Source organism: Schistocerca americana, chromosome 2 (assembly GCF_021461395.2).
Source record: "Schistocerca americana isolate TAMUIC-IGC-003095 chromosome 2, iqSchAmer2.1, whole genome shotgun sequence".
Lineage (NCBI taxonomy): Eukaryota > Metazoa > Arthropoda > Insecta > Orthoptera > Acrididae > Schistocerca > Schistocerca americana.
In genome coordinates, this window is record NC_060120.1 from 564683406 (window position 1) to 564827584 (window position 144179).

The following is a 144179-nucleotide window of genomic DNA, read 5'->3' on the forward strand; positions in this document are numbered from 1 at the left end:
ACTTTTCCCCCCAAAGAAGTCTTAGTTTTGCTTTTGGTGCTCATCGTTAGCTCTGCAATGACCTTTCGAATGCAGTACTGTTTTGCAGTTAACTTAATGTGGTACGTGCGAAAACCAAGCTGCGTTTTCCAGTGGTTAGCACCATCTAAATGGTTTATTCAAATGCTGCGTCGTTCGTTTCAGAAGGACACAGTTGATTTCTTTTTCCTACGTCACTCAAGCACAGATTGTGCTCCGTCTCTAATGGGCCCGCAGAAGTGGTAGTAGTTTTAGTCATCGGTAGATCACTTTTATACGGATATTGGACATATAGTGGCCTTAAAATTTAAGAACAGCAAAAATAATGTAACTTGTACATACAGAGTTTTACGTATTACAGGTCTAGTATTCAGGTATGTGATAAGCAGATCCATACAATTTCGGGCTTGCAGCCTCACAAATTCGGCTTCTTCTTCTAATATTTCGGCTGAATACCGTCCAGCCATCTTCAGAGTGAGCCGAGGTAACTGACGCTCCAGCACATGCTCTGTCCTTTTAAACCCGTGGACCACATCACTGCGCATGCGGCCACACATACACAAGGCGCCAGAGACGTTGATCGGCGGCAAAGAGGTGCAGCATACGCAGTTGATCCACACGGTGATATGGATGAATCACTGCGACCTGCACCCTCGTGACATCTTTGTTATTTTGTTATAGATATTGCCGGATTCCATGATTTGTCGAAGCTGAAGCCGCTATCTCTGTTAATTAAATTCGTCGCCAACCGAATTTCAATTGCTTCCTTCACTACTGAGTCCCAGAAAGATGAAGTCGAGGCTAAAATTTCGATTTTATCGTACACCATAGAGCGCCCACTGTCAATAGAGTGGTCTTCCACCGCAGATTTATTAGGTTGTAAGAGCCGGGTGTACCTGCGATGCTCTTTGCATCTCTCCTGGACAGTACGTGTCGTCTGTACGATGTATCAACCGTCTCGTTCACAGAGGATCTTGAATCATCTTTAACGGAACGCAGGAGTGGCCGAAAAATCGCTTTCACTTTGTGCTTACTGAGGTTCTGTCCTATTTTTGACGATAGGCTTCCCACGTATGGTAGGAAAGCCATCGATTTAAAACATTCCATGTCTTCTTCTGCTTTTCTTATAACCCCAGTTGATTTCATTTGTAGCGCCTTGGGGAACCCGCTGTGTAAAATACTCGTTGGCTTTAAAAACTCTTCTCCGGTGTAGAAGCTCGTCCTCCAGACTGCTTTCGTCAGCAGTGACGTGTGCTCTGTGTGCTAGAGTTCTGAGTACACTGACGGTATACGAAGGATCATGGCAGCTATTTGCACGTATTTTCGATATACTGCGTGTCCCAAAGTGCTATCATCTTAGCGCCGTACCAACACATTCAAAAAGGCATCCACCTTTCTCGATTTCCATCGTGAACTGAATTTGTCTGTGGATGGAATCCAGATGATCTAAAAATTCTTTTAACTTGTCTTCACCATGAGGCCACACTATAAACGTGTCATCAACATACCTCCACAACACTGTGGGCTTCAAGGCAGCAGATTCCAGCGCCTTCTCTTTGAAGTCCTCCACAAAAATTTGGCCATCAAAGGCGACAAAGGACTACCCATGGCGACACCGTCAGTCTGTTATTAAATGAAAAATATGTCGAGGTCAAAACATGTTCAAACAAAGCCGAAATCTCTTTATCGAAACTTTTCCCAATGAGAAACATTGATTCCGAAAGAGGAACATTTGCGTACAACGACACTACATCGAAGCTGACTAACATATCAGAATTGCTCAGTTTGAGTCGTTTCAGTTTGCCAATGAAGTCCTCAGAGTTACGTATGTGATGAGCACATTTTCCCAACAGAGACTTTAATATACACTCCTGGAAATGGAAAAAAGAACACATTGACACCGGTGTGTCAGACCCACCATACTTGCTCCGGACACTGCGAGAGGGCTGTACAAGCAATGATCACACGCACGGCACAGCGGACACACCAGGAACCGCGGTGTAGGCCGTCGAATGGCGCTAGCTGCGCAGCATTTGTGCACCGCCGCCGTCAGTGTCAGCCAGTTTGCCGTGGCATACGGAGCTCCATCGCAGTCTTTAACACTGGTAGCATGCCGCGACAGCGTGGACGTGAACCGTATGTGCAGTTGACGGACTTTGAGCGAGGGCGTATAGTGGGCATGCAGGAGGCCGGGAGGACGTACCGCCGAATTGCTCAACACGTGGGGCGTGAGGTCTCCACAGTACATCGATGTTGTCGCCAGTAGTCGGCGGAAGGTGCACGTGCCCGTCGACCTGGGACCGGACCGCAGCGACGCACGGATGCACGCCAAGACCGTAGGATCCTACGCAGTGCCGTAGGGGACCGCACCGCGACTTCCCAGCAAATTAGGGACACTGTTGCTCCTGGGGTATCGGCGAGGACCATTCGCAACCGTCTCCATGAAGCTGGGCTACGGTCCCGCACACCGTTAGGCCGTCTTCCGCTCACGCCCCAACATCGTGCAGCCCGCCTCCAGTGGTGTCGCGACAGGCGTGAATGGAGGGACGAATGGAGACGTGTCGTCTTCAGCGATGAGAGTCGCTTCTGCCTTGGTGCCAATGATGGTCGTATGCGTGTTTGGCGCCGTGCAGGTGAGCGGCACAATCAGGACTGCATACGACCGAGGCACACAGGGCCAACACCCGGCATCATGGTGTGGGGAGCGATCTCCTACACTGGCCGTACACCACTGGTGACCGTCGAGGGGACACTGAATAGTGCACGGTACATCCAAACCGTCATCGAACCCATCGTTCTACCATTCCTAGACCGGCAAGGGAACTTGCTGTTCCAACAGGACAATGCACGTCCGCATGTATCCCGTGCCACCCAACGTGCTCTAGAAGGTGTAAGTCAACTACCCTGGCCAGCAAGATCTCCGGATCTGTCCCCCATTGAGCATGTTTGGGACTGGATGAAGCGTCGTCTCACGCGGTCTGCACGTCCAGCACGAACGCTGGTCCAACTGAGGCGCCAGGTGGAAATGGCATGGCAAGCCATTCCACAGGACTACATCCAGCATCTCTACGATCGTCTCCATGGGAGAATAGCAGCCTGCATTGCTGCGAAAGGTGGATATACACTGTACTAGTGCCGACATTGTGCATGCTCTGTTGCCTGTGTCTATGTGCCTGTGGTTCTGTCAGTGTGATCATGTGATGTATCTGACCCCAGGAATGTGTCAATAAAGTTTCCCCTTCCTGGGACAATGAATTCACGGTGTTCTTATTTCAATTTCCAGGAGTGTAGATGATAAGTGGCAAAGTCATAGGTTGGAGAGCAGATGTTACTTACTACCGGACGCAGAGGAACACCATTCTTGTGGATCTTCGGAAGTCCATAAAGCCTTGGAGGCACCACACTACTTGGTTTCAGTCTTCGCACAACTTCTGGTTGAAGGGGGGAGGCGTTCAAAAACGAAGCAGTCTTCCTTACCAACTGGTTGGTAGGGTATTTACTGATTTTCCGGTATGTGCTGCACTCAGCAAACTGTTCATTTTTTCTTGATAGTAGTCAGAAGACATTAAAATGTGGCATTACCTTTATCAGCTGGAAGAACCACCGCCTCGGTATCCTGGAGAAGTTCACGTAGTGCAGCCCTCTCTGCCACAGATATGTTACTCCCTTGTGGGCGAGCCTTCATAACTCCCCGACACATTTCGCGTCTTATTTCTTCTGCTGATTGCGTAGAAAGAGAACGAACACCTTCTTCAACGGCACTGATGAAAGCTAGTATTGGTAATACCTTCGGCGTGGGTGCAAATTTCAGTCCTTCACTTAAATCCATCATCGTAGCGTCGTCCAAATCTTTTTCCGTCGTATTAGTGACGGAGCGTCGAATAACAGTTTCTTGCTGCCAGAACGTCTCAAGCTGGCTAAAGTTTGCCATCGGTCTCGATGTGACTACCTCACGAATCCAGTCTGACTTGGCCCACGTCATACCATCAATCCATTAGAATGCACATGGGATAAGCAATCAGCCGTGGCCTTCTGGTAAGAACCATGCAGGCATTTGCCTGAAATAATTTAGGTAAACCATGGAAAATTTAAATTAGGATGACGAGACGAAGATTGGAACCTTCACACTTCCGTATATAAAGACAGTCAGTGTAAAACAGTGCTATCTAATTCAGTTTACCATTAGAGCACAATGCTGTTTTACGGAGGAGTTACTGAATAACATATAAGGCTGATGCTACACTTTCAGAAGCTGCGACATGGTCGCAAATAAAACAATGATCCGAATATAGAATAAATTTCCTTTACTTTACGTCTATGGTTACAAATTTTTTTGTGACGATAGACGTAAAGTAAAGGAAATTTTTAGTGCTACACTGTTCGTTGACTTCTCACTCCCGATCATTGCACACACTGTATACATATTTTTCATACCATAACATCGTACACACTATCAATGGACGTCAGGGCCACAGCGGTGATGTCTACCTCCGTTTTGGGCAACGCTACTTGCCGTTTGGTAGCCTGTGAAAGTGAGTCAGCAACCCACTATGACGAGCGAGCTGCTGAGCTCACAAGAAAAGATAAAGTCTTAGTATTATAATTGCACACCTTTGGCAGCAAGTTTTTCCAGGAAACGGAAAGAGAAGGAAAATCATATTGTGAAAGTGACTATGTTATATTTTTTCCAAACCTGCACTCTGTGTTATCTAAGTAATCATTTATTGTATAGGATTAATTGCTTAAATGTACTGTACAATAAACACTAATCGGTGTGTTCGTGCCGCGAGGCGTTGCCGCGCGGTCTTGCCGCCTTGGAACGGTTCCCGCAGCTGCCCCGTCGGAGGATCGAGTCCTTCCTCGGGCATGAGTGTTTGTGTTGTCCTTAGCGTAAGTTAGTTTAAGTTACATTAATTAGTGTGTAAGCATAGGGACCGATGACCTCAGCAGTTTGGTCACATAGAACCATACTACAAAATTTTCTTTCTTTTAGTTTTTATCTACGTGCATCACCCTGGGCACTTCTTGACTCCTCGTGTCACCAGTCGCAGTCGATGGTCTCCTAGTTCGCTGTTTGTATTTAATTCTTGTTTTCCTTTACGTAAACTTCTTGTCGGCAAGGAAAGAAAGTATTCGGGAACTAAAGTGCGAAGGTTGAATCGCCCCAACTGCGTATACAGTCCGGACAATTTACATCAGTAAATAAAAAGAGTGATGATTAACAGAGCGCAGTGTCACTGTGGTTAAGGCACTAAACTCGTATTCGGGAGGAACAGGTTTCAAATCTGTTGTTCTTGAGAAGAGTTAGACCACATTGACTGAAATGATGGTTTCGTAGAAAACATTAGCTTTCCGTCGAGACTAAAATTCACTCTTTGGAAATAGTTACTCGAATTACATCTGAATGTAAAGTTCGCAGTGTGTCTGGAACCACCAAGTTTTATGCATGATGTGGGCTGCCTTATTACCTTGCCATGAAAACATTTTTCTTCACAGGAAAGACCATCAGTACATCTAAAATTCCTGACTGAAATGCCTTTCTACAGCTAACATGTCTAAAATCTCACATCTAGTTTCTCCAAGTTTTGTCCCATATATCTATATGCTGGAAGTAGTGGACTGTCTTCTGAAAACGTCTTCAAAGCGTACCGCTAATGTGGCCACCACTGTAAGTTCTAGCTTTTCAATCTGTTGTTCGGGGGATATGTTTAGGGCCCTATCAAGATCACACACGATGTGTAAAGGCAACAACTTTTCAGAATCTTAATTAATGAAATTAGTGTATGTACTACAAGTCTCAGTGCAATCCGAAAGCGTTCTTACAGGGAAATCTTATCCGTCTGTGCGCAGAGGCCGATCACTATAACTACCCGTATCGAATGTTTTAGAGTTCGATTGAACCTACCAATATCAGGAGTCGCCTATGTCCTATGACGTAACAGTGTCATGGCACGTGACATTATACAGTGATGTGTAAAACTTAAGAAGGAAAGAATCTTTCGTAATATGTGCCACTCCCAAGTAAAGTAGTTCGATAAAACTTTTGACCATACGTAGAAACAACTGCTACAGTGCAGCACGTAAGATAACTGCAGGGAATGTGACGCAACGAGACGAACAGAAATGACACTTGTATCCAGAGACAATAGTTGTTCTTGAGTGCCGGCCGCGGTGGCCGTGCGGTTCTAGGCGCTGCAGTCCGGAGCCGCGCTGCCGCTACGGTCGCAGGTTCGAATCCTGCCTCGGGCATGGGTGCGTGCGATGTCCTTAGGTTAGTTAGGTGTAAGTAGTTCTAAGTTCTAAGGTACTGATGACCACAGCAGTTGAGTCCCATAGTGCTCAGAGCCATTTTTTTGTTCCTGAGTCACCGCTATTTACAGTGGTCCCTTAGCCATTACAGAAGGCAGGGCATGGTTCCTCATAAACTGTTCGATCAGCACAGACGGCTGCGCATGCTTTGCAACGTGCTTCCATACTTATCACAAGGTTGGTAAGAATTTCTTGTGGTGGGGCGTTCCCTTCCTCCACCATGCGATTAAGAAATGCTGCAGTACATCACCACAAGGCGTCCCATACGTGTTCTATGGGCTATAAGCAGGGGAAACGGGCAGACCAGTGCATTCGCCGAATATCTTCTCATTCCAAAACCAGCTGCTTCACCTGCAATATTCGATGCAGTCACGTATTGTCACACATGGAAATTAAGTCAGAGCCGAATGCAGCCTGGTAAAGATTCACATGGGGAATGATCACAGTGTCGCAACGTCGTTTACAGGTGAGTGTGCCCCGATTCCTTGCCGACAAGCAGATTTTTCTCCGCTCGGGGACTGAGTGTTGTGTTTTCCTTACATTTGTGTGGACATGAGTGACATTTCACTATTGAGTTGGTGTACGGGGCACGTCCCGAAAGACAATAAATTTAAAAAAAAGGAAAACATTATGTCTCCCCACACCATGACAGATACCCCACTAAAATCATCATGTCTTGCAACGCTGTACATAGCATAACGTCTAGAGAGCTGTAAGAACCTAATGCAACAACAAACATTGTAGAACACGATCGTTATGATGGTTTTATGATGTGGGGAGTTGTAATACTGTACAAGAGTACTTATCTTCAGATCATTAAAGACGGTAGACTCAATGGTGAATGTTATTGTGGCACTATACTTGTACGCCAAATTCATGTTCTCAGGGGTGCATTCGGCATAACTTAATTTTTGCTGACGACAATGTGTGAACGCTTCGAGCAGCGATGGTGAGGCAGCTTTTGGAACTAGAGGATATTCAGCGAATGGACTGGAGTGCCCCTTGCCCCAACTGAAATCCCATCGAGGACGTGTTGGATGCATTAGGGAGAAGTATTACAGCACATCCTCATGAACCAAAGACCATCCAGCAGTTGTCAATCTTGCTGGTTGAGGAATGGAATGCACCACCAAAAGAAACCCTTACCAGCCGTGTCACCGGCATGGAAGGACGTTGTACAGCATGCGTTGCCATCCTTAGCGATCACGTACCCTATTTAGAAGCACGTTCTGTATTTTGTAATATCCAGAGAACCATCATAAATCGCCATGAATTAAGTATAATTAATGTCTTTGAACACAAGTGTAAAGTAATGAAACTCCGGGAGTACATTTATCTAGGTTACATATGTAACTGATTAACAGTGCAAGATCACAGGTTCACACAAGCATGAACTAAGCCATTGCAGATGTGAAATCCTGGTGCACAAACAATCAGTGTAATCTCCAGAGGATGAATGTAAGCACGAAAAAGTATAGGTATTTTGTTCTACAGGTGCCGCATTTCAGTTTGTGGGACGGAGCAACAGATCAAAATGGAAGAGCGCACTGATAATTCGGAATGTATACATAAGGTGGTCATAAGGTTTTAATTACCATGTCGAAAAAAGTGTTGACCTATTGATTTGTTTGTTTGTTTGTAAATAAGTGTCATGACTTCCTTTACACACTGACACCTCCACACCGCTGCATCGTGCCACGATACTAAAAGAAGAAAAAAAAAAAGCACTCCGTCTTCAGGCCACGAGTGGCCTACCGGGACCATCCGACCGCCGTGTCATCCTCGGATGCGGATAGGAGGGCGTGGGGTCAGCATACCGCTCTCCCGGTCGTTATGATGGTATTCTTGACCGAAGCCGCTACTATTCGGTCGAGTAGATCCTCAACTGGCATCACGAGGCTGAGTGCATCCCGAAAAATGGTAACAGTGCATGGTGGCCTACATGGTCACCAATACAAGTGCCGACCAAGCCCGACAGCACTTAACTTCAGTGATCTCCCGGGAACCGGCGTATCCACTGCGGCAATGGCGTTGCCATGATTCTAAAAGAGCTAAAATAAATTTGTTCAGCGCATCTTTGCTCTACCACTGGGCTGCGCCCCTTTGTTTTTCTTGCTTTATCAGTGTGCTATAGTGCTGTTGCGAGGTATTTCAATGTCCGCCAGGACTGCAGTCATGTTACTGTAAACAAACAAATAATAAATTTAGTAACTCTGTTTTCCACGCTGACAGTTAAAACTTCATTAAAACCTATCCTACGCAATCAAACACAGACATAAAAGAAAACGTATTATTTACTTTGCTTCGATATCACTGTTTGGTCCAAATGTTCAACTGAGTGTGAATTCCCAAAGGAACAAACTACTGACGTCATCAGTCCCTAAGCTTACACACTACTTAAACTAACTTATGCTAAGAAAAAGCCACACACCATTGTCCGAGGGAGGACTCGAACCTCCGGTGGGAGGAGCAGCGCATTCCGTGACATGGCGCCTCAAACCGCGGGACCACTCCGCGCGACGTCATTGTTTGGAAGGCAGATCCTGGTGACAGAGTGATTTTTTGCGTAGTCTGAGGCCGAGATCGGAATGTGATAGTTTCATTATGCCGACTGGGTATGGCGCCATGAGATTAACTACACACAAAAGTCCTGTAATGTCGATATGCACTTGTACATATGGCAGTACTGTCGCGTGCACAAGGTACAGAAGGGCAGTGCACTGCCGGAGATTCTTTTTGTACTCAGATGAATCATGTGAAGAGATTTGCGACGTGATTCGGACTATACGAAGGAAATTAATTGCCTTTGAACACAGAATGGTGGTTGGAGAAAGACGCATGGGATATTCCAATTTGGAAATCATTAGGGAATTCAGTATTCCGAAATCCACATTCAAGAGGTGCCGGGGTTACCAAATTTCAGGCATTACCATTACAGCTACTGCTAGCCTTGGAAAAAGTAACCCTGACAAAACTCTACCATCTGGTGAGCAAGATGTATGAGACAGGTGAAATACGCTCAGACTTCAAGGAGAATATAATAATTCCAATACCAAAGAAAGCAGATTTTGACAGATATGAAAATTACCGAACGATCAGCTTAACAAGTCACGGCTGCAAAATACTAAAACGAATTCCTTACAGACGAATGGAAAAACTGGTGGCAGCCGATCTGGGGGAAGAGCAGTTTGGATTCCGTAGAAATGTTGGAACACGTGAGGCAATACTGACCCTACGACTTATGTCAGAAGATGGATTAAGTAAAGGCAAACCTACATGTCTAGCATTTGTAGACTTAGAGAAATTTTTGACAATGTTGACTGGAATACTCTCTTTCAAATTCTGAAGGTAGCAGGGGTCAAATACAGGGAGCGAAAGGCTATTTACAATTTGTACAGAAACCAGATGGCAGTTATAAGAGTCGAGGGGCATGAAAGGGAAGCAGTGGTTGAGAAGGGAGTGAGACAGGGTTGTAGCTTATCCCCGATATTATTCAATCTGTATAATGAGCATGCAGTAAAGGAAACAAATAATTCAGAGTACGAATTAAAATCCATGGAAAAGAAATAAAAACTTTGATGTTTGCCGATGACGTAATTCTGTGAGAGACAGCAAAGGACCTGGAAGAGCCATAGAACGGAATGGACAGTGTCTTGAAAGGAGTAGATAAGATGAACATCAACAAAAGCAAAACGAGGATAATGGAATGTAGTCAATTTAAATAGGGTGATGCTGAGGGAACTAGATTAGGAAATGCGACACTTAAAGTAGTAAAGAAGTTTTGCTATTTGGGGAGCAAAATAACTGATGATGGTCGAAGTAGAGAGGATACAGAATGTAGACTGGCAATGGCAAGGAAAGCGTTCCTGAAGAAGAGATATTTATTAACATCGAGTAGCGATTTAAGTGTCAGGAAGGCGTTTCTGAAAGTATTTGTATGGAGCGTAGCCATGTATGGAAGTGAAACATGGACGATAAGTAGTTTGGACAAGAAGAGAATAGAAGCTTTCGAAATGTGGTGCTACAGAAGAATGCTGAAGATTAAATGGGTAGATCACATAACTGATGAGGAGGTATTGAATAGAATTGGGGAGAAGAGAAGTTTGTGGCACAACTTGACAAGAAGAAGGGATCGGTTGGTAGGAAATGTTCTGAGGCATCAAGGGATCACCAATTTAGTATTGGAGGGATGCGTGGAGGGTAAAAATCGTGGAGGGAGACCAAGATTCACTAAGTAGATTCAGAATGATGTAGGCTGGAGTAGGTATGGGAGATGAAGAAGCTTGCACAGGATATAGCAGCATGGAGAGGTGCATCAAACCAGTCTCTGGACTGACGACAACAACAACAACAACAACAACCTCTCACCATGGACAACACAATAGCCTACGGGCTTCACTTAACGACCGAGAGTAGCTGTGTTTGTGTGGAGTTATCAGTGCTAACAAGCTGGTAACACTCTGGAAATAACCGAACAAATCAATGTGGGAAGTACGATGAATGTATCCGTTAGGATAACTCACCGAAATATTACTTTAATGGGCTACGGTAGCAGACGACCGACGGGACTACATTTGCTAAGAGCATGACATCGCCTGCATCGCTTCTCCTCGACTCGTGAGCGTATCAGTTTAGACCACTGGAAAACAATGGCCTGTTTAGATGAGTCCCGGTTTCAGTTGGTAAGAGCTGATGGTAGGATTCGAGTGCGGTGCAGACCTCAGAAAGCCATGGACCCAAGTTGTCAACAAGGCACCGTGCAAGCTGGTGGTGGATCTATCAGGGTATGGGCTCTGTTTACCTGGAATGGATTGTCTCCTCTGGAGTTTTGGCTACTTGGAGACCATTTGCAGCCATTCGCCGACGTCATGTTTCCGCACAACATTTATGGATGACAACCACAGCTAATCGCCATCGATCTGAAGAACGTTCTCGACAGTTCGAGAGAATGATTTGGCCACCCAGATCGCCTGACATGAGTCCCATAGAATATTTATGGAACGTAATCGAGAGGTCAGTTGGTGCACAAAATCCTGCGCAAGCAGCGTTTTCACAATTATGGAGCGCTATAGAAGCAGGATGGCTCAACATTTCTGCAGTCAACGACTTATCGAGTACTTGCCACGTCGAATTGCTGCACTACGTTGGGAAAATAGAGGTCCGCCACGATACTAGGAGGTATCCTATGACATTAGTCAGCTCTGTGAAATTATTTTTATGAAGCGGATTTTACTATTATTTTCATGAAGTGTATTTTAAGACTGCTGCACGCGATGGATGGGTTATGTCTACCTTGTTCATGATTTAATGGGTGACATATGATATCGTTTGGTTCAGCACTTCCAAAGAGGATTTTCAGCTGAAAAGTTGAGGTACCAATGACGTAAAACGAAAGGGTGGAACTTGTCCCTAGAGGAGCGGCACCGGCGGAGCCTGCTGTGGGGAGGTGGCACAAAGCGCGAGGCGCGGGGTCGCCGGGCGCCCGGAGAGGCGGCCGCTGAAAGCTGAAAGGCCCGCTGATGAAAGGCTCCGCGCCGGCAGAAAGGCCGCCCGGCCGCCGACGTGCCGCCTCCCGAGTAACTTCTTAATTTGGCGCCTGCGTCCGGCGCCCACCGGCGGCGACACGTGCGCGGCGGCGCTGCAGCGCTCCACGAGACCACACCGAGGCACGGCCAGTCGTAATGAGGACTGTTCGGACGCACGACGCCGAGGTCTTTAGCACCCACACTAAAATCTGATGATAACACTGTCGTTAAAATGAATCCGAGGACACACACACACACACACACACAGAGAGAGAGAGAGAGAGAGAGAGAACCACACTTCCACATTTTACCGAGTACGCGAGCGTACGCAAACACGCCCACAAACTAAAAATTTGTCTTACGTTAGGTTTCAAGAACGTTGCTTAAAGTAGAGGAAGTTTTCTTTTTTTATCTTACTACAGTCGGCCTATCACCAGTTAACCTTCCCCTCCACCTCTCGCCAGAATATGAAATACACTCGATTATACAAGAAGTAAAGAGTCGGTTGTGCGATACGTTCTGCGCAGGCATACGGAGAATAATTTGGGAAGTCGCCAGCGTGTTCTCTATGTTTTTCCAGTGTCTCAAGTTCCTGCTGTTGCCTGCGATGGTAAATAGCAACGGTGGCGTTAATGTCACATTGTGCCACTGTTGCTGCATCTGACTCTTCCTGGGTAAATGTATATGCTCGGATAGCTGCCGCTGTCACTGTTGTAAATAGCAACGGTGGCGTTAATGTCACATTGTGCCACTGTTGCTGCATCTGACTCTTCCTGGGTAAATGTATATGCTCGGATAGCTGCCGCTGTCACTGTTAACGCAATGATTATCGTGTTTGTAAAATTTCTTCCACTCTGTTACGCCGTGTGGTACAGCAAATGTATGTAGAATATTTTAATGAAAAACATTCTTGGCTGCAATTTTTTTAACAACGCGTTTTAGCCTTCGAGGTACATCTTCACATTATCTGTAGTAATAATAAAAGAACCAAAAATCAGCGTATGGTGAAAGCTCTCACGGTTCAAAATGCAGGTCAGAAATCCTTACTGACCTTAAAATTTATCTTTTCCAACGTAATAAAAACCGTAATGCTGCTGTGTATTAGACTGAAGCGTGCGTGAAATCAGCGCAGAAACGTTTTGCATTTCCAACATTTTAAAGGTCCTGTGTTAGAGTGAACCCGCAGAAACATAGTCAGAAACAACTGATATAACATCTTGTATGTAAATAAATGATCAAATTGAGCGAGACATACCTTAATAAAGTCATACCAGCAGGCCAGAATGGTGCAATGGCAGGACCACACTCAAAAAGAAGTATACGCATTTAAACATAATGTACAGTGCTGTCGCCGTAACTTCACTGCAGGGGCGTCAAAGGGGCACACAGGGGAGCAATAAAATGAGGCTTCCATACAATGTGTGCAGTGGACGCACGTAGGTGGCGCTTGAAGCATTTATGTGACAGTCAACGTATTTAATGCTTAAAAGAAAGATCTAAAAATGGTTACAAGTAATCAGAGCTCAGTTGCCCATAAAGAAACCTTTAAAGTACTGTAAGTAGATAAATTGGCACCATCAGTCGTAACTAAATAAAACAGTAAGATAACCGCCAAAGACCAAAGACTGGTGTCATCCCAATAACTAGGGATAAAAATGGGGATAAAACAATTTCTTAAGACAACAGTTTCCGATCTTTAGAAGTATAATGTCTAGGAATGAATCATTTGGTAGGGAGGGGGAGGGGTTTAATCTAGCGTCTGTGTGTTTAGGTCCTATGGGCGCTCGACAGAGAGGTTATCAGTGCCCTTATACGTATCAAAACAAACGACTGTGTAGATGAAACCTCTGATTGTTGCACACTCATGCACTCGAAATGACTACACAGTCACTCTATTCACATGCGCTAAAACAATTTAGAACGCGGGGAAGTAGCTATAAATAAAATTAAATCACAGAGAAAGCAAAACGCCGAAGAACTAAAAAAGAAGCATAGGGAAATGTGACTGGCTGACCACTTTCAAATCGAAATGTAACCCATTAGAAGAGCGTAACAAAGTTCATCTGAAAATTTTAAAAGCTGACATCACTGAATCGTAATAGCCTCTGTTCCTACTAGTGAGCATATCGATCAGCGTCTGTTCGTGACAGTACACGTATGCTTAACGATTTCCAACTCTTCCAATAAATCAAGAGTTTCACCTTTCCGAGCACGATTTAAGATGCTGAGATCATCAAGCGTGGGTGTATGGTGCCCTGCAGTCTTCAGGTATTCAGCAAATATAGAGTGCTGCTGTGCTTGACCTTTCTTGGTTAACAAACGCTCGCTAAATCTCGTTCTAAAAATTCTCCCAGTTTGACCAGCGTTCAGTTTACTACAGACATTGCATTCCAGTTAGTAAACCCAAGAGGCGGCAATCGAATCCTAAGTAGTCCGCTCATTATGCATAACGTAAGAGTTCTGAACTTCATGATGCGGTGGATAAGTTATACACTAGTTGAGATTTTTGAATAACTCACCTACCTGTGATACCCACACAAAGAGAAGCTTTACACAGGGTGAGTCACTTACTATTGCCACCAAGAATAACTCCGAAAGTATGGTAGGAGTTGAAAAGTTTGTGGGACAAAAGTTGCTTGTGACAACGGGGGCCATCATATGACATTCGTTATTTGTTGCTAGGTGGGTGATACCAATGGTCAACACTTCGAACACTCATTTGAAGGGCAACGAAGGTCACAAAGGTGGCATGAACGTCCATTGAAAGAAGGTGTTCGAAGTGATGATCATTGGTATCAATGCAGTGCTGCAATCTTCTTAACATAGATTGAGTGGAAGTCCTTATCGCTTCGCCACTTATCCGAGCACATGCTCTGACAATTCTCTCTCGCATATCTTCAGGTGTAGTTGGAACGTCTATATATACAATGTATTTTACGAATCACCACAATAAAAAATTCAGATGCGTCAAGTCTGGCGAACGAGCCGGCCACGACACACATCTCCCCCGCGTCCAATCCAACGAATTGCCGCTGTAACTCATTTCTAACCATCAGCGAAAAATGTGCCGGACACCCATCATGTTGATACCACATTCTGTTCCTTGTTCCTGAAGGTATGTCTTCAGTAACAGATCTAACGTTTCTTGCTGGTATGTGGTGTACTTCCTGCCATTAAGATTTCCTTCGATGGAATGGGGGCCTATAATTCTGTCCTCAAGAATCCCACACCATAGATTCACTCACCACGGTTTTTGGTGTGCAACTTACCGCAGCTAACATGGATTTTCAGTTGTCCAATAGTGCATGTTATATAAATTAACATTTCCATGGTTCATGAATGTAGCCTAGTCAGTAAATAAATCAAATTAATAAATGTGTCATCCACCGACTCTGAAGTTGAGCCCATCGGCTGAATTCAATGCGACGCGTACAATCCGTACCAGTTAATTCTTGGTGGAGACTGAAATGGTGAGGATGCTATTTGTGGCGATGCAGAACAAGAACAACACTACTCTGGCTCATGCCAGACTCCCTAGCGATTTGACGCGAAATAACACAAGGATCTCGAACCACCGTGGCAAGAGTATCAATTTCCGTTTCTTCGCTAGTAACTTTCGTTTGTTGGATGTGTTTCCGATGCTTTAAAGATCAAAAATGGTTCAAATGGCTCTGAGCACTATGGGACTTAACATCTGAGGTCATCAGTCCCCTGGAACTTAGAACTACTTAAACCTAACTAACCTTAGGACATCACACACATCTGTGCCCGAGGCAGGATTGGAATCTGCGGGCGTATCGGTCGCGTGGTTCCAGAATGAAGCGCCTAGACCGCTCGGCCACGCCGGCCGGACTTTAAAGATCCACTTGTTCTCAATGTAACATATTTAAATATACGACGGGTAGGGTGAGTACGTTGAGGATATCTTTCAGCGTATAAGTCTCTAGCTCTCACTGAATTTCGTGGCATTCCCCGTAAATGAGAAGCATATCGACTTGTTCTTCGAAGGAATACATCATTCACATTCGCTTGGTTCGACAATACTAGTCTTACCGTTCCTATTAGTGTTGTATTGCGAAACCGTCGAATGGTGTTTACATGTCAATGACACGTTAGACGGATACGTCGTATTCGGCGAATATTTTCTTTTTGCACGATATAAGAGAGAGAATTTTCAGAGCATATGTTTCAGTAAGTGCCGAAGGGATAAGCAATACCACTCAATCCATGATAACTATATTGCAACACTGCATTGATACCAATGGTCATCACTTCAAACACGCTCTGTAAATGGACGTTCATGCCACCTTTTTGACCTTCGTTGACCTTCAAAGACCTTACTGTTACACATTATTGGATTCGTCTAGATAGCCGCTATCAGAAAATATGTACCAAACTGTAGCATCCCAGTAAAAAAAACATTACCTTCATTTCTCTGACGTGACCCCACCGAGCAATAAAAAACCGTCATATTATGGCCCCCATTCTCCCATGCAACGTCTGTCCCACAAACGTTTCAGCTACTATCATACTTTCGGTGTGATTCTACGTGGTAGTAGTTAGTGACTCACCCTGTATATCTATGTGGTGGTGGCATAAGATTCGTTGCGTCTCCTTCGACGCGTGTTTCAATGTAGAACTTGGACGGTATAAGGTTTTTAAATGTTGGAAAAGGAAAAGCTTCTGCAGGTTTATCTGACTCGACGCGTGCTTCAGTCTAACACAAAAGCCTTATATGGTTTTAATATATTGTAGAAGAAAAATTTTAAGGTCAGTAACAATTCCTTATTCACTTTTAGAATCGTGGAAGCTAGGAGGCTAGGAGTATACCTTAATTTTTGCTTCCTTTGTTGTCGGTACAGATAAACTGACTCAGCTGAACGCCGTAATTTACTGCTGCGTCACGTGATATATGGCGCACCGCCCCATCACCCAGTTCTTTACGTATCCTCAACTATAAAACATTGCATTCGCACGCCACAGACACCGCAGACAGGTGAAGTAGGAGGAGGTAGGGGTTATGTGTCGTCCTTCTGGTCTGTGGCACGGCACAGGTTTCACCATAGGCAGCTCCTTGTCGTTCACCGCAAGCCACTCTTCCCCATATAGCTGAATGGTATATTGACTCAACAGCGAGATGACACCCTGTAGGTTAAAAAATGGTTCAAATGGCTCTGAGCACTACGGGACTTAACTTCTGAGGTCATCAGTCCCCTATAGCTTAGAACTACTTAAACCTAACTAACCTATGGACATCACACACATCCATGACCAAGGCGGGATTCGAACCTGCGACCATAGCGGTCGCGCGGTTCCAGACTGTAGCGCCTAGAACCGCTTGGCCACCCCGGCCGGCCAACCTGTAAGCGAATAGCACAGCTACATCCAAGAATGATACGTATATTTGTCTATCTGTTACGATTTAGAATTTCTAAGCTTGCAGATGAATTAGAAAAAAAAATGTAGACAAATTTTAATAAATCGTGAAAGTCTTGATGAAGACGTCTTCCCACCAACAACCTGAAGTGACGTTGATCAAAGAACACTATTCTAAGTCTCTAGCGTGAAAAGTTACGTTACTAGGGTGTACATTTATGTCAACGTTTGCCTCTCGTAAAAGATTTGTAGGAGACCTATGATATGAAATTGTGCCTAGTAAAAGAGTGCATACAAACTTTTTTATATGAAAATCCTAGTATTTTTATACGCACCTCTGTCACTGACAAAGATTCTCTGCAGTATATAATTGTTTAATATTTCAGAGCGAAAAATAGTACGTATGTTTGTATTAACAAAATATTAGCTCCTGAATTTGACTCTGATACTTCCCATCGCATTTACTACGCTTAACAAGAGCTACCTAAGATCTTTGACTGTCATGAACCCTGTGAGATCTTTGATGGCGAATACTTTTTGGCATGAACAAGAAAGTGCTTGTAAAAGTAGGTGTACAAAGCTGTTGCTCTTTTGGAGTATATTTTTAGGTGGTCGTATGTCAGATTCCATCGCATAGTGTGTTCGTGTTGTCTGTGTTACAGCATTTCGTGTTTCCACTCAAAATTTTATACTAACGAAAGAGACAGGAACATAGTTCTCTGGACAAAACTCCTTATTCACTGGCCGGCCGGGGTGGCCAAGCGGTTCTAGGCGCTACAGTCTGGAACCGCGCGACCGCTACGGTCGCAGGTTCTAATCCTGCCTCGGGCATGGATGTGTGTGATATCCTTAGGTTAGTTAGGTTTAAGTAGTTCTATGTTCTAGGGGACTGATGACCTTAGAAGTTAAGTCCCGTAGTGCTCAGAGCCATTTTTGAACCTTCTTCACTATATACGACATCCGTTGTATTGTAACGTCCCCTTAGAAAAATTATACATGACTGTGCTTAAACTGACATACAATATTTTTTAGCGCAACGCAATCTGACTTTCAATAATCCCTACAAGAGAATGGCCCTGACTAAATTAACCTATACGTTTCACAAATCACTTACGTCACAAAAATCTTCGTTACTCGAACTACTGCAATACAGCGAGCGCTACTACTGCCAGCTAAATAAAAGATTCAAACTACTGAAGGCACTAACTACTGATAGGCATAGATAGCAAAAGAAAGATTTTGATAGAGAACAAACAATGCAATTACCTTAATAGTGTTCAAAAGTCATAATATATATATCAGTCCATGATATCCAATATTACAAATTTACTCTTTCTTAATGAGACACGTCCAGATCATCCGCTCTCAAAATTCCGCCATCTCTCTGCTCACATCCACCACTGCTGGCGGCTCACCTCCAACTGCGCAACGCTACGCGCTGTTAACAGCCAACTGCCCAACACTACAATAGCGACTATTGCACCAATGCCGACCAGCTTCAGATTGCACACAGCACAGTCAGTGATTTTCGTATAGAGTGCTACGTGGCGTTACCAATAAAAAACCTAAACAGCCTACTTACAGTATTCACATTATCATCTTTTTACATAAATAGTGGCTGAAAACAGTCCGAAGAGCCTGTAATGATGTTGCAGCAGGGTATGTTGTGATTAGGTTTTAAGCAAAAAATTAGACACCTTGCGCCGTTTCCGGGTTAATCAGTACTGAAGTTAGCCAATCAGGCCTTCGCTTGCTCAAATTCCAGCGGCCTGTCAGAGACGATGTCGCTAAAACTGTTCCTCGTTTGAATGTTGGGCTCCATAAGGTTCCCTTTCGGTTTAGCGATCGTGGAATATAAAATTATAAAGAATGTAGCAACCAGTCGCGGAAACATAATTTATTTATCGTGTTGTAAATCGATTTCGACTGATTTCAGTCATCATCGGTGCATTTTTCTAACCGATACATGCCATAAGTAGAAGAACTGTCCTTGGCAGATTTCTATCATGAAAGACAATACCTCTACTTATGGCATGTATCGGTCAGAAGAATGCACAGGTGATGACTGATATCAGTCGAAATCGATTTACAACAAGATAAATAAATTATGTTTCGGCGACTGGTTGCTACACTCTTTATAATTTTATAATTGTTCTTCGTTTGTTTTCCTTAAACCAAGCAGGAGTGCGATACAAAAATTCGGACAACACAGTTATAAATAGTACCAAAAGACGCGTCTGTCAAGCAGGCATCAATAATTGTTAAGCAATTATAGCGACAATTTCTTGTCAGTTAACGTTAGCCCACTTGCGCTACGATGCTCATTTATTTATTAATGAACAAAGTTTTATTTATAAGTATTGTAAATAATCTGAGCGTAACCAAAGGTTTCTGATGTTTCATTATTTATATGTTGCTGTAACACATTAGATGAATTTTATCCACAGTGACTGTTCCTTTATCGGGTGTAGAAAAATTTCCTCTTCCCGTCACAATAAAGGGTTATTTATTTGTCTCACAACCGGTTTCGGGCTTGAGCCCATCTTCAGGTTTTTATACATTCATGTACATATTTGTATGCTGAAGATAACTGCAGGTCGTGTGACAAATAAATAACCTTTTATTGCGACTGGTAGCGGAAATTTTTCTACACCCTACATTAGTTTATGCGGTTAGTGGTCATGTTGATTCAAATAATATCTTTAGAGCGTGCGAACGATGTACTTTCGGTGGGGACGGCCTTCAGCGAATGAGAGTTGGACAGTGGCGGAACACTGCTGGAGTAAAATGGAGACTGGGACTTTTCCTGGGAAGAGCTCAAGAGTGCGATATGGAACTTTTACGCGAGTTCTGGACGGAGGCAGATGGTTGAAATGGCTCTGAGCACTATGGGACTTAACATCTGAGGTCATCAATCCCCTAGAACTTAGAACTAGTTAAACCTAACTAACCTAAGGACATCACACACATCCATGCCCAAGGCAGGATTCGAATCTGCGACCTTAGCGGTAGCGCGGTTCCAGACTGAAGCGCCTAGAACCTCTCGGACACAGCGGCCGGCAAGGAGGCAGACCAGTGCAGAATAACGTGAGCGATGCCGTCGCGTAGGTGACTGATTCTGGCCGGTGAACGGTCGCTACCATTCTTTAATTTCTGAAAGGACTTCGTATTTCGAGAAGTCTGAGTTTGCTTCCGAGCGAGGTGCCGCAGTGGCTAGCACACTGGACTCGCGTCCGGTCATACTAATTTAGGTTTTCCGTGATTTCCCTAAATCGCTCCAGGCAAATGCCGGGATGGTTCGTTTGAAAGGGCACGGCCGACTTCCCTCTCCGTCCTTCCGTAATCCGATGAGGCCGATGACCTCGCTGTCTGGTCTCCTCCCTCAAACAGCCCAGCCTTGAATTTGCTACAGGCGCAGGACTCTAACTTCTTCCTCTTGATTTACGGACTTGGGAATAGACAGAGTATGAGTTACTATTGTTTGTATTGCGTATGTTAATTTGCGAATCATCATGTTGGGCTCTGAACTGTATTGAGCTGGTGATTTTTTCGTGTGTTGTGGTTACGAAATGGAATTTGTTTTCGAGTAACTTTGATGACTAGTTGGGGATTTTGCTACCATTTTCGTAACGCTCTCGACATAGCTTTACTGCTTTTAATAAAGATGTTTCGTCTTTATTTTAACTGAATATCGTAGGACCACTTACCCTTTATTTGAAATGTCCTTTCGTGAATAAACGTTATTCAACATAATTCTCTGTGGACAACATCAATTAAAGCCGTCAGAATAGAATCCTTGTTATTATATTATTCATTTAACTTTTATTTGTATTTCTATATGCTTTAATTACTCACAGTTATAGCCAGTGCGTAGACTGTTTGACTTAAGGATAACGGCTACAGGTTATTAATAGCAGCGAATTAGGTGCGAGGCATGAAAGCCCACATGCACAGCTCGACCCTGTGAAAATATCGAGCTATTTTTCTTAAACAGAGCCGTGCATACCCCATTACCTAAAGTATGAGTAACCATTGATAAAGTCGCTACTGGTCTGCCCATTTGGACTGCTGTTTGGAAGAGCAAGTAGATGCAGCAGTAACCATTAGGTATCTTCCCAACTTCAAAGCTAGTTGACCTGGACACGGCGCAACGTATCAACTTTATTCTTAATAATATTTCTCAACACAACCTAACCTCCAACATCCTTGCAAGCTTTTCAGTTTGTTTCTGATCACCCTGAATATGGAGTCATCCAAACAGAACACAAATTAGCGCTAACAAAATAAATATTATCATATAGTGCTAGAGCAGACGGCATACTGCTGATAATACTGACAGTTTAATAACACCATGGCCCAGAAACGGTCACATAATTAAAATAACAATTTTTTTTAGTATTCATTGCTGATTGCAACCTCTCTCAAAGATGTTTAACTGAACAACAGGCACAGCCACGGAGTTCAGCCAGTTCTGTCACGCATGAAGTAAAAGTGAAGTTGCATTCTCAACTGTAACACTTAAAACTGCTAACTGAAGGTTATGAACATAATTCAGTCTGCAAATCTGTAGAGCCTTAATGCTAACTATCCAATGGAGCTAGAGTTAGCACAGTAGAAGCGAATTCGGCGTACTAACACCCCACAACATTCTCCATAACAGCTGCAGCTTCACATGTCTACTTTACAAACAAGGTACTTTTACAAACAAGGATTATCCACCAAGTACAGATCTCACTGACTTTCGAGAATCAAGGATTTGGGCTACGTCTTAATAAGCATACAGTATGTGTGGGAAGGTGGCACATGTCAACACAGAAAAAAATATCAGCTCCAACAAACATACTATTTGTGGGATCCAACACGAAAAATGGTGTGGCCGATTAGCTCTCTTTTTCTGTGGTGAACATATGGAAGCAGTGGCTCTCTGAAATAGAAGACAGGAAAAGATTTACCTCCACCCCTTTCCAATTTGTTTCCAGCTTGCAAATCTTTCCCAAAGGACAGCCACTCAGACAAGTTTCTTCACCAGTGAAATAACAAAAAATGTGACAACAAATCTATCAGCCGAAATCATGAAAAATCGGGAAGATGTACGATTGTTCATAACAACTGCCCCAGGAAACACTGGCAGAAATTTTAACTTAACATATTCAGAAGGTTCTGCAGGCTAAAATTAAATGTCCTCTGGTACTGCAGAACTCTCGTCCACCTTATTCTTCGGAATGTAAACGTACATTACTCAGGCCTACTTCAATGGCTAGCCATGGAACTGAGTGTAATAAACAGATTTATTGCTGTATTTAAATACAATAGCCTTTTTCAGTGCGATGGATCCCAAATGACTGAATCTATATAATATCCAATTGATATTCCTTTTCTATATTGCACTGTTAGCGTTTTACCAAGGAAGGCCTCTGTTGAGAATTATTCCGTGGGGCGACGTAGGGCTCCCTAGAAATATGGATCCCGCAGCGATCTTGTGGCTAACACCAACTGCCTTGCCCGACATAAATTGCGAGCGCTCTGCTCTGTTATCACAAGATTGAAGGTTACACCTGTGCTGACGACAGACCGTCTATTGCTGCTTCCACATCATCAGACAAGGCCCAACGAGTTCCTCGAAAAAAAATTACGAAATATAGCCAGAAACTTAATGTAGTACATGTTACATAAATAAATCATTGTTTACAAAATTTAAACCTCACTCAGTCGTAACTCGTACTTCACTGGTGTTGCAAAAGATGAAGTAGTTCGCCAATTCTACAGAACCATCAGCTGTCACGATCGCCACATGCGAGAGTTCTACAGGATAAAAATAAATGTCATCTAGTCCTGCAAAACTTTTCGTCCGCCTTATTCTTCAGAACGTAAACGTACTTATTTTACTCAAACCTACTTCAACGAGTAGTCATAGAGTTGAGTGTAAAAAAAAAAATTTATTGCTGTATTGAAATAAAATATACTTTTTCAACGTAGAGGTTCTCAAACGTCGGAATGTTGTTAACGTTTTCCAAGAACGCCTCTGTTTGAAGCTTTCAGTGCAGCGACGTACGGCTTTGAGGTCTCTCTCCTACGCCTCTGCTGACGTCAGAGAATCTGTCACTGCTTTAACACAGCATCAAGTCCAGAGAATAACTTAAACAGAAATTACGAAATATAGTGCATGTTACATAAATAAATCACTTTTTTACAAAATCGAAACCTCATTTAATGATATCCTATTAATTCATTAGAAAATTATACTACGTTTGCTCATTCATAAGCAATGCAGACAGCACAAAAATTAAAAAAAAAGAAGGTATTCGTGAGAATCTGGCAAACTAAAACTTCAAATTTATGTACCCTTTCGAAATCTATGCCGTTAGATTAAAAACTTTCGATGTGTCCGCTTTTGCCACTCATATGGACCAACTTGGCCAGTGTGTTTTAATCATTACACACAATTTGCAAAACTGACGCACCTGCAGCAAAATCAAGAATATGGACCTCCTTGAAGAACTGGAAACATAAACCCCCACCCTCACGGCACCTGAATATATTCTTCACTTAGTCTATAAACTATTTCTGCGGGTATACCTTGAAATATTCACACAAGTTAAACAGAACATAGACCCCAAAGAGTCTGAATTCTCAGCGAGAAATTCTTCACTACAAGGGCCAGTCAGTATGTAATGCAACACATTTTTCTTCTGAAATCAGGTTGGTTTTATTCAGTATTCCAGTACACCCTATGGGTCCACAATCTTTGGATACAAAATCATATTTTCAATGCGATAGTCATACGCCACCCTGCCTGCGGGGCGTGTATGCCCTCACGGTACCACCCTGCTGGTCGGTGTCGGCGCAGTGTCTTGGTGCATCAATAACCTACCCATCAACCACGTACTGCTTCCCGCAGAGTGTATCTTTCATTCCTTTGAGCTTTTTTCCCGGAGGAGATGTGATGTGGCGCCACTCCATGGATTGCCGTTTTGTTCGCAGTTCGAAGCAATGACCGAGCGAGGTGGCGCAGCGGTTAGCACACTCGACGGTTCAAACCCGCGTCTTGTCATCCACACTAGGTTATCCATGATTTCCCTTAACTGCCCCAGGTGAAACCCAGGATGTTCCCTTTGAAAGGGCACGTCCGATTTCTATACCCATTTTTGACACAGTCCGAGTCTGTGCTCCGCTTGTAATTACCTCGATGTCGACGGGAACGTTAAACTCAATCTTCCTTCCTTCGTTTCCGAAGCGATGAAGACATGTCTCACTGCATGTGGCAATATTCGACAAAAAATTGTCACGATCTGCCTCGTAACGCGCAAGCAATTCCACACAGCTGGTCCGTAGTTGCTCTTTGTGGTCTTCTGTTACGTGGCTAGGAACCTAGCGTGCACACACCTTTGAATACCCCAATTGGTGGACGAGTGTATCATCACTACCGACAAAGTTGTCCAGTTGAGCAGCGAAGCGTTTGAATGCGATCCTCCAATCATCCCGAGTGAGAGTGTCCGCACGTTCCAACATTTCAGAATCACAGGTGTGTGCGGTCGGTTGGCATGCGGGAGGTCGGACACTTTTCCGCGAACTTGTAGTGATGATGAGAGACACCTCGCCCTACAATTCATCGCGCTTTTGTTCACAGCCAGGTCTCCGTAGAAAAGTGACTATGAATATCTGCGATAATCAGGGTTCCTGGCAAAAGGAACCGAATCTCAGCTCCTAGCTTCCAACGCACCTCCGTTACAGACGCCATTTTGAAGGCTACGTAAAGAGCCACCGCCTATCGGAGCTTTAGGGGCTGAAGCAGGAATATTCCACGATGTCCCGCAACAAATTCCGCCTTTTTTCAACCGAAATTGTCCGAGAGAAAAACGTGTTGCATTATTTTTTTAATGCCGCTCATATATTAGAAAACGTGTCCACTATAACAATCTTAACAGCTGCCAAAGAAAAAAATGAACTGATATGTAAACCAAATTAACGTACTAGCCAAAAAAATTCCATTATAAAAACATTTATTTGTGTAGCGAGACACGAACCGTCACTACAGGTCCTGGATCCGTTGCATGGGGGCCTAATTATTTTTTGATGAAAATACTTTTTAAGTTTTTAGTTTGTAGCTGTCTGTCCGATTACGCAAGTCTCGTAAACGGTGGGTCCTGACTAGTATTATTACGCAATCTGACTGCATAGAATAACAACAAACAATGAAAGAAAATTTTCGTTAACACAGTTAATTAATTAAGTCCCCAGCAACTATAAAACCTACTAAACCGAAGCACAAGTGTAATTGCTCTGTGTGTGGGAGTGTGACTCGACGTACACATCTGGCACGGTTCTTCTTCAACAAGACAAGAAATTTTAAATACCATTTATACTGAAGTAACCAAAAAATAGAAATACTATAATTGCGTAAGGAAAGCAGAATTACACTCTAATACAAGAACACAAGCCAGATGCTTTGTTGACTGAACCTGTAATGACTCATTATACAGGACATTGAAATACTGAGAAAAAAAGAAACGGAGTTTGTTACCTCACTTATATTGATGAAAATCACTCTAATCCTTACAATATATCTCCACACCGACTCTCTACTACCACATCTCAACAAGACTCTCTAGTGTCACATCTCAGCAAGCACTGCCTGCTAGCACATCTCAACAAACACTCCTCACTACGACATCTCAGCACAGACTACCTCGAGTCCTCGACAGGCACTGACTACTACGAGCTCTCCCCAAGCACTGTGGAGGCGGCTTAATAATACTCTTTGGCGCAATCTCTGGCGCAGTGGCTCAGTGTAGCCACCTTTCACCGTATGACCATGACGAACGCAGTTCAAATGTTTCAAATGGCTCTGAGCACTATGGGACTCAACTTCTGAGGTCATTAGTCCCCTAGAACTTACAACTAGTTAAACCTAACTAACCTAAGGACATCACACACATCCATGCCCGAGGCAGGATTCGAACCTGCGACCGTAGCGGTCTCGCGGTTTTAGACTGCAGCGCCTAGAACCGCACGACCACTACGGCCGGCGACGAACGCAGTGTTGGAGCCTTAGTTCTCTTCGGACTCTCCACACACGGATTCGTCCATCGTGATTATGCGCACAGAACAAGCACTCATCTGAAAGGGCGACTTGATGGTGCGCATCCTTTTTATCTTTTAAGCTGTTGAGAGCAGTTTTTCCGGATTACCAAAAATTTACATGAAACTACAAATAAACTTAAACCTGCTTTCAGTTATGCGCCGTTAATAAAATGTTTGTAATAATCATAGACATTTCAGTTACAGTCATAAAACGACAAGAATTTAAAATGCGTGAAACTGTACAGAGGATATACGATGACTGCTACTGTTGACTTAGGGAGAGGTGAATAACATTACATTCACAGGGTGGATGAAATCAATAAAAGATTCGAAACTGTTTCAGTGTGGATGAGTATCTTGCTTTACCCAGGAGTCACCACTGTCAGCGCGCCTCTCTCTGCTGCCGTGCCAAGGAAAGCTGTGAGACTGGCCGCCGTGCTGACAGTCAGCGGTGTTGGATACGTCGTCACACCGGCCGTGTGGGCGCTTGTCTCGCTGCAAACAGACCCGCTGCATCACTCAGCTTTAGAGTTGCGCTAGCTTTGGTGGGGCACGTACATGACGTAGTAAATATTAGGATTATCGGTAGTGTTGGTAACATAAGCTTGGAAAGAAACACAAATTAATGTGTGAGACAGAAACTGGGTGCCGACGACTTGTCTTTGATTTTTATTTGTCTTTTAATTTGTTTTGGACGTTATCAGTGTTAGTCCATTGTGTATTTTATGTCCTTACAGAATATAAATTACCTTTTATAAGTAATAAAAAAATTTTGTTCATCGCTTAACTATTGCAGTTTTACGTAACCTAAGCAATTACATTTGATACACACGTACAGTTTACATGCGCAGACATAAAAATATCTGCATAATTAACATTTTTATTTTGTACTCAGTACAACGTTATTCATGATGATCAAAGGCATGTTTTATAGAGGCTCGACGAGGTATTGAAGCGTTGTCTGATATGTTTATGTTTTGTATTTTCTTTTTCGAGGAAATCGCTTTTCCTAGCGCTATATGATAAATCTGATCTTTTTATTTTCCCCACAATATCCTTCTCTTTCACGTTACAAATCAACAATTTTCGAATAAAATATAAACTAAACATTGAGAATTTCAATTTTCCTATAAATATTGTTTATTTTTAAGTACGTCAGGAGGCTAACTATGTGGTACAGAAATGTTCCGTAGCGTACGCGGCCGTTTACAGGTGTATCCTCACTCAGTTTCTAGACGTCTCACCACTTCCGGTTTCTAGAAGAACGCCGATGGGTATGCAACACCTAATGCTGTTACGATGCTCTTTTTCTTTCAGTTTATTGACTTTCAGAAGTTATCCATACAGCCGGCTACTCACATGAAATGTCATATTACAATTCATGGGGTAGACATTTGAGATATTCCCAGTTCGGTCCACGTTAATGACTATATATTTAAATTAGCAATAAAATGTTCTTCGTACGTCTTGTGAGAATTGTTTCAAAAGTAGCGGATAGAGAATTGAATATTTGTGCAGGTCTATACGTACCATCTTCACAGAAGAAGAGAACAGTTTACAAGCACCAGAGTTGTGTATTCCAGCCACACGTGTAGTTACAATAGTATTCAGACTCATACGCACTGGACATACATTTAAAATCTAAGCGTTCCACGATGTGCAGAGTAGCACTTAGAGATGTAGTCACTTAATTAAGCTTTGGTCTTCCCTGTAATTTTAAGTACCAGGAGGGCTGGATTAGCAGCGCTCGGAGATGTGTCTTGATGTTCACACTGTTGACGAACTCGTACCTTAGCTCATACGTTGCAGTATGGTTGTATGCTTACAAGGCTTGGAAACTACTTGGGAACTGACGAGCAGGAGCCCGAAAAATACTAGTAAGGACGTTTATTTGGTGCATGTTCCGAGGACATTGTAGAAACGCATGATTCGGTTGTTCTTCATCTCCGCAAAACATAGAAGGGGTGGCGGTTGGTTGGAGCCGATAGAGGTGTTCGTTGAACTTCCAATTATTAAATTTCAGCCGTGCTATAATTGACGCGGAGCTCCTTGGAGTGTGTACCTTATTATACCATCCTAGACTTGGAATCGTGGAATGATTTACTGCGTGGTGACTGCCCTTAAGTTTAGATGTCCGCGACCATGCCTTTTGCCAGTACGATGACAACCGCTGTCTAAGGATAGGTATCATATATTTGAGAGAGAGATTATCGTATTTAATTAGCCCATGCAGAGATGCCTACTTTGCTAGGGCATATACTTATTCTGATCCAGGTATCCCACAGCAGTTTTTCATTCATACTATCACGACATAGAGACAGTTCCTCTGTACCCGAAACACTGCGTTGACAATTGCTGCAACAGTGGAGTTGGTACCACTATTATGATGGTTTATAATCACTTGTGGGACTGACACACTATCAGAGATGATAGCTACTGTGTCTGCTGTGGATGTCTTCGAGAACAGTAGAGCTTCCAAAAGGGCAAGCAGTTCCTTTGTCATAATAGTGGAGTATGGATCCAGCTTGTATAGACCTCGTTGTTTGCTTCGTGGTATAAGCACTACCAGCGCCTTCAGTAGTTGAAACCTGGTTGTGAGACGTTAAACTGGTAGTAGCATCAATCCGCAGAGTCGTCGTTTCGTATGGTTTGTTGTAGTACGATATAAGAGCACTTTCATACGCCTGGTGCCTTAATATCTGCATCTCCTTATACTCAGCTGTGACGGGTGGAAATTGCTTCCGCACACAAAGTGGGATGTTTATTGCCGGATTTTGTCGTCAAGGGGCTCATATTCGTCGAAGTAGAGTCGCAGGAGGAATTTCTTGCAGAAGAATATTCGTCGCAACTTTGACGATGGTTCATACACTACAACCAGTAAAGCATGGATTGCGGTTGACATGAACGACCCACTAACTATACCAAGGCTTTATACTGCATTGTATCGAGTCACTGAGTGCGCTGTCTGATGCTTATCTACAGTATAGGTGTACGCAATCGAAGTGTGTCCTTAGTAGCGACCGGTATAAAGACATCGCTGTCTGCCTATCACAGCCCCACCATACTCCAGCCGTAGGTCTGATGAGATTGCAGGCCTTTTCACATTTGTTAATGATATGTCTGATATGAGGAGCCAATCTTAGCTTACCATCGTTAATCATCCCAAGATATTTATCTGTTTTCCCAATTGGAAAAGTATATTGTTGCAGCTGTATTGCTTGGGTAAGTGAAATCCTATGGCGAGTAAGGATCACAAGATTAGACTTGATGTCAGAGATTTCGCAGCCACTTTCTGTATGTCACTGAAGCGCGGGGTAGCCGTGCGGTCTATGGCGTCTTGTCACGGTTCGCGCGGCTTGGCGGCGTGGCGTAAGTTAGTTTAAGTTAGATTAAGTAGTGTGTAAGCCTAGGGAACCGATGACCTCAGCACTTTGGTCCCACAGGAACTTACCACAAATTTCCAACCTGTACCCCACTCGTGCAGACGTATGAGCGTGGCATGCATTTTCAGATGACAGGTCTGAGGAGCACTGGCTTCGGAATTTATGCGTACATCGTCTGCGTACCGTAATATTTGGATGTCACTGGCAAAGAGATCTTGAAGGTCTGCGGTATAGAGACTGAATAATAAGAGATCCTAGATTGATCCCTGTGGGAGTCCTTCGCTGGTTGCTCTGGGCCCATTGTAGCTCCGTGTTGCAAAATGATGGTCTTCCTGTAATTCAGAACGCTTACAATGTTATGCCAGAGTCGTTTTGGAATCTAGAGTTCCTTCAGTTTTTTCCCTGCAATTGACTAAATTGCGTGAGTCAAGTCTTTGAACGCAACTATCACATACTTATTCACTGAGTAATTTAGCTGTATGTTAGTAACTAATCGTAAAAGGATTTCAGTTGTATCTCTTCCTTTTCGAAATGCAAGTTGTTTTTCTGCCAATAGTTGATTGTTTTCACGCCTTCATTCTGAGCGCCGGTTAATAATCCTTTCCATTAGATTCACCGAACTCGGTAGTAGGATGGTACGCCGATATGACTCGGGTTTATCCCATCTTTCTCCTGATTTGTGTATATGGACCACGTGACATGTTTTTTAGCGGTGAGATTTTGGTCTTTTGTGTCCATACACTGTCACAAATTTTGAGCAGCAGCAGGTTCTCTTTGTGTGGGATGCGTCATAGCATTGGTAAGTCAATAGAATCCGGGCCAGGTGGAGCCCCTCTCCCTTGGCACAGCGCAGTCTGGAGTCCTTACAACGAAAAGTGTTGTGCACTGACACTGTTGTCCTCTTCAAATTCGTCCTTCTCTTCCATTTTCATTGCATCGCGTGGAGCTGTCACACATAAGAACTATTTAAAATTTCCTCTGATTGTGGAAGTGCGTGCATATCCGTTGTATGATCGGTTTTAATGTTCCATACTGCATTCCACAGCCTAATGAATGGAGTTTATTTGCAGACTGTAGTACAGAAATTGTGCCACGATTTTTTTTTTTTTTTTTTTTTTGCGCTTGAATATTTTCTTGGCAGCAGCTTGTTCTTTCTTAAGAACAACAAAGTTTCTATCATTAGAGAGATTTTTGTATTTTCTTAATGCCTCCCTTCGTTCCTTGGAGACTGCTTCACAGTCTCAGTCCCACCAACAGGGCTATGATCTGTGAGCCTTTTTGAGATATTGAGACTTCTGCTGATACGCGACGCTAAGACCTCATAGGATCTTTCGGGATTCCCAGTTTCGATGACAGACTCCGGTTTATCTTTCAGTAGTGTTTCTTATAGGTTCCAGTTGGCATTGTATCTATTCCGTTTCCAGCTGATTGCGTGTTTAACTGTCTCCCAAGGCTATGCGTTTATTACAATGAATTATATAATGAACTGGCAAGTGATCCGAGCCTTAAATATCCGGTATCAGTCCCCATGTTGCTCCGGTAGACAGTGCAGGGGATGCTATACTCGAGTTCACTGACATCGGGGCTTCATTTGGTCAGACTGCTGGTGTGGGTGAGCCATCATTTAATAGTAAAAGGTTTTCAAATCTAGAACATCCACTAGCATTTTTGCCCGTTTTTCGTCATTTCTGCAGCCCTACTGTGCATGGTAGCCATTAAAATAACCTAGTAGCAGAAGAGGTTTTCCGATGGATGCAATGATTGTTGTTAACTGTTGTTTGGAATGCCTTTTGTCAGGTACTTTGTATACTGAGATCCAAGTAAGATGGAGGTCCTTGATCCACAGACGAATACCTACCAGTTGCAGTGGTTCATGGTGAGTGTTAGTAGTAACAACTGGAAAGTGGATACCTTGTTTTACCATCAACGCCGCACCACCGTTGCCATCATCTCTATTTTCTCTAATGACAGAGAAGCCTGGAAGTGAGAATGGTCCCTTTCTTTTCAACCAGTTTTCGACAAAGGCACAGGTGTCTACTTTCGATTAGAAAATGTCAAAGACTATCTTCGTTTGCCTTGAGCTATCTTGCGTTCCATTGGGTGATTTTAGAGGTCGTTTTGGGATGCAAGGAGTGGGGTCAACATATTTTAATTGACATCCGCATCGTATCTGTTTGCAACACCTTACTGGGCCCATTAATAGCCTGCTGGTACGATATTTCGTTCACCACTGTCATAACTGTACTTAAAATGCTGTTAACGAGGTAGTTCCCAACATCACCCTGTTGGTTGAGTCTGTGAAGTAGTGGGCCGGCCGAAGTGGCCGTGCGGTTCTAGGCGCTGCAGTCTGGAACCGCGAGGCCACTAAGGTCGCAGGTTCGAATCCTTCCTCGGGCATGGATGTGTGTGATGTCCTTAGGTTAGTTAGGTTTAACTAGTTCTGAGTTCTAGGGGACTAATGACCCCAGAAATTGAGTCCCATAGTGCTCAGAGCCATTTGAACCATTTTTTGAAGTGGTGGACAAGGCTAGGTCCGACTGGAGTAAGATCAAGCCACAGTTCCCGTTGGTACAACTGGTCCTTCGGGACCACGTTCTGGTGGAGTCCTATCTTCTGCAGAATTTATGCGTTGATGGAAGGAAACTGAGCATGCTTTATGAGAGGAGGGGGCGGTGGTACCAGCGATGCATGCACTGGAGCCATCGTTCCTGGAAAGAGACCGGAATTCTGTATGTCTCGTAATGTTTTGGGGTGAAGTAACTCCATTCACATAAGGTCTGTTTTGAAACACAGCTTCTTCTCCTGGAAGGTAGCATTATTGGTAGTCATTATTTCATTAATTTCCTTGTTGCAGGCACGAGATAGGGCACTGTGACCACCGATACAATGAACACAGGGTGGTTGTTTGGCCCTTGCACAGGCGTCACTTCTGTGTGGCCTCGCACAGTACGCACACCTTGTGTTGCTTCTGCACTGTTTGCTGTAACGTTCATATCGCAAACAATTGTACCATAGTAAGTCGGAAGGTACATATGCGTCCAATGGACAGCGAACGCCATAAATATAAACAAACTTCGGAAGCCGCTGTGATCTAAATGGGACAACACAAAGTGGAGACGGCGTTTTCAGCTTTTGCCAGTTAGGAATTACAATATTATTAAACCTCCTGATGGCAATAGTTTCGCAGCAACACGTCGTTTTCGTGAGTAATTCGTTCCCCGTAAAGGACCTTTCAACAGTATTGATGAGCCTTGTTTAATACTGAAGAGCTTTGCTTTCAACAGTAAAGAATGTTCAACTAAGGCATTGGAAGTTAATCCTGACAAAGTCTGAATTTTCACGTGGTTTTACCCTGCAGCCGTAATTCTGGTTTGCCTAGTACCATGGAGTGGAGTCTGCCTATAATTCTGTCACTGCTTTCAAGAAATAAGATGAATGGTCACTTGTCTGTAGTTGTGTATAAATTAGCAGTAGAACTTAATGAGGGTGGGTGATGGTACCTTCTTGGGTGACGTCGTCACGCAGGACTTTCTCGATTTTGTTCCGTTGGTCGTCGTCTCCTTCCAACTCCGCGCGATTCAGTTGGCGTTTCTGCGTAGGCTGCAGGTCTCTTGCTGTAGTTTGATCGAGAGGTAGAACATGTTGGAGTGTCCAGAATGAAATTTTCACTCTGCAGCGGAGTGTGCGCTGATATGAAACTTCCTGGCAGATTAGAACTGTGTGCCCGACCGAGACTCGAACTCGGGACCTTTGCCTTTCGCGGGCAAGTGCTCTATCATCTGAGCTACCGAAGCACGACTCACGTCCGGTACTCACAGCTTTACTTCTGCCAGTATCTCGTCTCCTACCTTGCAAACTTTACAGAAGCTCTCCTGCGAAACTTGCAGAACTAGCACTCCTGAAAGAAAGGATATTGCGGAGACATGGCTTAGCCACAGCCTGGGGGATGTTTCCAGAATGAAATTTTCACTCTGCAGCGGAGTGTGCGCTGATATGAAACTTCCTGGCAGATTAAAACTGTGTGCCCGACCGAGACTCGAACTCGGGACCTTTGCCTTTCGCGGGCAAGTGCTCTGCCATTTGAGCTACCGAAGCACGACTCGCGTCCGGTACTCACAGCTTTACTTCTGCCAGTATCTCGTCTCCTACCTTGCAAACTTTACAGAAGCTCTCCTGCGAAACTTGCAGAACTAGCGCTCCTGAAAGAAAGGATCTGCCAGGGAGTTTCATATCAGCGCACACTCCGCTGCAGAGTGAAAATTTCATTGTGGAAACATCCCCCAGGCTGTGGCTAAGCCATGTCTCCGCATATCCTTTCCTTCAGGAGTGCTAGTTCTGCAAGTTTCGCAGGAGAGCGTCTGTAAAGTTTGGAAGGTAGGAGACGAGAGACTGGCAGAAGTAAAGCTGTGAGTACCGGACGTGAGTCGTGCTTCGGTAGCTCAGATGGCAGAGCACTTGCCCGCGAAAGGCAAAGGTCCCGAGTTCGAGTCTCGGTCAGGCACACAGTTTTAATCTGCCAGGAAGTTTCATGTTGGAGTGTTTCTATATTGTGGGACGCGATGATTGCGTTGCTAATCACTTCACTGATGGGTGCATGAAGTACTTTGGTATCCATTGTGACACTTTAAGGCTGGTTTTGTGAAGTTTGCAGGGCAGGGGTCTGCAATCGCCACCGTCGATGTTGGTTGCCGCAGCGTAACAAAAGCTGCAACGATTTGGCAGACGCTATGGAAGAAGAGCAAACACCAAAACGAACCATCTCTTTATACTCTCCGGGAACAATAGCCAGATAGGAAATGTTTGCACCGTAGCGCACCCGAATTGTCGTCTCTTCCACTTTCCGGAACGAACGGTTACTATCTTAACTGACCAAGGTTAGTACGAAAAAAAATGGTTCAAATGGCTCTGAGCACTATGGGACTTAGCATCTGTGGTCATCAGTCCCCTAGAACTTAGAACTACTTAAAACTAACTAACCTAAGGACATCACACACATCCATGCCCGAGGCAGGATTCGAACCTGCGACCGTAGCAGCCGCGCGGTTCCGGACTGCGCGCCTGGAATTAGTACGAAAGTTACCGTGGTCTACACTTACTTACTTCTGATAGACTGCGGTAGCCTACATGGTTTTATAATTTCACGCGAGATGAATGTCACGGCTATACGATCCAGCATGGAAAAACGAATCATGTGTCTCTCCTCTTGGGTGCTAGACTCATGAGGCCGTTTAGATACTGCGTGCCATCGAGGGTGGCCCTTCCGCACCCATTGATTTTACATTGACAGGACAATCATGGGCTAACTAATTCTGGCACGTTCTGATGCCTTTGTCCTTCTTACACCAGACATCAGACATTAGTCGTAAGAACACGATCTTCACACAACCGACCAACATCAAAATGCAGTTTCTGAGTGAGATAACCCGCTGCGTAATGTTTCCTTAGATACAGAAACTATATGGCATTACTACTATCCCCTTTGTGCCGTTCCATTGAGATGTTAATAATTTACTTATCCACTTACGCAGTATGCTTCATCCCATTTTTACGTTTGTTGCATGCTGTCTTCATTGTGTTGCACTTTCAATGGCTGGCACACGCAATAGACAAATGGACAGAGCCGGAATAATGTAACATTCTCAGCAGTTAGACTGGCCATATCAGCATATTTTGGTCCCCAGTGTAGGCCACCAGTATGAAGCACGACAAGGATGCGGTGGTCAGGCCGCAGCCTCAAAGAAGTTTCAAAACATTGCCTGACATCAGAACTGTGATCTAGAAAATGCGTCGGACGTTGTTTCTTATAAATTACGAGGGTTGTTCTAAAAGTGAAGAATGCTTACTTCTCCAGACATTGTTGTTCAGATTAATGAAAGAAAACTTATTTCGCAAAATATTTGATACCTTAGTTATCTATGATACTATATAAAACCAATTCGTAGTTTAACGTTGTTATCAAAATCTCAAGAAGTTCCTAAACGAATTCCTTCAAATTTTTGCACAAAACTATAAAAAATAACACTGTAATTGATTTGGTATCCTTTCTTGCAGCCAATTTTAACTACGATATCAGAGCATTTAAACCATTAGACATATTGTTTCTCCTAAACATGAAATGTATTCGCAGCCATCAATTTCTGTTAGGGAATAACGACAACGAAAATTTGCGGCGGACTAGGACTCGAATGTGGATTCCCCGCTTTAAGTGAGGTGTCCTCTTAACCGCTTTTTTTTTTCTTGATAACTTCCTGATTACTAACCAAAGACGCTACCCCTTTTCTTATTTATCGTTTTACTTTTTTGTTCTCTACCGCATTTTTTATTATAAAAAATGGTGAAGAGGAGAGTGATCAGTTCTGAGCGGGTGGAGAAAGGGTGGACAGGGGTCGAAACGTGAGGCCTGACCGCGATGCCTCCCCCTTCCCATTCCTGAATCACTCCCATCTAGTTTTTTTTTACCGGGAACAGGATAAGTAAACAAGCACAAATACAACAGAAATTGCATACGTCCGGCGGAATCAACACGAGACATTACATTCGAACAAGGCGAGCAAGAGTCTTTATTAACAAGGTGTCGGAAAAAAAATTATAACAGTAATACTGAAGTAAGCTAGGGGTGTGAGGGAACAGACAAAAAGGAAAGAATGTGCGGGGGTATGACAAGATTTGCAGGCAGCTGCCCGACAGATGGAGCGTGTAAGCAGAGTGGGCAGGGATCAACATGCGAGGACTGGCGACTGCGTCCTCGGCACTACTACCGGGAAGAAGAGCCCGAAAGGAGGGCAGAAGCCAACTAAGAGGGGACAACAGAGTTGCGGGAATGACCTGCGTGCTCTGGTATAGTGCATAAAATAAAGGGGTCCGTGTCCATGCGCCTACTCCACTGTGGGTTACGATGTCAGCAGGGGGAAAGGGGGGGGGGGGAGGCGGGAGTGTCGTCCGCGTGTGGTACCATCCAGCTGAGCGGGGGTGATGGAAAGAGCGCGTGTCGTTAATTGGCGAAGAAGGCGAAGTAGTGCGGTCAGTGCTCGACTTCACTGTGGGCGGTTTGTAAGTACTGCCACAAGTCAAGGCGTGATTTGTCGTTGTCATTCTCGTACATGTAGGTGAACGTCCACCCCTTGACCTATACAATCGCATGATTTTTGGTGGCGAGGGAATAAGTATCCTCAGGACGGATAAAAGTCCATGGGTCAATCGAATCCGGCGGAACGCGGACGTAACAGGCAACGAACTGTCGGGCAAGTTTCCAGACGTCACTGATGACAGCACAAGTCAGTTGGTGGATATCGTCATCTATGAGGTGGAAAACTGAACAAAGCGGAGAGTCCGTTAGTCCGATGGGGTGAAGACGTTGATTTGTGGAGAATTTTCCACATGCGACGTGGTACCATGATGGTCGGAGTTGCACAATGACAAGACCGAGGCCTCCCGCTCGCGGGGGGAGGGAGGGGTTAAGCGTTTCGTAACGGATCTTTAAAGAGTGTACCGGCCGTAAGGAAGTATCCGAAAGCAACCTACAGGCTGGCTTTGTCCATTCTTTCATGACTCACGGCGCTAACCCAACTTCCAAGAATCCTCGTTCCTGCGAAACACGCTGTACTCGAGCGCATGTTACGTAATTCCCGTACAGGCGGAGGACATTTTAAGTGAAAGTTGCTATCTGGTATTGGCGGATAAAAACGCAATTGAAGTGTCTGTTTTACCAAGAAGTATGATGCAATGTTCCTTCGGACATGTAAGCAGTCCGAAGGAAAATTCCATCGTTGTTCTTAATAACACAGCCATTGCAATATCGTGTTTCCGTTACACATATTCTTTCTCTGTATGTATAATTTTAAACAAAATTTTCGTACACAAACATGTGCTGTTTCGTTTTATTCCTCGCTGTTGGTTTTAATGGTAAACAGGAAAATTATATTTATGGCTTATCGACTCGAGACTAGACTACTGCTACCAAATCGGAATCGTCCGGAGCTTGCTAGTCCTACTCGTTCGCAGATTAAAAACATGCGAAATACTGTAGTTGAAGCTACTCTCCTCACAGATCCGGCAGACGGGGACCTCTCTTTCATACCCCGCACACGAATGATCCCAGCCAATTTAACCATTCATTTTAAGCGACTTCAGTTTCCAATCAAGCTTTCCTTTGCGAAACCAGTAAATAAGATTCAAAGTCAGAGAGAGAGGGGAAGAGCAGGTAGACAGAGACGTAGGCGGGAATTTAACGTCACAGAAGCGTTGGACAGCAACCCACGCCGTATGTTTTGAACGGTGCTGCGCAGTCAGTGAAGGTTCTTGCAGAAGTTTATCAATTGAAGATATAAATTCTGAAAAAAATTCCGTGATCATATTGTGGCATTTTGTTTTAAAGCTCCATCTTGAACACACATCTTCAAATCATAAAATATTCTGATGTGGGCATCAACGCAAATTATAAATGTAGGTACACCGAAGGACACTGCATTTGTGGCCTATGCTGTAGACATGAAGTCGATGAGTGGGACGCCCTTTCCATTCCAAAATACGGCGGCCATAACTATTTTGGCTGTTTTGGATTTTTGCTGTGTTGGTGTTGTTGGTCACGAATCATGTGATTCCATTGACTAGCGCTCTGTTTCTGTACTTACATGCGAAACACAGTTCCCGGTGCCATTAAAAGTTTGGTTAAGAAATTCTTCACCATCCTTGTCGTACCGAGCAAGAAAAGTCACGGCACCTTCCATTCGTTACCTTTGTGTCCATGTGTCACAGGTCTAGGAACCCACCTGGCATACAGTTTTCTATGGCCTAATCAACAGGAACAATTTGGTAAGGGACTGGGTCTGTTTTCACGAAAGCAGCCCATCAATAGCGAAACGTCTGTCTTGTTTTGTTTTATCGTCATCCTTGATTTTAGTTCACCAGTCACAGCTGAAGGCCTGCGTGATCGTTCATTTTCTCCTCCTCCTTCTTTTTTCCCTTTTCATCTCCTTCTTCTTTTCCCCTCACAGATTAGATGATTTCATCTGTTCTGCTCCACAAGATCCAGACTTGGAGTCAAGAATTTGTTTTGGAAGTCTGTTTTGATGCATTCTAGTTCCAAGTTCCGACCATTAGTTTCTTGTGCACTGAATCGACTAGAAATTCATTTTTAATAACTTCATTTCTAAAGCCATCTTTTGTGGTGCACACTACGGAGAAATCTCAGTGGGACCTCAGGTTTCAGGTCCGTGAAGCAGAGTATGTACTGCCATAGCTTTGAAAAACTTCATCTGTTTCTCTTTTGTGGCCTCTCTTTTGTAGCATATTTCTAATTGTTCCATAGATTGTGTCAAATTTTAGGATGTTGTTATCAATGTCATTAGTGAAATTTCGTCCTGTGTCGCAGCCAAGATCCTGAAATACGATTACCTGTTCCATCGTTACATGATTTATTACGAGTATAGAGCTTATAAGCAATTTTGCAATGAATAGTAAAACTTTTATTTTGTTAGTGGTGATGTTCATGTTATATTTAGAAGGTAACAAATCACGACTATAAATGACTCTTTGAGGATTATCTTTACTTTGTTGTAGTATTATTTAATCAGATGCTTTTAGTAAAGTGTTAAAAAATTTCTCTCTGTCGAGCTTCATGCCGTAGGTGAGATTTTGTTTCCAAGCTCTGACTAGGCATCTGTGCAGATGTTCAGTAGAGTCGGAGACAGGCCTGATTGTTCTTCATTATGAATATGCGAGCGCCCGTCAGTAAACAAGATGCTCTATTTTCGAACTGAAGCTTTGTTCACCAAATTTCCACAAACTTCAGTTACACATCTGTAAATTCCGGTAGGTTGGGCATTTTTTTGCACTTAGAAACTATATTCCACTACGAATCGTATATTTACCACGATGTTTAATGTTGTTACACATATTAAAAAACGAACGAGGTGTCGCAGTGGTTAGCTCACTGGACTCGCATTCGGAAGGACGACGGTTCAAATATGTGTCCGGCCATCCTGATTTTCCACGATTCCCCTAAATGCCGGGATGGTACCTTTCAAAGGGCACGGCCGACTTCCTTCCCATTCCCTCCCTAATCCGATGCGACCGATGACCTTGCTGTTTGATCCTCTCCCCACGAATCGACCAACCAACCTTTTTAAAATCGCATAAGTGAACGGTAAACGATCGTTCCTGCTCGTCATTAGAGACATACTGGTGCCAGCGGTTAGGAAGGCCTATGGCACCGTGATGAGGGTAGAAGGGAGGATAGGCTGCTCATCACATCAAACATTTCCGAATGGACTGCGCGTCGGTGTCTTTGTACGAGGGTCACGCCAAAAGAAATCCATCTTCTATTCTACATGTTTGAAACGTTTACAGTATGTAGATACATCCTTTAGGAACAATATTTTCATTTCTCCACATAATTTCCATCCCTCTCAACTGCCTTACGCCATCTTGGAACCAGCGCCTGTATACCAGCATGGTAAAATTCTGGACCAACCTGTTGGAGCCACTGTTTGGCAGCGTGCACAAGGGAGTCATCATCTTCAAACCTTGTTCTACGAAGAGAGTCCTTCAGTTTTCCAAAGAGATGATAGGCACATGGAGCAGGGTCAGGGCTGTAAGGCGGGTGTTTCAGTGTTGTCCATCCGAGTTTGGTGATCGCTTCCATGGTTTTTTGACTGACATGTGACCGTGCATTGTCGTGCAACAGCAAAACATCCTGCTTTTGCCAATGTGGTCAAACACGATTCAGTCGAGCTTGAAGTTTCTTCAGTGTCGTCACATATGCATCAGAATTTATGGTGGTTCCACTTGGCATGATGTCCACAAGCAAGAGTCCTTCGGAATCGAAAAACACGGTAGCCATAACTTTTCCATCAGAAGGTGTGGTTTTGAATTTTTTTTTTCTTGGGTGAATTTGCATGATGCCACTCCATTGATTGCCTCTTCGTCTCTGGTGAAAAATGATGGAGCCATGTTTCATCACCTGTCACAGTTCTTCCAAGAAATTCATCTCCACCAGTCTCGTACTGTTCCAAACGTTCGCTGCATACCGTTTTTCTTGTTTCTTCGTGAGCCACTGTCAACATCCTGGGAACCCATCTGGCACAAACCTTTTTTAACGCCAACACTTTCAGTATTCTGCAAGCACTTCCTCCCCCTGTCTCAACGTTGCGTGACAATTCGTTCACTGTGATGCGTCTGTCAGCATTCACCAATTCATTAACTCTCTCCACATTGTCTGGAGTGTGTTCAGTGCGAGGCCTGCCGCTGTGAGGACAATCCTCAATATTCCCGTGCCCGCTTTCATTACGTAACCTGCTTGCCCACCGACTAACTGTACTGCGATCGACATCAGCATCTCCATACACCTTTTTCAACCTCTTGTGGGTGTTTCTCACTGCCTTGTTTTCACAGCACAGGAATTCTATGACAGCACGTTGCTTCTGACTAACGTCAAGTGTAGCAGCCATCTTGAAGACATGCTGTGACGGCGCCACTCGCGGGAACAGGTTGAACTAAGTTTGAAAACAAGCGGGAAGGATGTATCTACATATTGTAAAACTTTTACACATGCAGAATGAAAACTGTATTTTTACAAAAATAGTGTGCATTTCGTATATGTATTGTGCCAGGGGCAGAATTAGGCGCAGCAGCCGGTTATTGCGAGGCGGCACTGCGGTTGGAGCGTCGCATAGCCAGAGCACAGGAAGAGGCTGCCTGCACGCCTCCAGCGCAGCAGGACACGCCAGAGCCCCGCCTTCCTTCCTTCCTTCCTTCCGCAGGAAGCGGCGCTTATCTGCCTCGGCCGGCAGCCGCCTACCCGCCCACCACTGTAATCACCGCCAGCCTTCCCTTCGGGGAAACACCAGTCCAGGGCACCGTGCAGCACTAGACTCTAGTTAGGACCGCAGCGGCGACATGACATAACGTCACTGGGAATATGACCACTAATAAAGGTCTGCGTGCATGTCAATAGTATTGCCTGCGTCGATGTGGATGTCCGCTGATGTGTCTCCCGATATCGGCTATATTGTTTACTTTGCGGTTAAAAATTAAAGAACACTGTCAATATTACCATTTTCATCTAGTGTTGGAGTAGAAGTAATCGACAACACTGATTATTATTGCTTAACTCACAATTATTCTTTTCTGGACTCCATTTATCAGGAGTGCGCAGTGTACTAAAGAGGATGATTGCGTTGTTGACGTCTCCAAGAGCTTAGTCCTTATTTTAAAGCCGGTCGGAGTGGCCGAGCGGTTCTAGGCGCTACAGTCTAGAAGCGCGCGACCGCTACGGTCGCAGGTTCAAATCCTGCCTCGGGCATGGATGTGGGTGATGTCCTTAGGTTAGTTAGGTTTAAGTAGACCTAAGTTCTAGGGGACTGATGACCTCAGAAGTTAAGTCCCATAGTGCTCAGAGTCATTTTGAACCATTTGAACCTTATTTTAGAAACAGAATATAGAAATTTACCATAGGGCCTAGGCTACTCAAATAATACAAAGAGGGGCATCATCCACAAATGGGAGACATTAGGGTGGGAGTCCTCACCATTACAATTTTTGATTCATATTATTGATTTAACATTACATATGAGTCAGGAGGCATGATTAGTCCTGTCTGCAGATGATACAATTGTTGTGAAGCTGAGCAAAGAAGCATTAAGAGTACCGAATCGTGAAAAGGGGGCAAAAATTTGGAAAAAAGTTCTGCTCTATAGAAAAGAGAATTTTATGCCGATTGCAGAAATATATAACTTACGGACATTTTCATTTTCCATTTATTCGTAAATTCGGTTTGAATGTAAAGCTGCATGGCTGCTACGCTCCACTGTCATATTAAAGTGCGTCTAGTGTGCCATGCACTCATCTCTCTCTTTTTTTCTTACTTTTTTTCCGGTTTTAGATATGGTTCGAAGACACAAGTTTCTTCTAGTACAGGCGTATCTAGTACAGGCGTATCTGGAAGGCTGTGGCTTAGTTGCAACCAAAGATCTTGTGCTTTATTGTTTTACATCATGGTTTTGGAATTTCAAAGGTGTGTGTTTCGTAGTTACTTCTGTGTTGTTCTATTTAAGTATGTGTGTTTTCTGTGTTAGAAACGCTCAGAATAAAGTACTTTCACACCAAACAGAGGTTTCGAGGCAATCAGTTTCAAGCGATATCTATAATACACATCATTTGCTTTGATAGTCACCTACAGAAATTTGGTGTACAGTCATACAGCACATTCGCAAGCATTCCTTGCAATTATGGAGGCTATTAAGCATAAATAAAGGGATCTGCAAAATATATACTTTCTTAGGATATATCTTTGTGGTCGCTCAAGAATCACAATGAAACATTCAACACCTGCACAGGGGAGCGAATACTCAAATCTGTATGTCAGTTTGACAGCGCTGAATATGGGTGTAATGGTACAGTAACAACTTTGAATTATGGTATAATTTCTAGGTATCATGTTATGAAAATTAAATATAAAGATTGGAAATAATATGGTTTAAGCTGTAACTGTTATTGATAAGCTACGATCAACCGAAGTGGGGAGAGCTGCGGAAGCTGTTAGCAGGGAGGCTAGGATAAATAAAAGAGGGAAGAGAAAAAAATATGGAGTGTAAAGAAACGGGTAACCAACAGGAACACGCAGCATGAATGTTCTAAAACTGTATAGTTCTAAGTTAATACGTTTTTAAATTGTCTTTTGCAGTTTACTAAAAACCTGAATTTCCATCATTCAGGTGTACTTTTGCCTAAATGACTGAAGCTACATTCACCAAAATTGTCATGCGTAATGATAAGGACCTTTACTACGCCCTTTGCCCAATATTTTCATAAAATTCTAAAATATAGTGATAATGTGTGTGATTATTCAACTAAATTTTTAAATATATTTCTCGCAGTAAATTTTTCATACATAATCATTAGAAAATGAAACTGGAGACAGAACAAAATTACCTGAATGTTGTCTGACTGTTTTCATAAGCTGTGGAGTTAGTAGTACAAAAAAAAATGGTACCTGAGTAAAACAGAGGTCTGTTTTTCAGCATTTTATAAACATTGTTGTCAACGCTACAATATAGTATCTATGTATCTGATTTTATACAGAAATGCTTTGACTAATGACTCTAATTCTTTACCAAATTTTTAGCTACTTCGAATTTATAGCTAAGCAATACTGTGAGGAGGGAGAGAATATTATAAACGCAGCTTGTTCAGGGATAGATGCCCTTAACAAACAAAATGGCAAATGATGTTTTTGTGAAAGTTACTGACTGGTTTTGCACAAGTAGTCTAGCTTTAATCTTTGAAAAAACACAGCTCATCCAGTTTTTGCACTGTTGTAAATGTCCCATTTCCTAACATATTACAAATGGCTCCGAGCACTATGGGACTCAACTTCTGAGGTCATTAGTCCCCTAGAACTTAGAACTACTTAAACCTAACTAACCTAAGGACATCACACACATCCATGCCCGAGGCAGGATTCGAACCTGCGACCGTAGCGGTCTCGCGGTTCCAGACTGAAGCGCCTAGAACCGCATGGCCACATCGGCTGGCTTAACATATTACACTATCTGGACTTAGGCTACCACAAATAGATATGGAGGCTGTTCTTAGTCACTCCGTCAACTGGAACCTTCGTTTCATTATCTCACTCGAGTTTTGTGCATCACATGCGACGTAAATAATGTCCAGTATAAAATCAATAACTCTATCAACGCTTCTCTTAAACAAATTTTCTATTACACTTTGTAATTATGAATATTGCTTTAGAAATATAACAGGTTAAGCCACTTAAATGTTATAGCTCTAAACGTACTATATGAATATCCTTTAACATCATGCATGATACGACGAGAACCTGTAACACTGCCTTGCTTGACGCGACTATAATTACGAAAAAAGTAGCTGAATATTTTACAAAAGTATTGTGACACAAAGCTGTAACTTCCAGATTGCGTAATGTATAGGACACACTATGTTGAATGAAAATGAGACCACGATCGGAAACTAGGTACATTCTTAGTCTATGGAATGAAAAACTATGAGGTCCAATTTCAGGTCACGAATATTCAGGCCAGGCGCACCAAATGGCTTACAGTTATTAACAATCATTTAACATTGGTAGATGCAGATATAAGACTTGTTCGTGGCCATATGTACCATCTCTGCTTGCTCCTAATCAACTGGCTCGTGAACAACACCGACTATTGCTGTGCTATATTGTTACCGGTTCTAGTGTTCTGCTGTTGGCAAGAAGTAACTAACTGTCAGTTTGAACACACTTTACCATAATTAAAGAAAAACGTCTTCTTGGTATACACTAAGTCATAAACGCAAGAACAAGAAGAAATAACCACAACTCTTGTGGTGGCAAACCAGATAAGGAATCAAGGAGAAAATACTGGCCAAAATCTACTCTACCAATTACAAAATACAATGTGCTACTACAATGCTACGGCGAGTGTATACAGTGCTAGAGCAGGCGTAAGTACTGGCTGCAGCTGTTCCCAGTGGTAGGTAAACACTGCCGGTCTGACACACTAGGCTTGCTTATAAAGCCAGGTTGGTGGATTATTACATTAGTCACATGAGTTCCGATTGTCGGAACACTGTCACATGTTGTCTGGCAAAGTAGTTCCGTGTTTATTTGGAAAGCATGTTATTGTTTATATCTGCTGGCGATGTTCATCTGTGTGTTCCTGAAAGGAGGTCAGCAGCCAATCTTGCGTGTCGGTTGTGTGGGCCCTCTAACTAATAGGGGGCTGCTATGACATTTCTCTCCTGGGAAAAAATGAATAGCACCACAAACTTCCATAGAAGTAGGGGCATCCTGGTCGACATCCATTGGTTCGTGGCCAGCATGGGTGGGAGGCGGCGATGCAGCTTGGCAGATGGTGGCAGAAACAGCGGGTGAGGTAGAGGCGGAAGCGGAGATTCCGCGACATGGCGGCCCGCAATAGGCACTGGCAGAGCCCCTGGGACATTGTGATCCACCAGATGAGGACAGACCTGGTTGAGGTGTCGGCAGGTGGCAGAACCGTTGTCACACTGGAGAGATGCCATTGACCAACCGCAGAGCTTGGTGATGACCGCATGCGCCCAGCGCATTCATGAATGAGAGAATATCCACACCCAGACTTCCTTCCCGAAGCAAAAGAAGTGGGTTGGTGTGTGGGTGGGAAAGTGAGAAACCTCGAGAACCAGGACAAAAAAGGGAGAGCATAATGCTCGATCGTGAAGTACCTCGGCTGGACTTTTACCAGCATGTGGGGTAGCCAAAAGAAGAAGTACAAGCTCCTCCAGTGGGTGATGGCTCAGCAGCTTATCAAGCTGGGTCTAGAACATCTGCACAAAACGTTCTGCCTGGCAATTAGAATCAGGGTGGAAAGGGTCAGTCTGGAGGAGGGAAATTCCCTTGGCAGTACAGAATTGCTGAAATTCAGTCGAAGTAAACTGTGGACTGCTATCCATAACAATCGGTTTGGGGAGTCTATAGACAGCAAAGAGGTGCTGGAGAATTTTGAGAGTCTCAGCGGAAGTGTTGTTAATCATTCTGGAGACATAAGGCTATCCCAACTTGGGGTCGATCAGTATGAGCCACTGGAAACCATGAAATGGCCCTGCAAAATCCAAATGGAGACGTTCCCATGGAGCAGCTGCAGCTGGCCACGAAACATACCGGCGCAGTGGTGCTGCCTGATGTGTTTGGCACATGGTACGGGATGACACGAGGGTGGCAATGTCTTTGTCCAAACCGCGCCAATAAAGATATTGGCAGGCCAGCTGTTTGGTGAGGATGATGCCCCAATGGCCAGCATGGAGGAGGTCGAGGACACAGCGGCGCAATGCCTGCAGTATGACCACCCGGGAAACGTCAGAATCACTATGCAAAAGGATGAAGCCACTGCGGAGAAAGAGACTGTGCCGATGATCCCAAACATATTGGACCTCTGCATCATGGACGCTACGACGTCTGGTCGGCGAAAGCACAGCGATTTGTCGGCACAGAGCTTGCAGTGTCTGATCGTGAGCGGTGGACTGCCGGAGCGCTTCGGCATCCAATGGAAGAACGTCCAAGATTGGTTCCACACGGAAACAAACCAAGGGGTAGGCGTCAAACTCTAGGTCCGCCCCAGCAGGCAGCCGGAACAGAAAATCGGCGTTTGCATGCCGTTCAGAGGTGCGATAGACAATATCAAAGTGTACTCTCACCAGGAAGAGCGCCCAATGCTGGAGGGGGCGCGCCATCAGGGTGGGCACTGCAGCACATGAGTGAAACAAAGAAACCAAAGGTTTGTGGTTGGTCTGCAGAGTGAAATGACGACCATACACGAAATAGTAGAATTTCGACAGGGCGAAAACCAGCGCCAAAGCTTCGTTTTCAGTTTGACTGTACTTGGTTTGAGCGTCGGTCAATTTTTCGATGTGAAAGCCATCAGCCTCTCACCGCCGTCGACCACTTGCGAGAGGACCGCAACCAGGCCATAGTCCGATGCATTGGCGGTGACGATGAGGGGCAGGGAAGGATCGCAAGCGGTGAGACAAGGAGGATTGTAGAGAGCTGACTTGAAATGTGTGAAAGCCTGCTTACATGCTGTGTCCCAAACCCAATGCGCACCCTTGTGCAATAACCGAGTCAGTGGCGCCGAAACCTCGGTGGCGTGGGGTATAAAACACCGATAATAGTTGATTTGACCGAGGACGGATTGCAGTTGCTTCACGTTGGTGGGAGGAGGCAAGTTTTGAATCACCTCGACATACTCCTTAGAGTCGTGTAGGCCACAGACATCAATCGCGAACCCGAGGTAACTGACTTCTTATGCGAAAAAGTCGCTTTTCATTCTGGCAATGCAGGTTAGCCTCAGAAAAAAAAACCTGAAGCAGTCAGTCCTGCTTGTCTCCGAAGTCCACCAAGGACAAGCCACCGACGATGACATCGTCTAGACAATTGGCCGCCCCGGACAGCTGGCTTGTGAGGTGCTCCAAATACCGTAGGAAAATGGCAGGGGCGCTGGCAATGCCAAACGGGTCGTGGTTGAACAGGAAAAGGTCACTTGGGGTATTTATAAATACGATATGCAGCGATTGCTCGTCCAACGGCAGCTGGAAATAAGCAACGCAGAAGTCAATTTTGGCGAAAACAGTTGAGCCTCCAAGACATGTGATTATGTCATAAACCGATGGGACAGGATATGCATCAATGACAGAGAACTGACTGTGACCTTCAAATGGCCACAGATGCGTAAAGCACTTTTAGGCTTCTCAACTATCACGATAGGCGTCGGTCAGGGACTGGAGGGAGGATGAGGAAGAATGCCTCCATCTTGTAAGGGGCGAAGGTCCACCTGGAATGTCTCGGAGAGCAAAGGGGACTGTGTGGGCCTTAAAGAAACGAGGAACAGCAGAGGGAAGAAGCTGACTATGCGCGGTGAAATCCTTCGCCCCTGGTGCGGAGAATGAGAACAGCGTTTCGTATTTGCTGATCAACTGGGAGACTGGTGTCCGATGTGGGAATGGACTCCGCGTTTACGTTGTCCTGCGCTGCTAAACCCAGACGACCAAAAATCACACCCATAAGGTTAGTAGTGCCACGGGATTCGACCACCAAAAACTGAGCGCTGAAGGAACGACCAATGTATGAAATTTGTGTTGAATAAACGCCGCCGACTGATATAGAGTGATTGTTGAAACTGCGCAAGGCACGAGTGCAGGGAGATAAAGCCGGCGAGCCAAAGCGTTGGTATGTGGCACCAACCACAATAGAAACGACGGATGCCGCGTCAATATGGAAGACCACCAGAACAGGCACGACCTCCAAGGTAAGATGAAAACGGACAGCCGACTGGGGAATGACGGAGAATACTTGATCCTCAAGGGAATGCGAGGCTTCCCGGTCCTGAGGTGTCGATTCGTGATGAGCCTGTATGTCCGCAGGAAGCGTGGCATCTACGCGATGTTTCTGCGAAGCCTGACACACCACAGTGATATGGCCTTCTGCTGCAAGCATGCATCTTGCTTACCGGTGAAGCCTCTGACCATTGGTCAATCCGGAAATAGTCCGGACAGGATGTAAGCCAGTTGAAAGACTTCTTGTCACCTAATGGACTAATGAATCGACGAGACTCTCGCTCGGTGCAAGGCAACTGGCGAGCTACGATAACAGCTGGATCAAGACACGGTGGTTGTAGCCGGTGAGACTGTTCAAATGCACTAATGATTGGCAGACAGGTGTCGAAGGATGGGTCCAGTAAATTCAAAATGTCAGCTCGAAGACCCTCCTCTGGTGCGTGAAACACTACCACATTGTGAATCAACGAAGAGGCATAGGACTGCTTCCAGGCAACAGTGGCGCACCCCAATTTACAATCGCGGGAGAGAGCATGGAACGTCGTAATCCATTCCTGATAATTCTGACCTGGGGGCTTTCAACAAAAATGTTCAAATGTGTGTGAAATCTTATGGGACTTAACTGCTAAGGTCATCAGTCCCTAAGCTTACACACTACTTAACCTAAATTATCCTAAGGACAAACACACACATCCATGCCCGAGGGAGGACTCGAACCTCCACCGGGACCAGCCACACAATCCAAGACTGCAGTGCCCTAGACCGCTCGGCTAATCCCGCGCGGTGGACTTTCAACAAGAGAAGAAAGTCTGATGGGTGAAGGTGACGTGTTTTTGTGCATCAAAGTGTTCACAAAGGCAGCCTTTAATGTGGGTAAATGAGAGATCGCGAGAGGACTGCTCAGGGTCCAATTGTTGAACAAAACGGTACACCTGTGGACCGACTGTTGCTAGAAAAAAAGGCCAACTTCGATTTTCTTCATGGATCCCATGTGACATGTAACTTCCCCCTCACTTATCGACCTTAATGACAGTGAAAAATTAAACCGCGTGTACCTAATGGAAATTTGGGAAAAGCAATCGTCACCGAAGTTAATTTGTCGGTAAAGGGTTACATCTAAATGAAAGGAAAAATGCAAATGAAACTGGTGGAAATTAATTTTGAAAAGGGGTAAAGTTAATAAAGAAAGTAAATGTGCAGCCGTTACCTTAACAATTAACTAGCGGTAATTAGATATTTGAGATTTGGGGGAAATTACGGTCGCCAGTCCTAGGGACAGTTACTATAGTAACTGAAAAAGAAAGTGTGGCAACTAAAGGTTGACACGTGTAGTGTGAAAACTGAAAGTTTGTCAGAAGTAATAAATTTCGCTACACTCTGACTTAATTTAGCAAAAGAATTAATATAACCGGAAAATCGAAAGTTAATTTAGTGACTGGAGTTAATAGTGAGCTTTCTTTCCGAAGCACATCGAAATTCAGTAAAATACGGTTAGTCTTGGACTACCTCAACAATCACTTCAAAAGCTACTTGAATCTACGCAATTTAGAAATAAGAGATTTAACTTTGATCTTGAATTAAATGATCCTGAACAATTAACAATAGTAAAATTTAGTACGTACCAAGCTGAACTGCAGTCATAGGTAAGCTAAAGTACGGTAACAAAACTCGCACTCTTAATTTGTGCTTGTGTAATCTAAATATTGTAGCCAGCTATGAATATCATAACTGAACTTTGAAATTAAAGCAGTGAAATCGAATGATGCTGGCGTTTGAATTTCAACGACACTCGGGTTCATTCCGGAAAAGGAAGGGCTGAGGTCTGCCATACAGTTCTAAAACTTTACGTGCTTCCAGTCTTCCTTGTTGGTTGATTGAGGGTTTGAAGCCGTCGTTCGAGGAGGTGGCGACAGTCACTCATTGTCGGCCGTCGCTGTTGCAGAAGCTGGATGTTGGCGCGCCTTCTTCTCGACACGGTCACCAGGCGAAACGGGCTCTTGATGTGCGCCAGCTAATGCTTCTCGTCCGCGACACTGTGTCAGAAACTATCATAACAAGTCGAGCGCTATTACATGCTGCCCAATCCCAAAAGAGCGGCAACTCGCGGGAGCGTCACACAACACACCTGCTCCACTGCACTACCCCAGCCAGACTTCCCCATCTGCCCGCGCTCCACGCGACAGAGTTCACACTACCAAAGATCCTAAACACTTTGGTTCTCCACACGACCTATCGATGTATTCGTTCGATAGCATAGTTTTCCCTAGGCTAGACCCAGCATAAAAATACAAATAATATTTACAAAACAAACCAATTATACATCGACATAAATGCATAAATATATATAAAAATAGTGAAACAATTACAATAAAGAGACAGAAATGTCATATCTTCAGGTGACAAAATAAGGAAAAAATTTATAGTACAATCGATGGAAACAGGAGGATATCCATTTCCGGCGTTACACGTGCCCCACATTTTCTGAGGATGTTCGTGTAACCTAAACAGACTCAGGAAATGTCCCAAAAAAGAAACAGCGGAAATGCATATGCTCAAAACATCAACAAAATTTAGCATTCGTCTAATTAACCATAAATCAATTTTTAGACCATAATAATTGAGTGGAGACACTCCTAATCTTATTCCACTCTGTCATCTTGCACAAAATAAAACAGGTTGACAACATACTAAAATTCATAGATAACACAGAAAATGGTTTAGCTATTCCAAAGTCATTAAAATTCGTAACACTATAAGAAATGGAATACTATTTACAAAATTAATTAGAGTGCATGGTCATAAAAACAGGTAGATCAAAATACGCAAATAAATAATTACGTAGACTACACATTTTGTATAACCTTTTCATAATTAATATTCTCGTCATGAGAATCTATTTAACGCTAAACAAGAAAATAATATACAGCAGATCGACAAAAACATAAATATTAACAGTAGAATTCTTTCACATCAGCTGTCCGGTAAGAAAAACAACTCCTCCTTCTGTGCCCGCAAGTACAAAGAATGCCGACAGCGGCACAAGAGCCGACAGCGACTCCGCCTCGCCAGTATTGTTGCGCCCGCCTGTGTGGCACGCTTGATCTCACTCGCCCTTGTAACGGCACTTCCATAACGTCCGTTTCACTGAATTCTTTCGGAAAAACTCACTCCCGAGTAATCTCAAGGAGTCCATTAACACTATCACAGTGGATAACTCAACACTGTCCATCATAATACTCATGTACTAGCCTGAAACTTAAAACAGCGTCTAACTACACAGGCAATGACTATTAAAACACACATTCATGAAATCTTACAGCTAGTTACAAAATCATATTTACATTCCTTTATCTACTGTGACTCAGCTGAAAACTTGAACTAGCAGCTTGGAGTTTTCAATTAATAAATAATCAGTTAATCTTAAAACATTTAATCAAAATTAATTAATCATTAATTACAACTTCTTTAATGACCTCTTAGTCCGGCAAAAGCATGGCAACATGGCAAATCCTTAAGTCTTACACTCTATATTTACATACTGTACAAATTACCCTTTCTGTGGTATCAATCAATCCTTGGTTGGTACAATTTCAAGTCTACAATATTCCGTATACCTAATAGTTGTCCAGAGCTTGGATACTCTAAGCAATAAGCATTTGTATGAGGTATACCAATGACTTTATATGGTCCATTATAAACAAACTTAAATTTAGAGATTTCATTGTCTATCTCGCACGATTTCTCATTGGCCTTTACAAGTACTAAGTCTACGATTGCAAACTTAGTAAAACGCGCTTTAGCGTCATGACGACGTATGCGAGCATCGGCTTTTAGCTTCATTATTTCTGGCAAACGATCTTTTTTCACACCAATACTCGGTTTGTCTGGAAACACACTCTTCTTCCTCATTATTACTTCATACAGGCCTCGTCTTTGTTCGTGTGTTATGTTTGACACATCGTCTACAATACTTTCCAGTTCACTTTCTACAATATTGTCAATGCCAAGATTCCTCACGTTACAGTAGTTCAAATTCATACCTACGTCAATAGCATCCGGCCAGTTAACAATGTGTAAAGGCTGGTGCTGCCTATGCACACCGCCTCCTGCCTCGTCAAAACCAACTACTATTGCTTTATCTTGTGACGTACATGTCAAAGTTTTGCTTTCGCAATTAATCACTGCTCGGTACTTTAATAGCCAATCTAACCCGATAATTACTTCCGTAGTTAAGTCTGGCACGAAGACAAACTCTTGTTCAAATCGTGCCCCACATATCTCGAAGTTGACAAAAATCTGTTTTGTGACCGGTTTACTGGCCTTCCCAGTAGCACCGATAATTTTCAGTCCTGTTACTGGCATAACTACGATGCCAGGTCTGTCTTTCAGTAACTCAAATATGTTCCCAGATACAGCACTCAATTGTGCACCGGTGTCAATCAACACATTTAGTTGTAGGCCGCGCATATTAACAGACACTACTATCTGTCTAAACTTGTCCTCGACTGTTTCTTTATTTTCCCACAGTAAATCTTCATCTATATCCAGGTCATCCCAGAAAAAAACCATCTGGCTTTGATCCTAAATCCGGTTTATCTGGCGGCTTTTTCAGCCTCTGTTCACATACAGTTTTAATTTCAACACGTTTGTCCTGAGGCTTAGTCTGTAGCTTCGCCTCCAATACCGAAACCTTTTCCTGTAACTCGTCAACTATTGAGTGTTGCTTTGCTATCAATTCACTAATTGTCACCTTCGTTGATTCATCTTTGGCCAGATTGATCTCATCTGCCAATCTACCTGGAGGAATGTTCCCAGTAGTATCTGCAATTACTTCCTCTGGATCTGCGCAACCCACACTGCTATCGTCCGACCGTATAACGTCAGCTCTAACCTCATACACGCAGTAATCTACGTGCTTTTCTACCAATCGTGTCCGGCTGTCACTAAAATTCTCGTAATCTTTCTCCTTAATACTTTCGCAATGTTTAAACTGGAGTTTTGCGTCGGCTGGGTCGGCCACTTCTCCCACTATAACTTTCGGTAAAGTCTGCCGGTCAGGGCCAGAACTTTCCGTTACTACTTCAACATTCAACTCCTGCGGGACGAAACACGACGAATCTTGCTCGTGCTCCCCATTAACATCAACTATTTCTGGTAAAGTCTGCCGGTTAGGGCCAGAACTTTCTATCACTTCACAAACACCACCTTCCTGCGGGACGAGACGCGGCAAATCCTGCCCGCGCTCCCCATAAACACTTCTCCCATACAGGCCCCTATAATCTCTTAGTTCGTCGTATAAGCGACCGAACTGCCTTAACCTGACCTCATCCCTCTCTGCATCTCCTCGCTCGATGACGGACGTGTTATCCGACATCTCATCTTCTTTCAACAATTGCGAATCATTCTTAAACCCAATCTCCATTTCCGCTGTGGGTATTACAGCTGCCACTTTATAATCGTTTACCGGAACACTACTTAAATTGTTCTCACTGACAGTGAATGTATTTTCTACTGCCGTGTCTACAGCTGATCTACTACTTGTGGGCGCACTCCTTTCTCCTAACACTGGCACACTCTCCCGCCGTTGAATATTCCATACGGAATTTTCATAACGACGACACCTTGGTTTTCTCCTGTAATTGGGCCTCCATAATTTCTCCACGCCCGGTGGGCTCCTCACCGGCGCGGCTAATGGTTTCCCTGTCTCGTCCAAGCAGATCTGCTCCCCGGATGCTGCTGAGGCGGCTTATCGCACCCTCGGGCGTTATTACTATCCTGTGAAGCCCGTATCACGTTAGTATGATACTGGTTTCCGTCATTCCTGTTATTATTTGCATTGTACCGATTGTTATTACGGTCCGAACCATTATTGTTATTGCTGCCATGGTTGCGGTATGCATTATTCCCATGGTTATCGTTGTTGTGGTTGCTGTGGTACCCGTTGTTGTTACCACGGCCTCTACCACTATCGCGATTATTGCGCCAATTGTCCTCATCCTTAACTCTTTCCAGGAAATCATTGATGGTCCTGTAATTGCTTTCTATGTAGCGTTTTGTATCATCTGGAAGCTTCTTGTAGAGTTCCCAGACTATTTCGGATTCCGTGCGGCGATCACGCAAATATTCCAACTTGCGGATCCAGCCCTCACAAAACTCCTTCATCGAGCCGCGCGAATTCGCATCGAAAGGCCTCGATACGACAAATTCGCGCCAGACACTTTGCTGTTTTTGCTCTGACCAGTATTCAGCCAGAAACAAATTTTTAAACTCGTCAAAAGTCAGGTTGGTAATGTTGAGGTTTAAGCCCCAATGCTTGGCATCACCAGCCAACACATAAATAACCGCATTAATTTTTCTCTCATTAGTCCATGATCTGGGTAAAACTCTTTCACAATTTTTAATGAAATCCTTCGGGTGTATACCGCCTTTCTTCAAGGGGTCAAACCGCTCCTCTTTCGTCATCAATTCCGAACTATGTGCACAGATTGGCACGTAGCTCTGTTTTTCGTCAAGTTTCTTTTCTAATTCCGACACTCTCGTAATTACTTGGCAAGTGGTTGTCGCAAGCGTTTCCACCTCCCTCTTTTTCTTCGCTGGTATTAGCCTGCTTCGTCACTTTGGTATCTACTTCGGATACTAAAGCATTTAAAGTTTCCACCTTCTTTTGATCCTCTTTTTTCACTAATTGAATTTGTTCCGCCACCTTATTCTCGATGATCGGAGCAACTGCTTCTACTACACTTCTCTCGATTCTGCTAATTTCGGAATAAGAACGAGTATTTATGCTCGCAACTTCCGCCTGAAGGCCTATCATTTCCTGTTTAAGATTACCGATTTCGGTATTAATCACAACAATACCTTCTTTGATTTTATCAACTTTTGTGTTAACAACTCCAACATTGTTGTTAACAACGTTAATAGCATTGTTCTGATTGTCTAGCTTCCGTTCAATTTTTTTAGACTGACTCGTGATTTCGTTAATCAAAACATTCAATAAATCAGTTAAATTCCCGGAAACTACCGGTTTCACTTCCGTAGCGGCTTCCTCTTTAATTGTCCCCCCGTATTCGTCATAAAAGGATTCACATTTGATTTTCACTTCCGATTCCGAAACATTTTCTAAAGTTTGGAATTCCATTTCTGCTCTTTGTTGCGTTTCGGCGGTCGCGTCTTTCATGCTAGCCACCTGTCCCTGAACAATGGGTACCGCTGTGCGCGTTTCCCACTGTTCGACCGATTGTTCCGTATCCAAGTCTACCAAATTTTGGTAGTTGTTACCTTCACTCATTTTAATAATTTTCAATATAAATGACAAATCTCAAATCTAATTAGGATTCCTCCCACTACTTAATCTCGCTGACGTAACGACCTGTTCGTAACCAATACTTTGTTACGAGATTTGCACCATACAAATTTCGTGTCCAGAACAACTTCAAATCTGAAGATTGTCCTGTCACCAGGTCGCCATGTGTAACCTCCCTTCACTTAATGACAGTGAAAAATTAAACCGCGTGTACCTAATGGAAATTTGGGAAAAGCAATCGTCACCGAAGTTAATTTGTCGGTAAAGAGGGAGGAAAGGGTTACATCTAAATGAAAGGAAAAATGCAAATGAAACTGGTGGAAATTAATTTTGAAAAGGGGTAAAGTTAATAAAGAAAGTAAATGTGCAGCCGTTACCATAACAATTAACTAGCGGTAATTAGATATTTGAGATTTGGGGGAAATTACGATCGCCAGTCCTAGGGACAATTACTACAGTAACTGAAAAAGAAAGGTTATTACACATATAATTAGCACTAGAAGCGTGACAACTAAAGGTTGACATGTGTAGTGTGAAAACTGAAAGTTTATCAGAAGTAATAAATTTCGCTACACTCTGACTTAATTTAGCAAAAGAATTAATAAAACCGGAAAATCGAAAGTTAATTTAGTGACTGAAGTTAATAGTCAGCTTTCTTTCTGAAGCACATCGAAATTCAGTAAAATACGGTTAGTCTTGGACTACCTCCACAATCATTTCAAAAGCTACTTGAATCTACGCAATTTAGAAATAAGAGATTTAACTTTGATCTTGAATTAAATGATTCTGAACAATTAACAATAGTAAAATTTATTACGTACCAAGCTGAACTGCAGTCATAGGCAAGCTAAAGTACGGTAACAAAACTCGCACTCTTAATTTGTGCTTGTGTAATCTAAATATTGTAGCCAGCTATGAATACCTTAACTGAACTTTGAAATTAAAGCAGTGAAATCGAATGATGCTGGCGCTTGAATTTCAACGACACTCGGGTTCATTCCGGGAAAGGAAGGGACCCTGCTTGGTAATGCAATTGGGACAATGAGCAACAAAGGTTCATGCTACGTTGCTGTAATTTTGTGATTTGAATAGTTTGAAAAGCTGAGGTCTGTCATACAGTTCTAGGACTTTACGTGCTTCCAGTCTTCCTTGTTGGTTGATTGAAGGCTTGAAGCCGTCGATCGAGGAGGTGGCGACAGTCACTCATTGCCGGCCGTCGCTGTTGCAGAATCTGGATGTTGGCGCGCCTTCTTCTCGACACGGACACCAGGCGAAACGGGCTCTTGATGTGCGCCAGCTAATGCTTCCCATCCGCGACACCGTGTCAGAAACTATCATAGCAAGTCGAGCGCTATTACATGCTGCCTAACCCCGAAAGCGCGGCAACTCGCGGGAGCGTCACACAACACACCTGCTCCACTGCACTACCCCAGCCAGACTCCCCCTCTGCCCGCGCTCCACGCGACAGAGTTCACACTACCAAAGATCCTTAACACTTTGGTTCTCCACACGACCTATCGATGTATTCGTTCGATAGCATAGTTTTCCCTAGGCAAGACCCAGCGTAAAAATACAAATAATATTTACAAAACAAACCAATTATAAATTGACATAAATGCATAAATATATATAAAAATAGTGAAACAATTACAATAAAGAGACAGAAATGTCATATCTTCAGGTGACAAAATAAGGAAAAAATTTATAGTACAATCGATGGAAACAGGAGGATATCCATTTCCGGCGTTACAGACAGTAAAAGTTGTTCCAACCATTTGATGTAATTTGACCATTGTTCGACAGACCTACTGAAAGCCGGAAACATCGGTGGAGCCACGTGAAAACTGTTCTATTTATCTGCGATGGAATCAACCCTATGAGCTTCCTCTTGCAACGCTGGCGAGTGAAGGCGAAGTTCTGAACGCGTGAGTTCTTCCTGAATCTGCTGTAGAGTTTCGACCAAGGACTGAAGAAGTTCCTCAGAGGAGGAAATTTCATTCGAAAATGAAAGTTTTATCCACGGTGACAATAACTGTAGTGTCCTGTGGTCAGCAGCAAAGAACTAACAGTTAATCTGAACACACTTTATTATAATTAAAGAAAAACGCATACACCATGTTTTAAACGCCAGAACAACCAGATAAGGAATCAAGACAATGGAAGAAAATACAGACGAAAATCTATTCTACCAATGAAAGGTCTCTTGGATTCCTTTCACGTTAATTTTTGAAAACTGTTGTCATTTACGGCATACATTCCACTTCTAAATTTACTGTGGTGTTTCTGACTATCTGGGAGGAGACTGAGTAGTGGAACGTGTTACTTTTACACATAATCAAGAACGATCTGTCACACTACTACACTTTAAAACACATTTTATAAGTAATTCATGTCACACAGTCTCATACGGAACCTACATCCGCTTTCTTTTATATACTGTATATGATAAGATACTGTCATCCTCCTTCCCTTCTGTGTGAAAGGAAGAATGAGCAAATGTATTTCTAGTTGCATGCTTGATGGTAGCAGACAAGCCTGTCTGCTAGAGAACAGTAGGACCAACGTCGGAACAGGTAGTTACGCTTTCTAAAAGCAAAGAGGTTTCTATTCTTAGTATGGTCCTGTCCGTCCCTTGTCATGTTGGTATAGGAAGCTGCCCCTCTGGCCACTTCCGTTTGTATTTGTGAGCCACCCCTCAGGAAGGGACCAGTCAGTCGGTCCGTGGCGAGCGTCTGAAGTGGTAAGATCTCTGGCTAAGCGCGTCTCTGGATTTCTTAAGTTCAGCCTAACTGAAAACTTAATCACCATTATTTCAGGTTTAGATCTAAAATATCTAATGTTATCTTAAATTGCAACGCAGTGTATTTCGAGTGTGAAGTTCAGAATATCTTCCAGTAGTTGCTTTGTCACTACTTTTTGAGTAAAGTAGAACCACGTGTTCATCAGTAACTCTAACTAAGATCATCAATCTTAAATGCGAATGTGCGTTAGATTATAACATCTCGTCTTGACCATATTTTTCAATATATCAACTTTTCTTTATGTTCAACCCAAGTGGGGTGCACTTTGTGAGACCAGTACCACGTGCTTATATAATTGTTTGACCCATCAGGTTAATAGTAAGACGTTAGTAACCAGTTCGAGGTTTTTCTTTTGTAATTTGTGTTTCGATGAAATTTATTTTAATTATCAAAATTATTGTGGGGCTACACTCTTTGTGTAAACCAAGTTGACCACGTGAAGCATGTAGTGTAATCATCAAAGTAGCCCTCAGCTATTCTTTTCGGGAAGATTTCACAGAGAGTTAGTATGAATTTAGTATAGCAATGTGCGGTATTTTCATGACGGACAGGATTGCACTACGAACGTAACTTCTTTGTGTGAAAATTGAATCGTTTGTTTGTGGTTAATTTCCTCTTGCTATGTTTCAACGTTATTCGTGTATTATTTTATGAATGCAGTGTTGTATGCAGTCTCCCAATCTTGACTCCATATTTGATGTGTTCCGTAAGATTACAAACTCACATTTTGACAATCCTAAATAAGGCACCAGTTTAGTTATGAATCAAGTTTAATATGCTGAAATTTTAACGGAACAATGATCAATGTTAAAATAAATGTCCAAAAATAAACTGTTTTATTTCTTTTTGCTTAAATTCTCTTTATATATATATACAGGGTGAGTCATCTAACATTACCGCTGGATATATTTCGTAAGCCACATCAAATACTGACGAATCGATTCCACAGACCGAACGTGAGGAGAGGGGCTGGTGTAATTGGTTAATACAAACCATACAAAAATGCACGGAAGTATGTTTTTTAACACAAACCTACGTTTTTTTAAAATGGAACCCCGTTAGTTTTGTTAGCACATCTGAACATATAAACAAATACGTAATCAGTACCGTTTGTTGCATTGTAAAATGTTAATTGCATTTGGAGATATTGTAACCTAAAGTTGACGCTTGAGTACCACTCCTCCGCTGTTCGATCGTGTGTATCGGAGAGCACCGAATTACGTAGGGATCCAAAGGGAACGGTGATGGATCTTAGGTACAGAAGAGACTGGAACAGCACATTACGTCCACATGCTAACACCTTTTTATTGGCCTTTTTCACTGACGCACATGTACATTACCATGAGGGGTGAGGTACACGTACACACGCGGTTTCCGTTTTCAATTACGGAGTGGAATAGAGTGTGTCCCTACATGTCAGGCCAATAGATGTTCAATGCGGTGGCCATCATTTGCTGCACACAATTGCAATCTCTGGCGTAATAAATGTCGTGCACGCCGCAGTACATCTGGTGTAATGTCGCCGCAGGCTGCCACAGTATGCTGTTTCATATCCTCTGGGGTTGTAGGCATATCACGGTACACATTCTCCTTTAACGTACCCCACAGAAAGAAGTCCAGAGGTGTAAGATCAGGAGAGCGGGCTGGCCAATTTATGCGTCCTCCACGTCCTATGAAACGCCCGTCGAACATCCTGTCAAGGGTCAGCCTAGTGTTAATTGCTGAATGTGCAGGTGCACCATCATGCTGATACCACATACGTCGACGCGTTTCCAGTGGGACATTTTCGAGCAACGTTGGCAGATCATTCTGTAGAAACGCGATGTATGTTGCAGCTATTTGGGGGTGTCCCTGCAGATGCTGCTCGCCGACCGTGGCCCGTGATTGTTACAACACGCAACTGAACGTCGGAGGTTTCAAGCGTCAACTTTAGGTTACAATATCTCCGGATGTAATTAACATTTTACAATGCAACAAACGGCACTGATTACTTATTTGTTTATATGTTCAGATGTGCTAACAAAACTAATGTGGTTCCATTTAAAAAACGTAGGTTTGTGTTAAAAATCATACTTCCGTGCATTTTTGTATGGTTTATATTAAACAATTACACTAGCCCCTCTCCTCACGTTCGGTCTGTGGAATCGGTTCGTCAGTATTTGATGTGGTTTACGAAATATATCCAGCGGTAACGTTAGGTGACTCACCCTATATATCTCCGGTTGTCGTAAGATGACTATTAAAAGATTATAATTAATGTTAGTCTGGTTGGGAATTTGGTAAGATGGACTGGATACCTGGTGAAACAGTTGCTCAGTAATGCAAGGTTAACTTCCCCAGATAGCTCACAGCTTTTAACCCGCTTTTATTGTCTTGAATATCAGCACCGCTTTCACAACAAATTAATGCATCAACATTACACCAAGTACCGGCTGGAGCTGTTCCTAGTGGTAGGTAAACACTGCCAGTCTGGGTCTGCCAGGCTGGGTCGGCGGAGTGCTACATCAGTAATATGAGTTCCAATTGGTGGACCACAGTCACATGTTGTCTGGTGAAGTAGTTCCGTGTTTACTTGGAAAGCCTGTTATTGTTTATATTCGCTGGCGATATTTCTCTCCATGCCCCTGAAAGGAGGCCGGCAGCCGATCTTGCGTGTCGTTTGTGCGGGCTCTCTAACTAGTAATGGGCAGCTACGACACTGGTGACGAGGAATTGTTTCTTTATGGTAACATAAGAAAAGAAAGGAATGGCTGAACCCAAACAAAACAGCAACTCCCACATGCGTGCATCCACAAAAGGTATCTTTTTGCATCTGGTGGAAAGGTGATGGTGTTGTTTACTACAATTTGCTTCCCTGAGGTATAACCATCACTGCTGATATTTATTGCCAACAACTCAGACGTCATTCAGACTGAGTCCAGGAACAACGATCAAAAGACTGTGTGAAGTGATGTTACTCCACGATAATGTGCACCAGAATTCTGATAAGTGACAGAAAATACTATAAAGGGTCAGGTTAGGGAGTCATTCCACATGCACTTTTTCCATTTCAGGTACTGTACACCTTCTTTTAAATACTGAAGGTGGCAGGAGTAAAATACAGTGAGCGAAAGGCTATTTACAATTTGTGCAGAAACCAGATGGCAGTTATAAGAGACGAGGGGCATGAAAGGGATGCAGTGGTTGAGAAGAGAATGAGACAGCGTTGTAGCCTATCCCCAATGTTACTCGATCTGTATATTGAATAAGCAGTAAAGGAAACAAAAAAAAAGTTAAGGAACTAAAACCCATGGAGAAGAAATAAAAACTTTGATGTTTGCCGACGACATTGTAAATGTGTCAGAGTTGGGTTAAATTGGTGGGGAGGGAGGGGGAGATCAAATAGCGAGGTCTTGGATTAAGGAAGGAAGTCGGCCGTGCCCCTTCAGAGGAGCCATCCCGGCATTTACCTAAAGCGATTTAAGGAAATCATGGAAAACCTAAACGAGGATGGCCAGACGCGAAATTGAACCGTCGTCCTCTCGAATGTGAGTCCAATGTGATAACCGCTGCGCCACCTCGCTATGCTTCTGTCAGAGACAGAAAAGAACCTGGAAGAGGAGCTGAATGGAATAGACAGTGTCTTGAATCGAGGATATAAGATGCACATCCGCAAAAGCAAAACGACGTTAATTCGATGAATTAAATCAGGTGATGCGGAGGTTATCAGATTAGGAAATGAGGCACCAGTAGATGAGTTTTGCTATTTGGGGAGCAAAATAACTGATGATGGTCGAGGTAGAGAGGATATAAAATGTAGACTGGCTATGGCAAGGAAAGCGTTTCTGAAGAAGAGAAATTTGTTAACATCGAGTATAGATTTAAGTGTCAGGAATTCTTTTCTGGAAGCATTTGTATGCAGGGAAGCCATGGATGGAGGTGAAACATGGACGATAAGTAGTTTAGATAAGAAGAGAATAGAAACTTTCGAAATGTGGTTTACAGAAACAGAAAAATGCTGTAGATCACGTAACTAATGAAAGGGTATTGAATAGAATTGGGGAGAGGAGAAACTTGTGGCACAACTTCACTAGGAGAAGGGATCGGTTGGTAGGACACATTCTGAGGCATCAAGGAATCATTTATTTAGTGTTGGAGGGAAGGGTGCAGGGTAAAAATGGTAGAGGGAGACCAAGAGATGAATACACTAAGCAGATTCAGAACGATGTGGGTTGCAGTAGTAGCTTGGAGATGAGTAAGTTTGCACAGGACAGAGTAGCATGGAGAGCTGCATCAAACCAGTCTCAGGACTGAAGACGAGAACAACAACCACCGCTCTCTATCGAACAACCTTAAGAAAGTTCCTTTCTGGATGAAAATGAACTAAAATGACTCGACGAGTTATTCGCCTTAAAACCACGCGATTTCTACACTTTCTGAATTGAAAAGTTGCCACAGCATTGGCGGACTGTTGTAAATAGTGTTACTGATGACTAAAGTCTCTGCTACGTGTATCTGTTGTGTTTATTAAACTTCGGAAAAAACTCAACGAATTTTGCACCAACACGATACAATTTAGTCACTTACATTATCTCTTACACATCGTTACCATAGAGAACGTGACAATAAAATATCACTTTACATTTAGGAGTTATAAACCAATTAATGAAACTTAATCAATCCTCATTATAGGGTACAAGAAAGAAGAACTGTGTCCCATATTTAAAAGGGATCTGAAGGTATACATAGCCACTGGCTGTGGTACACATCGAAGCTTGTGCGATCGAATATCACGAGCGATAGGAATGTGAGCAGGCGAACTGATCTGGTCACTGTATAAGATTCAGGCTAAGCCAGTAAGCATACAGTTTACGTAACAGACATTGTTCGAAGAAACGCAGTCGGATTGTTCGATCACTGCTTCATTAGTCGAGGATTTTGTGGCTTTTGAGGCAATAGTTTCTGTTGACGCAGAGTAGAAGAGAGGATAAAAACTCAGAAGAAAGGGCCAATAAATATCAGGAGTGAATTAAAAAGCTGGAGTTCTGCATCGCAACAGGAAATTTATGTGACACACCAGGTAGTCGAGTAATGCGAGGAGAGTTTGTCAAAGCACTGTGAGAGGTAAATTTGATTACGACAGCAAGAACAGTTGTAACCGGTTACCGGATCACCTAGCGAGATATTTCTTGAGGTCTCTGCAATATTTTGAGAAGAAGAATATCTGTTAAGGTATGTCAACTTCTCGGTTTTCCAGCCATGTCAATACGCAGGGGGTCTGCGACGCTTCGAGAAGAGTAATCTGTCAGCCCATCTTCTGGCTCCTCAGGTTTCCAACCGCGTCGGTGTGCTCGCCACCTTTCGAGGAAAGTAATCTCTCTTCCCATCTTATTGTAGAAGCGACACGTCGCGAGAACCTACATCTGCACACTGGTCGACAGCAGTCCGTGGGATACCACCGCAGTTCTCAAAATAAATGTAATGAAAAGCTGAACTGAATGTTATGTAAGTCGTGGGAAAAGCGCTATGAAACAGAAGGAATTATCATCACACTTCCGAATAAAAAACGAGAGCATGATTCTGAGAATTGTCGAATGACATCATACTGCACAGTGCTGTGTTACATTTATGTTCATCATTGTCGATATAATTTATGTATGCAACACAACTTTCTTTAGGTTTGGACTATTTTTTGGCTGTATCTGTGCCATACTTTTGACGGAAATGACCTGCTGAAACCATTAGTGTGAGCATTTTCCTGTTTATTCGCTTTCCTGACTGAACAAAAGCAATTGCAGAAGACACCTATAGTTTCTACATTATTGACATATGCAACAGAAAGATTGACCGAAAACCTGAGTACAAACCGGCCAAAGATGTGCCTACCTTCACAAAAGAAAAAAAAAATCATGGCAGCAAAACACCTCTTTTGTTATTTTAAAGGGAAAGAATAATGATAATATTACGCCATTTCTGGACGATGAAGTAAACGGCTGCAGGATGAAGAAAAAAAAATGTTTAGAGGCCATGTTTCACATTTCCGTCACTGTTGTTTCAACTGTTCGTCCAAAATAAAAACAATGACGGAGTTGAGAGAAGTTTCAAAACAGCAACAAAAAATCAGACGCTAAGATTCGTAGTTGACCCAGTGGTTCTGGCGAAAATTGGAGAACTCACGGTTGGAGGCTGGAAACTCTTGCACGAAGACTTGAACGATACTAAGCAGTGGCTGTGCAGTCACGAAGACAAATAGGGAGTCGATTCACACACACAGCCAACTCATAAGCAATCGGCGAGCCAATTCACGTCGTCCGGTAGGACGACCATCCGACGACCCATGATGACCGTCCCCGGCTCAAGCGATGGGTGACGGCAGTGGCCTGGCGAGCCATGGACATGTGGGCCTCCTGCTGCTCCAACCCGACTGAACTAGTGTCTAGTTCCAACTCCCAACTGGCAGGTCCGAACTGCACTCCCGGCACGTTCCAACTGGTTCAAATGGCTGTGAGCACTATCGGACTTAACAGCTGAGGTCATCAGTCCCCTAGAACTTAGAACTACTTAAACATAACAAACCTAAGGACATCACACACATCCGTGCCCGAGGCAGGATTCCAACCTGCGACCGTAGCAGTTGCGCGGTTCCGGACTGAGGCGCCTAGAACCGCTCGGTCACGGAGGCCGGCCACGTTCCAACTGACCCCACGACAAACGACAACTGGGAAGTAATAGCAGAGCAGCAAAGATAACATGTGAGGGCTATATCGATAGGCGCTGCTGCTGCTGCTGTCGGGCAGACAAAGCAGCAACTCAGTGACGATAGAAATTGAAACTAACATAAAGAGGTGGCAACACGAAAGAAAACCAGGATGTAAAATAAGAGGTGGCACGAAGGCGAGCCACACACGGCTCAGGTATTTTGTATTAGGATTTTGTCTCCTTGTGTAATGATTCCTGTATTTGAATAATCTGTTAATGAAATCTCGAATAATATTCCTCCGTAATTCAGATACCTTTTTTGTTCTTGACTGGTGTTTTCCCCTCTTGTCTTCTCTCAGTGTTCCATTCACTTTCGTCATATAGGTTGTAAAATTCTTTGCTATTTTAATTCCAAAACCGCTCGCTCGTGCTTATTTAAAAACTATAATGTTCTCTGTACTTACAGATAGGCTACATGGTACACTGATGCTTCCGTCTTTTTTTGTGGTCTAGCTGCACAACACTTCTTTGGCGGCAAAAGAGTGATGCAACTAGAGAGAAAAAATCTCTAAGCAGAGGGATCGGGAAGGCTGTATTATTGAGATATCGAAAATAGAATGTTCGCAATATGAATATTCAAATTTCACTAATTTATTCTCTTTTGCTGCTGGTGATGATATGGTACACACCTTCCATTATTTTAATTGAATAAGTGGATTTTACAATAAATAAGTTCATACACTCCTGGAAATGGAAAAAAGAACACATTGACACCGGTGTGTCAGACCCACCATACTTGCTCTGGACACTGCGAGAGGGCTGTACAAGCAATGATCACACGCACGGCACAGCGGACACACCAGGAACCGCGGTGTTGGCCGTCGAATGGCGCTAGCTGCGCAGCATTTGTGCACCGCCGCCGTCAGTGTCAGCCAGTTTGCCGTGGCATACGGAGCTCCATCGCAGTCTTTAACACTGGTAGCATGCCGCGACAGCGTGGACGTGAACCGTATGTGCAGTTGACGGACTTTGAGCGAGGGCGTATAGTGGGCATGCGGGAGGTCGGGTGGACGTACCGCCGAATTGCTCAACACGTGGGGCGTGAGGCCTCCACAGTACATCGATGTTGTCGCCAGTGGTCGGCGGAAGGTGCACGTGCCCGTCGACCTGGGACCGGACCGCAGCGACGCACGGATGCACGCCAAGACCGTAGGATCCTACGCAGTGCCGTAGGGGACCGCACCGCCACTTTCCAGCAAATTAGGGACACTGTTGCTCCTGGGGTATCGGCGAGGACCATTCGCAACCGTCTCCATGAAGCTGGGCTACGGTCCCGCACACCGTTAGGCCGTCTTCGCTCACGCCCCAACATCGTGCAGCCCGCCTCCAGTGGTGTCGCGACAGGCGTGAATGGAGGGACGAATGGAGACGTGTCGTCTTCAGCGATGAGAGTCGCTTCTGCCTTGGTGCCAATGATGGTCGTATGCGTGTTTGGCGCCGTGCAGGTGAGCGCCACAATCAGGACTGCATACGACCGAGGCACACAGGGCCAACACCCGGCATCATGGTGTGGGAAGCGATCTCCTACACTGGCCGTACACCACTGGTGATCGTCGAGGGGACACTGAATAGTGCACGGTACATCCAAACCGTCATCGAACCCATCGTTCTACCATTCCTAGACCGGCAAGGGAACTTGTTGTTCCAACAGGACAATGCACGTCCGCATGTATCCCGTGCCACCCAACGTGCTCTAGAAGGTGTAAGTCAACTACCCTGGCCAGCAAGATCTCCGGATCTGTCCCCCATTGAGCATGTTTGGGACTGGATGAAGCGTCGTCTCACGCGGTCTGCACGTCCAGCACGAACGCTGGTCCAACTGAGGCGCCAGGTGGAAATGGCATGGCGAGCCGTTCCACAGGACTACATCCAGCATCTCTACGATCGTCTCCATGGGAGAATAGCAGCCTGCATTGCTGCGAAAGGTGGATATACACTGTACTAGTGCCGACATTGTGCATGCTCTGTTGCCTGTGTCTATGTGCCTGTGGTTCTGTCAGTGTGATCATGTGATGTATCTGACCCCAGGAATGTGTCAATAAAGTTTCCCCTTCCTGGGACAATGAATTCACGGTGTTCTTATTTCAATTTCCAGGAGTGTATGTTTATACGATTAATAATATATTTCAGTATTCTAAATCAAAGTACATTAGACTCCGCTACCCCTGAAAAGTCAAGCGTTCTTGCAGCAGAAAGTTTCTTATTACTTTCTTCAGCCATTTGGCGGTGGTTATCAGGTTCTTGTACAAGAGAATGCTTAGCTGAAAATGTGGTGTGAAAATGGAAATAGAAATGAGCTCCATTATTTAGCAAATGACAACAGATGGCATTAGCAATTACGCAGTTGTATTAACTCAGTTTTTAAGATATGTGGGTTATCAGGTTGATGCACCAGGTCACAGAATTGCGGAATGATTTAGATAATCTATCCGTATGATTCTAAATAATGAAAAGTGTGTAGTCATTCACATGAGTGCTAGAAGGAATCCGTTAAATAATTATGAAAAATCCGCATTGATTGCAGAAGCTACCTAGTGTTTACCTAGGTTTCAGCGTGGGTAACCGAGTCTTCTTCAGAACAAATATAAAACAGCTTGCCTAAATAGGCATAGTCAAAGGCTAAAATCGACACCTACAGCGGCAATACCCCATGATTTTTTTTTTGTTACAAATACACGGCACATATGTACCAAGTCAGTAATATTACTTATCTCAACCCTGTGTGTGCTGCCTCGCCCCAGCCAACGTACGATAGTCACAGGCTCTCCACCGAACTGAGGCATCGCAGGCTGCTCACATGCGCGGCTATCGAAATCACTGCGCATGCTCGCGGCCAGGAAACACTCTTCTTATGCATGGGAGCGGGATTACAAAGTTAACACGGGTCGGGACTTAACTGATTGCCATAAGTTGTCGCACACATAGCAAATTGAGCAAATGATAAAAGCGATGATGGGGGAATTAAGACATATTTAATAGCAACGCACGACAAACTTTGTGCACGGATGGTAAATCAGCCACAAGCTAATATGGAGGCCCTAGAATTAGGTAGAAATTACAACTAAACTAAAAAGATAGCTATGCTAAGGACGTTATTGTTAACGGATAAAACAGCACTAATTATCTGCAGCAGAAACAACCATAGTTGCTACATCGCCATGATACTAAGCGGCCGATCAGGCCGTAATCAGAAGACGTTAAAGGTTTATAACATACCTTGGCTCCATGATGTTATAATTACATAGAAGCCAAAGAAGATACATACAATACCTCCTAAAAGCGCGCAGCAATAAGAAAATACAAATGGTGTTCTTCTCGGCTAACCAAACCCTCAACACATGAGGGAAAACGTACCAAAATGGGTGGGGGGGGGGGGGGCGTCCTTACCATCCGTGAACAATCAACATCGTGCGCGTGCATCAACGAACTTCCACGTCAGCAACTTAATGTGAAGAATTAAGTAAGGGACCGAAACCTTCAAAGAAATTTCTGTTTTTTAATTGGAGCTGATCCTTAAGGACATCGTCTTTGGCATACTGCAGCTGTTTAAAACAGCCTGTGACCATCGTACGGTGGCTGGGGCGAGGCAACACACACGGGGTTGAGATAAGTAATATTATTGACTTGGTACATATGAACCGCGTAATTGTAAAAAAAAAAAAAAAAATAAATAAATTATGGGGTCTTCCCGCTGTAGGTGTTGATTTTAGCCTTTGACTATGCCTATTTAGGCAAGCTGTTTCGTATTTGTTCTGAAGAAGGCTAGGTTACCCACGCTGAAACCTACGTTAGCACCATGTAGTTTGTGCAATCGAGGCGGATTTTTCATAATTATTTCGATACTTACGATTGCTGACGCACTGCAATGCTGAAAGTTCTTGAATCCGTTAAACATCGGTTACACGATAAATGAACCAATTCTAAAGGTTGTAAATTCAATTAAATGCCTAGGAGCTACAGTTAGAACAACTTAAACTGAGAAGAACGCATAGAAAATGTTGTGAGGAAGGTGAACCAAAGACTGCGTTTTACGAGGATGCAGTAGATTTACTAAAGAGACTGCCTGCACTACCCTCACCTGTCCCGTGTGGAATCCACACCAGGCAGGGCAGCACGTTTTGAACTATTTAGAAATAGGGGAGAGAGTATCGCGTTTCTCGTTGCGGCGTGAGTTACTCACGAAATTTCAGTCACCAACTTTCTCCCCCGAGTGCGAATATTTTGCTGACGCCGACCTACATAGTGAGAAACAACCATTAGATTAATAAAATAAATCAGAGCTCGCACGGAAAGATAAAGGTGTTCGTTTCTTCTGCCGTATGTTCAAGAGTGGAGTAACAGAGAATTATCGTGAAGGTGGACCGGTGAACCCTCTGCCGGGCACTTAAGTGTGATTTGCAGACTAGCCATCAAGGTGTAAAGGTAGCTGTAGATTTTAATGAATGTCAGTTTGGTTTAGGTCTTTATTAAATTCTGTTAGCCAGTTGTTACGCTTTACCGTCGACAACGCGGAGTTCAGTATTTTCTTATTTAGCCTACGAGGGGCGTTTAACTCTTGTTTTCTCGGTCAGTTTCGGCTGAAAAATGCATAATTTTCTGTGGGACAACGTTAAACATAACCACTTCAGTCCCTACAGTTTCATAAAGTTCCCATAGGTGACGGCGTTATATGTAGCATTCCAAATGGCTTTTAGGACGGAGGTGCGCTCCAAGTAGAGAGTTGTCATTGAGTTTCTTTTGGTCGATAGCCGGTGCATCGCAGATATTCAAAGGCGCTTGCAGAAAGTCTATGGATACCTGGCAGTGAACAAAAGCACGGTGAGTCGTCAGAGGAGGTATCTGTCATCATCGCAACAAGGTGACGCAAATCTGTACGATATCCCTCCCCTGTGCCGGCCGGGCGCACAAAGAATTTCAGTGTTTTCGTCACCACAAAAATGTAAAAGAACTTCTGCTTATCCACGAAAACGCAAGGTCTCACAAATCTGCGTACCCGATAGAAGCTCACGTAAGTTCATCGGACTGTTCTTCCTTATCCATCTTACAGCCCGGACCACGCACCTTCCGACTTCCATCTGTTTTGCCCCGTGAATGCTGCATTCCGCGGGATGAAGTACGTGCACGAAAGTGAGGTTGTTGATGCAGCAAGACATTGGCTCCAACAGCGACCAGTAGAGTGGCACCATGCGGGCATACAGGCCCTCCCAGTAAGGTGGCGTAAGGCCGTCACATTTAACGGAGATTATGCTGATAAACAGGATTTTGGAGCCCAAAGAATGGCAATATTATGGTGTATTGGAATCCTGAATAAAACGAACCTGTTTGCAGAGCAAAAATGTGTTGCATCACATACTGAACGCCTCTCGTATATAGGTGACTCTGAAATTGTAATCTCCAATTCGTTATAGTATCTGCTGCGATTTCTTTATCATCCAAATTCCATTTTTGCAATTTGCTCCTAAAATGATTATGAGAATCTTCCCTTCATTTTTCCAATCATTTCAATTTGTGTTCTGGCGCCAATTATCATACTTCCACATATATAAAGGACTTCTATACCAGAATGAGATTTTCACTATGCAGCGGAGGGTGCGCTGATATGAAACTTCCTTGCAGATTAAAACTGTGTGCCGGACCGAGACTTGAACTCTACCACCGCTCTCAATGGTAGAGCAGTTCCCCGCGAAAGGCAATGGTGCCGAGTGGGAGTCTCGGTCCGGCACACAGTTTTAATCTGCCGGGAAGTTTCAGCTTCTGTTTCAATAATCATGTTATAGTGTCGTAATTTCCTTACTTGGTGCTATTTTTCAGACGAATTTGTACGCTGTTTGTAATTTTTGAATTTTTTCTTTTTTAGTTTCCCTATTTACTCCTACCGACGAAATTATTTTTTTTTCCCAAGTCTTAAATTTGTCTACGTGGAAGATGTCTATTTTGATTATTAATGATTGTTTGTTGACTAGTGATCCTTTTTGAGTGTCACTTTCTATGAAGTTTGGAGCCTATGTTTTTCCCTCTGTGGCATCTCATTGCAGAAGACACAAAAGTGAAAAGCTCGTGCTTTGAAGATGGCTAATGCTTTTCTCCCACAACTTCCGTGGGAATTGGTCCGTGCTGTTCCGTGTATGTGCTGTGCACGAGGCAGGCCCGCAGATACAAATCAAACAGCAGGCGTTAATCAAGTTGCATTGTAGCCTCTGCGATCGGATGGTTCATCAGGGAGCCTGGCCTAATCAGGCGGTGTGTGTTGTGAATTTCCGGCGGAATGGGCGACGCTGCCGCCCCGCTGACCCACAAACGTTCGACGGCTGCGAAGCGAGGCCTCAGCGGTCGCTACGCAGTGAGAATTTGGCGCGGCTCGCGGGGCTGGAGCCCTGTTACCAACTCCCCCTCAGTTCTACCCGACCACGATATCATTAGACTTGGCCTCCAGAGGGTTTACAGTAAAGTGCTGAATAGAGTTATAAAACTGTTGTAGGCAACTGTAGATTATCATAAGTAAGCGTATACTACGATAGTTCTCCTGGTAGCTTTGGTCAGTGAACATCATAGCTGCGGTACATGTACGTTAGGAGTATTGCATACCTATGGGGCGTTTCCTCATTTCGATTACCCTGTTTGCGTATGCGACCAATCTCTTACTAGATTTCCCTAGAAAGACGCAGCAATGAACCATTTAGATAGAGTGAGGATACATAAAGCACCATATAACTTATGGAACATTCTTGTTCTACTCTCGGTAAAATACAAGAAAAACTACTCTGCAAAAGACTACAAGCACACCAAACACTATGGGGACTCACATCAAACCAATACGGCTTCAGGGAAGGGAAATCTATAGACGACGCAATTAACAGAGCATTCCAAATAGTACACGACACACCCTCCAAATACACACTTGCAATTATGATAGACAACTCAGGTGCCTTCGACAACCTCTGGTGGCCGGCCTTGTTCAAGAGGTTCAGACACCTGTAGGTACCGGAGTCTCTGTATAATAGTTTCATGGAGTATTGCAGAGACAGAGTGGTCATTTGGCAAATGGAGAACCAGAAAGTGATTGAACGAATTACAAAAGGCTGTCCACAAGGGTCGATCTGCGGCCCCATCTTCTGGGACATAGTTATAGAACCGCTCCTACAGTTACTAGAGGAGCTCATCTTGACAGATGGAATTGTCTCTTATGCTGATGATCTACTCGTCGTAGTTTCAGCAAACAACCGTGCCCAGCTAGAAGAAAGAGCCAATGGAACACTCTGGACAATAACCCAATGGTGCACAGATAACAAATTAAAGATAGCAGGAAACAAAATAACTTATACATTGCTAAAAAGGTATCCTGCGCAGGAACCCAACAGTCAAAATCGGGGACACAAACATAAAAAGACTAGCAGTCACACGCTATCTAGAAGTATACATTGACGGACGACTGAACTTGCATGAACACATGCGAATATGCACAAACAAAGCAGAAAAGATACTATACAAACTGGCGAGGCTAAATTCGGAACAATTCAGACTACCCCTGTCAGTCACACAAACATAGCATTGTGCTCTCTTCGAGTCAGTACTATGCTTTGCTGCCAGTACGTGGGCCCACAGATTTAATCTCTGTCTGCAGCTCGTGGTCGTGCGGTAGCGTTATCGCTTCCCGCACCCTGGTTCCCGGGTTCGATTCCCGATGGGGTCAGGGATTTTCCCTGCCTCGTGATGACTGGGTGTTGTGTGCTGCCCTTAGGTTAGTTAGGTTTAAGTAGTTCTATGTTCTAGGGGACTGATGACCATACATGTTAAGTCCCATAGTGCTCAGAGCCATTTGAACCTCTTTTTATCTGTTAAATCTCTGAACTAACAGAACCCATTCAGCGTCGAGGGCAAAGAAGTGTTCTACTTCGACTAACAGGGGCATTCAACATAGCTTCAAATGATGCACTATGTGTTGTCATGGAAATCTTCCCCATAGATATCACCATTGTAACATGGCAAGAACTATGCCCCATACATGAAGTCATTAGAGATCACCTAACTCACGTTGAGCGAAGAGTAGGGTTGAAAAAAATGACTGACTAGGCACAAAGCATCTTGTAGATGGTATACTACGGATGTATTGGAATAATTAATGTCAGGTGATGGTTTTAAAGTAATTCACACGACATGAAAACTTTGTGGAAACGAGTCAATTTACTGGACGCTAGTTTACCCCAGGGAAGTATTTAGAGTTGACTGTGGCTGGCTGGGGAACGGCGAAGTGAAGTGACAATAGGCAGCTTAGGGCGGCTCAAGCTCTGAGAAAGCGGTAACGTGGCGTGGCTTCCAGCCGCCTTAAAATGAGTGACAGTGAGTGGGTGGTTGACCCCGACTCCATGCTGGTGTACTGGGAAACAGACGGAGAACTTGTATGCCTGTTGATAAATGTCCATCGTCCCGTTTTCTGTGAAACATGCGACAAAGCCGCGCAAAGCTACTGTGGAGCGGTCAACAGAGGTCAAAATATGAATGTTTGTGAATATAGCAACTTCACACTGAATTGACGGTCCGCAGAGCCTGAAGTAAATCAGGTGAAGAGTGACAGCATGAAATACGCTGGCCTCCAGTGGGAACATAGGACCAAGGAATTTTAAGTACTCTCCTGGCAGTCAGAATTCCAGAAAACTTGGTGTTTGTGCAGACGCTAACCTTGATGGGTGGCCTGGGAGGAGCTAAATTGAAGAAATTGAGAGGAAGGGAAATTTTGTGGGAATTTGTTAACTTCCCAGAGCAGGCATTGGTTGGCGCTGGAAGCGACGCTAACCTTGATGGGTGGCCTGGGAGGAGCTAAATTGAAGAAATTGAGAGGAAGGGAAATTTTGTGGGAATTTGTTAACTTCCCAGAGCAGGCATTGGTTGGCGCTGGAAGCGACGCATAATTAACGTGACTTGCGCAGCAATGGGCGTAAGTGCTTTTGCTGGAGGGAAAGCTGAGGCGAAGAGCAGACTGGGAGAAGTCCCCATAGAGGTCTTCCATTCCCAGCTTGCCTAGAGTGCGGACGTGGTGTTCTTTGCTCAGCTTGCCTGAGAAAGAGTGAGCATCTCTGCAGTTTAGGACTTAGCAAATGGAACGATTGAGCTTGGAGATAGGAAGTTTTGGTTCAGCTGTATACCGGGCAAGATAGCTAGGAGTGAATAGATGAGCCCAGCCTTGCAGCACCACGAGGTCAGCCGATGGGGTCTGCACAACGACGACGCTCTGCCACGCTGTATTCGGTGATATTGCGCTCTCTCCAGCCACTGATTAATTTGTTGGATCACGTTGGCACAGTTTCCACGAGGTTTTCATTGGCCATGTATTGTAGAATTTTCTCGCACTTTGCACTACACCTGGGTCAGTCGACAGGAATTTCTTTTGAGTTATCGCGCTTTACTCCACGCAAACGCAATTTATTACCACTGCCTGATAGGAGAGTCTTGTAATGTGATGATTGAAGGTCGGGAGTTAAAATAAATTTGTGCTAATCGACTCCATCTGTTTTCAATCAAGTAGATGAAATCCAAAGTCACTTTCATAATTAGTTTTATGTTCAACATTTGCATCTGGTGTTCAATAGCTGAATATAACATCACTGTGCACCCCTTTTTAATAAAAAGTGATCAATTCTGAATAAATTAATGTCAACACTGCCACCGCAGTTCAATCAGGAGTCACAGGGCCATATTACTTTTTTGCGTTATCCGATATTGCGGCAGTTTTGCACTCTCTGTTGATCTGTCAGTCAATTAGTTGGGGTGAACACACGCCAAAACCATCTAAGTGATGGGTGGGGTGTTACACCATCAGGTGCCGCGCAGCAATTTAGGATGTGGAGAATAGACCAGGCTCGGCAGATCACTGGTGTACTGATTGAGACAACACGTCAACTCAGAGCTAGGCGAGTGGATACGTGGCAAAGCGAGTGGGCCAACTTCGATATGGGCCGCTGTGTATACAACTTCTTCCCTGACATCCGGGAAAGACTAAAACTAAAACATATCGATCCCAGCCGCGGTAAGGACATGGCCCTTATCCCACGCACCTGTAACGCGTGAGTTTGCAGCAGACTAATAGATGCACATGCGGGGAAGAAGGTTCCCATGAACACACTGTCTTCTTCTGCGGACAACGCACAAACAAAAGACACACGGTACACATAAATCGCCCGAACACATAGAGCGAACTACATGCCATAATACGCGACCCGGAAAGGTGGACTGAACTCAACAAACTAACTGACGAAATCTCGAAGATCCAACAAACAGAATACTTGCGCAACAGACCCTACCGAAGGCAAGTCGGTCCAAACAGACATCATGATGACCAGGGGGACACAGACATGATTATCACCACGAGTGATGAAGAAGAACCAGATACAGACCAGGGCACCAACACAGATATTGAAGTGTCCAGCGCGAATGATCCATAGTGTCAACCAAGTCCACTTCAACGAACAGTCTGGAACAACCGACAAGAAGTGCACAAGTCACACACAACCCTAATAACAGATTGCACCTTATATGTAAATAGTTAACAGCTTAAAGCTAGCTAGGTACTTCTTCAAGGGACCTACGCCTTCCGTTAAGAGGCAGCGCACAGTCTGGATGGAAGGATCTTAATTGTGGTCCCTCTCTTTTGAGCCCAACCCGAAGGCTACCTATGGTAGATCGGAGAAAACCACCGTTCAGGTCGTGTTGTCGGCGGGGCCGGGAGGTGCTTGTGCCTGATGTACTCTACTAGGAGCCTTGTAGGCTCAACACAAACCGTTAGCGTTATTACCTTTGTTACTTTTACCACAAGTACCCTTTCATTAGCAACTTTGAGCCAAGCACAAAAGCCGGCCGGTGTGGCCGTGCGGTTCTAAGCGCTTCAGTTTGGAACCGCGTGACCGCTACGGTCGCAGGTTCGAATCCTGCTTCGGACATGGATGTGTGTGACGTCCTTAGGTTAGTTAGGTTTAAGTAGTTCTAAGTTATAGGGGACTGTTGACCTCAGGAGTTAAGTCCCATAGTGCTCAGAGCCATTTGAACCATTTGAACCAAGCACAAAATCAGTCACCTCTCTATTGTATATCGTAAATAGTTTAGCAGGCTGGACATGGAGGTCTTGGTCTTAGTTTCTAGCTTTAACGTACCCTAATCGTTTTAGGATGTTAGATGTTAAAGGCATGGTGAGCGATGGCCAGCGTCTTGAGGGTCGTTCAAAGACCCGGGCCTTCGCCTACAACCAGAAGACGGGCAATATTATACCTATCTCTTCTCTATTCAATTCTCTTCCTTCCTTCTTTCTAAATATTTAATTTCGTTTTGTTTATTATTATCTCGCTTGATTTTGTGTTTGTTACAAGTTTTTCTAATGCTGCACAAAAAAAGGTATCAAATTGATGTAAAGAAATAGGGCCCGCCTCCACGTGGCGGGACACGGGCAACGGTGTGAGTGGGGACAGGAGCTGGGGTGGTGTTGCTTTCAGTCACACCGGACCCCGGACCCAGTCACAGCAGCTAAGTGGAAACATACGACCCATCATAAGAAATTAGACGGTGGGTCATAAAAAATAAGCAGCTAGTGAAAAAATAAGTGCTGAGGGGCCCAGGGGAGGCCTAATGCTTTGTGTCATGCTGTCATCAAGGGTACACGAGTGGGCCTTCGGCTCCGATGGTGTTTCATTGAATGGTTCACACGCTGTTGATGGACCAGGAATAAATTCCGCATATTTGCAGGAGGGTTGCACTTCTGTCGCTTTGATCTTTTCTCTTCAGTCGTCGTTGGTCTCGTGGTTGCAGGATCTTTTTCCGGCCGCAGCATTGCCGGAGATTTGATGTTTCACAGAGTACCTCATATTCACGGTACCCTCGTGAAATGGTAGTACGGAAAATCTCCACTTCATTGCTACCTCGGAGACTCTGTGTCCCATCGCTCGTCCGCAGACTATAACACCACGATCAAACTCACATCTTGATAACCTGCCGTTGTAGCAGCACTAACCGATCTAACAACTGCGCCAGAAACTTATTATCTTTTATAGCCGTTGTCGACCGCCGCGCCGTATTCTGCCTTGTACATATCTCTGCATTTGAATATGCATGCCTATACCAGATTCTTTGGAGCTTCAGTATACTTGTACAGGATGTCAAATGGCGCAGTCAGTTGCAATATACTTGAATCAACATGTGGACACAGAAAAAAATTCGTAGTAGAGTGTTAATAAATGCTGCTTTAATTTTTTTTTTATTTTTTTTTTATTTGGACATTGAGATTATACTTATTGTTAGACCCACGTCCCTGACAACGGCATAATTAGGGTTACTGACCCATAGGTCAAACTTAAAATATGACCTTCCCCCCTTGCTGACTACATCTGCCTGTTTTTTGTTTAATCCTGATTGTTTTTTACCACATTCTTTCGTTTATTGCTCTCAACACAACTTGAGAGTGAAGTAAAAAGTACACGTTTCCATAATTAGTTTTTGTATGCTTCAGTCAAACGCATGGAGAAACAGACAGTCTAAAGTCGGGTTGCTTGCAGCCAAAACGTATATGCGTTTCCGATCAAACCATACCTGTATCACAAAACACTGAATTCTAAAACAATGTTCCTCATCATTTCGTTACTTTGGCTTACATGGTGTAACGAGACTGGCGCCATCTGGAAACCGAAAGCAAGAAGCAAACTAAGCAGGGAGAGTTAGGTCTTATGGAACTGTTGCCCAACAAAATCACATCCGAATTTCCGCATTATTTCCTTCCATACATCTCTCACCGCTCTCCAGTTCATTTACCACCGGCTCATACTTCTTCTTCTCATCCTACTTACCTACCCTCCTCCCCTTTTCTTTTGCCGTAGCTCCTTGTTGTTTCTTCGTATCTCACAATACCTAACCCTCACAGAAATAGCGCACTTGGCTACCATCCCCTCGTTACGCCACTGATCCTCCAGCAACCGGATTAAAGTTCTCCTAAAAGGCACGACTGCTGGAAATCTTCCTTGCTGTTTGTCGTTGCTAGGCGACCAGCCGGCGGCACAGTCGTGACGACCATGTTTTTCCGCGCGGCCCGTTTACGAGCGGAATAGCAGGGGGGCGGCGCCTGGCTGGAGCGGCCTGCCCTGCCCTGGGAGGAGAGGAGAATTAGCAGCGTGGCAGGGACGGGGCACCCAGCGGCGGCCCAAATGGACGCGCGAGTCGCCGGGCAGGGCTGCGCGCCACTAATAAAACGGCCCGCGGCAGTAAACGAGGGCCTAATACGCGCGTCACGGCTCCCGCTGTTCCCCCGCCCGCACTTGACCTCGGTTTACGCCACACGACGCTTTCAGGCGGACAGGCTTTTACTACTTCATTTATCCATTCCCCTATATTTGCCCACAGTTAATTGTTCTGTCTGTAATACCTTCCATGTCGCGGTTATTAATCTTTCTATTTGTATAAGTAAAATTATTTCTTATTTGAAGTAAGAGAAGAAGAAGGTAGGACGTATGGATACAGGCTGTGTGTAATTGCTATATGCAACGCTTCGTGATGGTCCGAAGCCATTACAACTTGATCCTCCCCTAGTGATGAATTTACCAAATACGCTACTCGTTTAGCTGCAGTATTAGGCCCCACAAATACAGAGTGAACCAAAAGTTCGTTAGCATTTGTAAATTGAGTACCTCACTGAATGACTTAAGTAGAGAGGTAAAAATTGACACACGTTCTTGAAATGACATGAGGTTTTAATGAAACCAACAAAATTGAACAAAGTGACCAAGATATGGCTCTTCACATGACAAAAAAAACCGTAATTAGCATAATAACTGATTTTAGTGAAAGACGAAGATTTTTAAAACAGCTGCTCAACATGTCGGCCGTCATTCATCATCAATACATGTAGTCGAGAGACGACGTTGTGAAAACTGCTGTACGGTAGGTACGGTGAGAAATTTCCGTCGGATGTTGTCTTTTTAACATCCCTAACGAGGTTGGATGATCACGGTGGACATGCGACTTCAGGTAACCCCACAACGAACAATGATACGGATTGAGGTTTGGGGACGTGGGAGGCCTGGGAGGCCAAGCATGACGGACGTGGTGGCTCAACAGGCGGTCCTCAGCAAACGGTGTGCGAAACAGAGTTTTTACGAGTATATGAAATACGAGACGGAGTGACATCTTGCGCACAAGTCGTGAATTCTTGCGCACAAGTCGTGAATTCTAGCAACTGTTTATCAAGCAGGCGCTGTGGCAATTAGAAAAGCAGCACCCCTCATTTCCTCGAAGAAATGGTAAAGTGTCACTACATAGTGACTTCTCCGTCATGCAATGAGATTTCCAGGACAGTTCTACGATCTTCGGTAGCCCACATTCTGCTGTTGGCGGGTGTTGACAGATCCTCGGAGTGTGAAATGGGGTTCGGTGGTCCACAAGACGTTAGACAACCAATCGTAGTCTTCCTCCATTTTTTTAAGTGCCCATACCGCAAATACTCTCCACATCTCACTCTCTCTCTCTCAGTGAATGCCGTCTATGCTGCGTCACTGACCTGCTCCTATCCAGCTCCATCTGTTTGCCGGCTTTTGTTCTAGTTTTCGGGCTCAATAAACCTCAATGTCATTTCAGGCATCTTTTACCGCTCTACCCACATTATTCCGTGAGTTAGGGCATTTTGAATTGTTAACGGATTTTTGGATCACCCTGTACATAGCAAAGATTTAAATATTAAGATGTAGCAAAATTGCTCTGTGTGTTGAAAGCACGACGTGAGGTCTCCGTTAAAATTTCAACACCGTGAAGGTGACTTTGCAGCAAGAGTCAACTTGGCACGAAGTGTAGGCCTAATACATGCTTGGTGTGGAAATGATTATTATTTCATCGCAAGTGGGAAAAAGCAGGTAAAAGTAATGCTAACCGAAATTATGTTAACAACGAAGGATGACGTAGAAGGAGAAATGTCTTCTGGTATATATCGGAATTTGTCAGTGGCACGTTCGCGAGCTATCGAGATTGCAATATTGCTGTCACGGTGGTTAAACCGAGACAGGACCTCCCAACTTGAGGCGTGCTTCATTTTTCGCACATAAATCAAAGCGGCAGCAGGCTATGGCTAGTAGGGAAGCAGTTGCTCCGCCCTGCATGACCCTACAAGGGGACCGCTACTTGTCTGGGGCTGCGCGTTAATCACGCAGTGTCGGGGAAACAGAGGGCGCCGCAGTGCTGAGGAGGGTTGTGGAGGAGCACCTGCTGCTGCAACTTAGCCCTGCGCCTACTCACAGGTCGCCCTGAGCAAATTGTGAAGCAGTGTTAACCGACCAAGCTAACTTTGCTCTCCTCCAGTATAGTTCTTGCACGCTCTTGTTTGGTTCTGTATACAAATGCACCGAGTCTTTATTAATTCACCATTAAACAAGCAAAGTACAGCGTTAAAAATGTACAATATCTGTAAGGGCTGGGTCGACGTGAGTAAGCAAACTTGATGGTGGAAGCATAAGGCCACCACAGATGCTCACATAATCGTAATCACACAGAAAAAAGTAGTCCGTATAGCAAGCAGTTCATACACCTATAAATAGAGAGCAACCAGGTCCCAGTAGCGCATCACGAGCATTACAACAACAGTCTTCAGTAGGTGAACGATCTGTCAATGGAACTACCGTCAGTTGCTTGCAGAAGTATTCCAGCCTCTATGCGTCAGGCCCAGATGATTCGGTGGGAGCGCTGCGTATCTTGAGTTGCCGTGATCCAAAATCTTCTTGACTCAGTAACATGTGACATCGCTGTCGTTATCTGGACTAGATACAAGAGTGGTATTATCTACTTAAATAAGTAGATCCTTATGCCTTTGCAAGCCAGGCAACATATGAGCTGCTCTCTTGTATGTTCTTCGCAAGTGCCCATTTTAGTCGTGAGTGGCTCTTGAGCCGCTTTTAGTGAGTGACCTTCTGTTAGATTGTGCAGCGAAAACAAAAGAGCGGAAGACTAAATGGAGATGGCACCGTTGCATGTTAGTAAGTGTGTAGGAGCTCGTGACCAATCTCATAAAATGCTCTGGCTAGAATAAGTAGCAGTTACCCCTCGGCCAAGAATTGTGGTCGTGGAGGTTGAATAGGTGAGCTGGTGGTGCTACAAGAGTAGGATGCAGAACTTGTGGAGCCAGTGAGGGTGGCTGTCATACACCCAAAGCCATCATTCAAATTGCATTATCTAGATACAAATTAACTGTTCGTGATTTTGCAACATGGGCTGTCTTGTCCAGTGCGGCAAAAGGCACCCTGAGTGGCGCACTCGTGCACAGCGAGAAATGTGTAAGCATCACTCTGAAGGCTCTGGGCATCGCTGCAGATCGGGACCCAACAGCCACGTTGTACTGGTAGCCAGATCGGAAGTCTGCAGGCGCAAGCCTACAGCGGCTCACCAACAGCGAGTGTGGCACACCCCAGTGCTCTCGCAGGTGTACGCACGCTAAGGCGTGTACCAGTGGCATACCAAACACACGTCAGGAGTCGAGAAGGCTGAAGCCAAGGATCCCAACCAGTAACATAGCATACAGCCAGGGAGACGGTATCAATTACAGCCAGGAAGGTAGTACACATGTGCCTTGCCCTACAGGTTGAAGGTGGCAGCTTGGAGCATCTAAGTCCTATCACAGCCGGCTGGCTGCAGATTCGGAGGTGAAGTCTTCACACAGGCAACATCTAACACAATAGAAATTAACCACAGGTTCGTCTCAGTGAAGACCTATGCAGAGTGCAAATCATCGGACCATGGTGCTTATTGCAAATTCCCTTCCCCCCCTCCACCCGCACCCCCTCCGTCCCCCCCCCCCCCCCCGTCCCGACAGAGACCTCCTTTATTAGCACAAGGCAGACCCTGTGAGACCTGCTGGGAGGGGGGGGTGGAGGGGCGGTTACCTACGCCTGCTAATATAAGCATATGTTAGCAATAGGCAAATTCTTCTATTTACCGATACTGCACAAAACACACCAAAACTCCTCCAGTACGAAAAAGGTGCCGAAAAAATGCAAATTAAATGACAAATTGAGTTAAGCAGTCGTAAATCGAATACTGTACCCCGCTACTGTCTATCAGTGTTATGTGGTAGACCTACGTTGAATGAAACACGTCAAAACCCAGAACTTATAGTTTGGGAGCTCTAACAACAGATCAGAACACCACAAGTCGGAGGTGCGTATGTTACCGGCCAAATACTGCACGTCGATGCCTCACTGACGTCGACTGCAAGATGAAGTCCTCTGAGTTTCAAAGAGGTGTCGTCTGAACTGAATATCTATCGTTGGCATCCCCGACAGTTATAACTATTGCCCAGATGACCAGACGAGCAAACGTCACTCAGGAATTCTCACAGGGAGAGCAGCTGAGAGGGACGACAACCAAACAGCGAGTTCCTGAGAACTTCTCTTCCACAGCACAAGGTGAGCTTCTGCTTCACTGTGTGAGAAATTGGCTAGTGGTGGCCGTCCAGCAATCAAAGCACCAATCCTAAGACTTTAACAGATGTTCTAAGCTTCCCAATACCATTCTCTGTTAATTTTACTACCGATTGTAATACCCCACCCGTCACTTAGCTGGCTTTGGCGTGTGTTCACCCCATCTAATTGACTAACAGATCAACAGAGAGTGCAAAACTGCCGCAATATCAGATAACGCAAAAAAGTAATATGGCCCTGTGACTCCTGATTGAACTGCGGTGGCAGTGTTGACATTAATTTATTCAGAACTGATCAATTTTAATTAAAAAGGGGTGCACATTGATGTTATATTCAGCTATTGAACACCAGATGCAAATGTTGAGCATAAAATTTATTAAGAAAATGGAAAGGTCTTTTAGGAAAAAAATTCCACCGTCCTGCTCAAAAAGGCAGGAAAAGGCTACATCGGGTTCGGTGGGTAGTCAACCAGAAGACAGCAACGAATCGGAGCGTTTGCAACCATCCAAATGCACACTAAAACACAAAAAGAAGATTAAACATGAGCAAATAAATTATATAGCAGCACACAACGTAAACTCACTACTTCAGACCGGAAAACTCAAGGAGCTCACAGCTGAACTAAATAAACAAAAAATTTTAATAACAGGGATGCATGAAATGAGAAACACCACAGAGGACCCATTCGAATCACAAGGATACAGAATTTATAATGGGAAACCAGGACCGAGGGCAATGAAACAATGTCCCTAGTTTGGAACAGGGTTTTTAGTAAACATAAAAATAATAGATTCAGTAACGGAATTCCAAACGGTATCATCAAGAACTGCGACTCTAAGCTTTAAAACAATAAATAAAACCTATACAATAATAAATTCTCATGCCCCAACAAATGAAACAAATTGTCTAACAAAAACAAAGGAAGAGGTAGATAAATTTTGGGACCTCCTAGTACAAACTGTGAACAGAGTAAATAAAAAGAATGTAAAAATCTTATTGGGAGATTTCAATGCTCAGTTGGGAAAAGAAAGGACATTTAAAGATATAATTGGAAAATGGAGTCTACATAAATTTACGAACAAAAACGGTCAAAGACTTGTAGAACTCTGCAGAGAACACAACCTTATATCTAAATCAACATACTTTAAGAGGAAGCCAAGTAAACTTAATACATGGAAACATCCAGACAGGAGTAAGGGTGAGTGGCAGCTAGACCATGTCTGTAAGGACAAAAATTTTCATAAGGAGATCCACAATGTTAAAGTACTGAGAGGAGAAGACACAGGCTCAGACCATTATATGGTTAAAATAAAAATCAAATTCACTCCGTTAAAGAAGAGGACCGGAAAAACTAATAAAATAAAAAGGAGGTTTGACCCACATCAGCTAATTAAAAATAATAAGTACCAACAAATAACACAAACCATCAAATTAACAGATGATCTAGAACAACTAGTGCCTAATCTTAAAAAAGAAGCAGAGAATCTAGCTCCCTTGAACCCACGAAGGCAACATGCATAGTGGACATCAGAATGTGACAAATTCCATGAAGATAGACACCAAGCATGGTTAAAGTTTCAAGCACATAAAACTGAAGTAAATGCCATCAACCTAAAAAATGAAAGAAAAAAAATTCACTCAAAATATTAGAAGAATCAAGAGAGGATTTCATAAAGACATTATAAACTCTATAGAAGGTAATTACCATAAAACCAAGTCCAGGGACTACTATAAAATCTCTGGGAAACAAGTAAAACAATATGAGGCCTCTACACTAATACTGAAAGATGAAGATGGAAGAATGACACACAGTAACAAGGAAAATGCAGAAGTCATGGCAAAAACATTTAACAAACTTCTGAATTGCGACGAACCCAAAGAACCCTTACAAATCAACATAAATGTCCCAATAAAAACCAAACTTAACAAACTAGACCCTCCAACTTTCCAAGAAGTAGAAAAAATTCTTAAAGAACAAAAAAATTATAAGGCATGTGGAGAAGATCAGGTTTTTGTTGAAATGTGGAAATATACAAGTGACACAGTCAAGATCTCCTTACACATGGCTCTAACAAAAATTTGGGTAACAGAACGATTTCCTGAACATTGGACCACAGCTATCATCCACCCACTACACAAAAAGGGAGATAGGAACAACCCAGACAACTACAGAGGAATCTCTCTCCTAGATTCCACATACAAAATTCTATCCAAGATCCTATATGAAAGAATCAAGGAGCAATTAGAACAGGAGTTAGGGGAATATCAGGGAGGTTTCAGACCATGGAGAAGCTGTGCAGAGCAGATAATTAGTTTAAAATTGATTATGGCATACTACAAGAAACGGAACAAACCTTTGGCAATAACATTTGTAGATTTTAAGAAGGCATATGACTGTCTCCACAGACCTTCAGTATTAAAAATTTTAAGAAATCTAGGACTCCATCCAAAACTAATTAAAACAATAGAACTTACTCTAACCAACACCAAATCAAAAGCGAAGTTTGGAGGAGCAATTTTGGAACCATTCCTCATAAAGACAGGCTGAAGACAAGGTGACTGCCTATCACCATTACTGTTCAACTGTGCACTGGAATACATAATGAGAGAATCTTACAAGGACAATCCAAAGAGGATAAGAATTGGAAGTGCAGAAGATGACATTAGCTTAAACTGCTTGGGATTCGCTGCTGGTCTTGCTCTCCTAGCCAACACCGTTCAAGAAGCCAGGCAACAAGTGAAATCACTACAAGAAATAGCAGAGAAAGTAGGCCTTAGAATATCATTTGAAAAAACGGAGATTATGCTAACTGATCCACCACTTGCAAACAAAATTACAATAGGAGAACAAGAAATCAAAATTGTTGATACATTTAAATATTTAGGCGAAATAATAACATACAATCTAAATGAGAAGCCATCATGGCAGAATAGAATAAAAAAAACAGAACTATGCAAATTACATTACCAAAACTACATACAACAAAAAAAGCCTATCTATAGATGCAAAATTAAAACATTACAAAACAGTTACACAACCAGAAATAACGTATGCATTTGAAACTATCTTCAAAACAACTAATACAGCAGAAATTGACAGAATACTAAAAATAGAAAATGAATAATTAGGACATGTATAAATAAACAGTATAAAATAAATGGACGTTGGAGAATAGCATCAAATGAAACAGTATATAAGAAAATAGAACCAGTCATGAGCACAATTAGGAAGAAACGCATCTCATTCCTTGGACATCTGATGAGAACTCCAGAAAACAGAATTAGTAAAAAAACAATACAAAAATTGTGGAATAGCAACAGCGACATTAAATGGATCACAGAAATTAAGAAAGATATAAAAGAACTTCAAATTACAGTAGATGACCTAAAAAACAAGACAGAGAAATCCAAAATACTGCAAGACCCGCAAACCAGACTACAAATGAAAATCAATAAACAGAGTACAGGAAGAGTTGTCTCAGATGAAGAAAAAAGGAAAATATCTGAAAGAATGAAGAAATATTGGGCACACGGAAGAGCAAAACGCCTTTCATATAAGAATAGAGTGTAATAATTTTATTACCTAAATATCATATTGAGTTATTGTTGTACCAAATTGTATCCCTGTGTAACAACTTGTTTAGAACTTTGTATTTTTGACTAGAGTGGTCCAATGAAGGCCATAAAATAAATAATAATAAAAAAATAATAAAAGAAAGTGACGTGGGATTTCAAGTACTTGATTGAAAACAGATGGAGTCGATTAGCACAAATTTATTTTAACTCAAGTCCTTCAATCATGACATTACAAGACTCTCCTATCAGGCAGTGGTAATAAATTGCGTTTGCGTGGAGTAAAGCGCGATACTCAAAAGTAATTCCTATCGACTGACCCAGGTGTAATGCGAAGTGTGAGAAGAATTCTACAATACACCGCCCATGAAACCCTCGTGGAAACTTTGCCGACGTGATCCAACAAATTAATCAGTGGCCGAAGCGGGCGCAATATCACCGAATACAGCGTGGGGGAGCGGCGTCGTCGTGTGGCGTCGGCCAACCTCATGGTGCTGCAAGGCTGCGCTCGTCTATTCACTTCTAGTTATCTTGCTCACTACATAGCTGAACCAAAACTTCCTACCTCCATGCTCAATCGTTCCCTTTGCTATGTCCTAAATTGGAGAGATGCTCACTCTTTCTCAGGCAAGCTGAGTCAAGAACGCCACGTCCGCACTCTAGACAAGCTGGGAATGGAAAACCTCTCCTGAGACTTCTGTCAGTCCGCTCTTCGCCTCGGTTTCCCATCCAGCAAAATCACTTACGCCAATTGCAGCCCAAGTCGCGTTAATTGTGCGTCGCTTCCCAGCGCCGACCAATGCCGGCGTATTTCATGCTGTCGCTCTTCACCTGATTTACTTCAGGCTCTGTGGACCGTGAATTCAGTGTGAAGTTGCTATAGTCACGAACACGCATATTTTGACATCTGTTGACCGCTCCACCGTAGCTTTGAGCGGCTTTGTCGCATAATTCACAGAAAACGGGACGACGGACATTTTTCAACAGGCGTACAAGTTCTCCGTCTGTTTCCCGGTACACCAGCATGGAGTTGGGGCCAACCACCCACTCATTGTCACTCATCTTAAGGCGGCTGGAGGCCGCTCCGTACTGGCAAAAAATGATACCTCCGGGTGGCATTTATATAACCACTATCTAATAAAAGCTATCCGGAAACGTTTTAGTGATCATTATTAATGGGGTTGCCTACCTTTCTCCTTTATGACTGCATATGCCTTCAACCAGGCAATCGTCGGAGGGTTGTTTGGAGGCAACCCGGTCAGGCTGAACGTGTTAGACACACTGTCCCGCGAATGCAGAAAGGTGGAGGTTCCCTGTTGTTTTGGGGTGGCACTACGTGGGGTCGACGTACGCCGCTGGTGGCCATGGTAGGCGCCATAACGACTGTACGATACGTGAATGCCTTCCTTCGACCGGTAGTGCAACCATATCGGCAGCATACTGCCGAGGCATTCGTCTTCATGGACGACACTTCGCGCGCCCATCGTACACATCTTGTGTATGACTTCCTTCAGGATAACGACATCGCTCCAATAGAGTGGGCAGCATGTTCTCCAGACATGGCTGGGATAGATTGAAAAGGGCTGTTTATGGACGACTTGACCCACCAACAACTCTGACGGATCTGAGCCGAATCGTCGTTGAGGAGTGAGACAATCAGGACCGGCAGTGCTTGATTAACTTGTGGATAGTATGCCACGACGAATACAGGTCTGTGTCAATGCAAGAGGACGTGCAATTGGGTCAAAAGAGGCAATCTTGACCACCAGCTCTGAAGGTCTTGCTGTATGGTGGTACAACAGGCAATGTGAGGTTTTTATGAGCAATAAAAACGGTGGAAAAGATGTTTATATTGATCTCTATTCCATTTTTCTGTATAGGTTCCGGAACTCTCTGAAACGAAGTGATGCAAAACTTTTTTTGATGTGTTTATATTGTAAAGAGCAACGGTCCTATCACTATTCCTTGTGGTACTCCGGATATTACCTTTACATCTGTCGATTTAGTTCCGTTAAGAGCGATGTGTTGTGATCTATCTGCAAGGAAGTCTTGCACCCAATCGCAGGTCTGCTTCGATACTCCGTAAGCTCGTATATTTTTTTTAATTAAACGGCAGTGCGGGACGGTATCAAATGCCTAACTGAAATCAAGGAACACGGCACCAATCTGAGCGCCGTTGTGCACTGCGCTGTGGATCACATGGAGGAACAGAGCCAGCTGAGTTTCGCAGGATCTCTGTTTGCGGAATCCATGTTGATTTTTAGAGAGGAGATGTCCATTTTTTCTTGAGCACAAAACATGTTCCACAATTCTACAACAGATTGACGTCAACGATGTAGGTCCATAATTGTGTGGATCGGTCTTACGGCCTTTGTTAGAAACGGAAATGACCTACGCTTTTTTCCAGTCGTTAGATACCTTTCGTTGCTCAAGCGACCTGTGACAAGGTACTGCTAGAAGGGGAGCAAATTCTTTCGCATAATCGTTATAGAATCTTATAGGTATCTCATTTGGTCCAGATGCCTTTCCACTTCTAATCGACTGTAGCTGCTTTTCATTTTCGCGATCGGTTATCTCAACATCCGCCATTTAGATGTTTGTACGACGACTGAAAGGAGGGGCAGTGTTACGATCTTTCGGGTTGAAACATTTCGTCCTTCTCTCTGTTACCTTCCGTTTCGGTGCCGGTGTGGTCGCTTGGAGAATGAGTAGATGATTTTGATCCAGTTACTGATTTACTAGTTTCCTTTCCTGTTCCACTCTCGGAAAGAGCTGTATAGCTCCATATGAGACCTAATTTCTCGTACATTATCTCTGTGGTCCTTATGGGAAATTTGTGGTGCCGGCAGGCGTCGCCTGCCTTTCAATGATTCCGATTTGAGTTCCCCGAGCATTTCCGTATCACTTACGTGTTGTTCGTAAGTACCGGCAACATAATCTAGCTGCCCGTCTCTGAATTGCTTCGATGTCTCCTTTTCATCTGATCTAGTGCGGATCCCAGACACTCAAGTAAAACTCAAGAATACATCGCACTAGCGTCCTAAATGCGATGTCCTTTTTTTCCCTGTAGATGAAAGACACTTTCCTAAAATTCTCCTAATAAATCGAAGTCGACCTTCCCTACTACAATTTGCACATGCTCCTACCATTTCACATGACGTTGCAACGCCACTCAAAGATATTTAAACGACGTGACTGTGTCGAGCCGGGCCCTATAAATGCTGTATCCGAACATCACGGGTTTGTTTTTCCCACACATCCGCATTAACTTACATTTGCCTGCATTTAAATCCAGGGTGCCATTATCACGCCAAATAGAAATTTTGTCAAAATCATCTTGAATCGAAATACAGAAAAGTCCTTTCGATATTCATGGCCATAATCTCACAATATTTATCGTTGACAGTCAATTGCCACTTTTCGCACCATATAGATATCTTGTCTCAGTCATTTTGCAATTAGTTTCGAGCTTCTGATGAATTACTACCCTGTAAACGACAGCGTCTGTTCAAAAACAATCTAAGAGAGATGCTCAGATTGTCTGCTAAATCGTTGACATAGATCAGGAACAGCAGAGAATATATAACACTTTCTTGGGAAATTCCAGATATCACCTGTGTTTTGCTAGATGACTTTCTACTATTTACATCGAACTGTGAGCTTTCAGCCAGAAAATCACGAATCTAGTCGTACAATAATCAATCTGAGATCCGCTGTCGAAAGCGCTGTTTACTTTGTGTGAATAAAGAGCTAGCTGGGTTTCACTAGAACGGTACTTTCTGTGATGTCATTGCAGAAGTTTCTGGTTTCAATTTTGATCACTTAATCTGTTAGATGAAAAATTTTATTATGCTTTTGAACGAAATGAAGTAATTGTATTGCTTTATTGGCAACGAGGGTTGTTCCACCGCCTGGTGCGAGTTTTATTATTTGAGTCCATTTTGGAGAATTGTGCGTCGACATACTTCGGAATGAATCACATAATCATTAATTGATACTTTCCATATCGTACCAACATTGGCATACTTTCTTATTTGTCTGTTTCGAAGAACTTAGAAGCGAAGGTGATTGTTTCTCATATTTTTGTAGTGAACTGTTACTGGCAGAAATATAAAGGGAGTGGACGATGGACCGGTCTGTCCGCATTTATTATTATGTTCAGGCGGTTCTCAGCTGGAAATGCGACGCGACCTTCAGTACAGAAGCCAGACTCGGTCCGTGGTCTCCGGCCGCAAGCGCCCCAGAATGCTGACAATCCGCCGCGTCTAGCCGCAACCCGAGCGTTTCCAAGGAGGCCCGGAGAGAGCCGCTAATTGGCACTTAAGACTTCTGCGTCAACAATGACTCCGCTAGCGCAGGCGAAAGCGAGAATTTAGTACCGATTACGCTCCACAGCCCCAGAACCTCTCCTCCACAACTCAACTGCACCAGCTTTAAGTTATATATAAATCACACGCTCTGCAGGCCAAACTGAGAGGATTCCAATACTTGTGCGAGGAAGTGTAGTGGCTTTAGTTGTGTATGAGTCATTAGTAGTTGGAAGAAGTTGGTTCCAACCCGTATCACGACGTATATGTTTTTGTTTTTAGTCTGAAAGTAACGAAAACATACGCCCTCTAAACTACTCAGTGCTTCTGTCCGAATTTTTGTAGCCAAACGAAGAATGAGAAAAAAACAGATGGGGTATGAAACTGACCAGCGTGACGTATAGTTTCGCAACAAAAAATTGCTTGAAAGCAATCAGGATAATTAAGATAAAAACTTTGTGATTTCAGGAAAAAATGATATATTTCATGATCAGCAGCTCATACCTAAGGAAATGAAATGTTAAAAAAAGATCATTTCTTCTGTCCCTATCCATTTTGCCCATAAAAAGTAGTATTTAATTGCCAAAAACTTTTCCTTCAGATCATGTACTACGTACGAGAACAGAACACGTTGTGATCGCCAACGAGGTGTCGAAAAATTCACCTCTTGAACGCTTAGCTGTTTCGCCTAAAAAAAGTTACATTGCTGTGACGCTTAACTGCCAAAAGCGCTTCCTTCGAACTAAGCATTAAATTCAGTACGGTTTGAGAACAAAAGAACACAGGCAAGCACCATCTGAGGTACACAAGTGCGAACGACCACCACAGACATCTCCAATATGTGGACCATCTTCCAGCAGCGCTGAAGGCTGAAAAGCGTATGAGAGGACTCACAACAGAAAAAATGGCACAGGATTGTGGAATTTCCAGAATGAGTAATGCAGGCATTGACACAGATAAAAGATCTAATTTCTCTTAATAAAAATAGAATACTAATCGTTACTTAGATGTATTTGTATTTCATGTTTTCTGAACAAAAGTTCAAAATAAAAAATATTTTGAAAAACGTGGTCAAATGTTCAGTGAAATGATTTATCTAAAAGTAAGGAATAAAATAGATGAGACAAACGTTTTACATGCCCTTTAATGATGCTGGAAATCACGTATGGCAAATGAGGTGCGGATTGAGAATACATGTCCTCTTTATTGATATTTCAAGGGTTTTCTGTTCAAAAATTTTTGGCTCTTTCTTACACCTTCAGATATAAATGACATGTTAAGGGCACACAATAGCAAATTGCGCTGTCTACATAATCCACAAGTATCTTCTTTTACTCCTCAGAACTCTAAGATTCTAACTTAAACACTGAATTTTAAATTATCAATTGGTACCCCATTTGCTTTTCGTAATTTTGGACAGCATTCAAAGGCGGCCCAAAATCTTCTCTAATCTGTTTTATTTTTTACTTTTACACTAATCGTTTCCCTTAACATTTGACAGTATTTTATTTCAAAAATTTCAGTAGCAGTGTATGTAGTTAATATGATCCAATAAATAAGTCTCCCATAAGTCCAACCCCTCGTCCAAGTCGTGGGAGATGGGCAACGGCACAAAGTAGGGGACGGCCCATAGGGGCGATGTACAGCGGGGACTTCGTGTGCCCCAGGACCGCTACGGTAGCTGGGAAGGCCCTATGGGAACCCTGAAACGTGACGGCTAACGGGGCTCTGGTGAAGCTGCGATAGGCCTAGCAAGCCAGTAGTGGATAAATCAACGGCTTTTAAAAAGGGAACATGCCTCGGATCACGGAACGGATTTAAAGGAAACCGACCAAGCAATGGAAAAGGATTGCGAGGAGGTTTACGACTGGGCACCTTAAACGTAAGGACTCTAACTGGGAAGTTAGAAGAAATTGTAGAAATGATGGAAAGGAGAAAATTGGACATCTTGGCACTTGCTGAGACTAGGTGGAGAGGAGTTGGTGAAAAACCACTAAGTAAAGGATGTAAACTGTACTGGATAGGGAATGAGAGGGGAAGAAATGGAGTGGCAATAGTGGTCAGAGAGGGTCTGCAGGAGAAGGTGGAAGGTATCAATGATCGAATGATAAAAGCCAGAGTACGAGTGAAAGGAAAAAGCATTGAAATCATCGAAGCATATGCCCCACAGGTGGGGCGTACAAAAAAGGAGAAGGAGGAATTTGAAGATGACATGCAAAAGCAGCTAAATGGAGGTAATCAGATTATAATAGGGGACCTCAATGCACATGTTGGCACAGACAGGAAAGGATTCGAGGAGATAATGGGACCAGAGGGCTGCGGGAACCGAAATAGAGAAGGAAAATTGTTGCTGGAATTCTGCAAGAGGAATGGGCTGGCGATCGCAAATTCCTGGTACAAGAAGAGAAGTAGCCACAAAATAACTTGGTACAGTGGAGACTGGTCCCAGACTTCAGTAGTAGACTATGTACTAGTGGATAGACAGATGATGAGCAGCCTCATAGATGTTAAGGTCATTCCATCTGAGGCCTTAGACAGTGACCATCGGCTGTTGGTAGCCACCCTGAGAGAGAAAAAAGATAGGAGGGCAACAGATATACAGGAGAAAAGGTTGAGGACATGGATGCTGAAAGAGGATGAACGGAGGACCCAGTACCAGACACTGATCAGGAAGAAGCTGCCAAAGGAAGATCAGAGAACAGTGGAAGAAGAATGGGGAGATTTTAAGAGGGCTCTAGTTGAGGCAGCTGAGACTGTGTGCGGAAGAACTAGCACAAAGAGGAGAAGTAAGGAAACCCCATGGTGGAACAACATATGTAAAGAGGCAGTACTTCGAAAGAACAAAGCCTTCAGAGAATGGTTCCAGACCCGAACAGAGGAAGCTAGGGTAAAATATAAGGAAAGCAAGAAAGCGGCACAGGCCATAGTAAGGGCGGAGAAGAAGAAGTGGATGGAAAAATGGACAAGAATGTTAGAAGAGGACAGTGAAGGGAACAAAAAAGTACTTTACACCATGGTAAGAAATAAGAGGAACGACAGAAGCGAGTGCCTGAGGATCGTGGATAATAATGGAAGAGTTGTGGAGGAAATGCATGAGCTCAAAAAGATTTGGAAGGAGTACTTTGAAGATCTGTTGAATGCCGCCAAGCGGGTAACTAACAGCGATGGAGAGCCTAAGGCAGCAGACGATTATAATAGTGGGGAAATTGATGATCTAACTTGGAATGAAGTGGAAGAAGCCATAAGAGGATGAAAGGGGGCAAGGCACCAGGTTGGGACGAAGTAACAGTGGATATGATACGAGCAGCAGGAGAAGTAGGAACCCAGTGGCTATACAGAGTGCTGAGGGTGGTGTGGAAGGAGAACAGAATTCCTGAGGATTGGAAGAAAGAAATTATAGTCCCGATCTTCAAGAAAGGGGATAAAAGGAGATGTGAGAACTACAGAGGAATCACCCTGCTATGCCACTGTGGAAAAATCTATGAAAAGATCCTGGAGAAGAGAATAAGAAGCAGTATTGAAAGTAGACTGCAAGAGGAGCAGTATGGTTTCAGACCGGGAAGATCAACAACGGACCTCATATTTGCGGTACGGCAACTGCAGGAAAGGCACTATGAGTACGGGAAGGACTTCATCATGGCCTTTTTAGATATTGAGAAGGCGTATGACAGTATCTGTAGGGACAAGCTCTGGGATGTGCTGAACGCAAAAGGGATTGATGAAGAGATAACACGAAAAGTCAGAAAAATGTATGAGGTAAGTGAGAGTTGTGTGAAAGTGGGGAGGGAACGTACTGCATGGTTCCAGCTGGAAAATGGGCTGCGACAGGGAAGTGCACTTTCGCCTTTATTGTTTATTATTGTTATGGATGAAATCCTACAGCAAGTATCAGATGCAATTGGAGATCATAAAATGAAAGCAGTGCTTTTTGCCGATGACCTGATGTTATGGGGAAATTGCGAGAAGGAGGTGCAAGAGCAGTAAGATGTATGGGAGGCAATGGCAGCACAATATGGAATGCATTTCTCTGCAAAGAAAAGTGAAATAATTGTCACAACAAGGAAGAAGAATAGGCCAAATGTGGATATAACTTGTGGAGGGGAAAAACTACAAGTGGTAGAGAACTTCAAGTACCTGGGAAGCATGATTGAAAGTAAGGGGGGAAACGCAATGGAAATAAATGAAAGGTGCAGAAAAGCAGAGCAGTTCTACAAATGCATTAGGGGGCTTATTTGGAGCAAGGAGGTGCCACAGAAATCCAAGGGAATTATATACCGAACCTACTTTGTCCCCATATTGGCATACGGAAGTGAGACATGGGTAATGCACAAAAGCGACAAAAGTAGAATACAGGCTAGTGAAATGAAGTTCCAGAGAAGCAGGTTGAGTGTAACAAGACGAGACAGATTGCGAAATGTGTATGTGAGGGAAAGACTAAAGGAGGAACCAGCACAGGACAGGATAGAAAAATCAAGACTGCAGTGGTATGGACACATGAAGAGAATGGATGAGGGAAGAATTCCAAAGAGGATGTTTGATCTGCAACTGGAGGGGAAGAGGCCCAGAGGAAGACCAAGAGATAGATGGGTGAAGGGAGTGAAGGAATGTGTGACGAGAAGAGGAGAGAACTGGACGAAGGTGGAAGAGGGGGAATGGTGGAAAGACAGAACACGATGGAGAGGCTTGTGCTCCCGACAGACCCAGCCAGTGGCTGGAAACTGTCCAAGATGATGATGATGATGAAATAAATCGGCCTAATCAGCCACATGCCAAACACTGTGCTGCTGAGCCATGATTTACAGCTACACACACACACACACACACACACACACACAATACACACACACACTGAGAAAATGAATAACAATGTCACAGAAGTAAATTAAAATCAATTCTATATAAAATTTGAAATTTTCCTGGCGAATCAACTGTTCAAAAAGATTTCGGGTTGCAGCCGGTCGTCATAAATTCCATTTCACGATATTTCGGCTGGACAACTGCCAGCCATCTTCAGATGAGACGAACGAGGACTGACGAAGAAACTTTTTTCTTTATTGAATTTCAATTCCCTGTCCAGTGTGGGCTGGCAGCAGCATATGTGCTGCTCTTCAGCCAAAAGACAATAATGATACAACAGATGACATTTACAATTACAAAGGAGAAAAAATGGTTGGCAAAAATATAAAATAGGGGGATTATAATGGACGAGAACAGACAAAAAGGGGGCGACTGTAAAATGAGGACAAAAACCTTAAATACTATTGAGTACAAAAAACAACACACTGGGACAATTAAAGGAACACAGGGCGAAGTATGGCTGCCACATAAAAGTATCGATGGACGGCGTAGCACAGAACTATCACTGACAGTAACACCATGTACAAGTCCAGCACACAATTAAAATAACAGCTCTTGACTCACGGGATTAGCCGGGCGGTCCAAGGCACTGCAGTCATGTTCTGTGCGGCTGGTCCTGGTGGAGGTTCGAGTCCTCCCTCGGGCATGAGTGTGTGTGTTTGTCCTTAGGATAATTTAGGTTAAGTAGTGTGTAAGCTTAGGGACTGATGACCTTTGCAGTTAAGTCCCATAAGGTTTCACACATCTTAACTCAGAGGAGAACAGCACCGAACACAACATTGACGTAGCAGACTGATGACAATGAGCAAAACACAGGATCTGCCAGGGGCATGGAGATGAAGGAGAAGAGAAGAAGGGAGGGAGGGGGAGATTGAGGGGGGGAGATGGGTGGGGGCGCAACAAAGATGGCTGGGGAGGGAAGGACGTGGGAAGGACACAGGTGAGGAGGGGTTGCAAGGACTCAGGGGGGGGGGGGAAGGAGGAAAATCCGTTCTGGGGGAAGGAGGGGAGAGGAAAAGGGGGGCCCTGGGAAGGGGAGGGAACAAGGCCAGGTTACAGTTGGAAGGAATGTGCATGTGCTTCCGTTTTTGGGATCTTTGTGTCTTAGCGGTAGTAATGTAAGAGTGTTTGGTGGTCGACAGCCACATGCAGGATCCAAAAGTGATGATTCGGTATGGTGCCGGATATGAATTGTGTATGCTACAGCGATGTAGAGATATGATGTGGTGGTACTATCGTTTGTGGTGATATAGCCTGGTTGAAGATCGGTTTCACGCAGAAATTTTCAAGCTTTCCTCGATAGTCACAAAGTAGTATGCCAGACTACCTGTCTTTGGCAACAGTTACCGTATTTCATGATCTATAGCCCATTTTTGCAGAGTATAGCTGACAGTGCAATATGACTGCTGTATGTTTTTTTCGGATCTGTACAGCGTAGTTCTCCACCGAAATTTTCGTAATTTGTCCATCTCTAAAAAAAAATGAAATGATCATGTGGCACTGATGGCTAGGAGACCTGTCCTGGGGGATTCGGCTGCCGGGTTGCAATAATGAGGACAACATAACTCCAGTCAACGAGCGGAGGAAATCTCCACGTCGGCCGGGAATCGAACCCAGACCCCCTGCAAGGTAGGCAAACACGTTACCACTCAGCTACGTAAGCGGACTGTTGATCTGTAGAAAGCAGCAGACATTGCTCTCACGCCAACAGCAGCATTTTGGCAGGTAAATTCATTAAGAACCAATCTGGATACTCCATTCACAGGAAGTCCCATGATGTCAGAGTCACAATACACCGTTTTTGAGGGGGGAGGGGGGGCATAGGTGCCTTCACAGACTGATTCGAACAAGTCAGGTGCAGAACAAGGGAACTATAAAAAGTTCCGTGACGTCAGAGCGTCACGTGGTGCCCTCTTTATTGGAGTGTTCAGAGACAAATCCAGGTAGAACAGCCTCCTATTGTTCGGACAAGTGGGATGCTGTAACGCACCCGCCATTGTCGTTTTGGAGTATCTCCAGACTGGCAGTTGTAGGACGTCGAAAATTCCCCGAAAGTTCCAGCCATTTTTCTCGTCTATAGGACAGTTCTAAGAATTCGAGGAGGATCTTTTAGACATGCGATCTGCTGTGCGTCTGTGTTTTCCCCCCCGATTTGTTGCAGTTACAAAAGATGTCACAAACTTTTAGATACGTAATTGTTCTGATTTTCCCATCTGTACTTAGATACCAGTGTGCGTTTTCCATTGCAGAACTGTGATTCGAAAAGTGAGAAAAATAAAATTTACATGCCTCAATATTTCTGACTCCAGCAGCGAAAAGAAACTAAGCTCGCTCAGTGTTTCTGAAAAGTGATGTAAGCCAGCGCACCTATAGGACCCTGAAATTTTTTTTTCTTTGACAGTGCCTCCAAACAAGCAGCTGAAACTCGAAAAGTATGTGTTGTTGGGGGGGGGGGGGGGGGAGGGCATAGCGGAAAGAGACGTGGAATGACTGTAAGACAGTTTTGAGCTCTGTCTGGAAGCTGTACTGCGGACTGGAACTGTTGGTCTTCAAACTTTGAGGCAATCATACACAAGCGCGACTGGAAAAAGTCGCGTTGGGGTGGCAGAAAGTAGGCTTGGGAGCGGAGGAGTGTGGCAGACAATACAATCCACCAGTAGTATAACACCACATAGTCCATCTTCTGTACCTCAGCGCAGATTGGATCTTTCATCGCCATTTCCATGGGCTGGATGTGTTGTGTGTATGGGTCACATCTTAGGAGAGGGGGGAGTGGGGTGAGGTAAGGTTAGTGGGGGTAGCCCAATTGCCCTATTTTACCGCAAACATTGGTGTTCCCCAACATGACGTCAGTCCCACATTGTCAAATTTACAGCCACCATCCTGGATCCGACATCTTGAATACGTGTGGGAACAATGCAAGCTGTCCCAGAAGTCTCTCAGCTACACTACTCATCTATTAAGCAGTTCAACAAAGCTCTGTAGCCTCGTGCTGCACTCACCATTAGACACCTCCAGTCCCGACCTCTGTTGCGATTAGCAGCCAAAATTGTGGTTGGATAGTCGACAACATGAGGGGTTTCGAGTGCTACCAATGGCCTTTGTGACCTCGCATTGCGGGATTCCTTGTTAGTAGCAAACTGCCACGAAACTGATTGTTGCCAATAAAATCCACAACCATCTAAAAGGAGGTCGAACACAGAAAGAAAGCCTGGAACAAAGTCCGACGACATCTCAACGTGGTCTGTCTGTGCAAGTGAGAACTAATCGACCGTTGCGTCGTAACAATATAAAATCGGACCTGCATCAGTATGTTTTGAAATTTACTATTGCGCATGAGTTGAAACATCCAAAGGAACTTTCACAATCTGAGTTCCTCCGGTCTGGCTCAGCCTTTCAGTATATGTGAATCCACAGAATACGTGACATATGCACCAGGATCTCTCCATCAATAATTTTAAGGTGTGTTCCATTTCAAGACTGGTGTTCAGTGCGGAATGTCTGGTGTCCACGTCGTAACTCGATTCTTTCGCCATAATGTTAACGCTAACTAGAATGTCCAGAAACTGTTTAATCCGTATAAGAGTCAACTCACACAAGACTCAAGAATTTATCGATGTTTTCAGTAAGGTGGAGCAACAGCATTATACCACCTTGAAAACCGTCTCACAATCAGCAGGGGCACTACTATCTCCTGACCACATAGATCACCTGATTTCCCTCTCCTTGTGGATTTTTACTGTAGAGGAAATTGAAGTGTCAGGTGTACTCAGTTCTCACACATTGGAAGAGGTACACCAAAACACTGAAGACTGCTATCCCTCAGGCAGAGCTGCTACGCTTGTCTCACAGTTTGATGAACCGAGAACAATGGTGCATCGAAGTCTACAGTGGTCTTCTCCAGCGGTGTTCATTAATAGGGATCGGTCGTGCACCAGTATTATCATAAAAATTTTAGGGCTAGTTTTATTTTTCCCTCTTGTATAAATTTTAGGCGTTCCCTACAGCGAATTGTGGTAACACTTTATGTAAATTAAACTTCTCTGTAACTGTCTCCAATATTCCAAAATCATGTTAGTTTCTGTTTTTGACAATGCACTTCCTACGTTAAAATATCTGTGTTTGTCAACATATAACATAATGTTCAGGCATTATTTATATTGTTGGATTCCCAGCACTTGTGTGATAGATACAGCTGTGATCACGTTGTTGTTAGATATTGAACTCAGTATAAGCGGAGGTATATATCGAATCAGCGAAAGAGCGCCTACAGACAAGGCGGATGTGTTTCTCGCTTATGCAGGAACAAACTTTTCGGCTTGGTTACGACGTGACCATATTAACAATAACTTAGCCAGGTCTTACAAGAGTTGTACTTTCCACCTTGTGCAACGGGAGCAAAGATGTGTCCAGATACCAAAGGTGTATAAGTGACGTGTAATAACATGCAAATGCTTGCCTGTTTAACTTGCAACTTGGATGCAAGAACCGTTAATTCTCGCAATTACTTGCACTTACTGTATTCTGAATTGCAGGGATGAAATTTTTACGAAAGTTTCTCCAGTTTCATAGGTTGTAAACACCAATCTGACTAGTTGGCAGGTTGCCGTTTCCTTCAATGGTTTTAGAAATTTCAGACTAGTGTTATCTATTCTTTATGCCTTGTTCGATCGCAAGTCTTCCACAGCTTTATTTAACTCTGACTGTAGCAACTGTATGTCTCCCAAATCGATTTCTATTTCTTCTTCTGTCGCATCATCTGCCAGTTCCTCCCATTCGAACAGGTCTACAGTGTAATCTTTCTACCTACCCGCTCCCTCCTCTACGTCTGACTGAATCTGTAATGATTATTAGTATTTTTTGATTACTACTCTGTATAGATATTGTTTCTCAAAATGATTGTACACTATTGTTTCTACAAACTTACGTGTTGACGCAAAATTCTTGACCTTAAGCCTGGTTGACCTGATGTAATTTTCTGTAGCTTTTTAGATGACATCTGCCTACAGTGATTCGCAAGGAGTTAATTATGAATATCATATCACGAGTTCAGCAGCAATAAGTAATCAATTACTAACCTGAACAGGACCAGAATATCTTCATATACTTGCTTTCTTTCTGAAATGTTGGCAATTCATTTTCAGTGGACGTGTGCAACATAATATGGTTTAGCGAGACAGCGATCTACGGAATGTAACTGTCTTCCGTTTCTTGTACTCTTGTCACTGACGGAAAAACGAAAAACAAGACAAGGCATGAAAGCTACGTTCACAATCCCTGGGTGATTAAAGCAGGTCGCAATTACGGGAGACCCTTACCTGAATTAATAAAGCGCGGAATTTCCAATTGAGTCAGAGCGAGGCCACCGGAGCGAAACACTTTAATTGCGGTTAGTTGGTTAGGCGGATCACTTCGGTCGACCATACAGCAACCAAAGCAGTCTGCCTGTCTGCAACAGCAGGTATAGTGGGCCACAATCATAAGCTGTTAGTAAATTTTAGATGGTCTCCAAAATAGAACAGTGATGTGAGAAACTGTGATACTGTCGCAAGTTCAAGGTTCGTTTGGTAGGCGTTGCTAGCTCCAAGTACATAAGTTCATCACTCTCTACAGTGCGTCATGATTTGTTGATGAGAAGACCTTACAAGTACTCAGATGGTAGCAATGGGCAAGCACTTGGGGTGAGTAGTCAATCAGCCACTCCCTCGTGTTGCTTAGATTCCAATTTGACCCAGGTGTCTCACCTGCCTTTAGCGGTTCTCCTTATATCTCTGCTCCACTTTAAGATAGGACACACGTAAAGTAGCTTGCTTAGTACGAAGTAGACAAGTTGTGGCCCATAGAAGTTACACGGCGTTAGTGTACGATAACGCTCTCATCAACCTTAACATTAGTTTGAACACCTCATTACCTGACTAGGCATTGTCCTGCGGAAGTACTCGTAGTGTGCTCTTGTCTTCCTCTGATCTCGGAATCGACTTATCTAGCCAATTACAGGGTTACAGGGGACCTACAGCTTAACGTTGACTCCGAACCACGGAGCAGTTCGGCAGTTTTCAGATACAAAAACACTGCAAGACGTGAAAGAGGTGATTAGTAAAAGAAAAAGTATATAAAGGTCGTGCCGAAGATTGAGTCGTGTATCTTGGTATCTTGGGATTCATAGGCTGACACCCACTTAGCAAACTATTTATTTTCATTTTTACTTTTGTTAGATCATCCGTTAACCACTACAGTTCCACCTCATGCTTGTCACGGTGCTGTGTAAATGTCGTGATCAGCAAAAACTTATAGCTTTTAGTGAGCTTCTTTCTTAATGAATTTATCCAGAAAACATCATCTCTGCTGGTCCTTCTGCTACATTTTCTGAGCATTTAAAATCTTCTTGGAAGAAAAATGACGCTCTTCATGTTGTGTTAGTTAATGCTATCCCTTCGTCTGAGAGAGTAAAAGTGGATTTAATTTTTGCGCTTCTATGCTTCATTGACAAATTTCGAGCTATGGGAGTAAAACATGATACAGCGCGACGTCGGTGGGATTTAATTGTTGAGGATTTCCCCTCAGGAATGACATTTAGTTGTCTGCGGTTATTCGGTTTCCTTGTCGGGCCTTGTGACCAAAACGTAACATGTGTCGTTGGACACTACACATACATTGTGCTGTTCCTCATATACGCGATGTGATCGAAAGTATCCGGACACCTGGCTGAAAATGACTTATAAGTTCGTATCGCCCTCCATCGGTAATGCTGGAATTCAATATGGCATTGACCCACCCTTAGCCTTGATGACAGCTTCCACTCATGCAGGCAAATATTCAATCAGTTGCTGGAAGGTTTCTTGGGGAATGGTAGCCCATTCTTCACGGAGTGCTGCACTGAGGAGAGGTACCGATGTAGGTCAGTGAGGCCTGGCACAAATTCGGCGTTCCAAAACATCCCAAACCTGTTCTATAGGACTCAGGTCAGGATTCTGTGCAGGTCAGTCCATTACAGGGATGTTACTGTCATGCAACCACTCCGCCACAGGCCGTGCATTATGAACAGGTGCTTGATCGTGTTGAAAGATACAATCGCCATCCCCGAATTGTTCTTCAACAGTGGAAAGCAAGAAGGTGCTTAAAATATCAATGTAGGCCTGTGCTGTGATAGTGCCAAGCAAAACAACAACGAGTCCAAGTCCCCTCCATGAAAAACACCACCACACCATAACACCACCACCTCCGAACGCTGGCAGATGACGTCCACCGGGCATTCGCCATACCCACACCCTGCCATCGGATCGCCACATTGTGTACCGTGATTCGTCACTCCACACAACGTTTTCCACTGTTCAATCGTCCAATGTTTACGCTTCGTACACCAAGCGAGGCGTCGTTTCGCATTTACCGACGCGATGTGTGGCTTATGAGCAGCCGCTCGACCATAAAATCCAAGATTTCTCACCTCCCGCCTAACTGTCATATTACTTGCAGTGGATACTGATGCAGTTTGGTATTCCTGTGTGATGGTCTGGACAGAATTTTGCCCATTACACATTACGATCATTTTCAACTGTAGGCGGTATCTGTCAGTCAACAGACGAGGTCAGCCTGTTCGCTTTTGTCCTGTACGTGTCCCTTCACGCTTCCACTTCACTATCACATCGGAAACAGTGGACCCAGGGATGTTTAGGAGCGCGGAAATATAGCGTACAGACGTATGACGCAAGCGGCACCCAATCACCTGACCACGTTCGAAGTCCGTGAGTTCCGCGGAGCGCCCCATTCTTCTCTCTCGCGATATCTAGACTACTGAGGTCGCTGATATGGGGGACCTGGCAGTAGGTGGCAACACAATGTACCTAATATGGAAAACATATGTTTCTGGGGGTGTCCGGATACTTTTGATCACATAGCGTGTCCTCATCGATCTTGTCCCAGCAGTACAATAAATCTGGGATGTTCTATCTAAATTCCAGCCTCTAAAAACGAACACCACTGCTGGCTTTAGAAACGTGTTTCAGTGTCCATTTTGTCTTACTTTATACGATTATGGGATTCATAGTCCTCAAGTGCACCATAAATTGTGGTGACTTTCATCACATTGGCTACATCATAAACTCAGTAGACAAATTCAGGTCTCTCCTTAAATTAGTGTATTGGTCGCTTTCGAACGCTATAGAGGCATAGAACTAATACCAGGAAGTGACCATCCACCAACGATGTATGTCATGCCAGTGAAGAGATTTCCATGTGCCCGTCCGTTGTACAGAATCTACGCAGTAAGACGGATCGACTTCAAGACGTTGCAAAAGATCTGTCATGTTTCGGGCTACTCCTGACCCCTCTGAGAATGAAGATACAATTTTGTTGGTGTACCATTCGTTGCAATGTAACACTGCATAAGAAGAGTGGTTGTAAAAACACGCTAAATGACAGACAAAAGGAACGAGTATTACACCTCGTCAATGACATTCTGTATCAAACTCGACAGCAGAGTGAAGAAATTCCCATTTCAGAGAGTTTCCAAGGCAACATTTGATAGGTTCGTGTTAGGAGATAGTCATCTACTTTGTTTGATATACGAGAATCTTATACATCACTCTGACTTGTATTATAGAAGAATCTTAGAGAAACACGTGGTGCAAATTTTATTTATAAAACATAGTTTGTCTGTTGCATCTGTAATGTAGCGATTTACTGTACTGTATGAATTCACTGAGACATAATTTTCCATAGCACAAGTATATCAGTGACCTGTATAACAGATCGGTTGCAGACTTCCACTTCTATACAGGGTGTCACAAAAAGGTACGGCCAAACTTTCAGGAAACATTCCTCACACCCAAATAAAGAAAAGATTTTATGTTGACATGTGTCCGGAAACGCTTAATTTCCATGTTAGAGCTCATTTTAGTTTCGTCAGTATGTACGGTACTTTCTCGATTCACCGTCAGTTGGCCCAATTGAAGGAACGTAATGTTGACTTCGGTGCTTGTGTTGACATGCGACCCATTGCTCTACAGTACTAGCATCAACAGGTTAGTGTTCATCACGAACGTGGTTTTGCAGTCAGTGCAATGTTTACAGATGCGGAGTTGGCAGATGCCCATTTGATGTATGGATTAGCACTGGGCAATAGCCGTGGGGCGGTACGTTTGTATCGTGACAGATTTGCAGAACGAAGGTGTCCCGACAGGAAGAGGTTCGAAGCAACTCATCGGCGTCTTAGGGAGCACGGAACATTCCAGCCCATGACTCGCGACTGGGGAAGACCTAGAACGACGAGGACACCTGCAATGGACGAGGCAATTCTTCGTGCAGTTGACGATAACCCTAATGTCAGCGTCAGAGAAGTTGCTGCTGTACAAGGTAACGTTGACCACGTCACTGTATGGAGAGTGCTACGGGAGAACCAGTTGTTTCCGTACCATGTAGAGGGTGTGCAGGCACTATCAGCAGCTGATTGGCCTCCACGGGTACACTTCTGCGAATGGTTCATCCAACAATGTTTCAATCCTCATTGCAGTGCAAATGTTCCCCTTACGGATGAGGCTTTATTCCAGCGTGATCAAATTGTAAATTTTCACAATCAACATGTGTGGGCTGACGAGAATCCGCACGCAATTGTGCAATCACGTCATCAACACAGATTTTCTGTGAACGTTTGTGCAGGCATTGTTGGTGATGTCTTGATAGGGCCCCATGTTCTTCCACCTACACTCAATGGAGCACGTTATCATGATTACATACGGGATACTCTACCTGTGCTGCTAGAACATGTGCCTTTACAAGTGCGATACATGTGGTTCATGCACGATGGAGCTCCTGCACATTTCAGTCGAAGTGTTCGTACGCTTCTCAACAACAGATTCGGTGACCGATGGATTGGTAGAAGTGGACCAATTCCATGGCCTCCACGCTCTCCTGACCTCAACCCTCTAGACTTTCATTTGTGGGGGCATTTGAAAGCTCTTGTCTACGCAACCCCGGTACCAAATGTAGAGACACTTCGTGCTCGTATTGTGGACGGCTGTGATACAATACGCCATTCTCCAGGGCTGCATCAGCGCATCAGGGATTCCATGTGACGGAAGGTGGAGGCATGTATCCTCGCTAACGGAGGACATTTTGAACATATCCTGTAACAAAGTGTTTGAAGTCACGCTGGTACGTTCTGTTGCTGTGTGTTTCCGTTCCATGATTAATGTGATTTGAAAAGAAGTAATAATATGAGCTCTAACATGGAAAGTAAGCGTTTCTGGACACATGTCCATATAACATATTTTCTTTCTTTGAATGTGAGGAATGTTTCCTGAAAGTTTGGCCGTACCTTCATGTAACACTCTGTAGATAAATTTATAAAGCTTGGACACATGAAAAGATACACTGTCTTTAAGTATTACAAAAACATTGTTGAGTAAATTAGCGTTCTGTAGGCGTAACAGCTGTTGGAGCGAGAGCGAATCACAGACCAGTCTCGATAGAGATGCGACAGTGATCAATCGGCTAAGGTGAGCAGCTCAACGTCGCAGCTAGTCGTTCGATTTCGATGATGAAATGTTTTAAGAAGTGGAGCTAAGAATTGAATATTATTGGAGGAAAGGTTTTTGGTATTTAATTCTGATGCAGAAACGACTCAGCAACAAAAAGTTATTTCTCACATTGCTTTACGTGTATTTAGCGATTACTGTAGTGTGTTAATTTTCATTGTTTAATGATGTCGAGTATTATGTAATGGAGACGGTTTGTCAGTCGTATGTCTATGGTGTTAATAAATTTCATCCACTGTTAGTTAACAGATCTTGATTTAATAATTTAAAAGTAAAACTGATAGCAGTTTTATACTTCAGTAGTGACTGGTTTCTGTGATAGGGCAAAAAAAAAAAAAAAAAAAAAAAAAAAAAAACGAGTAACTTTATTAAAAGAAGTTCAAACGTTAGATTTGCTACTTTGAGAAAATTAAATAAGTACTGATTGCGTTTTATTTTTCACATGTAATCATCTTCACCCTTTTCTCAAATGCTATAATTTTAAACTACATTTTGAATGCAACGAGTACTAAGAGCATTGTTAGCAAATGGACAGAGGACCTAGCAGATAGCGTGTTGTCTTTCTTGACAAGAGGCTGCACACAGTGCAACACTGTTCACTTTCAGCTTATTGTGTCGCAACAGCCGATACAGGAAAGACCCGAGCGTCCGTTGCAGGTAGCACGTAATAAAGACTTACATTCATAACAAACTTGGATGGAGATTTCCTTGACAGTGAAATAAATTTGACCTGAACACAAAATGGCTCTAAGTACTATGGGACTTGAACATCTGAAATCATCAGTCCCCTAGACTTAGAACTTCTTAAACCTAACTAACCTAAGGACATCACACATATCCATTCACGAGGCTGGATTCGAACTTGCGACCGTAGCAGCAGCGCGGTTCCGGACTGAAGGGCCTAGACCACAGTGGCCGGCCCGCAAAGACACACAGATCCCGAAAATATAAGCAGATGTACCACATATGGTAACAGAGTTAGACATCCCCCATGAGGTTGCTTTGTCATTCACCGCGACCAACGGTCACGAGGCAACTGCCGCCACAATTGCTGGCTTGATGCACGATAATGTCGCCCTCCGCAGACAGCGGTCACTCTCCAAACTGGCGTACAAAGGTTGGGCTGGTTCCTGGGGCACAAAGGCGCCCACTAACGATATTGTCATCCGCCAGGCGTGCTTGCTGACCCAACGAGTTACGACCGTCTCCAGGCTCCGGGATTACAAGAATATTTACTTTGTGAGCTCTGTCGATGAGAAATGCTTCGTCAATCGCGAATTACACTACTGGCCATTAAAATTACTACACCACGAAGATGACGTGCAACAGACGCCAAATTTAACCGACAGGAAGAAGATGCTGTGATATGCAAATGATTAGCTTTTCAGAGCATTCACTCAAGGTTGGCGCCGGTGGCGACACCTACAACGTGCTGACATGAGGAAAGTTTCCAATCGATTTCTCATACACAAACAGCAGTTGACCGGCGAACCATCGGTCGGATTGTAGCCTATCGCGATTGCGGTTTATCGTATCGCGACACTACTGCTCGCTTTGGTCGAGATCCAATGACTGTTAGCAGAATATGGAATCAGTGGGTTCAGAAGGGTAATACGGAACGCCGTGCTGGATCCCAACCGCCTCGTATCACTAGCTGTCGAGATTACAGGCATCTTATCTGCATGGCTGTAACGGATCGTGAAGCCACGTCTCGATCCCTGAGTCAACAGATGGGGACGTTTGCAAGACAACAAACATCTGCACGAACAGTTCGACGACGTTTGCAGCAGCATGGACTATCAGCTCGGAGGCCATGGCTGCGGTTACCCTTGGCGCTGCATCACAGACAGGAGCGCCTGCGATGCTGTATTCAACGACGAACCTGGGTGCACGAATGGTAAAACGTCATTTTTTCGGATAAATCCAGTTCTGTTTACAGCATCATGATGGTCGCATCCGTGTTTGGCGACATTGCGGTGAACGAACATTAGAAGCATGTATTCGTCATCGCCATACTGGCATATCACCCGGTGTGGTGGTATGGGGTGCCACTGGTTACACGTCTCGGTCACCTCTTGTTCGCATTGACGGCACTTTGAACAGTGGACGTGACATTTCATATGTGTTACGAGCCGTGGCTCTACCCTTCATTTGATCCCCGGATAATGCACGACCGCATGTTGCAGGTCATGTACGGGCCTTTCTGGATACAAAAAATATTCGACTGCTGCCCTGAGCAGCACATTCTCCAGATCCCTCACCAAACGAAAACGTCTGGTCAATGGTGGCCGAGCAACTGGCTCGTCACAATACGCCAATCACTATTCTTGATGAACTGTGGTATCGTGTTGAAGCTGCATGGGCAGCTGTACCTGTAAACGCCATCCAAGCTCTGTTTGACTCAATGCCTAGGCGTATCAAGGCTGTCATTACGGCCAGAGGTGGTTGTTCTGGGTACTGATTCCTCAGGATCTATGCACCCAAATTGCGTGAAAATGTAATCACATGTCAGTTCTCAAATGCTTCGAATGGCACTGAGCACTACGCCATTTAACTTCTGAGGCCAACAGTCGTCTAGAACTTGGCGACCGTAGCGGTCACTCGGTTCCAGACTGTAGCGCCTAGAACCGCACGGCCACTCCGGCCGGCCATGTCAGTTCTAGCATAATATATTTGTCCAATGAATACCCGTTTATCATCTACATTTCTTCTTGGTGTAGCAATTTTAATGGCCAGTAGTGTAATTTACCGATCTCGAAACCGATATCAGAAGCAATATCAGTGTTTACACTCCCAAAAAATTACGATGTGTGTTAAACTTCTGTGCTGTAATCAATGAGTGCCATATGAAAATTTCTAGAATTTCATGTATTTCCACATGGTTTACCGGAATATCATACCATTTACGAGACTGTTCTTGATATCAACCATATAACAATATGCTACCGATCGTCTGCACACTATAATTCGGAAGATGGAGAGTGGCAATTATATCTATATAGACCTGAAGCCTTAGCGACGTCATCATGTGGGAGATGCTGCAAACCATTGAGTTAATAGGAACTTATCTCTCCTACGAAGATTTTTTCATGAAAACTAGAAAATGCTGGAAACTTGTAGTTCCACAAGTATTTTTAATGATATAACATACTCAATATAATCTTTATACCTTATAAAGTCAGCTAAGGTTTTAATACTCACAATCGCACGTGTTTCTCATGTCTAGAGAAACAGGAAATGTCACTTCAACCGGTGTTTCACCATGTCGATGCAAACAAAATATCACCATCTACGTTCTCCCAACCAACTAAAGGCGGAAAATCAGAACGGCAGTGTACCTCACAGTCGAACGAGAGGCTTCTGGAACACACGGACCTGCCTGACCGACGCCACAGAGAGAGAGAGACTTGTAACGGCTTGTCTCAAATAGGTAGTCGTAAGCAAAGCTACCTTCGTTCCGTACCTATATGACATTCGACAATGAGCGAAGTATCGGAAGTATCTCAACATGACGACTGTGACTCTAGAAATATCAATTTCCTACATAAATCTGTATCCTCCTTACGACTGCACATAATTTTCCAAGTTAAATCTTTCATACCCTTGCGGCTTGTTCACAATTTTCAATGTAGAAATTGCGGAATCTATACCTCCCTTATTCCGAACATAATGTGTTCACTTATCAAATGGTTCAAATGGCTCTGAGCACTATGGGACTTAACATCTATGGTCATCAGTCCCCTAGAACTTAGAACTACTTAAACCTAACTAACCGAAGGACAACACACAACACCCAGTCATCACGAGGCAGAGAAAATCCCTGACCCCGCCGGGAATCGAACCCGGGAACCCGGGTGCGGGAAGCGAGAACGCTACCGCACGACCACGAGGTGCGGACTGTTGTTCACTTATCACCCACATTATTTTCTTCACACATGTCGGAACGCTGACCACAGTAACTTTACACTGCAACACATACACCTTTGAGACAAACAGTACAATTATCGTTTGTACGTATATAACGTCGAAAAAACTGTGTTATCCACATTAACACCAGCTAGGTGTCTCGATTCTCTTTAGGTCTAGGAAATTGACATTTAGCTCTTCTAACCAATCAGATTCGATAACAGACTGCACATTTTTAGTCAGCACTTCTGGAAGATACTACATCCTGCCAGGACTCTGTCAAGCAAGAGTTGTAAAGGACAAGCGTCTGGCAGTATGTGGTAATGAACAGCGCTCCCACATACTAAAGGGCTGGAAAGACATCGCCAATATGGGTTGGTGTAATGTAATAAGTATCGCAGTTAATAGTGCTACGACGTAGAACACACGAGGATCTGATTTGAGGAACCGATGAAAGGACGTTCTGAATATCTATGGTGTTACAGCTGTAATTGCCCGCCTCTTTGTTCCCTATAGCAGATCCAGATGAACCTTTGCATTGGTAGATTGTGCAGGTGTTTACTAAATGAATGTATCACCCATTACGATCGGATATAGTCATCAATGCATTGAAATTTCAATTCCCCACATCAAACATATTTTCCCCATATACGTAATTTTTTACAGGAGTAGTTCTCTAATCGCTTCCCGCACACATCTTTTGACGTGATGGAACACTGACTACAGTAACTTTCTATATACTGATATGAATACGGTATCTGTTCTTTCGGACATATCCGAAAGAACAGAATCCATATCGATATAAGTATATAGTTCTAGTAATACCGGCCATGACCGTCCTCTTCTGTGCAGCTGCACACATACTACCCGAAGTCTTACGGGACTTGGTAAGTATGTCTTCCACGAGTAACCTAACTAACCTAAGAACATCACACACGTCCATGCCCGAGGCAGGATTCGAACTTGCGACCGTAGCAGCAGCGCGGTTCCGGACTAAAGGGCCTAGAACCGCTCGGGCGCAGCGTCCGGCGGACCTGAACACATTATCTACACGTAACGTATAGCCACTGTTAGTGAGCTCTTCCGCAACAAGGTTTCACTTCATATTGTCAATGTTCTAAGTTCCAACCCAGAAACAGAACAGTTTGATGACTGGAGACGTAGGGAGAGGTCCAACAATTGCCATTCTACCTTTTCTCAAATGATGCACGGCGTCAAATGTAGCGACGGAGCCTTGAGGAAAGTAACCTGCAGTGTGTGCAGGTTGCAGTTCAGGCCGAAGGTGCTTCTTTGATGTTCTGGTGGTGTTTTAGTTGCCATGACTGGATTGGGTGGGGTGAACCCATAGCTGGTAGGATTGGCAAATGTCGGGATGGGGATCATGTTCCGGGAGTAGGATATAGTTGAAATTTCTTTGGGAGAGTATGTAGTGGGTTTGTAGATGGAGGGCTGATGATATGCGTTGGTAAAAGCGTGGCAGCATAGGAGAATTGGAAAGTAGAGGGGAGACGATAGAATTATTGAAGTTGAGTTTGGTGCAGATTATTTGGAGGTGTTCAATGCGCATGGGGACAGGCGGAAATTTGATGAGTTGGTAAAGGATCCTTTTGGGGGAAGGTGGATGAATTCGGAAAGCGAGACAGAGGGAGTGGTTCTCCAGGATTAGGAGACACTAATAGAAATTTATTGGGGCAGAGATACGTGCAACATTCATTTAACAAAGAATAGGACACATCAAGGATTTATAGATGTGGAGGACTGTGGAGTGGTATAACCCCCAAGTTAGGCCACTTGGTAGTTTTCGTCTATTGTGGGCTTTCTGTTGGATGATTAATAGATGAGTTTCCATGTTAGTTACCAATCGATTGTTATTCCAAGATCTTAGTGTATTAATTAGCTGGATACGTTGGTCTCAAATGGTAAGATAGAAGTCATGGAGATGGAAAGTGTATATTGTGTGTTCTATAATTATTGCCTGTGTTTTGTTAAGGTTGATCTTCAGGAGCCATTCGCTGCAGTCATGGACTGTGCGGCTGGTCCCGGCGGAGGTTCGAGTCCTCCCTCGGGTATGGGTGTGTGTGTGTTGGTCCTTAGGTTAATTTAAGTAGTGTGTAAGCTTAGGGACTGATGACCTTAGCAGTTAAGTCCCATATGATTTCACACACTTTCTTTTTCAGGAGCCATTAGTTATACCAGGAAGTAACTGACTGAGATGGATTTGAAGCAGTCGTTGGGATTTCTGGAGTGTACGATAGAGAGTGAGGAATGCAGTGTCATCAGCATACTGAAGGAGATGGACTAGTGAATGTAGCTAGGATAAACTGGCCATGTAGAGGAGATAGAGGAGAGGAGAGAGGACAGATCTTTGAGACATGCCTGCTATAGGAGAAAAGATAGGAGAGTTGTTGCTAATGGTGACAAAGGGAGGGAAATTGGAGAAGAAGTGTGCAATAAGGTGAACATAATTAATTGTAACTGCATAAGTCTGGAATTTGAAAAGGAGACTGAAATGCCATGCACGGTTGAAAGCTTTCTCTAGGTCGATGGAGACAAAAATAGCGGATTTACAGGTGTTGAGCTGGTGGGAGTGGAGACGCGTAATGTGCAGGAGCTGGTTATCAGAAGAGATGGTGGGACGGAAGCCATACTTGTTAATGGGGAGGAGGTAGTGTTGGTTCAGGTGTTGATGGATACGTCGGCAGACGACTGATTCGTCCTCACTGAACACTGAGACGTGGTAGATGGGAAGGCAGGAGGAGGCATCAGTAGGCGTTTCTGTCGTTTAAGGAAAAGTAGGATCTTGGAGGTTTTCCACAAGTCAGGTTAGTAACCTGTGAAGACGATAGTGGTCTAAAGAGTTTCAAAGGATGGGAAAGGACACCGAGCATTCCTTTAAGTGTTAATATATGATGCAGTCGTGACCAGTGGACGTGTTGTGTTTGCTGTGAAGTACTTGTTTTGTGTCATGTGCAGTGATTGGTGTCCAAGTACTGGAAACTAGGAGCGTGGGGTGAGGCACCAGTGTTAGTACTGATGTCGAAAGAGGTACAGAGATGCTGGATTGGCGGCTGTGGGAGGGACACAGGACAGCTCTTGATTGCATAGAGATGCTGAAACAATCAGTAAATGTTTCATTTTTCTTTATCTCAGGTGGTACAGGTGTCTGTCGTCCCGCTCACGTCGAATCCTGCTCAATCGGCTGTTTGGTGGCTCTGCTTCGCTGAGGATGCAGCGTTGTTGCCTGAGAATCACTGCCGACGGTCATTGGGAGACACGCTACTGCTGCAACGAACTTTTCGATAATTGTCACGTGCCGGCCTCCAGTGACAAGTTGCACTTGGGCCACATCGACACACTCCTGTGACGGCAGACGGCAGATGCTGATGGGTGGATGTCCCCTGTAACAGATGGGCTGCGACCCTCCTGCCTCCAGGGAGGAGTTGACCATATTGCTGTAAGACCTGGCTTGGCCTACTGAGTCTCTTGCGAGCTTAGAGGGTCAAACTGTGACCCCACCACAGACTGGAACTGTGTTCTGAAGCTTCATGTGACCACGTTTGTAGCGCAGCACCGTTGTCCAAGAGAGGTGTGACGCTACCATTACTTGACTACCCCTTATTTATCTTTGCCAGTGCGTATACATTTTATGAACGTGCCTCTCCAAGTCATGTACTGGCACACATTAGGTTAGCGCCAGCATTTAGGGAGTTCCTGCTGTGTCTCTATATTTGCCATTGGGGAATGAGTGTAGCCTGGTCACAAAGCATTAGGAAGGAGCGTTACAGACGACGTAATTCTCGGAGAAGGGTATGGCTTGTGGGAGAGTAGAGCAATGAAGATATATGGTCTTGTTAAGAATTTGGAGGGACAATGTGCCCAACTGCGTCTGGTGTGGAGAGGCTATGACATGAGAGATATTTCTGGGTTGCTAGACAGTTAGGATGTGGCTTCCAGTCTGGGTATCCATGGACGCCTGATAGGCATTCCAGTTGGCATGGGAGTAGTCATAGATAAATTTTGAATGGATAGTGGGATGGGGTACATGAGCATGAGGTTGTGTTTAGGAGATGGTGAGAACAGGTAAGTGCCCACTTCCAATTGCATTGAGAACTTGTGCAGTGAGATGTGCAAGAAAGTTGGGAGGTGTGAGGCCAACATCTGGGATGGGATTCCCTTCAGGACAGGTGTGCTGTGGGATGGGGACAACGTCACCTTGGAGGGAGTCTGTATACTGATACCACTGTAGGAGTTCTGCAGGAAATCTACTATGGATGTTGAGATCAGTGACAACAAAATAGGTGGAAAAGGTTAAGGTCGATGTGGGTTAAGAAATCATAGGGTATGGGATTATTATGTCGAATGTGGAGAGTAGCACAGGTAATAGATTTTTGAAGAAGAGGTTAAGGATAAGGTGTTCAATGGTATTATTGAGTAATAGTTGTGGCCAAGAAGGTAATTTTTATGGTGGTTGCTTGCAACGCTACCTCTGGCAAGGGGAAAGTGATTATTTATATGGTGGTGGATATAGGGAGAAATTTGGATGGTGTAATATGGTTGGAAGAATGTTCTATTGATGTTGAAGGTATCAACATTGTGGCCCGCATCTCGTGGTCGTGCGGTAGCGTTCTCGCTTCCCACGCCCGGGTTCCCGGGTTCGATTCCCGGCGGGGTCAGGGATTTTCTCTGCCTCGTGATGGCTGGGTGTTGTGTGCTGTCCTTAGGTTAGTTAGGTTTAAGTAGTTCTAAGTTCTAGGGGACTGATGACCATAGATGTTAAGTCCCATAGTGCTCAGAGCCATTTGAACCAATCAACATTGTGCTGGAGTATGGTATGTATGAAAAGAGGTTTGTTCATGGGTAGGTAGCAGATGTTGTGATATAGGATGACACACTGTGACAGGAGCTTACAGAGTGGCATGTGTGGATCAGGGAGTGGAGAGTTCAAAATGAGGGCATCGAGATGCATGAAAACATAGTGGACTTGGTTTCAGGAGTAGGTGGCCTGGATACTGAGGTGGGAAACAGAGTAAGCGACACCCGAAATTTGTTGTACGGTATGTGGTCACTGGTAGGAATGGATATTTTCGAGGACATTGGTGAGGAATTTGATAATGTCTTTGGCAATTGGAGATGGGCAGAGTGAGTTATTGTGAAAGACAGGATGGACAGGTACTGTTAATTCTGGTTTGACAGTTGGTAGTTTAGCCTTGCACTTGGAGTAGATGGGTGGGCATCATTGCAGGTGTTACAGGTGGAAGGGGAGGCGAGGTTGAAACATTGTCTGAAGAAGAATGAGTCTTTACATTGAGGACAGATGGGAGGATGTTTACTTTTCAGATAGTGGTGGTCATTGTAGACAGGCCATTTTTGGCAACAGCATGACTGGGTGTGGTGGGGGGGGGAGATTAGGAGGATTCAACTTTATAGCGTAAATCAGGGCTCCCTCTGTGAGGTCGCGATTGGTGGAGGTGACACTCTGTGAAGACTCGCATGGGGTAGATGGGACCTAAGTCATTGCAGATATGGCAGACTTTGTGGATGTCTAATGTAGAATTGAATTTGAGTTCAGAAAACACTCCCCCTAACTCTATTCGACCACAGTACTCAATAGCTGTCGATAAATGTGCAGTGCATTTATGTATATCCCATTTTGACTCCACTCTTGATGGTTCTGGTACATAACATTATGTGTTTTAGGCTTTCTGTGAAATAAGTATTAATCTCGTTGCCAGTGTTGATATCTCCTCTGCTGAGATCTCAGGGCAGTCTTCGTCATGACATCAGTGAAGGTGGGGGACGACGAGGAGGCTGGGATTGCTTGTGTGTGGAGGTCGCGCTCAAGGGAGTGAGGAAAGTATGAGCGCCAAAAGTAAAATGTGGAATTTTGAGGAGGAGATCCAAGTGGAGGTTGCGATTCGTCAGTTTGATGCCGACAGAATCTTTGTGGTGGATGATTTGGGTGGTGTGAATGTGGAAGATGTATTTTCGTATATCTGGAATGAGGAATTTGGCATTTAGGAATCTGGGGTTAGGTTGGAGAGAAGGAAATTGAAAAAGGCCTGGGGTGAAGGTGCAGGAAGGGGGGGGGGGGTGGGGGAGGTGATTGTCTGTGGGTTCGGTAGGATTGTCAGTTTGTGGTTTTTATGGTTATGGTGCTAGTAGTGGGACCTATGTTAGGACGTTCTTGTGGCCTTTTGGTGATTGTGAAATGTGGTGCGGTTGGTGAATTGGAGTAGGTGGGATGTGGTGTGCTGCAGGTCCTTGCAGTAGAGTTCTGTATGTACAGTCATATTTTGATTGCAACATGGTTTCAGGCAAGTTGTTATTCTGGGTGGAGTGGCAGGTGATGCGCTATAGATAAAGAACGTGGTAGCAGATGTGAAAGAGGTCGTGGGAAGAGCAAGGTAGGCAATGGCAGCGACTTCAGATTGGGACGATACAACTAGATGGAGGGGGGGGGGGGGGGGGGGTGCATATGGGATGATGGCTCAGAGGATCTGCTCCACGTACTGACAGTGGAAGCAGAGGAGGGGTGGTGTAAATGACGGAGGTCGCTGAGGTCTCCATTGTAGGTCAAAGGAAACAGGGAACAGAAGGTCGATGATAATTATCGGCGGCGGAGCGTCACCGGTGTGGCGGGGGATGACGACAGTGACGTCCGGTGTGATGTGATGACAGCATATGAGGATGGCGGTTGCAGCAGTAGCGATGAAGACGGAGGAGGCGGTGGCGAGTATATTGTGACGGTGGCGGTAGCGGCGACAGCTTCGGAGAAGAAGGAGGCAGAGAGACGGCTGCTGCAGCAGCTAAGACGATGGGTAGACGGGTGGAAATGACCGTTATGGCGACAAGAAAACGGTGAATGCAAGGAGATGACGCGCATACACACAGAAGAAAATCTCGACAACACAAGCAAACTACGCAGGTCAACAGACATGGATTCAAAGCGTAAGGGAGTGGGCCCTACCAGTTTATGCACAACTAGATTAGCAACTGTTGTGTACATAGTTCCGCGTAATCAGCGCGTACACAACTTTCCCACTACAGCGCGCCCCGCTAAGCACAACAGCGCATGCGCAGCGCTCGTCCGTCTCCGCACTACGAGATGGCGCTGCCACAGAGACGGACCAAATTCTGCTTCCGCCGATCCGCGTATTAATATGTAACGCAGCCAATGAGATTGCTGCTAATGTAGAACCTTCTCTCCTCGCGGATCACACTCGCGCAGTGATACATGAACGCGCAAGGTATTATAACGAGTGTACAGACCTCCGATTAGTCAGTCCGCATTTGTCTGCACCAGTCATACCAGTCTGCATTTGTCTGCAACAGACTGTATTAGTTCTACATTTGTCTGTACCAGTCTATAGTCAAGTTTCAGTCTGCGCCCAATAAGATTCCCATATTCCTGTACATATTCATGAAGATAAATATATAGACACTTTTGTCAAGTATCAGAGATATATTTGAGAATAAGGTTAACGTACCTATACCAAAGGAACTTCAGATTGTCTATTGTAAATAGCATCCAGAACCAAGTTAAGTAATTTTATGCTTGTTATTATTTTAATAAATGTGTGTGAAAATTAATCAAGTTCTGTTTATAGTTGATCACTGTCAATCTGCTACTCTAAGCGTGCAAGTGGCATTTCTATCGTCTGACCTAACGGCAGAAGATAAACACGCCACGATAAGACCACGAGACATGCTGCTGACACTCGCCTACTTCGTTAGAGCGACAAGTCAAATAATCTGATGGTGTGTGTACTGAAGGTCTTACAGTATGCACACCACAGCAAGAAACGAAAACTAGAAGCAGAGGCTTCTAGTTGGTTGGTGCCGATGCATAAATTCAAAGAAATACTCTGTTTACGCAAGTGTGCAAAACTCATATTACTGTGCTTACACGTTGTGTAATAAAATGTGATTTTGTAATGCAGCAACTATTTTTAATACACAAGCACAGTTACCTAAAGGATATTTCTTTGAAGTTACGTGAACCGACGTGCAGCAGCGACGTCCAGCGTGCCGGAGTGCACAGTAATATTTCTCATGTCTTCAAATTGTTAACATATATGGCGTAATAGCACCCATGGTACTACAAAAAAAAAAAATGTTATGACGAAGCTTGTGTGGGTGATTAATGGGATTGTAGCATCTATACACGCAGTGACACGGATCATGGTATGTACTGCATTCATTCACGTAGGGAAATGCTGTCATCTTTGCTAATAATGATTTCTCACTGCGTATTTTATTGAATTTGGAATCATTGTAGATCAAGCTCACTTTGTAATTTTTTTAGGTCTGAAGACTGGATTTAAAACAAATATTTCCTGGATCGCTGTGAAGACTTATTGCGAATATGGTGCAACTCGTGAAAAATTGCTCTAGTTTTCCTGTTCTGACTGCGATGGAGGCTCAGGCCAGGGCCCAAAACATCGCTTGTTGTTGTGTACTGGCTCAGCATGCCAGTGACTCCGCAATCACGACCCGTCCACTGGGGTAATTGCCTGCGTTCGAGACGTTTCGGCAGCGCTTGCCAAGCCTCGTACGTGACATTCACAGCAACAAGGTCTCCCTTTTTATGTATAAAAGGTAGCTGTCTGAGCAGCTTGATGATGGGGACAGCTGGACTTTGAATCGGCGTCCGCTTTGTGTAGGCATGTGTCCCAAGGCCGCCGATGTTCCTCCGCCATCGTGAGAGCACCGCCAGTCAGGTGTCCCGGCCTCAAACCTTTGCTGTGTTCAATTGTCTAGTCACCACTCTCCAGCCAGCGTTACGAGTTTCGACCCTGTGTAGTGCCACCAACCAACATTAGGGTGAAGACGGCTCGCTCTGCTTGTAGTTATGAGAGCTGAGGCACCATTGCCTGACACAGGCTTGCGAGGCAGACGGGAATGTGCAACTAAACAAGACGCAGAGCCGTGTATGCGAGATGCGCTGACACCTGCCATTTGCACCGCCTGACGCCCGCCTCCCTCTTTCGCTGATTTTCTACGCCTGTGTAACAAGAAAGTCGTAATCTGCACCATTTGACGCCTGCTGCCTGAACATGCCGCACACCTACTCCACCTCCACCAAAGAAATCACGCCCGCACCCTTTTACACGCCTTTTAGGTAGTGTCAGAACAGCTATTGGAGGCTGAATGGCTGGGCGACTCAGGTCAGTGGTGGCAACGGCAATGCAGCACCGCCATTCAACGGAAAGGTACAAGAAATTTCTGGCTATAATATTTTTTATTTGAAACAGTGCGAGTGTTTCTCGTTTTGTTGTTTCCTTTTTGTGGGGTATGTTGTCCGCTTCTGGTAGTAACACATGAGCGCTATGGCAGTGAGTGAAAAAGTGTCAGCCTAGGAAGTAACTCAGAACTGGCAGGCTGTGACAGTTAAAGTGCAAGCTGATAATGCAGAGTTACATTGGGAGCTGTTAAGGCTAAGGGAGGAAACAAGAGAACAGTCAATTCATAACATGTTCCTGCCTGTTCTAGTGCCAGTTCCATCTCTTCAGTAAGTCCAATTTTAGGTAAACCTGGAGAATATTTTGAGTTTTTGGTGAATTTACATCCAACTGTAATAGCTAGGGAATTTGAATGACGAGCATTTCTTAAATATGCCTTGGTTGACGTTCAGTTATCGTCGTTTCTTGCAGGACTTGAGGCAAGGGCTGATGGGAGCATTATAGAAAGAACACTGGAAAAAAAATGCGACGCACCAAGAACGAATTATTCCTATGAAAAGGAAATCGGTAGATGTGATATACATGTAGAGACAAATAAATGATTACAATTTCAGAAAAAAGTGGATAGCTTATTCAAGAGAAAAAGCTTCACAAATTGAGCAAGACAATAACGCTTTGGTCCACCTCTGGCCTTCATGCAAGCTGTTATTCGCCAGGCATTGATTGACAGAGTCGTTCGATGTCGTCCTGGAGGATATTGTGCCGAATTTTATCCAACTGGCGCGTTAGATCTTCCAAGATCCTGACATGTTTGGAGGGCTTTATCGATAATGGTCCAAACATTCTCAATTGCTGAGAGATCCGGTGACTCTGTTGGCGAAGGTAGGGTGTGACAGGCACGAGGACAAGCGGTAGAAACTCTAGCCGTGTGAGGGCGGGTGTTATCTTGCTGAAATGTAAGCCCCAGATGGCTAGAATTTCGCAAAACTTTAAACAACAAAAAATATCGAGTAAACATGGGATCTAAACTGCGTTCCTTGAGAGGTATGAGCACTTCGCCATCTTAGACACTGTGAAGAAAATCTCTTGTACTGCTTTTCATATTTTGGAAGAAGGTAGTACGGACCAAAACACTAAAAAATTGTCTAGAAACAGGAGCTATAAAATGCGTACCTTAAGAGCTGTGAGCAGTTGTTTAGTAGAAGAGATGTTTCACAGTAGTGAAGATGAGAAACTTTTCGTAGTCTTAAGGTATGCACTTTAGAACCAATTTGAATCAGACTTGTTTGCTTTGAATGACTGTCCCTGTCATATCCCTGAATATTTATCATTCCCCCTGGGACACCCTGTGGATGCGGTCAGCTTGCCCACATTCAGTGTATGACTCCCTAGTGTAATAAATGTAAACGAGTTGGACACTCTATGTCGGAGCACCAACGTAGATTTTCGAAAGCAAAACGGAGATGGTCACACGGTAGAGGTTGCACCTCAAAGTTGAATAAAAGAGAGAAGGATACGACCACTGTGTGGCGTTCTCGGTGAATGTAACCGTGACACGCATGTACAAAATCAATGATAGATTATTGCTTAACCATGTATAAAGAAGGAAGTCTGCACGAATTTTTAACAGATGTTGGGTCGCAGGTGGTCGCACCAAGTCTGGGCGTCTGGTACGACTAGCCATCACCACCGCTGATCTACCATCCACTTAACGCGACACGTACATTACCATCACAGTCTAAAATAGCCAGCAGGAGAGTGAAATGAAATGTCGTGTGGCTAGGGCCTACCGTCGGGTAGGTCGGTCGTCGGGTGCAAATGTCTTGAGTTGACGCCAGTTCGGCGACTTGCGCGTCGATGGGGATGAGATGACAATTAGGATAACACAACGCCCAGTACCTGGCAGGGAAAATCTCCGAGCCAGCAGGGAACCGAAACCGGGCCGCTTGGCATGACAGTCCGTCGCCCTGAGCACTCAGCTATCGGGGCGGACAACAGAAGAATGTAATTACGTGACGGTAGTCTTATTTTCTCTTGGCAGGTAACAGAAGCGCAAGATAAACCAATACACTTACTGTAAATGCTTTACTCAATATTCAATTTGACTATTAAAGAATTCACGAATTGCTAAACCCTATAGCTACCTAGACATAAAAAGAGAAATGTTCCCTGGAAGAGAGGCAGCGAAGAAAAAAATGGGCAAACTTACAGCTACAACGTAAGCTTTACATTCTTCTCACTAATATTCCTACATACGCTGCAGAAACGTACAAACGTTCCTATTTTCCGTGGTTTACCGCTATTTGCACACTTTACTCCAAACACTCTTGCGTCAACTTATAATCTAGCGTGGCCAAAGATTCACCTTTACCCGCTGACATTATATTCTGCTCTCTTCGTCCTATGACACCATACTCCTGGCCTTTCTCCTATCATCTCGTTCACTCTTTCATTATAATCTTACCGCCCCTGGTACTCAGGGATCCATCCACACTCGTACACCTTCTGTCTCGCCGCGCGGGATTAGCAGCCGAGCGGTCTAAAGCGCTGCAGTCAAGGACTGTGAGGCTGGTCCAGGCGGAGGTTCGAGTCCTCCCTCGGGCATGGGTGTGTGTGTTTGTCGTTAGGATAATGTAGGTTAAATATTGTGTAAGCTTAGGGACTGATGACCTTAGCAGTTAAGTCCCATACGATTTCACACACATTTTTGAACCGCCTGTCTCTCTTGACTGTTTACATCCTGTAATGTGAGTATGCTTGCTACACACCCTTGCGATGTCCTCCTTCCCGTTCTGTACCATGTTTTTAGAGGGCCATCTTTGTTATTTCCACGCTCAGCTAACACAACGGGCGTTCTCGTTTCACTCACATCCATCCGGTAACGTAATCGCATTCGTCCCGTTAGTGTTCTCTGCGTTGATAACGCATCCTGACCCCACTGTCATTGCTCTTCACGCCAGTAACTCTTGAGTGATGCATCCGCACCCAGCCTCGGAGATAACGTCACTTCCACGATCACGAATCCATCCTCGATGAATTCATCTCCGCCTTCTGGCAAACAAGACTCTATCTGTGCACTCGCCCCAACACGCTCTAACCCTGCGCCTTCGTTAACATTCTCATTAGTGCCCTCCTGACTGGCCAAACAGCAGGCTATCCTATTCTTGACTCACAACGGCCTGGCCAGTTTTGCCTGGTGATAATCCCTGAGGCACCACAGAGCGCCTGTAACACATGCTACAATCTTCCTAAAGAAATTTACTACTATCATTTACCATTTATTAATTAACTTAAACCACTCGCGAGTCCTCCATTCCCTCCCCGTCTCCGGTGGCTTTCGTCAGTAACCAAGAGACCCTACTACTTTTGGAGCATATTTAGAGAGGAACAATCTCTGCAGGCTTGAAAAAGTTGACCATATCTTCTACAGGCCATGTAAAGGCTTGGCGTGGACTATCAACAGTCGCACAATATCCGGTCAGGTTGCACTGTGTGTACCTAATGGGAGACAGCTCGCCAGCCGTTTGTCTCGTATCTCCTCCTTGTAAACCTCGGCTAATCTTCCGTCCACTAATCCGCGCTTCACCTCTGCGCGCTGAGACATATTACTACAACAAATTCTCAATTAGAGGTCTTTTCGATCTGTCCTGATCCCTAGTGGGTATTTAATAGTTGTTAAGTACAAATGAACAAGATTCATGTCACAGCTGTTGTGTCTTGACGCACGTCCTAAATTCCATCTGCTCCCAAACACATACACGTAAGTGAAACTCATGCAAATATTTATTCACAACACTGCGTCAAATATGAACAGAACAACAAGTAGACAAGACACAGAAAAACATGAAACAAGAAATAAAATGTCGAGAAGAGACATATGAACTAAGTAAAAGCGCCACCCAACTACAATTGCTCCACCGCCGCTACGAAATTGTTTATTAGCAAACTCAAAACTTTCGTTTTACTTTTGAGCACACTTAATTAATTTTCTTCTGTCTGTTTTTAGTAATCACTCATTCTTCACGAATTTTTTGAGACCACGACTTCGGCCTGGAATGTCATTGACTGGGGTGGAATTTCCTTCACAGATGAGTCCTGCTTCGAACTGAGGCCCGATGACCGTCGAAGACGTGTCTTGAGACGCCCCGGACATCGCTGGGATACCAGCCTGACTGTCTGGGTGCCATTTAATATCATAGGGACCCCTTTGGTTGTCATCCATGCCACCCTTTCAGCACAACGGTACGTCGACGATATCATTTATGGGAAGCCATCTTGGGAGTAAATTTTAGCATGGTAATGCCCGCCCGCTCACGCCCCTTGTCTTCGTGCTTGCCAAATCGTACCTCGGCCAGCATGGTCGTCAGATCTATCCTCAACTGAAAACGTTTGTGGCTTTATGAGCGGGCCCCTCCAGAATTTGGACAGAATTTGGTACGATATCCCTGAGGAGGACCGTGAAAACCTCTGTCAATCAATACCAAGCAAAATAGCTGCTTCCATCAGAGCCATATGTGGACCAACGCATTATCGACTTGCTCAATTTGTGGTGCTCTCTTTCCTGAATAAATCATACAATTTTTCTGAAGTTGTAACCATTCCTTTGTCTGTATATGACATCGCATCTATAGATTTTCGTACCATTCGGATAATTTCTTCACAGTGCGTCGTTGTTTTTTAGTGTGTATTTTAAATTGCAATTCACGTCACTTGCGTTATAGGGTCTGTTCTGTTCGATATGATTTTAGGCATATTTGGAAATGAACCTGTGGTCGAAATTGGCCGACGATTGTGTGAAATATTTGGTTCGTAGCGAGAGACGGTACAAGTGGAAGGTTTATGATGGTTGTATATCCGAGTTAGAAAAAAAATTGCATAAATAGTTTATACTCGACTATATATGTTCTTTTTTCTCTCCTTCCACTTCTGAAGATAATCTTTGAATAACGTAGTAAGAATTCAGGTTTCGAATAGATTACTGACAAACTGGTAATTAGTGGACTGTCTTACACCAATACTCTGTTTTTCGGTCATTAATATCTAGAAGAGTTTTTGGTACTGTACCATCATATATTGGCACTGTGTTCCGCTTAAAATGTGCTATTCGCACATGAAAGGTATGAACTTAGAAGCATTCCCGTTCTACGTATATACAATTTAATCCCCGTACAATTTGATATCACAGAACTATCTGGAATGATACAATACAGCAACAATATAACATTGTTAGGATTTTACTGAACAACTGTTTCATTCAGAGGTATAATTCACCACAGTTACAACTGTGTTATTTCACAAGAAAAAAGAATTTATTAACGGCGGTACAGCTGTTTAACATTATTTCGGTTGTTAATAACCAAGAAACGGAAGGCTTCTCCACATGTCATTATTGTTATTGTTGTCTTCAGTCCAAAAACTGGATTGGTGCAGCTCCCCATGCTAATATGTCCTGTGCAAACCTCTTCATCTCCTACTAACAATCGCAATATACATCCCTCTGAATCTGCTTACTGTATTTATCCCTTGGTCTCCCTCCAGTGATGATTCCGTGATGTCTCAAAACGTGTCCTACCAACCGATTTCTCCTTCTAGTCACGTAGTACCACAAATTTCTTTTCTCCCCATTTCTATTTCTATTCAGTACCTCGTCATTAGTTACTTGATCTACACATCGAATCTTCAGCATTCTTCTGCAGTACCGCATTTCAAAAGTTCTATTCTCTTCTTGTATACCCTATCGCCCATGTTTCAGTTCTATACATGGCTACACTCCATACAAATACTTTCAGGAAGATAGTCCTGACGACTGCATCTATACTCGATGTTAAGCAATTTCCCTTCTTCAGAAACGCTTCTCTTGCCATTTTCAGTCTAAATTTTATATCCTCCCTACTTCGATCATCATCCGTTATTTTGCTTCCCAAAGAACAAAAATAATTTACTACTTTATGTGTACCATTTCCTAATCTAATTCCTCAGCATCACCTGATTTAATTCGGCAACATTCTATTGTCCTCGTTTTGCTGTTGTTGATGTTCGTCTTATATCCTCCTTTCAATACACTGTCCATTCCGGTCAACTGGTCTTCAAAGTCCTTCGCTGTCTCTGACACAATTACAATGTCATCGGCAAACCTCTAAGTTTTTATTTATTCTCCCTGGATTTTAATCCCTAATCCATTCTTTTGTTTCCTTTACTGCTTGTTCAATATTCAGATTGAATAACATCGGGGATAGGCTAAGACCCTGGCCACTCCCTTCTCGACCACTGCTTCCCTTCCACACCCATCGACTCTTATAACTGCCATCTGGTTTCGGTGCGAATTGCAAATAGCCTTTCGCTTCCTATATTTTAGCCCTGCCATCTTTAGAATTTGAAAGAGAGTGTTCCAATCAACGTTGTCAAAAGCTTACTCTAAGTCTACAAATGCTATAAACATAGGTTTGCTTTTTCTTAACCTATTGTCTATGAGAAGTAGTAGCATCAGTATTGGCCGTGTGTTTCTATATTTCTCCGGAATCCAAACTGATCTTCCCTGAGGTCGGCTTCTACCAGTTTTTCTACCCATCTGTAAAGGATTTGTGTAAGTATTTTGCAGCCGTGCTCATTAAACTGATAGTTTGGTAATTTTCACATTGGTCAGTACCTGCGGAATCAGGACTGTAATACTCTTCCTGAAGTCTGAGGGTATTTCGCCTGTCTCATACATCTTGCTCACCGGATGGAAGTTTTGCCTTGGCTGGCTCTCCCATGAGTATCAGTAGCTTCAGTGGAATGTTGTCTTCTCCCGGGACCTTATTTCGACTTAAGTCTTTCAGTGCTTTGTCAAATTCTTCAAGCAGTACCGTATCTTCCTTCTCATCTTCCTCTACGTCCACTTCTATTTCCATAATATTGCCCTCAAGTACATCTCCCTTGTGTAGACTGTCTATGTACTCTTTCCACCTTTCTGCCTTCCCTTCTTTGCTTAGGACTGTTTTTTCCATCTAAGCTCGGATATTCATACAGGTGTTCTCCAAAATCCGAAGGTCTCTTTAATTTTCCTGTAGGTAGTATCTATCTCATCTCTAGTGATATATGCTTCTACATCCTTACATTTCTCGTCTAGCCACTCAAGCTTAGCCATTTTGCGCTTCCTGACGATCTCATTTTTTAGACGTTTGTCTTCCCGTTCGCCCGCTTCATCTATTACGTTTTTATGTTTTCTCCTTTCATCGATTAAATCCAATATCTTTTGTGTTATTGAAGGCTTTCTGCTACCTCTCGTCTTTTTACCTACTTCTCAAAGCTATCCATTCTTCTTCTACTGTATTCATTTTCCCTGCTCTTGTTAATTATTCTTTAGTGCTTCCTCTGAAGCCCTCTACAACCTCAGGTCCTTTCAGTTTATCCAGGTCCCATCTCCTTAAATTCCTGCCTTTTTGGGGTTTCTTCTAATCTGCAGTTCATAACCAATAAATTGTAGTCAGAGTCCTCATCTGCTCCTGAAAATGTCTTACAGTTTAAAATATGCTTCGTAAATCTCTATCTAACGATTATATAATCAATCTGGAACCTTCTGATGTCTTCAGGTATTTTCTACGTACACAGCCTTCTCTCAAGATTCTTAAAACAAGTGTTAGCTGTGATTAAATTATACTCTGTGCAAAATTCTACCAGGTGGCTTATATTGTTTCAAAGTGAAGCCTATAGAGCCGATTCTTATGATGCTCCTTGTTTCTAAAATGTAGACTTTCACGGCCGGAAATGCTATGTCCATTATAATTATCCGGGCTCTTATGCCGTGGTCGGTTGATGAATTCTGTGTTAGTTCCCGCTACTGTCAGTAGCGAGCCAGTGGGCGTGTTGGACCTTCCATCGAGCTACAGATCCCCTTGAAGATGTCTCCCGCAGACGGGACGAAACGTTGGGAATCAACACAGAATTCATCAACCGACGACGGAATAACAGCCCTGAAAATTGTAATGGACATGCTCCTTGTTTCCTTAACTTTTAGTGGGTCTCTTTGCATATCTTCATTACTAATCGTGTTGTCCATAGAAAAATCAACTACACTTAGATTTCCGTACTGAAGTTGATTTCCACCCCTCTCTCTCTCTCTCTCTCTCTCTATCTCTCTCTCTCTCTCTCTCTCTCTCTCTCTCTCTCTCTCCCTCTCGCTCTCTCTTTCACACGCACACACACACACACACACACACACACTGTCTTTCTTACACCGTAAATGTTGGAACTGTTAGTCCTTTCGGTCATTAGACGTTCTTTTCAAAAAATATTCAAGAATTATGAAAGCAGAGAAAAATTTCCACTTGCACAACGGCCACTCTTAATTACACGAACGTTTTTAGATATTATCTTTCTCACATTGACCACTGTATCAGATACATAGGCTGCGGGACTTAGTCGCAGAACGAGGCTGTGGCGCTCGATTCAAATGGGCTGGGCAACACGCTCCCTAGTATTACTAGGAGCGTGTTGCTGGAAAATTCACATCCTGTTGCGCAACGGCGCTGCCGCGGACCGGCAGCAAACACATGGTGCCGGAATGTTAGACGGACGAGAGGGGTAGCCCCAGCGCAAGGTCCAGCCGCGTGGCTGGGAATTCCGCTGTGACGAGGACGGTGTTTGGGTCGATGAAGATTTCTATGCCGGGGAGTGCCAAAGATGGCGGACTTTGTGAAACCTTAATGGCAGACATTTCACAGTTCGTATAGAAATTAATAGTAGCCAGATGAATCATGATACCTCAAAAAGAAAAATGTACACTACCATTATTTGCACGACGATTCTAATGGTGAAATGAGGTTTCCAATATCTTTATTAGTTTAAATGTTAGTATCTCACGATAAATTATACAAGTAACACCCAGCAACGAATATCCAAAATCTAAACGGTTCATCCGATTTCGTCGATCTACTTGTCTTTAGAAAGCTATTAGCGTAAACTTAAATTGGTATGAATTACAGGCATGTAACTGAAATAGTACATGAGTTATTGGAGGTCAAAGTGGCCAATTACTGTCGACCGTGTCAGGCCGTAAGTACTCCACAGTTACACGAAAAAACAGTAGCAGCATGCTTCAAATATATTTATTCATCTATGTTTTTGTTTATATCCGATATATACTATTAATGAAGAAATTGGTTAAATATTTACTGTGTTTATAAAGCACAGAGACATTAGGCTACTGGCCTACCTTTTGTTGCTATTCGTTTGATTTATGTTTACTTAATCTGTTAATGTATCTAATAATGTGTGTTGGAACGTGTATATTGTCCAGCCGTAGGAATAGTTATTTAATTTCAAGTTGTTAAATGTAAATCCAGCGTTTCGTATGTGTTTCATTATCTTTCTGAATGTGCGTTCGCTTGAAGATATGGAAGGAGCGCTCTAGCCAATCACAGCGCTCGTGAAAGGGGAGACTGGATGGGAGTGGGAGAAGAGGATGGTTTCCGGAGAGGACACGAGGGAGTTCGGAACAGTGCGGTGCGAGGGACAGTCGCACAGGACACAGAATGTGCTGGACGTGAGAGTCGCGAGAGAGACTTGGAGAGTGTGGAGCGGCTTGCGCGTGGTCGCGGCAGATAGAAATACTTTGGAGTGCCGACTTGTGCACTTGTGAGATTTCCATGGCTTCTACAGTGAAGACGTAGTGTGTGTTTAGAAGTGAATATCTCGCGAGCTGTGTTGTTGTTCATAACTAATTACGTGCTGTAGGCATCTATTGTTTCCCTGATATTCAACTTATATTTTATTTAATTGCTGGACCATCGACACCAATAAGTGTTTTGCAGAAATATACCGCATTCTCAAAAGTACGACTACTAACGTACTCATCATTTAAAGTTATTCAGATAGTACCTGCAGATTTCATTTAATTGCGATCTTTCATTTATAAATTTATATGTTACATTCATAATTCGCAATTGACGAGTGATAGAAACCTTCGACCATTCGATTCATGTGTGTATCCTTATCGCATACTGTAGACTCAGCAGTATTTGGCCTGTAATGCGGCAACTGCGTATCCCGCTTCCTAGACAACGAAACCAACCAAAACTTTTAATATTGCAACTCTGAGTCGGAGGATGCATAGTTATTTGAAAGCCCGCATGAAGGAACGGGTTTTCAATACCCTTGCGACCATCCAGGTGTGTAAGTCCCGCGGTTATCCAAAATCAGCTTTAGCGGATGTCGGAATGGTTCTCTTGTGAAGCCACTCCCCGGTTTTTCTCCCCGTTTAAATCCAAGTTGGGCTCCGTCTCTAATGACCTCATTGTCGACTGAAACTTAGTTTTACCTCTTTTCACAGCTCTGTGCCCTACGCTGTGTTAACGAACGTAGATTGAATTGCTACGTGGACGTATCAACTGTAACTACCTGAAAATTGACGAACAGCAACCTCATACACAGGACGTAGCAACTACACTCCTGGAAACTGAAATAAGAACACCGTGAATTCTTTGTCCCAGGAAGGGGAAACTTTATTGACACATTCCTGGGGTCAGATACATCACATGATCACACTGACAGAACCACAGGTACATAGACACAGGCAACAGAGCATGCACAATGTCGGCACTAGTACAGTGGATATCCACCTTTCGCAGCAATGCAGGCTGCTATTCTCCCATGGAGACGATCGTAGAGATGCTGGATGTAGTCCTGTGGAACGGCTTGCCATGCCATTTCCACCTGGCGCCTCAGTTGGACCAGCGTTCGTGCTGGACGTGCAGACCGCGTGAGACGACGCTTCATCCAGTCCCAAACATGCTCAATGGGGGACAGATCCGGAGATCTTGCTGGCCAGGGTGGTTGACTTACACCTTCTAGAGCACGTTGGGTGGCACGGGATACATGCGGACGTGCATTGTCCTGTTGGAACAGCTAGTTCCCTTGCCGGTCTAGGAATGGTAGAACGATGGGTTCGATGACGGTTTGGATGTACCGTGCACTATTCAGTGTCCCCTCGACGATCACCAGTGGTGTACGGCCAGTGTAGGAGATCGCTCCCCACACCATGATGCCGGGTGTTGGCCCTGTATGCCTCGGTCGTATGCAGTCCTGATTGTGGCGCTCACCTGCACGGCGCCACACACGCATACGACCATCATTGGCACCAAGGCAGAAGCGACTCTCATCGCTGAAGACGACACGTCTCCATTCGTCCCTCCATTCACGCCTGTCGCGACACCACTGGAGGCGGGCTGCACGATGTTGGGGCGTGAGCGGAAGACGGCCCAACGGTGTGCGGGACCGTGGCCCAGCTTCATGGAGACGGTTGCGAATGGTCCTCGCCGATACCCCAGGAGCAACAGTGTCCCTAATTTGCTGGGAAGTGACGGTGCGGTCCCCTACGGCACTGCGTAGGATCCTACGGTCTTGGCGTGCATCCGTGCGTCGCTGCGGTCCGGTCCCAGGTCGACGGGCACGTGCACCTTCCGCCGACCACTGGCGACAACATCGATGTACTGTGGAGACCTCACGCCCCACGTGTTGAGCAATTCGGCGGTACGTCCACCCGGCCTCCCGCATGCCCACTATACGCCCTCTCTCAAAGTCCGTCAACTGCATATACGGTTCACGTCCACGCTGTCGCGGCATGCTACCAGTGTTAAAGACTGCGATGGAGCTCCGTATGCCACGGCAAACTGGCTGACACTGACGGCGGCGGTGCACAAATGCTGCGCAGCTAGCGCCATTCGACGGCCAACACCGCGGTTCCTGGTGTGTCCGCTGTGCCGTGCGTGTGATCATTGCTTGTACAGCCCTCTCGCAGTGTCCGGAGCAAGTATGGTGGGTCTGACACACCGGTGTCAATGTGTTCTTTTTTCCATTTCCAGGAGTGTACATACGCAAAATTTTGTGGGCATAAAATACACTTTCTTGCTTGACAAAAATGTTGCATGTCACCAGGGCTCCATGAAACTTTTGACACTAGTGAGGTTCAGAGACAGTTTTCAGAGTAGCGTGCAATGAATATATTTTAGAGATTTGCTGACGTTCTACGGATTTCTTTTTGTGTGATGAAATGTAGCGTTTGGTGTACGAGACACCGACAGGAGAAACAGTTGCCATTTTGGATGAATCTGCAGCCATTATGCGTAAAGTACTTGGTTGTTTGAACGTTTTAGACAATCAGTAGCGCGCAGATGTTCAACTCAGTTTGCGCTGCTTCTGCATTCTCCGCTATATGTGGCTGGCAAAGTCCCTGAGCCAGATGCACTCGTTCATCCTGTCCCAGAGGAAGCCTCTCGGCCTGCAAGGTCTGGACATTTACAGATCGTGGGGTTACTGGTAGCTGGGAGCTACAACGTTAAGGGCGTAATGGGGCTGTCAAGGAGGGGAGGGAATCCTGTGTGTACTCTGTGTGCGTACAGGGGGAAGTCATTCCAAATGTGGGAGGACTGTTGCCAGATGCAATGAAGAGCACAGGGTGCAGTCAACTGCAGATGTCAGCTCTTGTTGGACTAACGATGAATGTCGCTTTTGATCGGAAGTGATTCTATCTGGTTTTTGGCGGGAAGCTGAAGTGGTGACGACTGACGGTCTTGCTTCCGAGATGAAGACGGAGCTCACCACCTGCAGCAGCATCGACAGAACCGACAGTGGTCCTCTGGTACCGACCCAGGCGGAGGGTCCAAATCAGAAGTTCAGACTGTTTTCTGCCTAAAGCCGGAAACAAGTACAGACGAAAGTTTTACAAAGGATCTAATCATGTGCAGAAAGAATAGATTAAATACAGTTGGTGGTGGAGTGTTTACTGCTGTCAGAAGTAGTTTACCTTATAGTAAAATAGAAGCAGATAGTTCCTGTGAGTTAGTGTGGGTAGAGGTTATACTTGACAACAGGAATAAATTAATAACTGGTTCATTTACCGATCCCCCTACTCAGATGACGCAGTTGCTGAACAGTTCAGAGAAAACTTAAATCTCACTCCAAATGGGTTCCCCACTCATAAATCTATAATTGGTGGTGACTTCAATCAGTCCTCGATGTGTTGGCGAAAATACATGTTTAAAGTAAGTGGTAATCGTCCTCCGAAATCGTTCTGAATGCGCGCTCGGAAAATTATTTTGAACACAGGAGCCCAGTTGAAGTGTAAATGATTGCGAAAACATACTTGACTTCTTTGCAACAAATAACACCCATCAAATAGAGAGAGCATCATGACGAATACAGGGATTTGTGACCATAAGGTAATTGTAGTGAGACTAAATACATCTATTTAAAAATGCACTGCTTCCTATACGACTACGCCAGAAAGGTAAGCTAGATGTGACTTAAGGGGGCTTGTACGTAACTGTCAAAAAATCGATTTTTTAATTTTTGTCTTAAAAATGCTCTGTAGTTTTCTGAACGAGAAGAAGTTTACTTCCATGCAAAAGGACACCAAAAAGTACCAAAATTAGAGGAATTTAAAAGTTGCTGCACGCATCGCGACGTCTCCATGGCACACAGTCAACTCTGTTAAAAATAAAGTTTTGCTCTCATTTGTCTCGTTTTTATGACATTTACGTCCCTTAAATTGGCTATCCTGCGAAAGCTGTAGAGTTGCTTATCTTATGTTGACACAGAGAGTTTAGTCATTGTTTGTTGTTGTTTTGACGCGAATATTTTGTTTACAGCGAAGCATGTGTGCGTAGGTTTCTTATTCCACTTGAAAGCAATGCGAAGAATCAAGAACTTCGGTGCTAAACAACGTAAATTTTATGGAAATCGGTTCACCAAACGGATTAACTCTGCAAATACTGAAACACAACGTGATACAGCACTTGAATCATCTTCAACTACTCCAAGTGCTTCGAAGCTAAAACAGAAATGTTTGGACAATGGGGTTGACAGTATTAATGCTGATAATACGTAGACGACAACTATTGATTCAGATTGTGTTATTGTTGAACTCTCTGCTCTGTCTGAACTAATTAATAAAGCTGTGCAGTGTAAGGAATGTGGCAATACTGTTGTGCAGGTGGTTGGGAAATACGTGCTAAAAGAGATTGTGCATCAAAATTAAGAATTGTTGGTAATTTTGTGATTTAAGAGAATGTGGTTATACTTGTGGCGCAGCTAAATAGACAGTGAGTAACACAAATATGAAACTTGCTTACGCTATTACGTGCATAGGCAAAGGGTACAAAAGTGCACAAATTTTCTGTGCTCTGATGGCCTTACCTCCCCCTACAAGGTTTTACATATACAATAAAATTATTCTACAGATTTTAGAGGAAGTAGGAAATGATAGTATGGAAAATGCTGTTCAGGCAAGTGTAGACACGACTGACAGCAATACATGTATGTCTGCAGCCCTGGATGCATCCTGGCAACGAAGAGCCCATAGTTCCCTAAATGGTGTAGTGACAGCTACCTCCTCGGACAATGGAAAAGTCATTGGTGTGGATGTATTACCAAGTACTGTCATGGCTGTACTAGTGGAACTGAAAATTATAAATGTTTCATTAATTTTAGTAGTTAGAGTGGCGGGATGGAATCTGAAGGTGTTGTGAATATATTTCACAGGTCAGTGGAGAAATATGGTGTGATGTACACAACTCACCTAGGAGATGGAGACTCAAAAGGGTACCAAAACGTTTGTGAGTCCAAACCTTAAGCTAACACAAAAATTTAAAAAATGGAATATGTCCGGAAAAGGATAGGTGCAAGACTGAGGAACTTGAAGAGGAATTTAAAGGGAAAGAAATTAGCTAATGGTAAGTGCATTAGTGGATGTGGTCGGCTTACAGACGAAGAAATAAACAGGTTGCAGTATTATTATGAACGAGCCATAAGACAAAATAAAAATGACCATGAAGGAATGGAAAACTCAGTGTGGGCTAACTTCTTTCATAAATCCTCCATAGATGACAATCATGTCATGCACTCTGTCCACCTGGCAGTGATTCATGGTGTGGCTACCAGAGGGCTGTCATTCAAGGTGTGACCAGCAACCATAAACAGTCTTCGCCATTTGCTATAATGGAAGTAATAAAACCTATATATAGCGATCTTAGTGACACAAGATTATTAGAGAAATGTTTAAATGGCAGGACTCAAAATCCAAATGAAAGTTCCAACAATTGATGGGAACGGATACCTAAACTGTTCTAGTAGGACTAAATACTTTGGACATAGGTGTGCTAGATGCTTTTGTATGTTTCAAAGACTGTGCAGTGTCAATGCTTAATGTTATGGAACTGATGGGAGTGCCTGGTGGACTAAATATGCATACAGCTCTAATAGCCATTGAGCGAAAGAGACTCTTCAAAGCAAAAAAAATCAGTGTTGGAAGCCATCAAATGGAAATGGAAATGTGGGACCAAACTGCTTAGGTCATTGGTCCCTAAGCTTACACACTACTTAATCTAAATTAAACTAACTTACGCAAAGGACGAAACACCTATGCCCGAGAGAGGACTCGAACCTCCGACGGGGGAAGCCATCAACGAAGCAAGAATAAGAAGTAGTGTGAGAAAGAGAGGGGAGGAAGAACAACATAGGAAACAAGATAAATATGGACCTGGGATGCATTAGTGCCATGCACGTTTAATAGAAAAGGCAAGTTTTAACTGTAACTTCAAATGGTTCAAATGGCTCTGAGCACTATGCGACTTAACTTCTGAGGTCATCAGTTGCCTAGAACTTACTACTAATTAAACCTAACTAACCTAAGGACATCATACACATCCATGCCCGAGGCAAGATTCGAACCTGCAACCGTAGCGGACGCTCGGTTCCAGACTGTAGCGCCTAGATCCGCACGGCCACTCCGGTCGGCAACTGTAACTTGAATTTCCCAAAAGTTAAATTATTTCGTGTTCTGGTACACTTTGTTTAAAAGCTACTAAAGCTAGAGAACTGAATATTTGTATGATATCTTAAAACATGTTAAACTAAAACGTAGATTACTCTTGTGACTTAACTTTGAAAATAAAATACTTTTTTGAAGAAAAGCCCTTAATTCATTTCCAAAATTTTTAATAATCATAATTAACATTTTTTTATAACGCAGCTTACGACAGCACCATCTTTCCAGTGATCTGCTATAAAGGTAATAGTATAAAGAACTTAGAAGAAAGAAATAAACCTTCTACTTTGTTTATATTTTGAGTACTATGTACCTATGACGTACATAAGTTATTTGCATCGTTTATTTCACTTGCAACAAAAAAATACAGTTAAAAAATGTGTGAGAGCTAAATCTGTGGTCATATATAAAAATGTTCCAAAAAGACATCTTACAAGATGGTAAGCGTTATATGTGCTTAAAGTTCTTATTCTTTGGGTTACAATGTTTAGAAAACTGACAATTTTTTTCAAGGTTTCCCATGGTATTCACGGACCAGTCCCCTTAAATTAAAGAAACAGTATAGGTGGCAACTGAGAGATATATACCAAATAAACTAATAAGAGATGGCACTGATCCACCATGGTACACAAAGCAGGCCAGAATACTGTTGCAGAAGCAACAAAAAAACCATCCCAAATTTAAAAGGAAGCAAACCCCCAAGATCGGTCAAGTTCTACGGAGTCTCGAACTATAACGCGAACTTCAATGCCAGATGCTTTTGACAGTTTCCACAACGAAAATCTGTCTCTAAATCTGGCAAAAAATACAAAGAGATTCAGGTCACATGTAAAGTACACTAGCGGGAAGACACAATCAATACTTCATTGTCCGATAACAATGGTGATGTTACTGATAACAGTGCGGCTACAGCAGAGTTACTAAACACAGTTTTCCGGAATTTCTTCACCTAAGGAGACGAAATAAATATTCCAGAATTCGAACCAACATCAGTAACAACGTGAGTAACTTAGAAGTAGATATCTTCTGTTTAGTAAAGCAGCTTAAATAACTTAGTAAAAGCAATGCTTCGGTCCTGACTGCATACCAGTCATATTCCTTCATAGCATGCTGATACGGTAACTCCATACTTATCAATCATGTACAACAGCTCCCTCGTGGAAAGAACCGTACCCAAGGACTGGATAGTTGTAGTCAGGTTACATCATTACCCAAGAAATGAAATAGGAATAATGCTCTGAACTGCAGACCCATGCCAGTAACGTCAATTTGCAGTAGGGTTTTGGAACATATACTATGCTCGAACATTATGAATCTCCTTGAGGCAAACGGTTTATTGACAAACAGTCAACACGGATTAAGGAAATACCGTTCCTGCGAAACGTACCTAAGTCTTTATTCTCACGAAGTAATGAATGTTATCGACAGGCGACGTCAAACTGATTCCATATTGTTAGACTTGCTGATGGTGGTGGTGGTGGTTAGTGTTTAACGTCCCGTCGACAACGAGGTCATTAGAGACGGAGCGCTAGCTCGGGTTAGGGAAGGATTTGGAAGGAAATCGGCCGTGCCCTTTCAAAGGAACCATCCCGGCATTTGCCTGAAACGATTTAGGGAAATCACGGAAAACCTAAATCAGGATGGCTGGAGACAGGATTGAACCGTCGTCCTCCCGAATGCGAGTCCAGTGTGCTAACCACTGCGCCACCTCTCTCGGTAGATTTCCTGAAGGGTTTTGACGCCGTTCCTCACAAGCGACTTTTAATCAGGCTGCGTGCCTACGGAGTATCGTCTCAGCTGTACGCCTGCATTCGTGATATACTGCCAGAAAGATAACAGTTGGTAGTAATTGACGGGACGTCATCGAGCAAAGCAGAAGTAAATATCTGGCATTCATCAAGAAAGTGGTGTAGGCCGTCGACTGTTTCTGATCTGTATAAACGATTTAGGAGACAATCTGAGCAGCCCCCGTTGATTTTTTTCGCGTCATGCTGTCGTTTACTGGCATATAAAGTCATCAAATGATCAAAACCAATTGCAAAACGAATTAGATGGCAAGTGGCAATTAACTCTAGGTAATGAAAGCGTGAAGTTATCCACATGAGTACTAAAACGAAACCGCTAAATTTCGGTTACAGGATATAACACACAAATCTAAAGACCGTAAATTCATTTAAATACTTAAGGATTACATTTACGAATGAATTCAAATGGTTCTAATGGCTATGAGCACTATGGGACTTCCCTTCTGAGGTCATCAGTCCCCTAGAACTTACTAGAACTACTTAAACCTAACTAACCTAAGGACATCACACACATCCATGCCCGAGGCAGGATTCGAACCTGCGACCGTAGCGGTCGCGCGGTTCCATACTGAAGCGCCTAGAACCGCTCGGCCACCAGCGGCCAGCACGAATGAATTCACTCCGAAAGATGACATACCTAACGCTGTGGGGAAATCAAACCAAGGACTGCGATTTACTGGAAGAATACTTAGAAAATGTGAAAGGTCTGCGAAAGAAACTGCTTGCACTAAGCTTGTCCGCCCTCTTCCACAGTATTGCTGTGCGATGTGGGATCCTCTTCAAATAGGACTGACAAAGAACACGGAAAACGTTCAGAGAAGGACAGCTCGTTTCGGGTTGTCGCGAAATAGGGGAGAGAGTGCCATGATTATGGTACAGTAACTGACGTGGAAATCTTTAAAACAAAGGCGTTTTTCGTTGCCTCAGGATCTTGTAATGAAATTTCAGTCACCAGCTCTCTCCTCAGAGGGTGAAAATATTTTTGACTCCTATCTACATAGGGAGAAATGATGGTCATAATAAAATAAGAGAAATCAGAGCTCGCACGAAAAGATTTAAGTGTTTGTTTTTCCCGCGCGTTGTTTGGGAGTGGAACGGTGGAGAACCAGCTTGAATGTAGTTCCACGAACCCTCTGCCTGACAATTTATTGTGAATTGCAGAGTAATTATGTAGCTGTAGACGTAAAAAATTAGCATATCTTGTTTCGCTTCGTTTGTGAAAGACATTTATTATTTTAAACTAACCAGTACTCGGAAAAGGTAAACAGCACAGACAAAATGGAAGCTAAATTTCCTCTTCGCCCCTTTTATGCCTGTACTGCGGCGAAGCAATGCTCTGTTTCCTAGCTGTTCGACGTGGTTTATTTCCTTATTTGGGTAAACCTCAGTATTACACAGTTATGGATGTCATGTGCAAAACAGATAAATCTGGAGTTCTAAATATTGTAATTAGTGACAAATTAGTAACCAGATTTTGAAGAGTGAAACGCCGTTGAATTGTCCTCTTACACAAGTAACATACTAGCAGTATAAATTGCTACACTTCCATCCGAAAAAAAAGAAACGAAGTTAATACCGATTTCTCTTTCATCAATACAGTTGCGAAAAGAGACTATACGTCGTTCATGAGGACTCCTTCAAATTCATTTGGATATAAACGAAATTGAGATGATTCAAACGGTTCCGTACTTATTTGAAGTGAACAGATTAGCTAATTCATCATACATGTAGTATTTATTAGACATACTAGTGGCACGAGAGAACATATCTATGGAGGCCCTTGCTGATATATTATTTACACGGGACAGTCATAGAACAAGTAAATCACGTCATTTAAAAGAAAGGCATATGTTGGATGCGAAACCACGAAGAGTGGGTTGAGCCACCTAACTGGAAAGGTACAACACGCACAGTGGCACGTTTCCTTCAAGAAGTATGACACTTCTTGTTTTTAAGGTAGATGATACTGTAGGTGACAGTAGTGGGTGTGTCTCTTGTAGTGTCATATTTGTGTTGGCTGATGATTAGAGAAGGGAGGGGTGAACGAGGTGCCGGCACATAGCCTACACCTCTCGAATAGCACCAAGGTGGCAGCGGAGCTTAACTTCTCTATCCGATGAACGGATCACCAACTCTACCGGAAGGTCCGGATCAGAAACTTGACACCGCCTCTCCTCTCATTTGCCGTACAGTGTAAAAGGGAAGTAGCCAAACAGCACGTGGCGTACCCAGTATTTTCCACGCCCGATGTGGCTTAAATTCGGTCACATGACGAGAAACGTCGTATTCAGTGAGGCAAGGCCCTTGGTACAGCACGTCAACTGTTTCGTCATTACAGGCCGCTGGAACGAAAAAAACTGCTGTATAGATAACAAAAGTTAGATTCCCAATGAAATCTCTGCTTGGTAGGACTACACAGGGACTTCAGAAGCTAAATTACACAAATCGTCGTCCTACACTAAGAGAATTCCGCAATGATAGTGGCGCATTGTCAGAAGAGCTAACATGTTGCGGGTTTCCTGTAGACACATTACTACTGCGGCACGGATAACATGTGCGTCACAGTATTCGAGTGAATTGGCGCAGACACTGGGAACGCACCCGAAGTTGAAGCACGCGAATAGTACGGTTCTTGAGGCCAAAACGTCTAGATTGCACGCAGATTCACCGTGAAATTCTGGCGGTGGATGGACCAGATGCAATGTCGCGTCCAGCCGAAGTCAAATGGTGCCATTAGCTTTACGAAGACGTAACAGATGTGGGTGATGATGCTGACGGGATGGAAGGAAGATCTTGCACCACGTGATTTCCTCGATTTCAGCAAACTAGAACATCTGGGAGAATGTAGTTTTCTAATGACGAGAACGTTCACACAGTGGTTTTCGATTGGATCTGTGACCAGTGAGCGGATATCTATGGTCGCTCATTTGATCAACTGGTAGAACGCGCTGACCGTTGTTTTGATTGGTTGGTTGATTGATTTGGCGGAGGTGACCAAACAGCGAGGTGATCGGTCCCATTGGGTGAGGGAAAGATGGAGAAGGAAATCGACAGTACCCTTTCAAAGTAACCATCCTGGCATTTGCTTAAAGCGCTTTATGGAAATCACGAAAAACCTAAATCAGGATGGCCGGGCGTTGGTTTGAACCGCCGTCCTCTCGAACGAGAGGCCCCTGCGCCACCTCGCTAGGTCGTTGTTTAGAGACTTGGTGCTTATGTTGAATAATAGCGTCAGATAACGCGTGGCTATAATTCAAGTGCAGCTAGTCGTGGAGGTCCACTGTGGGCTGTAATTATCGAATTACAGCAAAACTTGGTGGATGTTGTCGTTGTTGTGGTCTTCAGTCCTGAGACTCTTTTGATGAAGCTCTCCATGCTTATCTATCCTGTGCAAGTTTCTTCATCTCCCAATACGTACTGCAGCCTACATCCTTCTGAATCTGAATGATTTTTACCCTCCACGCTGCCCTCCAATACTAAATTGGTGATACCTTGATGCCTCAGAACATGTCCTACCAACCGATCCCTTCTTCTTGTCAAGTTGTGCCACAAACTCCTCTTCTCCCCAATCCTATTCAATACTTCCTCATTAGTTACGTGATCTACCCATCTAATCTTCAGCATTCTTCTGTAACACCACATTTCAAAGGCTTCTATTCTCTTCTTGTCCAAACTATTTATCGTCCATGTTTCACTTCCATACATGGTTACACTCCATACAAATACACTCCTGGAAATTGAAATAAGAACACCGTGAATTCTTTGTCCCAGGAAGGGGAAACTTTATTGACACATTCCTGGGGTCAGATACATCACATGATCACACTGACAGAACCACAGGCACATAGACACAGGCAACAGAGCATGCACAATGTCGGCACTAGTACAGTGTAGATCCACCTTTCGCAGCAATGCAGGCTGCTATTCTCCCATGGAGACGATCGTAGAGATGCTGGATGTAGTCCTGTGGAACGGCTTGCCATGCCATTTCCACCTGGCGCCTCAGTTGGACCAGCGTTCGTGCTGGACGTGCAGACCGCGTGAGACGACGCTTCATCCAGTCCCAAACATGCTCAATGGGGGACAGATCCGGAGATCTTGCTGGCCAGGGTGGTTGACTTACACCTTCTAGAGCACGTTGGGTGGCACGGGATACATGCGGACGTGCATTGTCCTGTTGGAACAGCTAGTTCCCTTGCCGGTCTAGGAATGGTAGAACGATGGGTTCGATGACGGTTTGGATGTACCGTGCACTATTCAGTGTCCCCTCGACGATCACCAGTGGTGTACGGCCAGTGTAGGAGATCGCTCCCCACACCATGATGCCGGGTGTTGGCCCTGTATGCCTCGGTCGTATGCAGTCCTGATTGTGGCGCTCACCTGCACGGCGCCACACACGCATACGACCATCATTGGCACCAAGGCAGAAGCGACTCTCATCGCTGAAGACGACACGTCTCCATTCGTCCCTCCATTCACGCCTGTCGCGACACCACTGGAGGCGGGCTGCACGATGTTGGGGCGTGAGCGGAAGACGGCCCAACGGTGTGCGGGACCGTGGCCCAGCTTCATGGAGACGGTTGCGAATGGTCCTCGCCGATACCCCAGGAGCGACAGTGTCCCTAATTTGCTGGGAAGTGGCGGTGCGGTCCCCTACGGCACTGCGTAGGATCCTACGGTCTTGGCGTGCATCCGTGCGTCGCTGCGGTCCGGTCCCAGGTCGACGGGCACGTGCACCTTCCGCCGACCACTGGCGACAACATCGATGTACTGTGGAGACCTCACACCCCACGTGTTGAGCAATTCGGCGGTACGTCCACTCGGCCTCCCGCATGCCCACTATACGCCCTCGCTCAAAGTCCGTCAACTGCACATACGGTTCACGTCCACGTTGTCGCGGCATACTACCAGTGTTAAAGACTGCGATGGAGCTCCGTATGCCACGGCAAACTGGCTGACACTGACGGCGGCGGTGCACAAATGCTGCGCAGCTAGCGCCATTCGACGGCCAACACCGCGGTTCCTGGTGTGTCCGCTGTGCCGTGCGTGTGATCATTGCTTGTACAGCCCTCTCGCAGTGTCCGGAGCAAGTATGGTGGGTCTGACACACCGGTGTCAATGTGTTCTTTTTTCCATTTCCAGGAGTGTACTTTCAGAAACGACTTCCTGACATTTAAATCTATACTCAATGTTAACAAATTTCTCTTCTTCAGAAACGCTTTCCTTGCCATTGCCAGTCTACATTTTATATCCTCTCTACGTCGACCATCATCGGTTACTTTGCTCCCCAAATAGCAAAACGCCTTTACTACTTTAAGGTCTCATTTCCTAATCTAAATCCCTCAGCATCGCCCGACTTAATTCGACTACTTTCCATTATCCTCGTTTTGCTTTTGTTGATGTTCATCTTATATCCTCCCTTCAAGACACTGCCAATCCGTTCAACTGCTCTTCCAAGACCTTTGCTGTCTCTGACAGAATTACAATGTCATCGGGGAACCTTAAAATATTTATTTCTTCTCCATGGATTTTAATACCTACTCCGAATTTTCCTTTTGTTTCCTTTACTGCTTGCTCAATATACAGATTGAATAACGTCGAGGAGAGGCTACAACCCTGTCTCACTTCCTTCCCAAACACTGCTTCCCTTTCGTGTCCCTCGACTCTTATAACTGCCATCTGGTTTCTGTACAAATTGTAAATAGCCTTTCGCTGCCTGTATTTGACCCCTGCCCCCTTCAGAATTAGAAAGAGATTATTCCAGTCAACATTGTCAAAAGCTTTCTCCAAATCTACAAATGCTAGAAATGTAGGTTTGCCTTTTCTTAATATAGCTTCTAAGGTAAGTCTTAGGGTCAGTATTGCCTCACGTGTTCCCATATTTCTACGGAATCCAAACTGATCTTCCCCGAGGTCGGCTTCTACCAGTTTTTCCATTCTTCCGTACAGAATTCGCGTTAGTATTTTGCAGCCGTGACTTATCAAACTGACAGTTCGGTAATTATCGCATCTGTCAACGCCTACTTTCTTTGGGATTGGAATTATTATATTCTTCTTCAAGTCTGAGGGCATTTCGCCTGTCTCATACATTTTGCTCACCAGATGGTAGAGTTTTGTCAGGACTGGCTCTCCCAAGGCTGTTAGTAGTTCTAATGGAATGTTGTCTACTCCCGGGGCCTTGTTTCGACTTAGGTCTTTCAGTGCTCTATCAAATTCTTCACGCAGTATCATATCTCCCATTTCATCTTCATCTACATCCTCTACCATTTCCATAATATTGTCCTCAAGAACATCGCCCTTGTATAGTCCCTCTATATAGTCCTCCCACCTTTCTGCTTTCCCTTCTTTGCTTAGAACTGGGTATCCATCTGAGCCCATGATATTCATACAAGTGGTTCTCTTTTCTCCAAAGGTCTCTTTAATTTTCCTGTAGGCAGTATCTATCTTACCCCTAGTGAGGTAAGCCTCTACATCCTTACATTTGCCCTCGAGCCGTGCCTACTTAGCCATTTTTCACTTCCTTTCAATCTTATTTTTGAGACGTTTGTATTCCTTTTTGCCTGCTTCATTTAGTGAATTTTTATATTTTCTTCTTTCATCAATTAAATTCAGTATTTCTTCTGTTACCCAAGGATTTCTACTAGCCCTCGTCTTTTTACCTACTTGATCCTCTGCTGCCTTCACCATCCTTCAAAGCTATCCATTCTTCTTTTACTGTATTTCTTTCCCCCATTCTTGTCAATTGTTCCTTTATGTTTTCTTGAAACTCTCTACAACCTCTGGTTTAGTCAGTTTATCCAGGTCCCATCTCCTAAAATTCCCACCTTTTTGCAGTTTCTTCAGTTTTAATCTACAGTTCATAACCGATAGATTGTGGTCAGAGTCCACATCTGCCCCTGGAAATGTCTTACAATTTAAAACCTGGTTCCTAAATCTCTGTCTTACTATTATATAATCTATCTGATATCTTCTAGTATCTCCAGGGTTCTTCCATGTATACAACTTTCTTTCATGATTCTTGAACCAAGTGTTAGCCACGATTAAGTTATGCTCTTCGCAAAAGTCTACCAGGCGGCTTCCTCTTTCATTTCTTAGCCCCAATCCATATTCATCTGCTATGTTTCCTTCTTTCCATTTTCCTACTCTCGAATTCCAATCACCCATGACTATTAAATTTTCGCCTCCCTTCACTACCTGAATAATTTCTTTTATCTCATCATACATTTCATCAATTTCTTCGTCATCTGCAGAGCTAGTTGGCATATAAACTTGTACAACTGTTGTAGGCGTGGGCTTCGTGTCTATCTTGGCCACAATAATGCGTTCACTATGTTGTTTGTAGTAGCTTACCCGAACTCCTATTTTTTATTCATTATTAAACCTACTCCTGCATTATCCCTATTTGATTTTGTATTTATTACCCTGTATTC